The sequence below is a fragment of the Puntigrus tetrazona genome, chromosome 17 (assembly GCF_018831695.1).
Source record: "Puntigrus tetrazona isolate hp1 chromosome 17, ASM1883169v1, whole genome shotgun sequence".
NCBI lineage: Eukaryota > Metazoa > Chordata > Actinopteri > Cypriniformes > Cyprinidae > Puntigrus > Puntigrus tetrazona.
The window spans coordinates 7,683,737-7,805,632 of NC_056715.1; the positions used below are offsets into that span (position 1 = coordinate 7,683,737).

At 37.2% G+C, this 121,896-nt stretch overlaps 1 protein-coding gene across 5 annotated transcripts; it reads left to right on the top strand.

Moving 5' to 3' along the window:
- The first annotated feature begins 35,532 nt into the window (after window positions 1-35,532).
- Window positions 35,533-120,953, top strand: slc8a1b (solute carrier family 8 member 1b). Of its 5 annotated transcripts, none has more exons than XM_043262842.1 (7): window positions 35,533-35,570; window positions 51,080-52,926; window positions 101,379-101,491; window positions 106,646-106,791; window positions 107,473-107,572; window positions 110,634-110,909; window positions 116,318-120,953. In XM_043262842.1, exons 2-7 carry the CDS (start codon window positions 51,107-51,109, stop codon window positions 116,692-116,694), a joined length of 2,832 nt encoding a protein of 943 aa, XP_043118777.1. In that variant the 5' UTR covers window positions 35,533-35,570; window positions 51,080-51,106; the 3' UTR covers window positions 116,695-120,953. The 5 variants fall into 5 exon arrangements, with proteins under 5 accessions (XP_043118777.1, XP_043118778.1, XP_043118775.1 ...); XM_043262843.1 differs by lacking the exon at window positions 35,533-35,570 and adding an exon at window positions 38,392-38,445 and having other exon boundaries at window positions 51,083-52,926; XM_043262840.1 differs by lacking the exon at window positions 35,533-35,570 and adding an exon at window positions 49,446-49,829.
- Window positions 120,954-121,896: the final 943 nt, after the last annotated feature.

Consider the following 121,896-nt stretch of genomic DNA (forward strand, 5'->3'; position numbering starts at 1 on the left):
GTCATGTTAGTCGAATTACATTTGGGTCCTAGGGTTTACAATGTCAAAACCTGCTGGTGCAGTGTCTCTCTCATTCTTCAGATTTGCTTATGATATTTGTATCTGATACTTCAGTAACATTGTTTTTCTGACCAAATCATAAATGATTTCTTGTGCTAGTATAGCTAAATACCCACCCCCCTAATATTCAAGCTGGATGGCATGTTCTTTCATTGTGTTCTTGATTATACTAGTTATTCGTGTTATTTTTTGCACCTCAACGTTTTCTGAAATACAATGTTAATGTGAATAAGGTCTGAAAAGATGTTGAATTAATAGATTAAATAAAAATGTTGAATTAAATACATTTTAATCTGAATCAAATATTTTTATTTGTTTGTGTCATTTGACCATCATTAGAAAACAACATGCACATAAAATAGCCTACTTCTTTATTAGTAATAAATGTATATGTGTGTGTGTATATATGAATTGGTTCATGGTAGTTTGTGCTAGACTAGCTGGTAGACATGCACTTATGCAAAAACTGTCAACCAGTGCATTTTGAGGGGCCTGCAAGTCTCTAAGGAATGCCATTCGTGAGATCACTTTCTAAAACACAACATATGCTAGTGCCCAGCTGTGCTTTTTCATTTATTAATTTATTTTAGGAGCTGGGTCTGGGACTGGATGGCCAAAGGTTTCAGATTCAATCCCAGTAGGGGGCATCCTGTGATTTGGAGAATAACAGACACAAGCATCTAAACATGGTGCCATTTAACAAGGCATTTAAGTCCTAAAAGCTTGAGGCAGACTGTTCCTGCATCTGGCACATCGAGATACTAAGATGGGTGAAATGTGTCCACTAAATGCCAAGTACCCTATTGTTCACAGCAATCTGCCTGACATGTACCCCGAGTTCCCTTCTGAGGTAATTGTTCCAATCAAAATATATGGACATTGTTGTAAACTGTTTTGGTTCACCAAGATCATTTAAGCAAGCTAATGTTTTTCCTTTTTTCACTTTGCAGTATTCCACAGGTAATTTAAACCCTTTGGCAAACAGTATCTGATTCCTCTCAGCGCAGTGCTTTGATTCTGCCAGACTCTCACCCCTCCTCTTCCCGTCTCCAAGGTGACCTCAGCGTTAAACCGGGAGCTGTGGGATGTGAAGACTCACCGTTGCTGTGGTGTTCTTCAAGGCTAGAGCAATTGCTCCCCGTCACCATCCACTAAGAGCCCTGCCATGGCCCAGCAGAGCACCGTCACCCAGATTCAGGATGATGGATGGAATCTATGAAGAGACTGTCAGAGGAAAAGAGGAGGAGAGAGGAAAGAAGGGATTAAGCAGAGAGAGAGAGAAATGAGAGAAGGAAAGCCTCAGAGAATAGATTAAACGAGGAAAGGAAACTCGGGAAGGTAAAGACAGAGCTAGAGGAAAGAATGGAAAATAGAGGAGACATTTAATATTGGCTTTTCCCTCTGCTCTGCAGACATCTCTTTCTCTCTAGGACTGAGATTCTGGCTGTCATTTGTATGTCTCTCTCTCTCTTCTCACTTGCGATACCTTAATGCGGTAGGCATTTCAGACATCTGAGATCCTCCATAAATCACTTGCCACTGAGAGAGGAAGACCTGCTTGTCCGTTTTCCTGGCCCTGTGAAAACCAGTCAGGTGTTTCTGGTTTTCGCAGGGTTCAATCTGAGCAGATAACAGGAGGATAGACTGTACACTCCAACAGTCCAGAGTGCTTGACAGAGATTGAAGAAAAGAGAGAGGCAGATGGCAACTGTGAGATGTTTTTAGAGGCAGCTCAGCTTTGATGTTGTGGCTTTAAGCTATATGTATAATGGGGTTTAAAGATCGGGCCGGTCTAACACGCTGGAGTCAAACCAGAACACATTCAAACTTTGATTTTGCTGCAGTCATCAGAAAGAACAGAGGAGCGGGGAGAGAGAATTAGATTCACCACAAGAGAAGCACCTCAGTGCCCTACTTAAAAAAGAGATGAAGAGATTGGATAAGCAGTATCTCAGAGTGCTAATATAACTTGGAGGCACACGCACACATGCACAGTCACACCTGCGCAAGCACCTTCGTAAATGCTTCTCACACTCACTGTAAACTGAGACCACCAGGTCAGAAAGTCGGTAAAATAGGTGTTCTGGTTAAATTGTTAAATATATAGATACTCATTAATATACACACTACAATAATTATTCAGTAATGGTGAACCAAAGTGACAAAAAAAAAACCTTTATAATGTTACCTAATATATGTATTAAATAAATGCAGTTCTTTTGAATTCCCCCATATTTTATATATATTTATTTAATGTAATCAAATGGATAATTTTTTCCTAGTTGAGGTTAGTCAAGCTATCAGTTGGTTGACTAATGGATTGAGACACATGCAAGCAGAGCTACTAGTAGTTTCTAATGTGGTGGTGCTGCAAGCATGCACACCATTGTGTCCAGTGGGACTGCAAAATGACAGAAGGCCTGCTGCATAAATCAATCACATTTCCTCTGTACAGGTCACAGATGCTGTGCTTATTAGGTAGTATTTAGCATGTGTTTGCCAGGCACAGTGATTTCCGGTGCACTAATTGCAAGGTTGGTCCCTCTGGAGCAGCCCGAGGTTAAGTGCCATGCTCGAAGGCGCAGTGGTGATAAGGCAGAATAGTGATCTCAATAACACTGCATTTCCATATTCACACCTACTTGATTCAACCAATAATTATTTGTGTCAGCAAACCAGATCCTTAACCATTAGAGTACAATCGCCCTGTGTCTATGTTTTGGCAACATTGTGGGGACCAAATGGCCCCTATGAGGATAGTAAAACCTGAAACCACCTATGTATGGCTTTATAACATTCTGAAACAAATTTATAAACATACTAAATAATGAACATGTGTAGAAGGGATATATGAGGATTAAGTTTAAAAAAAAAAAGAATAATAATAATAGAAGTTAATGTAAGTTACTGAATGTTTTTTGTTCATGTTTTTCTGACATGGTATTCTCTGAAGTATTCTAAAAACCATAGTAAGCTGTATACATGGTAACCAGTGTCTAAATATTATATACATTATATAAAAGTAAAAATAAGTATGGATTTTACTACGGATAAAACCAGTGATTAAAACCATGATTACTAAAGTTAAACCATAGTAACCACAAATTAGACCGTAGTTTGTAGACCATGGTATTTGTAGTAAAACTGTTTATACAAATGGTAATCAATACACCAAAAAAAACATGGTTACTACACATTAAAACAATGATTAATTTTTGTAAGGGTTATAGTATTATCTTCCAATCCATCACTGTAATACTTTTTTGTAAGGGTCATTTCAAGGATATGACATACTAGCTCTAAATTAGCACAGACTGCTATCTCAGTACTATCTTACCCTCTCTTTTCCTCTTAATTCATTTTCTGTCCCTTCTTGTCTAAACCATCATGAGCGAGGAAACGCTTGGACAAATGCTGTAGGGGCACATTGTGAATTTTGTAGTTTAATCATGTTCTGCTCTAATGGATTTAATGTAAAGCAGAGGAGAGCAGCTGGCATCAGGCCAAGTAGCTAAAGCAGCTAAATACATCAGCCTAGCGCTGTCAGGCTAATGTTACCACAGCTTTCAGCTACAGAATGTTTTACGTCAAATGCTGATTTAGACTCTGTCGCATCTTTTACCATCTTGAGTAGTGGCTCAGCCATGAAATCACTTTTAGGTGTCTTTTAGTATGACAGTAGCAATAGCTGTGTAATGGTCGATTGCTAAATAAGTATTGTTTGTCTTTTTGACCCTATAGTTTACATTTATCGTGATTTTTCTATTTTTCCTAGGTTGTGTGTGTGTTTACATAGCTAAAATAGATTTTCTTTTACCTTGAAGAAAAGATTTGCATGCTAGCTACCTCAATAAGAGGCTAAAATTCCTGAAATGTCAACGTCTTTTCTCTTTCGTTCTACTAGTTCTGCACATTCCCGTTGTAAACGATAGAAACAAATGAATGCTGAGATTAATATATTATACTTTGGAAGAAGTATTTGTTTTTTCCAAGTATAATATCCTGCTTAAAAATCCCAAGTCGATGCTTTGCTAGCACATATAAACTTTTCTTTCACTTGTGCGAGGGAAATATCCACAACTTATCATTCACTGCAGAAACATACTCATTTATATTCATTCTGAGATGAGAGGTCCATAAGAAACAATATGAGGTAGTAATGGTTTATTTTTCACATATTATGGCAATTTGAGAAGGCAAAATGCATTATGCCCTCCTGATGAAATGCATTGAAATGGCTGATACTTCTCTCAGGCAATGTTTTTGTGTGTGTGTGTGTGTGTGTGTGTGTGTGTGTGTGTGTAAGGACAGATTACCCTTGAGATTTGTTCTGATAAGAAAAACATGCAAAAATGAAAAATAGCTGAATCTTGGCTTATGAATGATTTATGAAGCATCAAGCCTTTGACTCGTTATGGATCAGTTCCATAATTTTTGTTGCTTCAGTTGCAACGGGCCAGAGGGTCAAGATGCTAGGCAAAGTATAACACAATTTAATACATAAACAAACATGGTTGAAGAGATACTCAACTCAGCGGGAGGGCAAATATGTTTACAGCATTTTTTTTGTTGATCCTAGAATGAGGATCTGAATTGTAATGATTCCAAAAAAAATGTTAAGGCACATTGCTTAAACGTTGTGCCATCAGAATTACTCCAAAGCCTCAGATTGTTTTCATTCAGTTGCAGTTTTTTTGGCGGTGACTGTGTGTTTTGAAAATCAGTATTTAAATATCTGTTTTGATTGTTACAGTTTAGACTGTATACAGAACTCAAGTTTCACATTGAGTGGCACAGAATTATAACCCCTATAAATAAGCTTTTTGTAATTATTATTATAATCTGTTGCCAATCCCACGTCTAGTGTTGTTTGTCTAGTTGTGCTTACATTTGCGAATCTCCCATATGAACAAACTGTGTAGGAAAAAAAAACTGCTTTCATGCTAAATTATTGATTGTGTGGATTCCTATTAAAATATAAACCAACCACAGTAAAAGTGACCAAAACTTATTTAATTATATTTATGTTATATAATATAAATTATTGTTTATTTAATTATATATTACTAATTATTTTAATTAGTTTTTTTAATGTCTTCACTATTTTGACCTTTTTTTTAACCTCTGACTTTTTTGTAATATGATTTTTATTTATTTATTTTTTTAATTCAGCTCATGGAATTCATGTGCAAATCTTAAAATGTTGATGTTTTCCGCTTTCAAATGTGCAGGTTGATGCGCTTCGTGTTGATTTAAACCGTCAACTGTAGATTAAAGCAATTTGTAGCAGATAAATATGTGAAGATGGTATTAAACTTTAAAAAACATTCCGCAAAAAAATCAATGAGAAACAAAATACGTCGCGTTTAACTTGGCTTCCCATAGCACGAGGGGAGATGCTACCGATCACAGCGCCAGGACTGTCATTTCGATTAGCTTATCTGTAGTGTTGCATCTCATTTTCCAAATGGAATCTTTGAGTTGCACTTAACGCGATTGCCTGCATTATATCACCTGCAGCGCTGACATCAAACCCCTTCCACACACATAGACACACGCGCACACACACACACACACACACGTACAGTCGTCCAGCAGGCCATGTGTGAGACTCCCTGCTGAGTCATTTGTCTGACCACACACCCTTAGAGCAGACACACACATCCATGGGCATTCCTTCCTTTGTTCCTTTCTTTGTCCATCATCTCATGATGAAGAGTTGGTGTAATGCTGTTACACTCACCCCCGGCTACGTTTAGAACAGCTTGCTTGCTTACTGCATGCTGTGCAGTATACAGCCTACTATTTTTTTTAGATATGACTTATAAAACGGCATGCTGAACCTTTCAATACGTAGCATGCTACATTGCATGTCTAATTTAGCAAATACCATCTAGTTACTGCAGTAATAATTTGTAATTTAAAGTCATTTTTTGTGTAATATATCATGTTAAATTTGAGCAGTGTGAAGGAGATGTTACAAATCAAGATTGACAGGTTCATTTATTATGCTGGAAATCGGAGACTGGGTTGAGTGCCTTTTCAGTGTTCTCTACACAATGTAGCTTGTAGCTTAGTTCATGCATACAAATATTCAGTATATTCTGCATATAGTTGCCATTTCGAACACTCTTATTTCTCTTTTTAAATGATTGTAACTCTAAGCTAGCTCGTCTTTAAACAGATTATCACAGTGCGTATTATACTTAGACTCATATAGTTCAGCAACCCTGAAGACCGAAGGTGCACATTATTTTTAAAGTGCTTCAGACTCGCAAATTAACGCTGAGTGAGACTTTAAGAGCAATTAATAGTCGTGTGAATAATTACATGGTAGCAACATAAACAACACCATTTTCTAGTGAGTCAAAATGGAGGACGTTATACAGCATTTCTAACAAAATAGCTTGGTGCTGTTGCAGTGCAGTCATTTGCAGCAAATTTAATTCTGAATTTTAAACACTCAATGTAGGGGCAAGGTTCTACATGGTGTGTGAGAATCCCATCATGTAGCTGGATTACTTAGATTGGCTCTCATTCTCGAAGGATTTACCCTATAGACCTCATAGTATTTGCCACTGACCAATTCAATACTGCACTGGTTTGACAGGGAAAAATTGAGTGTAGTGATGTGAGACACGGACTGTGGCCCTGCGGTCCGCCTGATGGTTTTATTGTCCCTAAGGGGGGGAAGAGCTCTGGAGATTTAAAAAATTCACTTGTGTTTTCCTGCCTATCTAAATAACAACTCTATCCCCCACCAGTCATCAAAGGGGGTCCAAGGACAAATTTCCTATTGCAGTCTACCATGATGGGATTTGGGGCAAAGAAGTCAACTAAATTGGACCTAGCAATAAATGTTTGCTGTATTGAATTGCATTGAATTTACATTCCTCATGCCATGCATGAGTTCAGCATAAATGACATGCATCATTTAATATAGAGGTTTACAGAAGTGAAGAGAAATAATTCCAATCAAAAGAAAGGATCGAAATTGGAGAAACAAACCTTGATGAATATTAAAATTGGAAAAATGGTAGTGATGCACTGAAGTGAAAATGTTGTGGTAACTGATTAATTGTCAATATTAAAATTCCATATTAATTTTTCCCCAAAAAAAGTACAGTATGAAAAATGTATTTTTGTAAGGTTAACTCTAGGTGAAGCTTTTAAAATTTAAATTAGTTTTCATTTTTTCATTTGAATAATAGTAGATATCGTAAATCAGGTGATGACCAATATGCTACTGATTGATTGAGCCACCAAAAAATCTAAATCTAAAATAAAATCTATGGAAATTTAGAGATGGCTTGTTTTACTCTAGTCTGCACCTTCCTCCAGGGGGCGATAAAGAGGAATATGTTCTCAGGACAAGAGTTGATGCATCCCTTGTAATCCAGAGGTTTATTTGTGTGAAGGTTTAGGCAATGTCAATATATTCTCTTTCCACTTTAAGCAGGCAGTGCACAGTGTTTCCCACAGAGAGAGCAAAATAGAGAGAGAGGGACTTTTCTCCGCTTTTAATGAGCCCAGGCAGATGTTGAGACAGCTGTAGCTGTACTTAAAAGCATCTCACATCTCTCTGTCATACGCTCACAGTTGAAAATACAAGTATCATACAGTCTCTTAAACATTGCAACATCAAACACATTCACTGTATTTATAATTACTAAAATGTTTTTTGTGTATGTCTGCATTTGCTGGTTTGTAATGCTTGAGATTTAGGAAACGATGAGAACAGGTTTCTAGTGTAATTAATCCAGCATTTGGAATGATTTTTATGGTCCCTGAAGCTATAAAATGTTAACCGAGGGCTGAAATAAAATGATTTAGCTTCTTCTAAATCTCTCCATCTTTGAGTACCATGACCGCACATGCATGACCTCATTACCTGCTGCACTGTCCTCTCTTCCTATCAGTGGACTAGTTAATTTGGCCCAATTTCACTTCACTAGGAAATAATGAATACCTCTTGTCATGATCCGACCCAAAGACCGTTTGTTCAAAGCTCAAGTATGTCATTTCTGCAGCGCCAGCACCACTAAATGAACAGTATAATGTTTTCAAACAAGTGTCTTCCAAGTTCATGTTCTGGGTGTTTCTCTGTTGTTGACCCTAAACATTAGTATAACGTCCAGACCATATACAAGAGAAAGAGGTTCAGAGATTGATGTATTCTTGGTAAAACAGGTTTCCAAACACCCCATTTGCCATTGGTTTGATGCAAATGTTGCTGTTATGATGCTAAAAGCATGTAGAAAGTGTGATATTACCCCATTGTGGTTTATACTATTTGACTTAGTTGTCTCTGAATATTAATATGCGATATAAAATATTGTTTTATAAAAAAATGCATATTTTCAAATTTGCTTAACTTTATTGCAACCTGTTTCTATTGGTGTGTGGCAGGAAGACGTTGTGCTGCAGTTGTATTGATGAGAATATTGATGGCTATAGGAAGAGTCATTTTTCCACCCTGTCCCCTCATCTCAGCCTTCTCTTCCACTGCAAGACAATCACAACAGAACAAGATTTATATCACCTCAGCTAAGCACTTAAGGATTTAAAGTGAGTCCAGATGGTGAAAATCCATTCTTTACCTTCAGAGTACTGTAATTACATTCAATAATTAATGAAAAGCACATTTTATGACAAGAACATAGAAAAAATTTTGTTATGATGAAAGTACAGTCAAACATTCAGCAGCCAAGTGTAAAGACTTTAGGACTATAAATTATAAATGCACTCAATTTGAAATATCAGTGTTGGCCCAGTCAGTGTTGACATGTTTTTTATGCGGGCAGTATTGGACTGTCAACTTTTTTTTTTTAAAACTCATGATTTAATATTAATTTAATATTTTAAATGAATTTAAATCTATTTAAATTTAATATTTTGAATAATATTTAAATTTTAATTTAAATCTCAAAATTTATGTCCATTTCTAGTTGTCCATTCTAATAATATTACATTACAAATCACATTTAACATATAGTGTGTGTGTGTGTATATATATATATACTAGTCTGTATTGGATATCGATATTGTGCACATTTTAATTATTTTCTTTACATTATCTAATAAATCCTAAACTGAAACAACTTAACTTTTCCTTTTTTTCATTCTATACATTATAATGACGTACTGCCTATTTACGTGACAATGATTGATTTTATTTTAGCCTATTATTACATTTATTCAGACAAAATTATGTCAAATTTTTATCATCCCTATCAGCATTAGTGCATTCCTAATTGTAATCATGAGTCAAGGTTTCCATAGAAATGCAGAGGCAGGCAGTTATTTGAGGTATTTAAATTCCCACAAGGGATTCTGACCAGCCACGTTCTAGTTATGGAGCTGGAATCCTTCCAGCTCACCTTCAGCCTCCACCATTAAGCTAGAGCAGATTAAACCTCCTCTCAATTCAACAAGACATCTACTGCTCCACCTTCCTAATGCTGTACTTACCCCCTCCAAGCCTCTGCAGAGAAACAACCCCCTGCTACTGCAGAAAGCTATCTCGCCTTGGCTAAATGGCTAGACTCAATAAATAGCTCCTGCAGACAATTGTCCACACCCTCTGCAGGCTAACCTTATATGCGATGGGTGGGGGAATAGAGAGATTACTGTCTGACGGATACTGTGAAAGAATTAGCGGCGTAAGAGAGCTCTTCAAAAACCCCTAATAACTCTCATTTCACATTTTCAAGTTCAGCAGAAAAAGGATGCCAGCGTTACTGGGGGAGGACAGTTTTGCTGCATAATTCTTTTTTGATCTGTACACCCTCAGAAATCAATCAGTGCTTTGATTACCATACTGAATATACGCCTGTTGTTAAGAATGTTCTTGATGTTTATGAATTTTAGTTTATTTATACATACTTATATGCATACATACACAAATATGCATGGACAAACCACTGTTCAAAAGATCAAATTATTTTTTAAGCAGTCATTATTCAGTTTTCAGTGTCATATGATACTTCAGAAATCCTCTTAATATGCAGATTTTTTGCTCAAGATACATGTCTTATAATCAATGCTGAAACAATTGTGCTGCTTAATAACTTTGTGTAAACCCTCAAATTTTTTTCAGGAGTTTTTAATGAGTAAAAAAATATATATATATATATATATATATATATATATATATATATATATATTTTTTTTTTTTTGTAGCTATATTGATGTCTTCACCGTCACTTTTGATCAATTATATAATGCTTGCTGGCTAATTACAAGTATTGATTTCTTTCAGCCACAACAACAAAAAAACGTAATGACCCCAAACGTGAAAAAAAACTGTTGAAATCTGTTAGCTCAGTACAAAAACAATAGCAGTCAATGGAAAGTGCCAATCATGAAGGAAAAAAAAACACATTTGTGTGTGTGTGTGTGTGTGTGTGTGTGAGTGTGTGTGTGTAATCCACTATGTGTAGCCGTGGTATCATTCTATCATTAGCTAATAAGCCACCCTGATTATTCTTTGTTTACTGCATCCATGCTTGACTCCCATTTGCTCATAGCTGTCAGCAGATTGAAACTAGTGATGTGTCCCGCTGGGCTCATCTCATGTATCACACAGGGGACGGAAACTGTCCAACCGTTCCATCAACCTCTGCATTATTACCAGCTCACATGAGTGAAATGTGAGCTGCAGGTAAAATCATGCCATGCTGAAAATAAAAACGGCATAGCTGGTCATCATCACGCTGTGCCGGTGATTGTGTTTGAGGTTATGACATCCAATTGTAGTTTTAAGAGATTAAGCGGTTTTTGTTTGCTGGTTTGGTCCCTGAAAAGAGCAAGACATAGGCCATGACCATTGTACCCATTAACAAGGTACCTACACTCGGGTCACTCCGGGGGGATTCCAGGTTGCTCAAAGGATAAAAGGAATCCCATTTGATAAGATAATGATGAGGTTCTATTGCAACATAGCATGAAAGTCCCAGTAATGATTTGCACTGGCTGCTCGAGTATGACGATAAATCAAGATTCTGCTTTATTGGTGATAAAGGATGTTGTAAAAGAAAGGTTCTAGAGTTTTGTTATATACCTTATGTGTCAATGAAACCAGCGCACAGCCATCTTTAGAACTTTGTCTTTGAACTTCTATTTTCACCGCATTTCTGTATTTTTACATAGAATCACTGAAATGGATTTACAGTACTTAACGAAACCTAAAATTTACAGGTTAACCAAAGTTACTGTGTGCATGATAAGAAACAACAAGTCAAAATTAGTTTGCAATAAGAATTTTTTGGCAGATTATTTGCTTGTCCTAAGCAAAAACTCCCTTAATTTTTGACTTGTTTTTTTCTGAAAATCCTAGAGAATCCATCTTGATTCATGAATTTCTAGATATTCTGGCTGGAAACGAGACAAAAAAATTTTTTTGCAGTGTATTTGTACGTTTTGGAAATACAAACGGAAGGCAGAAGTCAACGAGTGTAGTGCTAAAAAGGGTCAGTCTATCTAAAACAAAAATGCTTGACTAATGTTTTATTAATGAGCACAGAGACCTACCTCGGGATTACATCAAGCACATTTTAATGTCCTAAAATCTACGAAGCCAATGCTAAATCCTCATATAGCGCACTGTACAATACTGTTCAAACGCTGAAAGGTCAAGTCGAGGTCACTTGAAAGCATTTAGTGCTTTTAATTAGCAAGGATACATTAAACTGATCAAAAGTGACAGTAAAGACATTTATGATGTTTTAAAAGATATGTTGATAAGTATATCAGTAAATTACAATGGATTGTGTGAGCCTGAAGTCTGGAGTAATGGCTGCTTAAAATTCACAGTATTTCTATCTTACTGTATTTTGATCCCATACATGCTGCCTCTGTGACCATAACAGACCCCTTTTGAATGGTAGTGTAAGCTAATGCAGTCAAATGATAAGTTGGCCTACCCATGCAATAATATGATAAAGATGGTAAGAGGGAAATGATGTGGGGTCTCAAGATTGGTTATATCTCTCTAGGTGGGTCCTAGTGTGAAGATGTTTATTGTGAAGAACCACTGAAAAAGGTTTTTAATAGCGATTTTTTTATTTTTTTTTCGAAATTACTTTTTAGAAACTACCAACTTGATAACTGATTCATTTGTCACCGATTTATTTCTTTTGACTGCAGTTTAAAAAAAAAAAAAAAAACCTACAGTGAACGCTGCGACCTTTCCCAGCCCCTAATGCTGCGACTACTCAGACATCTCTCTGTGTCACGGCGATAAGAACGTGTGTGTGCGCACACTTCTGCATGAGTGACAGATGGCGGCATCATGAACTGCAAAGTGTGTTTCATCCCTGAAGAGAAGATCAAATGTGAGGCAGCAGTGAAAGGGAATTTGAGAAAAATAGATCTTAATACTTCAATGGCATTTAAAATATGCTGCATTCTGCCTACTTCAGCTAATTTTAAAGTACTTTTTTATCTATTAAGTTGTTCCAAAAGCATTACTATGTTCTATAGAACAGTGCACTTTTTACTGCACACTGAACAGTAGGGTCAGATGGAGAAAGATTTCCCTTAAAAACAATGTTCACCATATTTGGCGATGTCCAGAGTCATTTAAAATGAGGTTTAAAACGGTTTAGTGTATATATATAAATATATGTGTGTGTGTGTGTGTGTGTGTGTATTGGCAGGAACCACAATATTTGGGTGTGATTGTGGTTTAAAAATACATGAGACCAGATCAGCAGTGAATTTCTGTAAATCCAATAAATACTAATTCTCTGGAGGCAAACTGGAGAAAACGTGTGAGTTTTACAGAATACTCTAGGAAAACAGCAGTATATCAGATAATAAAGCCTGACAATGATTGGTTTAACCTTCCAAAGCCATGCCTCATCCTGATGTTATGGGCTGTTGAGTACCAGAGAGCAGAGAGAGCTGATTTATCTGGAGGTTAGTGGTCACTATGGATCTTTTAAGACTAATTTAAGGCTTTTGTGTGTTGGGTCTTGATATTAATGTCTGTGTGTGTGTGTGTATATATATACACAGTATTTACTCTAGGTGTATTTATTTTTCATCTGTTCTGCTTTCCATCAAGTCATTTCTGCTTCCTCGGGGGATGCAGTTTTATATTGGCCATTTATTAGCGTGCCAATAAGAAAATGTATTTTTCCAGCTCTGCGGCGAGATGGTCAGCATTATTACAGTAGGAGAAACTCTGTGCTTTAGTGCGCAAGCAAAAGATGCATCTGCAAAGTTATAGCATAGGCATTTTGCAGCTGCGTGTGTGTCCTCTCAGCCTGCGGGTCTGAGGCCAGCATGACTGTTTGTGTCACAAACAATATATAGATCATACTAAGAAAGTACCTGCATGTTTGTGGAAGTCAATGTGAGCGTTCAACTCAAAACAACTTTCCCCTGCTCTGTGTTCTGCAGATGTGACTTAAAAGCCTAATTTGTCCTTTAAACAACAAGTTTATTATCTCCTGTCATCAAACAGAGAGAGAGAGAGAGAGAAAATAAAAAAGTCTTTCTGGTGTTACTGTTTCTTGATTCGATTGTTTGATTGATTGATGGGTTTCAAGTTCATTCTTATACAACAGTCACGGTCCTCAAATGTTACTATTATATTTATAAATATAAATATTTATATTATTATTATATTGCAATCTTATGCATATTTTTTGCACATTGATGTTTATGTTTGTTTATATTTTATTACATTTATAATTAAGTATTATTTCACCCATGTTTTATTCATACTGCTGTGAATTAAAGCCCTCTGATAAAATGATAATATTAATAATAATAAATAATAATATTTCATAAGGCCTTGCATGTGCCTGCTTTTAGATTCATATTACTTATTGAAGCTGTGAATTGAAGCTCTCTATAATATATAAAAATTGTTAATTACATTTGTTACATTTTACGTTTTATATATGATGACGAAATGGTTAACATTTCAATTCATTATTCAGTTGTTTAACTTTAATTTTAAATTATTAATAGAATGTATGTAAAATGAATGTAATGTAAAAATTAACTTATGGAAATTCATAAGTCTTTTATTAATAAACATTAAATATTGAACTTCCAGCTTGTGACATTTGCTGATCCTGTCACCTCCCTTCTAGTATTTACTAACCCTTTTTCTAGCCGACTTAAAATCTCTCCAGAACTGATCAAACTCTGCATCACATTACTAATTTAAACAAACTGCATTACATTTTTTAATATTCATCCCAGACCGCAGCTACTTCCAGCCTGAGAGAGGTGCAGTCACTGATATCAGGGTGATTCTGAGCAGAAGAGCCCCGGCTGCTTCTCACTGGACCTGGGCCAACAGAACAGCCCTCTGCTGGACGTGTTCACATGCAGTTACACAATGCACTCATGCAGGACACACGCTACCGCAGCCTATAAGAAAGCTGACGTCACTCTGAGACACCCTCCAGCCTTTAGTCTAGGTCTGCAGCTTTCAAACTAGTCTGCTGCATCTGATATGAGGTGACAGCAAAGCGACGACATGTCTGATGATGACATTTGCTGTGGAAGACGTCCAAGATGTGCAAGTGTGGCTGCATGACTAATTATCATGAGAAATATCTCCCGAGGAACACAGAATGCAGGGAACAGAGATGGATGGTGGCGCAGCTCTTGGCTCTGCAGGAAGAAACCAAGAGCTCTCCAACATAATCTACCACCATCCACTAGCTTTCCAGAACGTGGAAAAAAAACATCTTATTTTCCAGTAAAAATACGGAAATAGCTTTAAGTCAAGATACGTTTAATGCATAAAGTATTAAGAATTGGTTTCAGACTAGAAACATCGTTTTTGCAAATGGGCTAACAACGTATTTTATCATACAGTTGTGCTCAAGGAAATGATAATAAAAGAAGACTGAATACTGATTAATAAAATGTAGTGGGGTGGTGTGCATGTGCTGACTCCACACCTGCTGCGCCGCAGTGCTGTCTGATGCGGTTTGATGGTGGGTGGGGTTTTCCCCGCGGGCAATTTATGTTTAATGACCCTGAACAGCTAAAGAGCAGGTAGATAAAGGTATAGTGATATATCAGCCTGATGACAGTCTTCACCACAGCCACCTGTGCCCAGAACGCCTCTCTCTGCAGGTGTTTTAGTGGAGATGCCACATAGTTTCCCTATAGTCTACCGATAATGCTGCAAAAATCAATTTATGCTAATGCATTTAAATAATTAAAATTAATTTAAGGGAAAACATCTAAACATCCTCAAAACAAGACAAAAACGTGATAAATATAGGTTTTTTGCTTTTTTCAAATTTATATACATTTTTATGTGCTGTATATAAACTGTGTTCAGATTGAATGTTTAATGTTGCTTCTTAAATAATTTAGTTTATAATTATACTGTAATATACTATATTATAAAATATACTATTATATAGCATGTAAACTGTATTTACATTTTAATCAATATATAGATGGTGTGTATATATTTAAGAATAAAAATAATATATATATATATACACATACACACACACACATATATATATATGTACGGTATATATAGGAACCCCAAATATCTATCTATAGATAGATAGATGTTTATTTTTCTGTTTTTCATGTCAAATATCTATGTATAGATAGTGTGTGTGTGTGTGTGTGTGTGTGTGTGTGTGTGTGTGTGTGTGTTTGTGTGTGTGTGTGTGTGTGTGTAGCTTTCAACAGTATTTTCCCTGTCATCGCTTGTGGCTGTGTAGGTTGCACAGCCTTCTTTCTGGGTGGTTTATTGATTGACGTTGATGAGTACTGATGCTGGAAAATCATAAATCTGTCCTACACATTTCATTTTCTTTCCTTTATTCTCTGGTTCCCTTATTTTTTCTTCAACAGCAGCACTGCAATGGCCATAAGGCAGAAGAGCACACAAGTCTCTCCAAGGACCGTCCCAAGATTCATCATTCCTCATGATCAGTTAAAGACATCGATTTCTCTCTCTCTCTCCTTCTCTCTCTCTCTCTCTCTCTCTCTCTCTCTCTCTCTCTCTCTCTCTCTCTCTCTCTCTCTCTCTCTCTCTCTCTCTCTCTCTCTCTCTTTCTCTTTGAGCAAGCATCAAGCCTCTTTATCTCTCCAGACTTCTGCAGGATTGTACATTACAGTGTGAAGGTTTGCGAGACTGCCATTAGTGGTCATGGGTTACAGGTGTAGAACATCTGAACATGTGTGTGTGTGTTTGACACTAAAGAAAATTGGGCAGGAATGTGCAGAAAAGGACAAATAGTCCAGCCATCAGAAGCTAAAGAGGTTCAACCTACCAAGAGAGTAGGAGGTGAGGCCAGACACTTCCATTTATGAGAGCATTTATCTCTCTCCTACACACACACACATACCTTCTTTAAAGAACATGATCACAAACCATTACAGGTAATGTCACCACTTGATCTGGCGCACCCTCGACAGCTGCGTACGTGCTTTATGAAAATGTGTGTGTGTCCATTATAGCCCTCATTGAATGTCCCAGATGTAATTTTCCTTGTGTCTTTAGTTTTCCTCTGTCCAAAAGTCAGAGGGGATTCTGTCCATTCAGCCACTGAATGAAGAACAACCTTTGAGACTCAAATGAATTAGAAGCTCAATCAACTTTACAAAGCAATTACCAATAGTAGCGCAATCTTCCGTTATGGTTAGAAAGCGTAATAGAATGAAATACATTAGTGATGAATGGAGGGGCCTGAACTGATAAAATCAGGAGCTTGAAGACCTCATCAGGGTAGAAATGGCGTGTTTACCCCTGCGACCCATCAGTCGGATGCCTACGAAAAAGTCGAAACCACAGATTACCATAAATGTGCCATTGTGCTCTGAAATGATTTACAGTTTTTTTGATATTGGATGCTCATTGTCCATAATTTTCTCTCTAAGGCTCTGTGGCTCAATCAATCATTTGTTTTTGATCCCTTTGGAGCTGCGGAGCAAAATGTGTTTTGTTCACTGCTCAAAATGCAGCAAAGCACTGCAGTAATTGCAATGGGGTCCCAAGACAAAGTTCTCATGGCCGTGGATGAAAATATCAAGCCATAATGAAGGAGAATCACACGCACCCACGCAAAAGGATCACAGCATTTTTTCTCCGTGCTGATTGCACCAGACATTAACGCAAACAAATGAAAAACGAGGAGGAAGGATAAAGGCTTGAATGCTTTGATTAGACACAGTTCCACACCTGCATGAACACTTAAAGAAGGGAATCAATATTACCCTCCACTCTCCAGGGGAAACAGCGAGAGACTCGTAGAACTAATATTTGCCATAGCGCTATCTAACTTTATTAAATTAGCTTCGAAATCTGTCATGCGGTCTCTCGCTGTGGCTGCACAGATCAGAAGAAAAGTTATGTTTTTATGAAAGCACTTTATTTCTGTTTTGTTCTCTTTGCACTTCTTTTGCTTCTCTTATTCCTCCTCTTCCTGAGCTTTTATTGAGAAATGAAATAAAAATGAAGAAAATAGGCTCATATATGTCATAGGAAGAGTCACAGAGGGCTTACTAAAACTGATTTATGATCCTTTTCATACTGTGTTCAGGAATGGTGGTGGAATTCTTTTCAGTTTTACGTTTTACTTACAGTATATCGCATTAATGTATATCGTCTTATCGTCTCAAATTTTATAAATGTCTAAGGTCCAACTAGTAATAGATTTGTTGTATCAAAAAAGGAGGGGGGATGTTTGGGATTCAAGATTCCATTCAGTGTGCTATGATTTACAGGCTTTAAATAAAGGTTTCAAATGTGGATTTTTTTACAAGGATGCCATAGAAATAAAAAATGGATTCCCAAAAACCCTTAAACTGAACATTGGTTAAAAGAACCATTTTTAAAAGAACTGCTTCTGTTCTTAGTTGTAAAATGCCCTTGAAGAACATTTAATGGAAAAGAAAAGATGGAAAGGTTCCAAGGATGCATAGTTGCCAATGACAAACTTTTAATGTAATAAGTCATGGATAATGGATGCACGGAAAGCATTCATATGCATACAGAAATAGTTTGGTAGTACAGTATTCTTGTTAAGAGGGAGCTGCTAGTTTAAACACAGGTGTGTCAATCACTCCAAGACTGACTATTTTCATACTTCATCATGACAAGGTTATGTAAAAACAGCTTATATCATGCATTGTTTATGATGTCTGACAGAGATCCTTTCAGAGCTTCAATATAAATGTAGTTAAACAGGCGGTGTGGTCTAATCATTTGAGGTTCATCAAACGTGGCATAATATTCATAACAAAGAAATGTTTGCATTTACTGTATAACAAGACTTTTTTTAACTGTATCATCAAGCTTGTCATCACAGTAACATTTCAGGTTTTTTTCTGTATCACAGGGTTTTTGGCAGATGCTGTATTACATGGAACTGTAGTCTGTTCTGCACCAGCAGGCACGTTCATCGGCTGTGATGTTCAGCTCCTCTATCTGTGATCTTTGCGGTCCATTGGTCCCTCTAATGAACAGCAGAACAGACGAGGAGAAAACTGACCGAACCTCCGTAATGAATGAATAACGCTTTAACAGATTGTCATTTGCTACTCTTACGTCTACAGCTAAGCTTGTCTCAGCACACTCAATTCATATTAATGGTAGTGTTTAAATTTAGTGTACATTTTTAAATGATTTTAATATTAATCAGGATTTTTGTCTTGTTTTTACAAGACTTCCGTGAATATATATAAAAATAGAATGTATATATATATATATAAAGTATATATTGAATTAAAAATATAGATAGTTAGATGCGTGTACAGTGTATGTTTGTGCGTCTGATTAGTCATCCTGTCAGTATGGATTTTGTGCACCAAGTTATCAGTAGGGCATAAACAGGAAGGTTTGCTTGTATTTTCCTGTCATCTTAACACTAACGTCTTTGTTCTGTGAGGTCATGAAATCCTGATCCAGCAGTGGTCCTGTCACCCTTAGTAAATCTCATGGACTCTTTATGAGGCCCGTAACGCAAGAGCTGACCTCCAGGCCCTGAAAGCAGTTGGTGCTATCAAGATTATCATTGTGTTATTCCAGGACACTCCGGATCTTTCTACAGGGCATCTGATGTGAGTCACATAAGAGTGTCAAAAGACTAAGATACAGTGCTGTAGGATGGAAGTAGAGAACGTTGCTCTCTGAGACATAAACATAGTTAGATGCATGTGTGGGTGTGTGAAGTAATGCAGCCCTCGAACGGCCCCTAACCACGCATCTCCTGATAATTCGTCAGGAGGTGACAAACGCTACTGGATTTTTTTCTCCATGGTTATGCCTGCGTCATGTCTCACATCTGAGTGTCTCAGCAGACCCCTGAGTCTCTTAGTCTCCTTAGTCAAAAACTGCTGCATGAGCATACATGCTTTTTGAGTGTGAGTATATGAGGGTGTGTGTGTTTGGCAAGTTAAATGTGTGACTATATGGGACACATCTGGCAGAATGTATTATGCTAGTTCCATTCCCTGCTTATTAGTTGCTCTGCTGTATCATCAGAGGCAGATCGGGATTTAATAGTTCAGTGATATTTCAAGTTATTTAAGGTGTGGTATTTTGTTAACTGTATATGAACTTCTCGAATTATGCTGTATCAACCTAATGGAATTTTAATGGAATGTTAATCATACCATATTCAAAAGTGGACTATAATAATCGTGCAATGTAAGTTTTATTGCTATATGTAATGCGTGGTGTTTGCAGTAGAAATGGAGACTGGTCACATCCAGTCACCACCAAATTGGTTGTAGGCCTATTGCACACAGTAAAAATAATATGTGACCAAATGTTCAAAATTCGTGCTGGATTAGATCATTTTAATTAAATAAATAAGGAAACACACATCAAAACATCAAAACATTCAAACTGTTATTTACTGCAGCATTTACCCTACATTTCGTGATTTTTTAAAACTGAATATACTTTCTATTTTTTTGTTAGGTTTATAAAAGTAAATACTAAAAATGTGAGACTTCTGTAATTAAACATAATTTTTGTATTATTACATTTTCAAATAAGCCTATTTCTGAAACGATTAGAATGATTATTTTGCTATTCGGACCATTTCGTTCACAACGGTTCTTGAGGAAATAACTCTGAGTCAAAGATTCGGTCGGCACGCGTGTTTTGTGTGTGGCAGTCTTTATAATCGGTTGCTTTTACATGACGGGCTATTTCTGAATGGATTTTTTTTTTTTAATGATAATAAATGTTAAGAGCACATTTAATCTAAATGTTTAAGACTCAAATTCTGTCTGTTATTCACCATTCATGTGCAGTATTTACGAGTAGGCCTAACGTGGTCTCAATGCAAATTTAAACATTTCATAGTGTACAGTTATTGTACTTTCACTATCATCAGGCTATTTGTATGCTTACTGGAGTACAAGATTTGTTTACTTCATCCTTCAGTCACTGGCTGCTGAAAAGCCTATAGTTACTTACGCTTTATTATTGTATTGTTTAGGCGAGTACACTAAATTTCTCATTCAATTAAAATGAAAATGTATCTGTTTCAATAGTATTCTACATTATTGTCACATGACTGTCCGTGTTGAGATTTAAATTCAGTGTCCTTATCATCTAGCAAATAATAAATGTAGCATTTTTAATCTGTTTTGACGTGAAAATGTTCTAACATTTGGCAGTCAGTTCAAAACAGGAGTGCAGAAACAGATGTTGGCATGAATGCAAGCTCATTTCTCACATGGATGGGCTGTCATACCTATAACTTCCCTCAAGGATTGGTAGGTCAGCTCGATCCTGCACTCACTGGGTTTTTATACCACGTAACTTAGCTGCAGCATTACCACTATAATTAGTCAATTACACTGTATGTAAAGATAATCGTTCTGCTTACTGTCATCATTATCATCAACAACCATGAGCTCAACACCCATTAGGTGTCTGATGCCTTGTTGACTAATCAACGTGCTGCAATTCTAATCAACGCACTGACTTGTCGACCCAGCCCGGTAATTGTGCTGCTTTTAGTAATGATAAAAAAATTCATTATCCAGCTTCAAGCAAGCATGTAAGCTGTCACTATGTGGCATTGCAACTTAGAAAGAGTGCAGTATGTCAGCGTTCACGAAACGGGGTCCTGAGCACGCATTCATGTAATTGGTCGAGGATTTCTGTGGATGACACTCATGTTGGCACAAAAACAAAACCAACATATTCTGTTTTTTAAACTTGTGACTCAATGAAAATATGCAATATTTCAAAAGTAAAATGCGAAATACGCTATTAGCAAAACAAAAGAATTTTTGTTTTAAAACTTAACTATGTTAACACATTAACTGACGTCATACATTTGCCATTTTGTTTGTATATCTCTTATATTTAATGCAATATCGCACAAAATCTTTGTATAACTAATTTGTATGACTTGTATATTATTATACATTTCTCCAAATATTAGAAATACCAAGAAGAACTAAAACTTAATAAACAAATAAGTCATTCAACTGTAAATTCTCCAAATGTTGATTATATATTCTATGTAAATAGACTATATTGACTATATTAGTTGCATGACACTAACTTGTTACTACTGTCCAAAGATGTACCACAAAATAATGTAATTCCAGCAAGAGCTCGTCCTTGTTGGTGGGTTCATACAAGTAAGTGTTATTTTTGTTACAAGTTAGTGCTAAAACAAGTTATTATCATTCATGCCATATATCTCATGCAGTCTAAAGTCCTGCAAATATTTTGTATGCCTATTTGGATTGAAATAAACCTCGGCATAGTCACCACGCTGAGGATTGATCTTGCAACATTTGTGCTTACAGCACAGATCCATCATCGCACCGGCACGACCTCATTTTCTTTCATTTATGTACTTATTACAAGAACAGTTCTTTAGATCAACCAGAGGTTGAAAGGATTTGCTCAAGGACATACGAGAGAGCATGTTTTCTGTGTCGTCCATACCTGGGATTGCACTTGCAACCTTTGGATCGGCAGCCTTGTGTTGAGGTATTCTCAGGAGGTCAAATGTTTTATGTGGAGCAGTGTGCTAAAGACGTCTAAGCGAAAATGGGATGTGTGTGTGTGGTATTTTAAGAGTTTGTGTCAAAGGGATAAGGAGAAATAGGAACAGCTATGTAGAATGACCTGCTCTTTTCCAAACAATATAGATAGTTGAGATCCAGAAAAATATGAAAAAGCCTGAAAAAGTACTACAGCAGCAATACACATGTCTGATGTAATACATAGAAAAAAAAAGCCAAAATAATTTTAGTTCCAAAATGCAATTACAAAGCAATGGCAAGTGAATTTTAGGGAATGTGAAATTTAGGAAAACTGAAATTGTACTTTCTTCAAAAACATACTTCAGTATTTACATTCCAAGTAATCTAAAGTAATCCATAATTGGTTAGTGTTGGAAATAAACAGAAATTTTAAATATTACTCGGACCAGTTTGTATTTGCACAAGGTACATTGCTTCAAAGCAGTTTTACAGAAAAAAAAAAAAAAGAAAGAATCAAAAATGATGCCTAATATATTTGTCGTTATTCCCCAGCAAGCCAGCTGAAGGTGACTGTTATTGAAAATGTCTCCACCCCCGTAGCTCCCAAGTATGATTTAAATTTGGATTTAATATGTACTGTCAAATCTGGCATGATCAGTCTTGAAACTTCATGCTTGAATGAATATATGGACGAAGGAGATTAGAAAAATTACAGCAGATAATTATTATTATTATTTTTATGCAGATACCAATATCTGTCTTTACATGCAGCCACTGTGTGACTTTAGGAGCTTTAAAATATATAGTATATATAGGATTTTAAAGGTTGAACGTGTCAATCTATCTTTTCAATATATGAAAAATGGTGGAAAAAAATAATTTTAGGGTCCATTGATGAACATAAAATACAAAAATGTTGTGTAAAGTAGTGCATACTGATACTTTTCCACAAAGCTCTAATAAAACTAGGTATTTTATGAAGTACTATAATTATTTTTGTGTGAGTGTCTCACTAGGTCTTGGAACAGAGCAAGTGCAAATACTATCTTAGCAAAATGATGACCTGTCAGTAAAAGTTCATATATGTAGCATTGCCTCAAATCACTCTCAAACAGGTCCTTTAACCTTAATCTGTTCATATTGAGTTTCTATTGAGGATCTGTTGCGTGCGCACACACACACACACACACACACACACACACAGACACACACATATTCATTTACACACTTGCACTGCCTTTGAAATGACTATTTAAGTAACTATTACAGTCCCATAATGTACTTCACTATCTGCCAACACACAAGTTTGTTTTTTTGGTTTCTATTACCAATGAGACCTCGGGCAGATTGTGCTCTGCCTCCAGGACTCAGCAGCTGGTGCAGTGGTCATCTGACCTCCTGACCAACTGTGTGTGTTTATATAGAAGAATCAGTGCTCGTTTGTCCTCCTTGTTTAAGCTTTCCTTTGTGCAGAGCTCATGCTCTTTCACTCGCTCTCTGTTTTCAATGGATGTGTTAACACCGTTGTGGGAGGTTGTTGTAATTAGCACTCACAAAGCACTGGAGCGAGTTTGCAAACACACACATAAGCGCATACATAAATATCCCATGGTCTTTGAAGAACAGGGCAGTGACAGTGGAATGTGGTTCGCAGGACCGTTTTACATTCGTGCTACAGTGATACCTTAAATTATGAGTCTTGTTGAGGAGGGCTGTTACTTTTCTAGTTTCAGTGACTTTTTCTTCACCGTTTTTACCAAAAAGATTAAATTATGAGTCTTGTTGAGGAGGGCTGTTACTTTTCTAGTTTCAGTGACTTTTTCTTTACGGTTTTTACCAAAAAGATTTATTCAGATTATTTCAAAAGTAATGACGTCGCATGTTACAACAGTAGTTGGCAACGAGAGTCAATAAATAATTTTCGATTTAAATTTGAGTTTGAATTTGCATTCAGTTTTTTATTATTTATGTGTATGATTAACTAGAGACTTCAAAAAGTGTTTCCCAAAAATCCCAGCAAAGCATTTTTCATCCATTTTTTTCTTTTGTAAATTTGTAAATCTACTTCATTTGGCGAAACATATTCAGCAGGAGATTTGAGATTCTGACAGTGAACCGACTTAATCTGCTTTTGTGAGGTGACAAGCTAAAAGCCAGATCAAGATTGTGTTGTTGCCTTGGAGATCTGTGGTACCCGTGTGTAAACTCCACAGTCTTTAATCTGTAGCTTTCATAGTTTCTAAAAGACAAACCCGCAAAGATCCCAAAGATGTTTAAAGGCTTTATTTTTCCGTTCGAGGCGCACAGCTCTCAGTTTTTTTTTCGCTACATCTCAGCTGTTCATGACATGGAGAGAGAGAGAGAGAGAGAGAGAGAGAGAGAGAGAGAGAGAGAGAGGGGAGACACATGAAAGAAAGGGTGACCAGATCAATATGGCAGACAAACCCATCTTTCTTTGAAGAAAGTCTAGAGCTGGAACTGAAGGAAGGTGGGGGGTTGTACTAATGAAAGTGTAATGTTCTGCTGAAGTGAGCAGAGAGAAAGAGAGAGGTGACAGATTGGACTGTTGTCCCAGCTGATGACAGATTCCAATAGATTCACTGCCCATCTGAAATTCAAATCAGCTCACTGCTGAGAACATATCAGTCTCCTTGAGCAGAGTGAATTCTGTTTAGCCAATCAAATGTGAGGGGAGGGGCTTGAACGCAGCAATCAATTAATGGTGCTCGCTGAGACCAGCATCTCTACGACTTCATGAATCTGCAAGTCATTATTTTCGGGTTGTGGCCTATAACCCATGAATGTAAAATTATGCTGTTTATACCATTTTATCAAAATAAAATTATGGCACTGGAGGTGAATAGGGTGAAAAAAGCTAATAGTAAACTCATCACTTAATATGATTACATTGATAGTTGAAAACATTTTTTACATTACAAGTTTTCTAAAATATAAAGTTTATTTAAATACAAAATTATTTAATGAAATATGTGCTAATTTGCATACATTCTAGAACAAAAATGTAAACACTGGATGAAGCCAGTTTCTAAAATCTTATTTAATCTTTTTGACATATTAGAGTCAAACGTTTTTACAGAGGTCTCTACATAATACAGAAAATACTTGTATATTATCAAGCAAAAAACCTTCAGGATGTAGACAGGAATAAATATATAACCTTTGGTGTGTGTAAGTACTACTGAAGTGGAGATATGTGGCTTAGTGTAGGAGAAAACGGCCTTTAAAAATATGTACTGTAATTGAAATTCATTGATGCAAACAGAGAAAGTGCTATCAAACAAACACTTAACAGTATCTTTTGGATGTTTTCTTTCCAGTCTGAAAAAATATTTTATGAAAACTCAAAAAGCCCAGAATCCCAAATTTGAAAGGCACATGAAAAAACAGGGTTTTTAATGGAAATATATGTGTATATATATGTATGTATGTAATTCATATATATATATATGCACAGGCAAATTGTTCACAATATGATCAGTACATTGCATTTATGCATTTGGCAGACACTTTTATCCAAAATTGAAAAAAGAAACAAAGCTATTCATCAAAGAGGCAACACAATACACAATGCGTGGTTTATTAGAGAAATAGATCATCGAAGTAAATCACTGTATGTAAAAAAAAGTTAAATTAAATCATGAAATTAGCAAATCAACAAATAAAAAGTGTAAATTATGGAACCAATATATTCCCTACAGTCTTTGACATCGGTGGGTCGGTAATGTATAGTATCATTTATAATCAAAACATGTTATAATGTCATATGTTGTAATACTAAAGAATGTACCTTAACATCCTGGCAGCTTTAACTGCATACCAGCGCCCTACAACACATTTCATGAGCTGAAGAAATATCTCATTACATTTGTTTAGTGTACCACAGATATAAACTGGGTATATATAAACCACCCATTGCATCATGTTGATGGTAAGTGAGATCACACCAGCTCACTGAAACAAGTTGATTACATACAGCACAGCCTGTACTGTCTGTTTGAATCAGCTTGGTATTTGTAACTGGTCTTAGAGAGAGCTGGGCTTTCTAATGCACTCAGTTTTTGAATTAGAACCTTGCGGTCTGAATATCAAGAATTTTCGAAAAGTCAGGTTTTGTAAAAGCTACCAGACGTTGGAGTAATGAAAAACATTCTCAAAAGATCTTTATTCCAGGGCGACATTTGTAAAATAATGAGTTTGGGAAGCACTGAGCACTTTCAAATTACTTTTAACCTTTAGCCGTGTTTTAAAAATCAGATCTTACGGCACATTGTGGTAAAGTTTTCTTAGAAAATCTCCTTTGAGCTACGAGACTATGACTGTGATTTCTTCAGATAACAGATGCCAAAATACGATAATAAGCACCCAAGGACCATTATTACCCAGAATGCCAGAGCACAGGGCTTACAGTAGGAGAAACATGATGTCTGCCTTAATGAATGTCAGTGTGTCCAAGAAACTCAAATACACAGACAAGATGTTAAAGTTACACAGTTTCTCTAAAGTTCTTCTGCGTTCTGCCTCTTCTTGAAGCTTAGAGGTCAAATATAAAGAGGCTCAACAAATGACAGCCTCTAATTCCAGTTATTTTTGATGATGTAAAATAATAATAATAGTAATTGTCAGTCTAAATTTTGACTGCCTTCAGTTACATAATGACATTTAGAAAACAAATAGAGAAAAAAAACAGCAATTTTGCAGCACCTGGTTTGAGTCTTTTCTTTCCGGGGAAGTATTAAAACGCCTATGGGCCATTTGGAAAAGACGAATAGTGTAAAAAGTGTAATGAAGTATGTTGTACCTGAAGTATGTCATTTATTTTCCATTTCCACAGTTGAAGAGCAGGGTGACATTTTTCACTAGAACAGAATAAAAAACATTGTTGGATTTGCTCTTGTGCTTTCGGGAATGGTACACTCGATCTAGGTGGAATAAATGCTGGAAAAAAGGAAGATGTTTTTTGCAATTACTTGTGAGTAGCATTTAAATGATGTCCACTTGATGAAGGGCTAGTCAAATATAATTATTCATATCTTTTTAACAATATTAAAGTTGCTAATAAGTGTTATTATTACAGTTGATGTCGCATATGTTATTTAATGTCTCATATCATCTTTAAGACATGTCCTTGTGCTTTTGTAGTGACGTCAGCTCCACATTTTCCGACATGAGACTGGTTTTTGGCATTTGCATGGTGACAGATTATGTAAGTTGAATTAATTCACTATAATTTGCTTACAATTGCTCAACACAATTTAACTTTATATAATTGTTTCGTTACCTAACCGTGTGGCGTGGTTCAGCTGCACCTGATGTGTTGCATTTTCTCTTTTCACAATTTCTGATTTTTTCGTCAAACTGCTGTTTAAAACTGCATGCTTTTCCTGGCTTAAACAGGATTTTAGCTTTTAATGCCTGCTGAGGTCACATCAGTCAGAATACACTGTAACTATGCCCTCTTGCTTCAGTGGTTACTTCAGTTTTTGTTAATGGAGCCTTTGTAAGTGGGAGTTTGAGTAAACATTCTTCAGCTTCACTGCCAGGCTCTGTTGGTGCAGTGAGTTGGAAACGAAAATATTGTTTTAGTTTTTAATATGCTTTTGTCTCACTGATTTAATCACTGCCGTCTATGTTCGCTTGAAAGTACAATTTTCCCAAATGCAATTACATTTATGTAAAATAACCACTGGTATATTCGCTCTATCTAATATGTATTCCATCAAATCAGTTTGGTGAATTACGTGTTCTCTCGTCGGTTTTCACGTGTAAGTGAGAGAGATGAGGGAATTTGGGGGAAAAAATGTTAGACGGCGAGCTAGCGAAAGGAAGAGAAAAGAGTGAGGACTGATCACTGGATAAACACATACGGGAAAATGCTGAAGGATTTGTGTGACAATTTAATTCATGTTCTTCTCATTGCAAGTCTAAAGTCTAAACAGACCAATGTCGCTTACAGTTTGGTAGACAGAAACAGGAGGAACGTTTTGTAGAATAACCCAAAATAAGTTTTTATTTGTAATAATTTGTTTGTTTGTTTTTTTTAAATAATACCAGTATTTATTTATTTTTAAAGAAAAATAACAAGATAAAATGACTTTTGGGTGGAAACTCTACAATAATATATATTGTTGTTTCTTAGTTTTTTTTTGGTTTTCATGTTTCAAGACAAAAAAATCCATCAAAATTCAATTTGGACATTATTTTGTTTTGTATTTCTCTAACCATATGACACAGAAGTATTTTATTGGTGAGAGGGATTTCGCCAAGTACAAGATGTGCTTGAATCAACATCCCAACAACCAATCCGAATTGGATTTTTTTGTTTTAGGTTTATGATCAGGATTATGTTTTCACACCCTTGTTAATCAGCTAGCAATTTCTACTGATTTTAGAAATAAATTTAGGGTAGGGTTAAGTTTAGGGGTAGGGATTGGGATAAGTCTATATTTTTTGACAGTAATGTTGATCCAGGATCCAGGTCTTACTCGGCAAATCACGACGACTGTGTCTTATTGTATGCTTACTATATCTGATACAGTACTTTATCTGGTAAAAAAAAAATACAAGAACATACAGTTTTATTGTATTATATTTTAACATGTATATTTTTCCCGTGATAGCAAAGCATAATATTCAGCAGCCATTTTTCAGCTTTCAGTGTCACATAACCCTTCAGAAATAATTATAATATGCTAATTTTCCTATTATAAATCAATAAAAAAAAATTCTGGATTGTTTGATGATTTGAAAGTTAAAATAGAATAGCGTTTACACTGTACATACAGTACATATTATTAATGAAATAATTTGCATGAAATAACAGTGAATTTATCTCAGATAAATTAGATACTGGAAATGGACGACAGCAAGAAAGAACCGGAATGATAAAATGAACAGATACAGTAGGCAGTTACAGATAGTTATAAAGGAATAAAGAGAGAAAATGAGAGTGAGAGAGCAAGAGTGAGTCACGGAGAGAGAAAAAGAGGGCTAGAGAGGAAGTGGCAGGAGTGAGAGAGGGAGAGAGTTGAGTGATTATGATGCCCGTTGCTGGGATACTGAATCCTGTGTAGTTGGAGTGCATGTGAAATGATGGAGAGGCGCACTGAGTGATGTGGGCTGACAGCCGTGTGTGTGTTTGTGCATGGCGTGTCAGCGCGTGCCGTCGTATTTGCGGTCGTCTCTGTTGCTTTCCCTGTTGCAGCTGAGTGTGTAGATCTACGCTCGCGATAAAGGCCACTGATGATAACCCCTATGGAATACCAAACGTCACAAACAGAGGTCCGTCAGCGTGATTAGGAAACGCCACCCTCAGCACCTGAATCCAGGATAAACTCTGCTGTTCACCACATTTTAAACAAGAACAGTGTGGAAAGTGTTTGAGTCCTATGAGGGCATCAGTAATACAGGTTTACAAATAGCTGAGAGCTCAGCATCTCGCTGCTATCTGATCCACAGCACCTCTGAGGGAGAAATGAGTTCCTGCTGGAACACCAACAGCTGTCAGCTCTGGAATAGTGCGCTTGTACATAGAAATAAAGTCAAACAATGTTTCTTAACCTTTTTTGCCCTTGCAGGCATACCAGTAAGGCTCAAGTAAAGGGGTTATGAACTGAGAAACCAAAATTCCCTTCATCTTTTGACATATAAGAGGTCACTGTACTATAAAAACATCCTGTAAGATTCATAACTCAGAACTTTCTTGTTAGTGTGAAAACAGCTTATATTGAAGGCAACAGCAACACACACACACAGAAGAAAAGAAGGATGGAAAAAGGATTTTACAAGTATACTATCTTTAGCTTTTTTTTAATTTTTAAGTAAAACTGAAACTCATACAATAGAACTGAAATTATAAAAAAATGTGACAAAGATTCTGTGATAGAGCAAATGGCAAGGTGATAGAGCAATTAAAAATACATGGGCAAATATCAAGACACAAATAACTCTATGACTCTGACTCTGACTCTAACTCTAACTCTAACTCTAACTCTAACTCTAACTCTAACTCTAACTCTAACTCTAACTCTAACTCTAACTCTAACTCTAACTCTAACTCTAACTCTAACTCTATGAGAGTGATAAACGCAGACAATACTCGGCGGTGAGTGAGAGAGTGTCCACAGTTTATGTAGCGTGTGGTTGACTGGATGCAGCTGTGTATTCAGATGAGTGTGTAATTGAATGCAGGTGAAACCAATCTGTGCAATGGAGTGTGGGAAATGAAGTCCAGGGTGATGTCTGAGTGGTGTGATAGTCCATGTTGTGAATAATGACAACACGAAAATAGCAAATTTACTGTATGTTAGTAGTTGTAGTGTCAACTACTGTTACTATCGAACATACGTCATGCACTGTTACATGCCATATCTCTTGGTGGTAAAGTTTGTAAGAACTATATACATGCATGTTTTCAGGCATGTATGTATATAGATAGGTTTGAATTGCAGTTGTGCAGTTAAAAATCATTAAAAAATTCATCTGTGCTTTCAGGCGGACGGTTGCGTAATTGATGCTGTGCATGTGCCTGTGTATGTTTGTGTGTACGTATCCGAGTGCGACGGGCATGATGTCTGTATAATGTAGTTTTAATGTCGCCAAGTGATCCTGTCGGTCACAGCTCTTTGTCTGGCTGTGATATTGTGACGTTCTGAGAAAGCGCACGGCTCATAAATCCTTTAAATTTAGCATCACTGTTTCCGCTGAGCATACGTATAAAAACGCTTCTGTTCATTTTCCCGGTTTAAATCGAGCCAGAGGCCTGCCGAGAGAAGCAGCATGAAACAACCATAGAAAAAAAAGAGGAAACAGGAAAGGAGAGTGGGAAGAGCTGAAGGGAGAGGAAAAGAGAAACGTTGTGTAGTTATGAAACCAATCTTAGCATCCATACTTCTGAAGTTTTGTTGTTTAGGTCTAGTGAAAATTGTAGGGTCCTCTGTGTATTCACAGAATGCTGTTTACAAATGATGACAGGCCCTAGGATCTTCCAGAAAGTAGCCGTGTCATTTCGAGTCGTCTTGTTTTCCCGGCTTCTCATTGTTCTTTGCCATTGAAGGCACAGATGTGAGCCTTTTAATGCCATAAGCAACACAGAATGAAGCCCCGGCTCCCTGCGATTACTGTCTTTCAATCTGTTTTTATGTTCAAACAGTTATTGTAAAAGTCATTTCATGAAAGTGGTTTCTGACAACCTGCAATCTGTATTTTTCACAAAACTTGGGTTTTATCTGATTTTATCCGATGTTTTGGTGTGAAACGGTTCTTAAGTGCTTCTTTAAGGCTTTTCAAAATCAAGAGCATTATGAGTGTGAGAACATTTAGATATTTAAATTCAGTTCAATTCAGCATTTCTTAGTTTCCTACTTTATTATACATATAAAGCAGTAATATGGCCCTGCGTCATGTGTGACCCTGAACTACAAAACCAGTCATAAGTAGCATGGCAGCAGGCTTGGCAGTCAGTAGCAACGACCAACAATAGAACGCTGGTCCAGTAACGTCCTGCATGACTAACTCATGTGACTGGAGCGGACCCACTTCAGCCTGGGTAACTCTGTGAAAGGTAAATGGCTAGTTAAAGCTTTTCTGTCACCTAGATAGGAACCAGAATGCCTGAGTGATCGCTAGAACCACTGAAACTAATTAAATGTTGTGAGCACCAAAGAGAGGGTCAATAAAAAGGATTAATGTGCTTCACTACAGAAGAGAAGGGTGAACAGATAAAACTAGTTTGGTCAGCTCAGATGGCCCTCTTGGAACACAGACAGGACAGAAACTCACTCATTCGGAGAAGAAAAGAGATCATCCAATTCTGGAAACTCTGTCTCTATTCATCCCTGTCTCTCTTCTCCTCTTTGTGTTGAATCTCACCGGGACTGAGGCTCGAAGTGTCCAAGTAAAAATGATCTATGAGTGCTTTGTCAGAGCAGAGGCCACTGGGACAGACAGCAGAAGACAGTTATCCAGAAAACAAGCTAGAATAATAATGTACATGGCAGGAGCTTTTCAGTGGCTTGGAAACCTGAATTTCTTTGGCTTCATTTCTCTTTCTCTCACAGTTGGACTCTTTCACTCCCTGAAGGTGTTAAATTTTAGTGAGTGATATGGATTACTCACAGTGTCATGGTAACAGTAACTGTGGAGAAGAGTGGGAGGGGTCAGCGTTCTCTGAGAAACAGGGTCTTACCGTACAGCAATGTGAATGGGAACCGGGGGCAACTTTAGTCAAGGTCACAAACTGGCTAACCAATCAAACGTGATGTTTTAATGCTTCAGGCGTTGACTAGTCACACCTCCAACACTTTGCATTTTTTGTGTGTAAGATACCACATTGTTGTGATACACTCTTTAAAAACCTGCCCTCCTTATTGCTCAACTTTGTACTTTCTTAAATATTGTTTTCCTTCAAAGGAATTTAAAAGTGTTTGTTTTGAGGACCTGTTTTCTAATGGACTATATTACATGAGTTTTTACCTTATTATTTCAATATTTAAAAGAATATTTGGTCAGTAAGATTTTCTGAAAAGTCACTTACGCTGCCCCAATCTGTGATGACTTATAATAATAAATTAGTATTATTATTTGTTTGTTTAAAAAAGGTTATTTGATATATATGTCTTTGTCACTTTCAGTCAGTTTAATGAATTCTAGCTTAATATACAATTTAATTATAACAATAGCAACAACAAAAAAAACCCAAACTTTTTATATATTTACCTTATATTTAATAGGTATTTGTTTATTTAAATATGTAAAACATTTGTATACTAAATTACTTACACTAAAATAATTACAATTATTTTTTTAAAAATACAAACAATAATAAAATTACAATTATGAAAAACGCAGTAAAGTTACATTGGCTCAGAATTTTTGGGAGGTGTGCATGTTATTATTTTGTGTCAATTTTTCTTGAGAATTCCTCTCGTTTAATGTCCCCATTTTCAGATCTATAGCCTGTCTTGTCTAAAGGATTAGTGAGGAATGTGTGTATAAATATGTGAATGTATACATCAGTTAAAATAATTCTGTTTTTATTAGAGCCCCAAGTCATTTTCTTGGAGACCAGACACACACGCACACACAAATGCATTCACATTGGGCCTGTCTCTCTTACTTAAGTGCTTAACATTACACTACCCCTCTGTGTGGCTTCATAAACACGCATATTTAAAGAGCACAGCCTGGACATTTAAACCCCCTGAAGGCTTAAGAACCAAATCAATGGATTCCCACAGATAGAGCTCGTCGTCTTCTGCCCCCTACACACAGCCAGTTAATGGCGGCCAAACAGCCGTCTGGAGTCTGAGAAGTCAAGGTGAACCCCATCAGACACAGGCTGTGAGTTTAATGCTCTGCTCTGCTCCTGACACAAACACACACACACACACACACACACACACACTCTGATAGAAACGCACTGCGCACAGCTGCACACAGAGATTATAGTTAATGCTCACGCTACTCTGTGGTCAGGCCCGGAGGAGGCTGACAGTTGTTTTGATCAGAGAGAGACTTGGAAGAAAGCGATGGAAGGATGGGGGAATGGAAAAGAGTGAATGAGCAGAAAAAATTGGATGAGCTCAGAGGTGATGTGTAAGATTTGATATACGTTATGTGGGCATGCTTTGGAAGGCATTTCAACAACGTTACACACTGTAATACTTATATAATGAGGTGTGCGCATATTAAACCAAAATGTTTTTGAAAGATGCACATGTGTACATAGCACAGTACTTGTCTGTTTATAATATGAATTAAATCTAATTTAATTGCGACTATCACAATAATAATTATCAAAATGTTTGTTTTAAAAATATATATAATATAAGGGTGTGTGTATATATATATATATATATATATATATATATATATATATATATATATATATATATATAATAAATGATAATGTTTGTTTTATATAAGATTTTTATATATATTCTTTTACAATTAATAGATGAAATTGATAGATGAATACATGTACAGATATATCAAGCTATAATTAAGCAAGTTGATGTAACAGTATAATCAAAGCATGCACAGCACTTATAAATATATATAGTATATATAGATATATACATAAATATATAAATGCATAACACATATATTCTAGATTTAATAAATATGTATTCTTTAATTATGGATTCCAATTGTTATTTTATATGTCTTATATGTTATGTGTATATTCATATTTACTGTAAATACTGTGCGTTTCGTTATTATTACATTAACGTTCATGCCAATCGTTGATTGTGACTCTGAAATAGTACAGTGAGATTTCTGACTAGCTGATCCTCCACAGATGGTTTTGATTTGCTTGTGCATCAGGGTGTGTTATTAAGGCTGTTCTCATAAAAGGCCTGACCTCCACTTTGTCATCAGCCATTATAGAGATATAAACCAAAGCAGAACTCCAAAATACTGCAGACCTTTTTCCGTCCTCTTTGGCCACAGTAATTGTGTGCTTTGCCCTATGTTTGCAGCTATGAGCAGCTCCTATAGGAGTTTTATTATTGCTGCGGTAATGATAAAACACGTAATATTATCATTGTGGTAATTGTGGGAAGTGTGACGGTGCTGCCGTGGTAATAATTAGAAGTGTGATTGCACACATTGTGTGTGTGTGTCTGTCTGTGTATGTAATTTTATCTGCTCATACACACACAATGGACAACAACACAATCACACTTAAAATCACACACGTGTCTAAGCAGATTGAAACGCTCAGCATGGATATTTCAAGGTTCTGTTTTTTTTATTTATTATCCATATCATTAATTGCACATTGATCTTAAATGCTATTTAATCTAAACATGTATCCCATGCAGGTTATTCCGTGTAGAAAAGACTGCATGGTTGGATCCAAATTTGCCAGCATTAATAACTCAACCTCACGATTTTTAACTAATGCACTTAGTGGCCATTCAAAGTCATTCTCAGACAGCTAATGACATCGATAAGTATAACCTGAAGGACACATGCATTACACAGCAGACAATACTTGACCACGCTGCTCTTCTGAGTCGCTCAATGAAATGTGTTTCACTCAATAAAACCATTACAGACACAGGAAGGGAGAATTATAGTGGCCTCAAAAGATTGAGCTCGCAATGAATTCTGCAGGGCTTCGAGAGCAACGGAGAACACATTATAGCAGCTCCTAGTCACACATCTATCATATTTTAAACCTTAAAGGTCACTAGGTTTGGACTCTACGGGTAGATGGAAATTGTTGACCTTGACACATTGAAACTGTAGACGCACACACAGGTGATGCATAAACCTATATTATTATTTGAATACGATACGGCCCACCTTAGTGTGCTCGGTGAGACACTGAATACACAATTTTTTATTACCACACACACTCACACACACACTCTTCCCCCACTCACACACTCCATTTGTGAAATATTACCTAAGCAGGTGATTCAGTATTTTCCAGTGATTAACCGGTACTCACATCTTACCAGGCATTTTCCAGTGTTGTGAGGAGGGAACCTGCAGAGCTGTCCTGAACATGGCAGGTGAGACTCTTTTCACACACGTTTTACACTCCGACCGTGTCATTTTCCATCAATACAGCAATATTTGCGCTTTAAGCAACGTTTTGTGTCTGTGTTCGCGAGTCCAGTCGGCTGCTTCCAGTCAGACTGTTTCAAGGCCTGAAGAGAACATTATCGTTCGCCATATTGGACAGCACAAAGTTCATTCTCATTTTGCGTCATCGTTCCTGTAAAAAATTGAAAAAAGAAAAAGCACTGTGTTGCTGCAGGAATCTTTTTTCATGTCTTCTTCTGGGTTCATTAAAATGAGCTCGGCTCTGTGTCTCACTGCAGCAGCTGAGCGCTGACTGTGTAACTTCTGTTTTTTGCTTCTTTATAATGTCCTTCTCCTTGGCCGCTTTCTCAGTCAGATAAAATCAAAGATACAGATGAACTCCAAATCTGTGGACTCGACTGCATAGTACACAGTGGTAGGAAGTTTAAATATATATATTAAATATATATATAAATATATATATATATATATATATATATATATATATATATATATATATATATATATATATATATATATATATATATATATATATGTGTGTGTGTGTGTGTGTGTGTGTGTGTGTTTCTACTTTTTTGGCCAGTGCCACATAAATAACAGTAGTGTTCATTTTAAAATAAATTAAAAATAAGTTTATTAACCTTAATGTTTTTACAAAGTTGTGTGGCTCTTTTTCTCATCTAGAATGGCAAAGGAGAACATTTGTTTTTCTATAGAGTGAAAGTGAATGGTGACTAAGGGCTGTCAATCTCAAGCACATAAAGTGGCATAAAAGTGGCCCATATGAGTCATGCACTATATTCTGAAGTCATACAATGGCTTTGTGTAGTGAACAGGCTGAAATGTTTCATTATTTGCTGAAATTCTTGTCATAAGCTTGAGCTTGACAACTTGGTCACCATTCACTTTCACTGTATAGAAAAAAATGTTCCACTGAAGAAAGCAATTCATACAGAATTCAAAAGACACAAGGATGAGTAAATAATAACACTCTGAACTCCATTTGACACACAGCCACTTCCTGTCATGGATGTCAACAGGCATATGAGCGGCATATGTTGTTTTCAAATTTTAATGGCTGCTGAAGGAATATGAACGTGTGTAGTAACTAGACAGGAAAGCAACACACTTGACTCATTTTAAAGAATGTCTTTGACTAAAATCTTTCCATTAACTAAATCAGCATAACCTCACAAGTCATGTAATGTCATTTTGGGCCCTGAAACATGAACACCGCCCTTGGAAATAACCTAGCAGGATCTCTGGTGTCCCAATATTAATGTGAATTACTTTGGTTTCTGTGCAACCGAGTGTTACATAAAGCCTCTTTCGGTCAATTTCAAAGTGAAGCAATATTTTGTATTTTTCATTTTTTCTTTCAAACTGTAAAACACACTTCCTCCTCATGTCCGGCCTCATATTGTCACAGTAAGCTAATTTCAACATTTGCTGAAATTCTTGCTCTAGCTTCTTTACTGAAGCTGAAAGCAGTCAAGAGAGGACAAGATTAGCACTTTAAAGTGGAGGGAAGCCCTGTGTGAATAAATTAAAGCTGTGCTGCCAGTGAGAAGACAGACACATTCAGTATGTCAAGAAACAGCCTCATTCACATCAACTTTGCTAAATAGCTTAGTCGGTTTTGTAAGAGCACACATTGCAATGAGACATTGACAACACCTTGATGTTGTACAGTTGCTTGTCAAAAGCAAAAAAAAATTAATAAAAATAGACATGTTGATTCCATACCAATTGTTGGCCAGTATTACAGATTTATCCTTTGTTGGATGTTTAATTGTACGTGCTAGTTTTCACTATTTTTACATGTAGATTAGCTATCACCTGATGATCCCTTATATTATATCTTAAATCAGTAACACTTCTAAATACCAGTGTCTAAATTCCAATGTATGCCATTTATTAGTAATCGAACTTCTAGAAAAAGCCTGTAATTCTTACAGGAAAACACTGGTAGATGTGGTTTCATTTCATAGAAATACAGCAAAAATAATTACAGATCAACCTGTAAATATGAAAAGTTGATATAAAATATAAAAGTTTAAACAACCACACTGCGTTTTTGTACCATTTCTGTAAGAGTTTTTATGAATTTGCCATCTTGTAAATTATGTACCTATACATTTTCACAAATTATACAAATTCATTCTAGTACGGCCTAACGAATTTGTTTAAATTAGCCACTTAAAAATATATACAAATTGCTGTGAAATCAGGTAGTTTTTACTGCCAAACCCAGCAGCCTTCTTCAGCTGAATTAAGGCCACGGTGCTGCTACATTTTATACTAAATATAGTGAAAACTACCACATATAGCTGGTGAATATTTAAAGGTATTTTACTGTGATTTACAGTTAAAACGGCAATCATTTTTAAATTATATGTATGGAATATTGAAACATTTTAGGTGCCATTTTCTAGGTTTAGAACAGATGTCTTTTGCCCTGTCTCCTGATGAGAAAGGTGTTGTTTTGATGCTCAGTTACTCTGTTGTGTGGTCAGGTCAGCATGGTGCTGTTTCTTCTGAAATCACAGCTGCACGCACAAGCTGTGACCCCCTCACTCTCAATCACAGGGAGGCACAATGTCCATGAGGAAACTTTGATATGTTAGCCTTTCAAAAGACAGATAGTGTCAACAAAGAAAGAGATACTCGCTGAAAAAAAAGGCCATTGTGTAACGATAACTGTAGTTTCTGTTTTTCTCACAAGATCCTAACTAGGCAAAAGGTAACTGAAGCAACCTCTTTCTAGGGAAAAGGTTAGCTGTTCACCGGTTTGAGAAAAGATTGGCATAAACTGTGACAGGGCAGAGCTGGTGATGAGCTGTGAGTATTGTTATTTCTGCTTCCTTAACTTCTCATTCTGTATATCTTCCAGCTGAGAGTGTGCGTGTATATGCATGAGAATATGGGCCTGTGTAATTTGTAATATCAGAAGAGCTGCTAGGCTGATTTTCCATTCCTTTGATCTGATTGGAAGCCACTAAAAACTGTTGAGGACCATCTGGAAAGTACCTGTATTTGTGAGAGAATAACAACAGCTGAAATGTCCATGTGGCGTGCTTTGAACATCGGTTTCTCCACGCACACATTTTTAAGATTTTTGAGTGTTTTTTAATTCATTGCTGAATTCTTAGACTGTTGATCAAGACTAGGAAGTGAAGGGGTTGTTTTGAAGAGCACATATTGGCATAATTTCTGGGCTTGAACCTTCAACCTTTTAAAAAACAGCTTGCTTGCTTAACTATACTGAGTGTGGAGTATAGTTAGTATGAGTATAGAGTATAGTATGCTGGGATAGGCTTCTGGTAATGTGTGTTGGTTTTTCTTGAGTAGTTTCAGGAGTGGTCAAAATCTTTCAAGGGTTAATTAAACTGAAATTGTTGATCATAATTTTCTAGGTGCAGTAAAGTGTCACTAGTGCAGCTAATGTCAGCTCCCTTATGCATTTTAAATTCTAGACCAAAGGTGCAGTCAGATTCAGTAAAACTTACACAGACAAAAATGACTTTTGTCAATTGTCTACAGTGTAACAATGTATGAAGCACAGGTCACACAAAGAATAATTTTCAACCCAGTCAGTTTCTGTTGGTCAACAAGTCTACGTGACCAACTTAAACCCATTATGAAATCTGGGTGTGTGAAATCCTGTTGATAGGATTGGATTTTTAACATTTGAAGAACAGCTTCTTTGTTATGTTGTTTTTTACTATTTTCTGAGCCTTGGTAAAATAATTTCTGTATTTTTATTAAATAAACCTTGCAAAATATAAAATAAAAGGAAATGGAAGATATTGGCCAATGTGGATGAAGATAAAAGTCTTTGTAATGATTTTATCTTTGTTATTTAAAAACAAGAACAAAGATACACATTACAAAAACACATAATAGAAACAAACAGTGCTTTATATTTTCAGGTACAATAGTATAGTACATTTAGCATATGCATTGAAGAAACCGAATAAACAAATACAAAAATAAAACATTATTTACACATCCTTGTATAAATTATACAGTGATTCTAAAATTAAAGAGATGATATGATGTTGCTATAAAGAACATTATTTTGTGTATTTGGTGTAAGGCTGTGTGTTTACGTGTAAGTTTAAGTTTCCAAAAATTAATTATTTTCCACATGCTGTACATTATTATTTTTCCTCTAATCCCCGCCTTCCTGAAACGGGTCGATTTGTACAAAGCTCATAGTGGCCAGATATACAGTGTGTTATGATTGGCCGGATACCAAATTATGTGGTTGAAATGTTACTCCCTTTACCATAATGTGACATACTAAAAACCGTTACAAATGAGACTATCCAGTGGAGACATAATTACTGATTATTATACTGTCTTTTTACATACCGCACCTCGTAACCATAATACTATATCTGCATTCGTAATCGAAAAATGTCAAACAATAAGAACTACCCTTCACTTCTAAAAACTCGTGTTTGAATAGTAATAGCAGGTTAGTTTAATAATAAAAAATGTTGTGAGTCAGAAGTGCCAGACTGTCCTTGCAGAGTTAGAATTGCTTAATAGCCTATGCATAGCCAACAGAGGCTGCTCCCAGGTTCAGGAAATAGTCCTCCGTAAATGCACTGAACACACTCTAATATTTGAGACTTTAATCTTTGCAACTTTAGGGATCTTATCTATGCACTAACAGCTTGTAACACTCCCAAGAGAAAGGAAAACTTGAAATAGTCTTTAAAGAATTAGTTTACCTAAAAATGCATTTGGAAGCATAAAGGGTAGCATGTTTAGCACCATTAGTCTGCTGTCACTTTAAGACCTGCACTTATCTAATATACAGGCAACTGTATATTAGATAAGTGTTTAAGTCCTAACTGTTTAATTTCACGTTGGACATAATCAAATTTATTTATATGTAAACATTTCATGTTTTTATGTATGCACGCACTCAGAACACGTCAAAACAGCAATGGATAAGATGTTTAACCAGCAAGGCTTTGAAGCACATGTAAATAATGTACTTTTGTAATTTCAAAGTGCAGGGTCTCGTAAGTCTAACAGTACTGCTTAGTCACTATTTGATGCTATCTGTCACGTTGTAATGAATATTGAGACGAAGGTGCCAGAACTGCAACTGATAGATTGTAGAGACATATTAATCGTGATATTGCACAGCCCTAGAACAACAGTGAATGTAACCATACCGTAAAGGGGCGTATTGTCGGTGTGTATTGCAAAAATCCTATTTCTATCCTATTTTATTTTTGTCTAATTTTCCAGGAAACATATCCACTAAAAAAAAAAAACATGAATTTACTTGAGAAGCAACAATGTATAAGACATTAAGACTTGTTTTCATAGACTATATCTTGAATATTAATGCTTTTAAGTATAAACGAGCACTGTCAAAAGGCCTAATTAAAGTAAAAGAAGGTAATTTTTAGATACTGATACAAATGCACAGGGTTTGAGCAACCTACTGTACTGTTTCTATAGTAACTACCTCAGATGAACGCTTTAGATGGTTTGCGCAAACATTGTATGAAAACACTGTTAAAACATGTAATCGTATGCAAAAAGAATATGACAAGACCCTCAAATTTTGAGGGGATTTAAGACTTAATTAGGGGGGGTCAGACCCCAACATAATTCAAATATTGGAAAATGTTAGAACAGTATCAGAACTATGCTTTTTCATCTCGAGCACAACTCACATTTCATATAAAAAAACACTTGCACCTGTAGATTCTAAGATTTTACAATAAGAGTTTATTTGATTGACAGGTAAAGAGAGTCTAACCATGCTTATGCTCATAATCGCTATGCTAATGACAGGGTGTTATTCACAAGGAGGTGAAAGCGTAGGCTAGAGTCTCTTTCTGAGAGAGGCCGACACAGGTTAAGAACAAAAACTTGACGCCATTATAACACTCCTGTGAAGAGATCTATTCAATTCGTGCCTGCCTTCATTTGTACAACCACAGAATGTAGACAGTATGTTAAATCACAGTTTTTGATTTCTGTTGAATAACGGCATTAGGCACTCAGTATGTGTGCAGTCAATTAGAGGTTACCTGACTGAACCATGCTGGACTTCGTTTTACTTTCCATCATTTACAAAATAGCGCCTAAACAGTATGTTCCTCATATTTCAGCAAATGACCCATGAACTTCACTCACTCTGCATATGACGAGCGATCAAACTCAGGAGAATTTTTCCAAGAAATATGCTGGATTTCTGGTGAGCACTGCACTCCCCGTGTCATGCTAAACTGGAGGGATTCTGATAATTATGGTAATTACCTTTTAAGTAGCCGAGCCTGAGACCATTAAATGTTCTTACGTAAATATGCAATGGCGGTGCAACGTGTGCTGCGAAGCTGACAGCTCCTGTGGTCCTGCATACCCACTCAAACCTTTCTGCTTCAACTACCCCCTGCCCTTTATTCACACATACACATGCAGACAGTTGCACTGAAATCTGTCCCTTCATCCCATCTTCTTCTCTCCTCTATTCATCTCTGGTCCCTTCTGCACATGACAGACCCCAGCTGGCTTTGAGTTCTGTCCCCATTACTCCCCGTCTTTTCTTTCTTTTTGTTTCACATACACATGCTGGCATACATACACACAGAGCAATTATCAAAGGCAATGAGACAGTTTGGTTGATGGATTGTCTATTATAAAGTTGCTGGAATAGAAATGCATGAGTATGGGAGTATTTGCCTGAGTCTTATCTCTCTGTTTCATCTTTCTGGTCATTGCTGGGGAATGTTAATGGAGTAAACAATAATTTCCTTTTCCTTTTAATCCTGTCAATAGTAAAAGCAAATCATTTTATAAATCCAGAGGGCTTTACTTTTATTCCCTTCATAAATGAAAATATGAATACAACGCAATGATAAATTAGTTAGATTTTTTTAATAGGATTCTGTATTGTTACTTTTGCACTACCGTCAGCAGACTCTCATTACTCATTACAAATCTTGAATTGTAATTTGCTAGTAGATTTTTTTTCCTTAAATAGGTATTTCATACAGTGGTCTGCTATCTAGATTTTCGATTAATTAGTCGATGATTAGTTGATTCGTCTGAGCTTTAAGATTACACTTTTGAATACTTAAAGAAATTGTTTCTTTAATATAATATAATGTAATGTAATATAATATTGGAAGAAATGTGATGGGAGCAAGAAAAACTGCCACTTACACTAACATTATGCTCAACAAAAAACTTTAATTTATTTCTGAAGGTTTTTTTGGCGTTAAATGACTCTTCATAGTCACATGATCCTTCAGAAAACATCTAAATATGCTGACTTTGTACTCAAGTAACATGTCTTGAAAACATTTTTTCTGCTTAATATTTTGTGGGAATATTTTTTTTCAGGCCTCTTTGATTAATAGAAAATCAAACAACAGCATTTGTTTAAAAGATAAAACATTTATAAAATGATTGTTATGTGTGTTTACATATTAAAAAATCTTAGCAAAAAGGAACATCCACATTTCTAATGGCTAAGTTAAAAAAAAAGAAGCAAGGCATGAAATACACAGACACAGTCTTAGTATTTGCGTCACACAGAGAGGACAGGGAGGTCATCAGTGGTGGCAGAAGGTCATGCTGACTCACTCCTAAGGGTCGGTGTTTGGCTGGTTAGCATGGTCCAATTAGCCAGAACTACAAAAAAAGATATTTTTAGACATTCTGACTTTTTACACGAGCAACATATAAGGTTGTGTCCCTAAAAGCATTAAATTATTTTTCTGTCTGGTGCCTTTAACAGCAAAAGCTCAAGATAGTGGAGGATTTGGTTATGTGTGCATTCTTGTGGTGGCATTAGTCAATCAACACTTTCATTTCCACACTTTGGTAAACCACTTTAGACAGCTGAAAAATGTGTTTTGTTTTGGGGGTTTCTTTTCGCATTTTCACCGGTTAAAAGGCTGAGAGTACATGAAAAGAGTGAATAATTTTCACAAAATTGCAATAGCTTGCAATTTTATTATCTAAAATTAAATTAAGCGATACACATTAAGATATCTAAAATTGGGTCTGCAAGCTGCATATTTATCACATATAAACTGCAGCTGTAATGACCAAGTGCATACTTTTGATTAGGTAAAAAGTACAAAAGTAAAACAATTTTTTTAAACAAGAAAAATATAATAATAATAATAATAATAATAATAGCCAGTGGGGTCAAAAAACTTAACTGAAACTGTCTTATTTGTCTATTTTTAAAGAAAAGCAAGCTAAAAATCAAACAAATAATAATTTTTGCAGTGTTTAGTGTATCGTTTTAATAGATGTTATATTATTAATACATGATTATATTAAAAGCTTCAAGTGTTTTTACAGATTTGGCCACAGCAATAGCCAAAATGCAGTGATAAGAGCAGGCCCTTGGGGAACAGATTCGTGTGTGTGCCGGAAATACTCTGCTGTTAACGCACATGCAAATGTAATATATACAGTGCGTGCCTACAGAATCTCTTGGACCTGTACTGGATTTGAAATATGTTTTCAGTTTAATATTTTAGCCTTTTTTTTTTTACAGGTTGTTTGATGGTAGTAGACAATACTTGTTTACTTTGCCACAATAGCCTTGATGTTGTTTGGGATTTTTAACTGGGTGTCCTGACACTCCAATAACATCTTGGGGGTCGTTGCAGTTTTTAAGACATTACGCATGTAGTTATGATGATCTGACTCAGTATGTGATAAAAGACATCAGCGGTGATTAATCGTTACTGTTAGTCTTAATGGAACATATTGGCAAAAGCCTCACAGACACAGCAGGGGTTCAAGTACAGATGTTAGGCACACACACACACACAATGACCCAGTAATTGGAATAATACTAAATCCCATGACTCCACAGCTGATCTGAGCTCAAATTGCTTGCAGCTGAGTACACTCCTGCTGGATCGGTTTGGTTTGTGTTGCTGGCTTGTCTTTGGGTGTGCTTGAACAAGCTCAGTTCCTACTCAAATATTGGCAACCATCACAGCTAACTTAGAAAATCTGTCACATTTTAATGGAATAGCAGTAATGAAAATTTTATAAACTGTTTGGATGCAACCCGCATGGCATATAATCAAGTCGTTCCTGGGACGTGGCCATAGATGTTTGTTTCCATTATCTAATTGGCTCTTAAACATGTAAACAGCCATACATATGTATGATAACAGATATAGTTTGTTTACACCAATATACAAAACCACTGTCTGGAAATGGTATATTTAAACTTATTTTTTTATTAAATAAATACAGATTTGGTAAGCATGAGCGACTTCTTTCTAATAAATAAATCAAATAAAATAATAAAAAATCATACCCCAATCTGACCACAAACTTTTGAACAGCTGTGTACACATGTTGTCACTGGGGCAGTTCCCTTAATGATACTTTCACTGTACCCCAAACTTCTGCTATTTTAACGATGGGAAGATGGTCCGCCATCTTGACTTGACTTTAGACTTTAGACCAGGTTTGAGTCTATTTTCAGTTCCTAAAAATCGCTACAAGGCACCAATGCGCCTGAACACACTTCTTTTTTTGGCCAGCACACGCATGGGCAAACAAATGGGAGCAAATGCATTTGTTAGTTAAATGACGTGGCGCTGGACGGGAAAATGAGAATGCGTCGGACTGAAACTAGAAAATACACATTGCGCCTGGTGTATGATAGGGCCCTAGTTGTAAATGTATTTGTGCCATATCTACCCCTGAAGAATATAACCTATTAGTACACCTTGTAATGGCAGGTGAACCTATGAAGGTCCAAATCAGATGACAAGCTCTTAAAAAATATACCAGTAAAATACATCAGTAAAAACCAGTGTATTCTGAATATACTTGTACATTTTTAAATGCAAATGACTCTCCTTTTCTTTTGTCTGTAATCTTTTTTTAGATGACTGTTGATTGGGAGAGTAGGAATAGTTTGTGATTTTACTAAGCAATATATATTAATTTTCTTGATTATTTACACACATCTACTGACACACACACACACACACACACACAAGCGTGTCCAGAATGAGCAGAACGACTCTAGTGTGGTGACTGCTGTCATGACCTCTGGCGCTCTGTGCTGCCGACACGGTTTGGTCTCAAAAAGAGCAGCACACAACGCCCCTGAAGGCAAAGCCAGACCCACTGAACCTCAAACATGCACACTAACAGCTACAATTGTGACTGTAGCGATAGTTGACCCAAAAATGAACATTCTGGCATCATTTGCTCACCCTCAAGTTTTTCCAAACCTGTATGATTGTTATTTAACTTTAGAACACAGGAGAAGATATTTAGCTCAATATCTAGGCTGTTGTTTTCCACACAGTACTGTATACACCTTATTGAAATATTATGTGCATATTTATGCTTTTATCAAAGTTTTAAGGACTGTTCACGCAAAAACATATATTTAATGCATAAATTTGGCGCAATAACAGACACTTTTTTTTATTGCATCACAAAGAAATCAGGCCAGTTATTGAGAACTGTGTTTTTGGTCACATGCCCAGAGCTGCCGTTACAGAAAAACTACAACTTTGGTGGTGCTCACAAAAAGACTACATTGCAACAACGAATAGCAGAGAAAGAACCCAAAGCACTTGTCAAGCGGGTATCCTAAAAGTTGAGCATTACTTTTTTTTTAAACAGGTTAAATTTTCAGTCACTTAGAGCGTGAATTTTCATTCAGCCCCATTCAGACAAATAACAAATACAAATAAAGAAAGATTTTCAAAGACATTTGAACAGGTCTTTATTCTGCCATTCTGGTCAAGTCTGGTACGAAATGACTTGTTAAATTAAAATATTTCCAACGCTGTGTTATCGTTTTAACGAAAGAGAAACCTCAACATTCTTTTACAACTTAATATGGGTTTTTAACAGTCCTGTTTACCTATAATAATATAATGTAATGTAGTACATGTTCTTGGTTTGGTAATGCTTTGGTGTGTCAGTAGGATATATATATATCAATATACTTTGAGATGTATACTATGTATGCTATATATATATACACTTTGAGATATATACAGGTTTTTCATCCTTAAAAAAGAAAAAACGCACATGTGCACACATATTCACTGTCAGCATGTCACCAACAGCGCAGATAACAAACAGGTTTTGTGTCACATTAGGTGTGAGTGAGATGAAACTGCTGAGTGGAAAAGGTGGGAGAGTGAAGAGGACAGCTGAGTTATGAGACTTGGCTGACAGGAAGAGCCTGGTTAAGTTATCAAATGTCATCAGAGAGACGAGAAATATTACGAGACGAGAAATATCATGCTACGAGACGAGAACAGCCCCTACCTGTTTAATTTTTTCGCAGATTAGGGTATGGAATAAAGAATATGGCCTCATCATCTGATTTATAGTGTGTGAAAGAGAGAAACAGCTCTGCATTTTAACTGATTCTTTGATATAATGTATTTTTCTGTCAACAAAATGTTATTCAGTAACTGTAATTATATTCAGCGGTTGGCCTTTTCACCCTTTGTTCAGTATAAGTAAGCTTTCATTTTTGCAAAGTTCCCCGTGGGGCCTAAAACAGAATTATACAATTACAGAATTAACAGATTATATAATGTTAGTTTCTGGGTTCATTTGTGTCAAAAAACGCTAGCTTTATTGATTTGCATGTCTTTGTACTTTAGGTTTAGCTATACCGACTTTGAGCATTAGAGAAATCTATGGAAACTACATCTTTAAAAAAAATAAAATAAATAATAATAGATCCAAACTGTAAAAATATTGCTCAACTTTACTGCAACACTGCAGCTTTAACATTTGCATTTTAATTATGCTACGAAATCATGAATTATTGTTTTTCTGTTGGTCATTATGTCTTTACGTGATGTGAATTTGCAGATCAGAGTTTACTAAACGTGAACTTTAAAATTCGCATGAGCTTGCATTTCTGATCTCATGAGTCGCATGCGTATGAATGAAAATCGGTAGAACAAAAATAGCACCACCCAAGTTTGTGATAATGTCTTCAGAAATATAGTGAAGAAAACATTTGAAGCACTCTGTACTATTTAAATAGCTCATAAATCACGCTTGACTATAGATTTCGCTATGTCAACAGCTTTGTGTGAAGGTTGGGTATTGCAAATATCATTGTATTAAAACTTTTACATCAATTTGTGTGTGAGAAAAAGATCATGGTAGTTTAAACTGGCATTTTTACACATCAGGTTTGCTTCAACTGGCAGTAAACTGCTGGATCGACACTAGAGAATGAGAGAGGCTGTGAGGGCGAACGAGAGACGAGTAGAGAAGCAGTGAGAGGGAAGAAGAGAAAAAGAGAGAGAGAGACATCTCCCTCTGGCCAAAATGAACAAGAACTAGGCCACGCTGTACCGCACCTGAGCAAAGCCAAAACAGCTGCTGCTTCTTTTTAAACTCACCTTTAGATTTATTGAGGGGAAAAAAAACAACTACTGTAACTTTATTTTTACATTAGTGGCAAAGCTCAGCGTCCTCTACTCTGACCACAGTGGTGTCTGAGGAGCTGCAAGGACGTAACTTTTTTGTGTGTGTGGCAGCGTGTTCTGTAGTTTAGGTTGCATCACTGTTGCCGAGCTCCTCTGGGTGTTATAAAGGCCTTATAAAGCACACATCTGAGCCGAATGCAGAAGAATGAAACAAGTTTCAAACAAAAGAGCCCAAGCAAATATTTACACAAGTATGACATTATTTGCCACACCTGTCTGATTCCACTGAATAAAAATCAGGAGGAAAAATGCATGTTTTCACCCTGTCGGTTTATTTTGGTAGATTTAATTACTTGTATTATTTTGTTTTATTTGACTTTGAACTGAAGGCTTGCTTATTTCTGTAGAATGATGAGTGATAAATACAGAGCAATTCACTAAATACCACCAAAGGTGAATACTCACCTGTGCTGTAATTCAGAGCTTCGTGCCTCTATGGCGCCTCTGTTGGTTTAATGTGTTATTACAGCCAAACCAAAAAAGTAGGTAGGCAGTAGGCAAGCAAGAGACAGATTGCTGAAAAATGCTCTGCTTTTTTGATGCAGATATGTAATGATCTGCCATCTTGTTTCTAGATCATGCGCAGTAATATAAAAAACAAACAAACATATGAATCATCTTGACACATGTGTGACTATCAGCATCTTAGAAATAAAGTAACGTTGCACATGGAATAATTTCAACAGAAAGCCAGGGGGCTGGGTTTAGAAAGATCAAAGAAATCTGCTTAGGTTTTAATGAAATGATGCAATTAAAATGTAAATTAGAGATTAAAGTGCCTGCGTGCCTGCATGCATGTCAGTTTTACACTGTTTACTCGTTTGTTCATGTGTGTGTGTGTGTGTGTGTGTTGCTGACCAAGAATAATCTATTCCAAAGCCCTTTTTGTTAATTATTTGAAATATTTGTTTCTACTTAAAAGAAAAGTTGTTTTAATAGCGCCGAAAAAAAAAAAAAGATTTCAAATTAGGCCTAACGTTCTGAACCTAAATGACTGTTACGCGGAATTAGTGGGATTTCCTGCTTTACTACTTACAGACAAACCCGTTCATCATGGAATTGTGTGGTTTACACAGCCGGCTGGAGAGGTTGCAGTATAGAAAATGAATGAGATGTCGAGTGTGTGATGTATTACACCACTACAAATGTAACCGGTATTGTATCACGTGGTCACCGTGACTGATAATTCATTCATTGATCATCAGTAACACGGATAAAGGACCGTTTGCGTTCATACATGTGTGTGAGAGGGGGCAACAGAGGGAGAGGAAAAAATAGAGAAACGTTGAAGCAGAATCCCTGCACTCTCTCTCTCTCTTTCCGAACGCAGAGCGCGTATCCCACTCATAGAGCGCGAGGCTCCGCGGCACGCGCGCACACGCTCTCACTCACACACTCACGCACCCAATCACACACACACTGAACCAGCCGAGAGAGGGAAGAATGAGGAAGAACTCGCACGCACATTTCAGCTCTCACAGATTTGCTGATAAAGCATCAGATATTTGATCGCTACGGGTCTGTTTTGGAAAAACACGCGTGTATGGAAATCGAAAGGCGCATATAGTATTTGCGTGGGTCTCTAATCTTTCTCGCGTCTCCTATATAAAAACCTAAACTAATGCGAGCTGGGATACTACTGACGGCTTCCGACACGCACTGTCTCCGTTAACATTCCTGCTGCCCGTTTTCCCGACTACTTCACGGAACACCGTTACGGTAAGAGGACATTCTTTTTGTATGTATTGTGGTTTTGCATGTAGATATGCTGGCGATATCGTTGCACGAGGGCTAATAGGGGGCCACCGACGAACCGAGTATCACATCCATATAACCATTACGGAGAGTTACCCATTTGATACAGAGGTGCGCTCTCTTGCCCGTCCGGTGCGGTCCGGTCCGCAGTGGCCCGCGGATGATGCTTTAACCGGCCGTTCGTCTTTACCTCGTTTTACGGGGTTCTTGTGTGCACGTGAAAGTTGTATTAAACACGATCTGGTTGCAAAAAGCTCCGAGGTCCATGAGCACATCACCCAAAAAAAAGCCGTAAGGCAACCCAATAAGAGCCCCCAAATAAGAAATCATGAGCGTTCGCATCGCGTACGTTGTGGGATAACAGATGTTTCATCAGTGGATGGGGTAGAGGTGCTGAATGAGAGCAGTAGGTTGCGGTAGCTGTGAATGAGAGTGAGCGAGATATAAGCAGTGCTGAATTAACGCGCTCTGTATTCGATTCTTTTGCATTTTGGATCACTATACCGAGGTTAAACGATCGTTAAAGCTACTGAAATGCGTATGATTAAATAATAATGTAGGCCTATTAAAAGATTAGTGGTTTTAGTTTCATATGAATGTGTGAGTAAGGTCTGCAAGCTTTTGCTGCGCACTATACCCATTCATGACTGCAGATATGAGTGTGTCTGTGTGACACTGTGGGTGTGTGTCCATGCATGTGTTTTGCACCATGTTTCTTCTTCTTGCCTCAGGGGCCGATTGCCACCCTTTGTATAATGATGCATTTTGCAGGCTTTGTTATAAGTCAGCTCTGCTTACTTGCAATCAAGCACCAGCGTCCCAACCTGAACTTCATTGGATTATTTTTGGAACCAACCATCCTGGACTAATAGCGAGAAGTAACTAGCAGAATGTAACACTAGGCTTAAGAGAACATCTGGACTTGTTTATGCATTCTGTTGAAATGAACCTGATGATCGAATTGATAAACAAATTTGACAAATAGATAATCAGGTCCAGATGCTCCAAAATGACATTTTAAGAACGTGCCTTTCAGCAAATGATGAAATGTTCCAAAAATGTCAGCCTTGAATCAATGTCAGACATGCCATAATAATGCAACAGTTTTTGAGAACACTTGTGTCAGTGCTTGTTGGTGATCAGTGTCCTGGTTTCATTTCAATAATTGGTTGATCTATTTTTCTCTTCATCCCCCTTTTCTCTTTTTATTACAGCAGAAGTTTGTTGCCGAGCAAAGAACGATGAGGCATCGTAAGACCTCCCCACGTCTCTTCCTGAGCTTTCAGTGTCTAGTCATCGTGGTGATATTGTTCTACAAAGTCCACCATGTGACAGCGGAACATGCTCCAGACCACAGCCAGGATCATAGCTCTCCTTCCAACAAGTCTTTGAGCTGTGGTGGGTCAGTTTCATGTGCCGCAGGAGTCATCCTTCCAGTGTGGGAGCCCCCAAACCCTTCGTTTGGAGATAAGGTAGCCCGGGCCACGGTATACTTTGTGGCACTGGTGTACATGTTTCTGGGAGTTTCAATTGTTGCTGACCGCTTCATGGCATCCATTGAGGTCATTACCTCTCAGGAGAAAGAGATCACCATTAAGAAACCCAATGGTGAAACTACCACTACAACTGTACGCATCTGGAATGAAACTGTGTCCAACCTCACCCTCATGGCTCTTGGTTCTTCAGCTCCTGAGATTCTGCTCTCAGTCATTGAAGTGTGCGGCCATAACTTTGAAGCTGGTGACCTCGGACCCTCTACCATTGTCGGCAGTGCAGCTTTCAATATGTTTGTCATTATTGGAATCTGTGTCTATGTGGTGCCTGACGGAGAGCAACGCAAAGTGAAACATCTCCGTGTTTTCTTCGTCACTGCGGCTTGGAGCATCTTCGCCTACTTGTGGCTCTACCTGATTTTGGCTGTTATTTCTCCAGGCGTGGTACAGGTGTGGGAGGGTCTTCTCACTCTTTTCTTCTTTCCTATTTGCGTGGTCTTTGCTTGGATCGCTGATCGCCGCCTCCTGTTTTACAAGTATGTTTACAAGCGCTACCGAGCTGGCAAGCACCGTGGCATGATCATCGAGACGGAGGGGGACCGCCCTCTTCCATCCAAGGTGGATATCGAGATGGACGGAAAGATGCTGAACTCTCATGCGGTGGACTTCTTGGATGGAACTCTCGCTTTGGAACTGGAGGACAAAGACCTAGATGAGGACGAAGCAAGACGTGAAATGGCGAAGATCCTGAAGGAACTGAAGCAGAAACATCCCGATAAAGAGGTGGAGCAGTTGATTGAACTTGCTAATTACCAGGTGCTCAGCCAGCAACAGAAGAGCCGTGCATTCTACCGATGCCAAGCGACCCGCTTAATGACTGGAGCAGGTAACATCCTGAAGAAGCATGCAGCGGACCAAGCTCGCAAAGCAGTGAGCATGCATGAGGTGCGAAGTGACACTGGAGAGAATGACCCGATTTCCAAGATCTTTTTTGACCCTGGCTCTTACCAGTGCCTCGAAAACTGTGGAACTGTGGCTGTGAATGTGATCCGACGTGGAGGCGATCTCAACCAGATGGTGTCTGTGGAATTCCGCACGGAAGATGGAACCGCAAACGCTGGCTCAGATTACGAATTCACAGAAGGTACTGTCGTTTTCAAGCCAGGTGAGACGCAAAAGGAAATCCGAGTTGGAATTATTGATGATGACATCTTTGAAGAGGACGAGAACTTCCTCATCCACCTCAGTAATGTCCGTGTGCTTCACGAGGGCGATGAGCCAGAGACCACTGAAGCCAATCACGTGGACACCATTGCAACGCTCGGCGTGCCCTCCACAGCAACCGTCACCATCTTTGACGATGACCATGCTGGAATCTTCACGTTTGAAGAACCAGTCACCCATGTTAGTGAGAGTGTGGGTGTCATGGAAGTGAAGGTCCTGCGTACATCTGGCGCCCGTGGGGTGGTGTCACTGCCATATAAAACCATTGAGGGAACTGCGCGTGGAGGGGGAGAGGACTTCGAAGATTCCCACGGTGTTCTGGAGTTCCAAAATGATGAAATCTTGTAAGTCAAAATCTTATATTTACAGTAAAATGTTTTTTGTTTTTTTTGGGGTTCCTGTCCTGATGGGTCACTCCTAAAATATTGAAGTTAAGTAGAAATATGTGAGAGAATTTGAATTTCATTTGTGTTACAGTAGTATACTGCCCTGTCAGAACAGGAATGTAATGCATGTGATGTTTTTAAATTGTATGTGCTTGATAAAGCGGCATGCTTGATGCTAAGTATTTTGCTGTGTGACATCATTGTGATGTCACTGTGATATCAGAAGCATTATGTGCAAAGAGCAGCCAATGGAGGATGTCATCAAAAAAAACTCCCCATATCTACTTCTCTTCTTCTTTTCTGTCTTTTTATGTATCTGTTACAATTCTCTCTCTTCATATTCCAGCCTCAAAGCCTGATTCCTGAGAGTCAGTGTGAATGATGATGATTAAGATATTCTGTTTGGCAGATGTTTTGCTGTTTTGTTTTCTGTTCATTTATTATTTTATCGACTGCTTCGTGTAATCTTCTTAAATGTTTAATGAGTCGGCTTTTTGCTTTTGAATACAGCTTCTGACTCAAGTTTGTTGTTTCTTGAGATGATGCATGCATGCGTGTTGCTGATCTCATGAGTATATTCCCTGTTGAAAAACAAAACATCTTAGACCTGACTGAGCTGGTTACCCGGCCTTGTTTAGTCCTGGTCAGGCTGGTTTATAGAGTGCTTTGGGCACTCTAGCTAAACCAGGCTGGGAGACTAACTTAAACCAGTAGGTCCAGTAAGCCAGACTGGTTTAAGTTAGTTTTTTTCAACAGGGTTTGCACAGGTTCCTTGCCATGTGACCCATGGATTTGCCATACTGACCTTATGACAACATCAATTTTCTAGGCTACAGATCATCATGTGAGTGTGTTTTATTGTTTGCTGACTATCTGGTGCTTGCCATGAGAGGGAAGCCTCAAAGCTATCTCAAACATGTCTCCTGCACCTGAGCAAAGGTTATTGAAAGTGAATAATCAGACCATCTGCGTAAGACATACGATAAAACAGAAAACTGTCCATCTGCCCTGGTATACAAGGCTTTAGGCAAGCACATTGACCGATTGTAACAGGCCGTGTATATTTTATCCAGATTCAAAGCAGATGTTGAGGGTCAGACTTTCAGGGGCCTGTTGGCCTGTTGCATACTTTCCATAGAGCAACGCTGTGCGTGCCTTTTAAGTGGATTTTAATAACACTCCTGTAATGAAATGATGAAGGGATAGGGGGTGTGTTCTGTGCTATACAGGACTATAGACGGGGCTGGGGCCGCTTGCAGCTCAACTCGCATTCAAGAACTCTGATGTCTTGATTTCCTTGGGATCTTAAAAATTTCCAGAACATATAATTAGAACATTATCTCAGCATTCTGGAATATGAGTGTGGAACAAGGTTGGAATGCAGGGTTACCTCACTGTGCTGGACCATGATTCATTGCACTTTTTGAGCCCTTTTGGAACCGTTTGGACGCTCTGTTTACTAAATACAGCCCTCTGAAAGTTATTCACTCCAAAACAGTGTTTGACCATGCTTAGAAACATTCTGGATATCAGTGAAAGAGAAATGCACTGCCAAAATCTGTCTTTAGTGCCAAACTGTTAACATCACAGATGTGCTTGCAGACACACAACTTTCCTCACAAGATTGCAAGGTCTCACTGTCACTTGGTAGATCATCTAGATGCAAACTCATGCGGTAAATATCAGTTTAATATGCCCTTTATTGTGGTGGCTTCTGGGTCTAACGGTTGTGTTTTGGTGGTGTCATGGGATTCCAGGCTAGATCTCATGGAGGGAAACAAGACTGTGAAGCACCATTGTGCTGCGATGCCCTTGAACAAAACCCAGATGCAAGGCAGAATGGATTGCTCGAGAAAAGAGAGAGGGAGAAAAAGAAAAAGGGAATGAGAAAATAGATGATCTACATCCCAGAGCCAGAGGCAAACTCCACCCTAATTTCAGTGTCGCAGTTTGTAAGAGAAAAAACAGAACTAAAGTTTGAGCTTCTCGCAGGCCTCTTGTTTCTATGCTCCCGTTGGATTATTCCGAGAGTCAGGAGCACTGGCATTAACTGATAAGCAGATTTCAGCAGAGCTAGAACACCTGTCAATCACAGTGTCCCACAAACCCCCTGATCATCACTTGTTTGCTCATGAAATATTTGGGTTTATTGATTATTCTTTCGACTCACAATACATACAGTATTGCAGATTTCCCCTAAAATGAGCGCAAACAGTTCTGAACAAATTCACAGATTCTCCCTGAGCCTGCTGATGAGTGTTTTATATGGTATCAGGTTGTGTTGAATTTAATACCAATCATGTTTTTAAATATAAAGACTTTTTATTAAACTATTTATATAATTTAGTTTGACGTATCAGAATTTCAGAATTATCAGAAACGTTTTTTTGAAAAAATATGCATTCGATTTGTAGACCTTACTGACTAAACATTGATGATTGACTTTTATAAATGTGTTTTTAGTTGATCTATTTAATCCTGCTTACTTTTGTGGATCTGAATGGAAGAACAGTTCAATTCCAATTCAGCATCGTGTGATGTGGCTGTTCAGTTCAAACTCCAACTCAGTGCTGAAAAGATGCCAGTTCTGCATTTCAAAATTTTGCGCAACCCTGGTTTATATTCATTTCCACCATATCCCACTTTAAAAATATTTGCCAGACATACAATATAACACACAGAGTACTGTGTACACAAATTCAGAGTACTGCTGCATTATAGGCTCTAACTGGCATTTTGACATTTGTGTTCATGAAATGCCAGGGCAGTGGGTGGCAAGGAGAGTCATGCTAATGCTTGTACATCTGTTATTTGCAGGTTTGCACGTGGTCATCCAGGTGTATTTGCGTGCCTGTGTGTGCATGTTGATCTAGTATATGTCATTTTGAAGCAGCCATTGATAGGATGTCCTCAAGATCAGCTTTAAATCAGATAAAGCAGACAAGTTTCAGGGATTATTTGTGTGTAAATACAAAAAGCACGCAGGTGTAAGTAATAAAACGGTATGACAAATGACATCTGTATCTGTATCTGACAACTTAATCATCAGACCGTCCCGCTGGACATGCTCAGAATGAGATGAAAGACGGAAGAAATGAAAGCTAAACATAAGGGAGAGAGAAATGTGTTGAGAGCAGATTAGCCGATGAAAAAATATAACACAAAATATGGGTTTGAGCTGCCTACATAGACAGCATTTTAAGCATCACAGACTATGATGTAGACTAGGTGGACATCTTGCTAGGTCATGAATTAAAATTTTGCGCTAATTGTATTCTATGAATATGTGTTCTAGAAATACAACACACTAATTATAAATATTTTACAGTTAATGTTTATTTACTTGCATATTAGTTATAACTCTGTTATGTCTACACATTGTGTTTTGGATAACAAAACTATGAGATGAGATGCACAAATTTTAATTAAAAAGATGTTTTTTTTCTAGATTTTTTACTGAAAGACTTAACATGTGTGAAGGTCATTCTTGCAGTTTGACTTGCTGCCTAAATGGCAAGTAATTTTATCTACCTGCCAAAGCCATTTGTTGCATGGTAAGTGACATTTTTTTGGCAGGAAGTAAAAAAAAAAGAAGAGAGACAGAGAGATGAAGAGGCCAATAGATGCAGAGAGAGAAAGAGAGAAAGAGAGAGAGAGATAGAGAGAAATCTATAGGGGGTAAAGTGAGAAAGAGAAAGAGAGAGACACAGGGTCAGGTTTGAAGTGTTAATCTGCTCTTTCTCATTAGAGCCAATAACAGCTGCAGGAAAAAGCATATCTAGAACATTCATGCAACACACACACACACCATGCAGACATAGGCTCACACACACATTTCTCACACCATTATGATGAATTATTTTGGTAAAAATTTTAATTATAATATTTATAAATATATAAAATATATAAATTATGGTGCATATACCGCATAGGAATTTTCACAGACAAAATATTTGAACAAGATTGGAATTTCTAGGGGTTTTTTTCTAGGGATTTTTTTTTTTGAGTCAGAATGATAAAAATCTTCGAAATATAACAGAAGATATTTTAGCGCAGTAAATGAAGGCAAGAATAATATAAATGTTTTTGAGATCACAAGATTGCTAACTTTCTAAAGTTTGATAATAAATCAAATTTTACAAGCACTTGTGAGTGTGTTTTTGTGTAAGCGAGGCATCAGAATTGCAATGTGTAACGTGCAAAGCAGTAATGCATTCAATCACACACTCTTTAAATGCTCATAAAGACTATTACCAGTCTCATACTTGACAATTAAGAGTGATATTATTCAATTAAACATTGCAGGAAAACATATTTATATATTATTTTCCACAAACTAATGGAGCAAAGAAAAAAAATCCCACTTCACCTGCAAGTGTCATTCATTCATTTTAAAGCAATTATGATATTTAAAAGTAATGAGTGCAGCTGATTTCTGTTTTAATGATGTGTAAAGCCTGTAATATGTTACTAATATGTATAATAGCACTCCATTAAATCCTAATAATGAAACCAGTATTTACCAAGATTTCATATTGGTCTCCTCAGATTCGTTCTTGCTTTTCTAGTCTCTCTCCTTCTGCCTGTTGGCGTCTGTCTTTCTGCCTCTGTCTCTTTTTCTCACTCTGACAGTGGCATGAAAAATGTTGCATTCTGGGCAGAGAGTGTGCGTCTGTAATGAGAGGGTTATTAACAGTGATGTTTCAATTAGCAAACGAGCTTCCTGTGCAGGTGGGAAGGGAGTGTTTCTGTCAGATATCCTGAACCCTCACTCACCCCGAGAGCTGAGTCAAGCCTCACTAATGAACACCCCGACATACTGTCACTGTCACCCTCGCTCCAGTCCCCTTTCAGCTCTATCAGCGCTTTCTGCCTTCATTTCTTTCTTTCTTCCTTGCTTGCTATTTATCACTCTTTAGAACTGTAAGGGATTTCGGCAAACGCGTTAAGGAATTAATGTCCTTAAGAATTAAATGTTACATCTGGAGATCAGATACAATATATAATGTAATATTATTTCAATTTACTATTGATAATGATAATAGATAAAATGTAAAATGTCAATACATTTCAGAATTCAAAATAAATTAAGTAAAAACGTTAATTATTAAATATATACATGTTATATACATATATATATATATATATATATATATATATATATATATATATATATACACATATATATATACACATGTTGTGTGTGTGTGTGTGTGTGTGTATATATATATATATATATATATATATATATATATATACATATATATATATATATATATATATATATATATATATATATATACACAGTAAACACTCATGTAATTACAATTAATCATTTGACAACACACACACACACACACACACACACACACACACACACATATATATATATATATATATATATATATATATATATATATATATATATATATATATATATATATATATATATATATATATATATTTTACACTTACTGAGATGGCTTCATTTTATATCTACTACCCTGCTTTGTTTTTTCAGTACCGTTTTTTTTTCTTTTTCTCACTTTATTTTTCAGTTAATTCTATGTGTGTGTATGAGAAGGTGAATGTTTATGGTCTTTCTGGTTCATGTTTCTCTGTCAGTGTGTATGTGTGTGTGTTTGTTATGGGTCACACTGGTCTTCTCTCACAGAGGTGGGTGAGAAGGTAATAGGGGATTGGAGAAATGAGAAAGGAAGAGAAAATGAGAAGAGGAGAAGGCGGTGGAATGTTTGTTGTGTTTCAGCTTCCCTGGCAGGCGCTGAGCTAACAGGTGGGGATTACTTCTGCCAAAACACTGCTATTACTATTTACTGTAACTAGAGAACACACTCATGTGTGTCTGTGTGTGCGTGCTTTATTCCCCTTAAGAGTTTCTTCTTTGTGACCTGAAATGTTACAGGAGAACGTTAACAGTAGCCACACAGATAGACCCAGTGCTTCTTTTTAAATGGCCTAGAAGCGAATTGATTTACAGAATTAGTTTCATAGTGGTTGGACATAACAGAGTAGGACCCATTACACTGTCTCTTCTTCTCTCTTTCTCTTTCATACCTGGGCCTTATTCAGATGCTTTATGTTTATACACGACCCACACAGATTTCCGGCATGAACTGAAACACCCATCATTCATGCATATGCCGGTTCCTTTTTGTTTGTTTATGAAATAATTTGTTCATTATTTCAGTTACCAGTACAAGTGCAGTATTCTCAGATGCATTTAATGCAATGTTTGAACAACCATTTTACGGAGTCCTGCAGATATTTGATAAAATAAGCGCAGAGAAAGTGGAAAAAGTCTGCAGTCTGGGCCTGGACATGAGGGAAAAAATCACTCCTTCATCCAGTCACTCAGAATGAATGTGTCTGGATTAAAAAGGAAATGGTTAAAGGGTGCATATCATGGAAAACAGGTTTTTACTTGCTCTGCTGAAATTGCAGAGTTTGATGTACTGCATAAAAATACACTAAAGTTCTGTTCATACAGGGCCAGTTTTCTTTCCTGAGGAGGTCAGGTAAAATAGTTTTGCATGCATACTTTGTGATTTTAATCAAACATGCAAAATCTGTTAAAAATTATAGGCAAAATTGCTTAAGTTTTTTTTTGTATCTATCTATCTCTCTATCTGTTGGCTTACTCATTGTTAGAATAGGAGGAATGTCAATGATAGCAGTATTTTTTAACATCGCTACCCATTTATATTATCATTTATTATTGTATTTGTTACACTAGCTGGTGCATCTTCTTTACAGAATTAATGCATTGAAAACTTATTGAGTGAAATAAAACTCTCAACTTTAGAAATAAATAAATAAATAAATAAAGTAAAAGTTCATTCAGTTTTTTTAATTGTTTGAAAAAAAAATGCAGCAAAACAAATCTTTTATTGTTTTCCACAAAAAGACGTACAGGTTTGGAATGGCTAAAAGGTATGTAAATGATGAGAATTTAAATTCAGAGTGACCTTTTTGGTTGATACCATTAATCCCTACTTGTATGAATCAGTACGTCAGATGAAAGTTTAACTTTATTCTTTTCACTTGCATAGAAGTTAGCCAATTGTAACAGAAGTGTTTTAGAAGTCTTAAAGGTACAGTACAAAAAACAGCCTAAGGATGGATGCGGGTGGAAAATAGTCATCAAACACTAAATGGTGGTGCAAGAAACCTTTAGCAACCAATATAAGTTAACTTCAGAGAAAGAAAAACAATAAAATTCTACAGAAGTGTGAGATACGACCCCCTTAAATCCAGAGATGTGCAGTGAGGCTCAGTCAGGAGCAGTGAGTTAGTGTGTTTGACTATATGTATGAATAAAGGGAGAGAGCTGAACTTACAAAAAGTCATCACTAAGCAACAGCCGTGATGGAGTGGCTGCCATTCTACAGGTCACAAATGAGGAAAGAGAAACAAGGGGGAGAAAAAAGCACCGAGAGGGAGGCAAAAAAGGGGTGCTTTATAAATGAGCTGGTGCGTGTGGAAACATTGGCATGGTTCTCTTTAAAGATTAGTGGAGCAGGAAAATCCTGCTGCTGGTGGAGACCGATCCCCCTGGATTAGATCAATTTTACACACCTTTACCAGACTTAAGACACACACACACGCTTAAGCACACAAAGTCTGAGCTATCATCCTTCTTTCGGGTTGGCCTTTCGCCTTCTGCAGTGGAACTTTTAAGCTGCTGATCTTTCTTCTGTGACTTTTTCAAAGGATTAAAACTTCCCTGACTAATCTACGGTGGCCCGCAGGTCCCGTTTCTTTCCCAACAAATCCTGGCGCAGCAGGATGCGCCACTTTCCACACCGAAGTTCCCGGAGTTGGGCTGAAAGCGAGGGCGATTCCTCTGGCCGACACAAGTGATTTGCTGAATGTCAGTTCACACTCTGGCCTGGAGCGAAGGAAGGAGCATTAATGCTTATTAGCTCTCTGAAAAGGAGGTTATTAAATGTCCCGGGTTCAGTAATGAGCTCAGCTTTAGATTCATGATGTTGAAACAAGCACAAGAAGAGATCCATCCTCATTATAGAAGAAGAAAGGCAGGAGGAGAAGAAAAAAGACGGAGAGGAGAGAGTGTAAGAGAGAGAGAGAGAGAGAGAGGCAGAATGTTTAGATTCTTATTCAAATGTTATACTTTTATTGGTTGGATTTCAACTTTGAGTTTCATAAACAAGTCTTTTGGCAAAGTCAAGAACGCTCACACAGTGTAGCAATTCAGACACTTGAGTATTTGAGATGTGGAAAAAGTATACTTTTATCTATGTAAAAATCTGGATTTTTTTGCTGTATGTGAGATTGCAGAGATATTGATATTGTGTATGCTGGTAATATGTGATAACTGACATTATTATTATTATCATTTTTAATGCTGGTAATATGTGATAACTGACATTATTATTATTATTATCATTTTTAAAGTTGGACAGCCAATTAAGTCAAAGTCGAAATAGTCAAGATTTTTTAATGTTTTGAATTAGATCACAAATACACTAAACACGTTTCTCTTTTTAAAAAAAAAAATAACTGTGATTTATCTTATATTTAATAAAATCTTGTACACTTTTTAAATAGTGTGAAAGTTAAAAAGTCTGGCAAGACTCAGAACAGTGGATTTCTGTCTAAGTTAACCTTTAAAAATTTTAATTGAGGCCCTTAAAAATGAGGAAAAGGCAATTAAAGTAACACAATAAAAAGTTAAACACCATTATAATCTATACTTTATAACTGTAATTATTTTTTGTTTTAAAGACATTTTTCCCAAAGTTTTGTTCTACGGGATCATAGTGGCCTAACTGAAGAAACCTCTATATAGAAGAATAATGGAGGGAGAGATGAGCCATTGTGCGTGTGTGTGTGTGTGTATAAGAAAGAGAGAGAGAGAGAGAAAGAGAGAGAGAGAGAGAGGTGACATCTGATAATCTCCTAATCCTGCTGAGTCATGTTATGAGGGCAGTTTTGTTTGTAATCCACTGACAGGAAGTTGGCCCTCTCGGAGGTCCATCTATCCCGTTCGTCCCCTCTTGTTTATGTCGTTGTGTTGTGCGCACGTCCCCTCTTCAGGATGCATCGTTTCAAAGCTAGCAGATGGAGACGTGCTGGGGATGATCTTTTTCTTTGCAACACAAAAGACTTCATGGATCGGCTTGGTCCAGTTCCTGGGAGGCAGAGATAATAATGCTTGTCCCAGTTATCAGTGCTGTGCTGAAAGAGGAATCGATCACACACACCGTTTAAATTAATCAAACTCTTTTCATCTGATGTATTCCATTTTGTGGAAGTCAGAGTGTTCTTATCTGTGTGCCTATTGGTGGTGTTTTACTGTGGTTAAATGAATCTTCCCTTTTATTTGGTACTTCCATATCTCTCTGTGTGTTTAGACATAAAATGCACGCTTAAAATACAGATGGGCAAAATAGTTTCAGTGGGGGGGGAGAGGGGGGGTTAGCATCTTATTCAATTATTACCTGCAATCCAGGTTATTCACACACTAAATGTAGGCCGAGTACTGAGTATTTCAGTCGTTGTAATTCAGGAGATTTGCAAGTGTGAGGAATTATATGCTGGGTTGATGCATTCTCCACAAACCAGAACTGATCTGTGCATATTGAGGCACTTTTTGGGTATGTTTATACTGTCACCTAATTTGCATAACTCCCTCATGTTTTTGTGAATTCCCTCAGAATGTGCATAAACACTTGAAAATGCATCTGTGTTTTGTGTACATTTCACTGGATGCGTGGCACATACAGCTTTTATTTTGAAAATATGAATACATACTCATTTAACGTTTATGATTTGAAATATTTACATACAGCTATATTTTAGAGACAAACACGATGTTAAAAGAGCATGAGTGGAATTGATTGGGAAACCTGTTTGAAATTGGTTATTGATTTTGCAATTTAGTAGTGGAACAGAAATTACACACTTCCTCTGTAAAAAACAAAAGTCTATGGTATGTGTCTAATTAAATTGTGAGGTAAATGTGTGTGTGTGCGTGCGCGCATTCAGTCTGTTAGTGTTGATCCCTTCATTTGAAGTCTAAAGGGCTCAAGAGGATGTGCTGTGCGACTGCATTATTCATCCACCTTTTCTCTGTCTCTTTCTCTCTCTCTGTTTTCCATTCACCGCTCATCTGGCTTTGCCTGAGTTTTCTAAAAGGATTAGACAGAAAGATTCACCCTCTATCGACAGAACATCATTACACATCTCCCATTGGAAATGTGTGTTCTTGTGTGGATCTCTATCTCTCTCTCACACACACATACACAAACCGGGTTCAGATTCAAATATATGCCCCAGGTATGATTGACGATGACACACAGAATATCTCTGAATGGCAAACTCTCTCTCTGTCTCTGTCGTTCTCTCATGATGTGTCATATTTTGGAGTTTAAGCACATCTGTGGTAATCAAACGGCAGCAGAGTGAAAAACTTGATAAGGTACTGTCAGTTCACACTGATGTGGGTGGCTTGTTACAGAAGCAGGAAAGGCTCTTATAACAACACTTATTCTGTTGTCTGAAAGGTTAACATGAAGACACAGCAATCAGCTTGTCCTTCAGCCAGTGCATACACTTACACACACACACACAGTCGCAATCAGTGAGTCGCGGGGTTGAAGCATGTCAGGGTGCCACTGTGGTCTGTCTGCCATCCTGTTAGTGTCTCTTGGTACTGACTGTCCAGTAGCAGTGTGAATGAGAGAGAGAGAGAGAGAGAGAGAGAGAGTGTGTGTGGGTTAGTTGTTAGTGAATTCTGGGAGCACATGCCCTGATAGTGTCTCATTCTGTTTTGTAATCGTTAAGAGCTTTTTAGCTCCACTAAAATGCCAGCTGTTGTTTCTGCTGCCATTTTTATAAGAGGTTTTGCTTTTGCTCGCAATTTGGTACAGGTTGTGCCTATTAGTTTACCCAGATGAAAATTGTATTGCTCAGTGGTTGTTCTTTCAAAACTCTGGAAATTTTATGGACTTCTCAGTCATGTTTTTTTTTTAAAAAAGCAACCCAAAATGAAAACATTTAATTTACAGTACTCACACTTAAGACATTTAAGAAGTACCATGCCTAATCTGTGAAACTTCCAGAATTCACAAACTTAAATGTAGATATTAGTTTTTAATGTCAGTACTTTTTCTGTACCTAAAGTATCAGGAAATCTCAATAAAATAGACGAAAAAAGGGCAAAATTTAGTCACGATGACTTGCAAATCATGTACTTTGTATATTCTAGTTTTAGATGAAACTGTCAAGGGTTATAGGTATATTTTTGCCTTTTGATCAGTTTCAGTATCACTATAATACAGCGTAGAAATTCTCCAAAATTTACTTAAGTATATTACTTGTTTACTTGGTTCAGGGGGCTAAAATTAGAGGGGCCGTGGTCCCATGGTGTCTTTGAGAAAACAATTGATATATGAAAGACAACTCTTTTGTGATGTTTTTTTTCCTAGATATGTCATGTGATATAAAAAGCAGTTCATATCTCTCTCTTTTTGTTAGTCTTGTCTTTGTCTTACTCTTTCTTTTCTAGTCCTGGCTCAGTGGAGGTTGTCCTGCTTCATTTCCCTATTTCCGCTCTGGCCTGGTTCACAAACGTATTTATAGATGTCTCCTCAGGCCCCTGGCAACACACACGTGTTCCCCTGGTTTTTGTCTTAGATGCACCATCTCCTGATTCAGTAACGTGTAAAGCAGGGTTGGATCTGTTCACGTCTTGTCATGACACGATAAATGTTCTCTGCATCAGATCAGATGTTTGCACGATTTCAGTTGTTTTGCAGTAGGGATGTTGTATTGTACTGTAGTGTTATATAAGAGCCCTGACAGGTGCAGCCAAGTTTCTTATATTAGAGTGAGAAAGAAGGAGAGGATGAAAGAGAGTGAGAGAGGATATCATGCTGTGTGCAGAAATGCGATAAATGCCAAACATTCTGTGATAGAACACAAGGTAATTATGAAAGCGCAGAGAGGATGCACTCTATGGGGTGCATGGGCGTGTTTTTAACGCGACCATCAAGAGCAGGTTATGGAATAAATCTGATAATGTACGATTCGTTTTGTTTAGTAGAGAATATAGAAAAAAAAACTAACGTGGTATGTGCGCAGAGACAACCACTTGCAAAACATGTCATTTTCTTGTTTATGTGTGAAAAAGATTGTGGTATGCATTTCATTTTATTTATTATTGATATTATTGTTACAAACGGAATCAAGGAATCATTAAATTGATCAAAATTAAAAGTAAAAACATTTTCATTCTGTTTTAGATTTTCTGTTTAGAGAATTTTTTTTTCTTTTCAAATCCTGGGAAAATACGAATCATAATTTCCATAAATACAGCAGCACAACTTTGTTTAACTTTGATGATAATAATAATAATAATAATAATAATAATAATAATAATAATAATAATGCATTTCACTTCAGCACCCTATATTATCATCACAATATATTATGATCATGTGATACCAAAACTTTAGAACAGTCTTTCATAAGCCTTGATGACCATGAAATATTTCTTTCCAAAACATGAAAAAATCTCACCAATGTCAAAATCTTTAACAGTAATATACAGGATAACCTTTCAAGACAGGGACCACCGATACTGTTAAATGCCAATATATGCTTTGGCATAAGCCATAAGTCAGTGTGATTCAGTTTTATATCTTTAAAAAATTAAATCTAAATCAAATCAAACAACTACAACACCCACAATCCTGAAATGAGAAACTTTTTTAAATCAAACAATCATAGAAGCTGTTGTTACCATAGAAACAAAAACTGCAATGAAAGCAGTGAACTCCTATGAAGCACTGCAAATCATACATAATCACATTTGCTAATATATTGCTCTTTACATAACGAAGTCATCTTTTTTTAGCGTACTATCGATTTTCTTTGATTATGCTATTCACAATGATTAATGAGGTGAGTAATTAATTGTTTTACAAAAGATATTCTTTCACCTTTGTCTCTTGATTTTCAAACACTTCATATTCTCAAAGCTTTGATTTGGTTCATGCCTTAGAACACTGATTGAAGACCTTTCTCAATGGGGAAATTGAAAGGGGATACTTTGGGAACTAAAAAGTGGGCTGTGTCTGCTGCTCTGTATTGCAATTTAAATTTAAATGTAAAATATCTTCTGATTGGCTGTGAGTGACAGACTTATTCACATTCAACCCGGGCACACAATTCGTCTTTTGCTGGAAACATGTCAACATTGTGCCTTGTCACATTAGGACACCATGTTAGCAAATCATCTATGTCAGAGCTGTGACCTGGAAGTTAGCTTGGCCACACTGGCACCTGGCACATGCAAATTTACATCTTGAATGAAAACTTAAACAGCGTGTATTTTCTATGTGAATTTCTTTGCTGTTTGCGAATATTTAAAAATAGAAAATGTAGCTGCTAAGTTCAGCTTGCTGACGACTTTAGGATTGGTAAAGCATGCTGGGAAGCCAGAGGGCAGTTTATTCCTCTTCCACTTTTGAAATGAACAAGCCGTAACTGCAAGCCGTTAGATATCCCAGGGACTCACTTTCTCTTTCTCTTGCTTACTCACTCCTTCTTTTATTTCTGATATCTGTCTTATATTTATATTTATTCATTCACACCTTATTCTGCTCGTTCTGCTTTTCAGTTTTTGAGGGAGAGATTAAAACGAGGGAGAACATGTCTTAAATAATGAAACAGGTTGAAGGGTAGACTCAGTTATCTGGGCAGACAACCCGGCCCCTCAGGATTTCAAACACACATGCATGCACTCAAACAGACATACACGCTAGTTCACAGAAACATTGACCATGAAAGAGAGAGAGAGAGATACTGTAGGCGTTCAAATCTGTTTTATTTAAATCGATTAGACAGTTGCTGTTGATTGAATGCATAGTATGTACAAGTACATTTCAGCGTGACCCATATGTACTAAGTAATGTCTTGAAATTGTAAAAATACTGAAGCTGTCTATGAAGATTATATACTTAAGAACCATATCTCCGGTTAAAAACAATAAAAGTCAATAGAAAGTTCCCACCGGGATGGAAAAACAAACATGTGCCACTGCACTGAAATCAAAGGACCGATAAGGACATGAAACTATCATAACCATAAAAAATGAACCATAAAATCCGACTAGCGTAAGACAGATCCTGATTGAGGAAGTAAAACCCAACAAGGTGAACTGGCTCTTTTGTACTTCTAGAAGAGCATCAGTTGAGGTGCTAACTGTTGTTTGTCCTGGCTGGTGTTCACGTCACTTCTAATTGTATCATTGACCTTCAGTCATTAGTGTTGGAATCTTCAGCTGCCCACGGCTAATGTCAATGAATACTATCAATCATATTCTGTTGCAGAAAATTAGCCAGGTGTCAGCTGTGCACCGGTGAGCAAGTGCTTCGTTTGAGCTGTGCATTAACATGGATATGATGGTATTAAATATAGCTGTTAAATGGACATGGTGAGTTTTCAAACAGGTTTAATATAAATAACTAGCTGGTTTAACGTTGGGGTTAGGTGGTGAACCAGTAGAACTGATGGGCAAGATGGATGGACCAACAGGGTTAGTCAAACTAAACTGTGAACTCTGTGTTTTTTTGTATTTGTTTTCTGGGTAACACTTCACAGTAAGGTTCATTAGTTAACATAAACTAAGAATGAACAATAGTTTAGTTATTAGTTATTCCATAGTTAGACCATAACAACACATAGTTGCTGTGTGTACGAGATTGTTTTTATCATAGCACAAAGTCACATGACATTTATGATGGAATTTATTGGGTAAATGTGTTGCCATCGTAGTTTATGCAAATTTTTTCTAATTGGATAAAACGTTTATCCAATTTTAATGTGCGCAGAAGTTATTGATGTTTTTGGTCGAACATTCCCTTTAATCAGCAGTTGCCAGTTCCGGTTACAAAAGCCACTTTGTCGTTGTTCAGCAATTTAGGGGACAAATAAGCACACTAGCATGCAATGAAAACCATTAATGCTGGTCATTTTTGCCAAATTTTAGGATTTTATCTCACCTACAGCTAAAATTTGGCTTTGAGTGAGTTGATGTGCACAAACACAGCTACAGCTTTAAACTGTAACAAGTGTGCAACTAATTTACAGCGTTTACTCAATCACCTTCAAAAACACGTCTGACTAATACAAACAACCCCTTTATATATATATATATATACACACTTTCTCCAGATACCGTACATATCCTTCTCTCTAGATCTCTAGTAGAACAGTTTTTGAAAAGCTTCACTCAAAAACAAGTTTTGTCTGTATCAATAAGTTCCGATATGCTTCATTAATCAGACTGATTAAGGACCGGCAATAAATCTTACTTCCATTACTGATCTGAGGCCAGACAAGCGTCACTGCTGCTGTATAATTACAGGAAAGAGCTGCTACGTCCTTTTACTGTTCAATAACGCCATTAAACTGAAAAAGTGCTTTCATTAATTTTAAGCGTCCTCTGGCCGAACTAACTTGCGTTGCTTCGCAAGATCAGCAGTAATACTACTGATTACTTCTGAGTCGAATGTGGATATTCAAGGATATTGTTTTGAAATTTGATTCTTTGAACAGATTTGTGTAATATAAGATGAGGGAAGTCTGGAGTCATGAGTACATCAGCAGAGATTACAACAGCAGGAGGAAAAGTGTCATTTCTTTTATAGCTGTCTGTCCGTTTAGCATCCTTGTAATTGCTAATACAATGCTATCTTTAGCTAGCTCTATTATCTTGAGTTGCCCTACAACAGCTGCAGTCATGTTTATGGGTGTAATGAACATTGTGGTGTTAAATTGGATCCTTCCGATGTGCTGCAGAAAGGGAAATAAGAATAATGTAATGGGAAGATGCTATCAGTTCAAGTTAAGGTTATTTTATTCTGTTGACCTTTCGTTAAGCTCCTCCTCTCTTGGTTTGTGTTGCTTACTCTAAAGAAATGTGCTAAAAACAGAGTAATTTAAATGAGCTCAGAAAGTAGCAAGATATTTTCCTTAATTGTTATTCCTAGAATGAATCGTGACATTGCGAAACATTTTCCCTTGTACTGTAAAGAAGTGGTAATTTAGGCAGTAACCTGATTAAAAAGTGAAGAGACTGCGAATCTGAGGCAAATGCTTATCACAGTCATTTGAAAGCGATTACAAGTGATAACATCAGCGTAAGTGAACCCAAGTTTTTCTAACGTTTCTACAACATACTCACTGTGGCAGTGTGAACTCTTTAGTTACTGTCAACACAACAACCTGAATCAGTATGTACATGAATCAGTATTAAATTATTAAAATTAATTTACCTTGGAGCAAATGCAGATGCTGTTACTGACGTTTTGCATGTTCATTAAGTAATGAGGGCAGAGAAAGCAGTATGCGCTTCACTAGATTTATTTAAATATTTGAAAAAGGTACCTATCTTTTCTAGGTACTTTGTATCAGCTTTCAGTTAGTTCAGCCAAAAATGAAAAATTCTGTCATCCTCCTGACATCTTGTCAATTGCTCATCCTCATAAGTAACAAAATATACATATACACAACACTATACAAAATACATAACACTGAGACCTACTTTAGAAATGAGCAGAAATGATGCAATAGATCAGGAGTATAGTTGGAGAAATTTAGTTTTTTTTTTTTTAAAGGATTAAGATTAAGGTTATATTTAAGGTTTTGGGGTGGGTTTGGAACTGACTGAGTGAAGTATTAAAATTCAGAGTTAGAGTGAAAGATAAGGTTGGGAATGAGCAAGTGGTTAGGATCAAAGGTTGGGATTGTGGATTGAAGATTACATTATGGGTTTAGGTGGAGGACAGATTTAAGGTTAGGGTGTTCATTGTGTCGTTGTCACCCTGGGGATGGTGTAACACGAAAAGAGCAACACTCAGAGAGCAATAGACTGTGTTTGTTGTGTGCGTGTGTAGATAGCTCTGCTCCTTTTATAACTCATTCCCTGCAGGGTGTGGCCAGGACAGGCAAGGACAGCCACCCGCCACACACACACACACACACACATAGATTGTGCTCAGGGTCTCGTGTCTGGGAGATCTGAATATTGTCATGATGGGTTGAGACCTTCAGTCACTCAAACTGCTCTGAGTCAAAAAGCATCCAATGACATAGATCTTCTCCTCTCTCTCCTTGCTTCATCTCTATCTGGTTCTCTCTTTCTCTGTTTGCTGAGGGCAGGTTGTCCAGTCCACTAAGAGGACAGAGACACTGATAAGTGTGTGTATCTGTGTTTGCGTGTGTCCTTCCCGATGGTCCCTGTAGTCTGAGGTCTATGTCCAGTTCTGTCAGCTGAGGCTCAGACCAGCTTTAGTTTATTTAAGCTTCAGTCTTGCACTGTGAGTGAAACGGGATGCAGCAATTAAAAAAATAAAGGAAATAATTTTCCATTCATTTTGTTTTGGTTTCCTGTAACAGTGATTTTTTTTTAAACAAGATGCATTTACTTTTTTACAAAATTTTGTCTTGTCTTTGTCTTGTTTTACATACACTGTATTTTGATATATATATATATATATATATATATATATATATATATATATATATTTTTTTTTTTTTTTTTTTTATTTAATTATGCTTATTTCCCAGTTTTTTACATTTAGATAACGTTTACCACTATGTCAAAATAGTGTAGAATTTTTTTATTGTATATATATATAATACTACATTAATAATAATATAATGCACCATTTTATCCGACAGGCTTACATGCTCCTGATGTTATTGTTCAGGATTCATCATGTTTATTTATTTAAAAAAAAAAGGTAAATGAACTTGTAATAAAATTAAAATTACCATAATAAAAACAATTCCCAGACTACATGTTTTTCTCAATGAATTTCCTTTTAGTCCACTCGGGAATACGTCTGATTAAAGAAGAAAATCTGTTGAGAATGCTGTTTTGACTTTAAAATGTTACATTAATGCTGCTGCTTTTCAGATCTGAGCACATTTCCCCATCTGTGGTTACTGGAGTTGACTCAGTCATCAGTCCTTCCATCATTCCTTACTTTCTGTCTTTCTCTCCCTTCTTCTTGAGTGAGAAAACAGCAAACGGATTTACAGCTCCCACAGTAATGAGTGTGAACTGCAGTAAGAGCAGGCCACAGCAGGGGGGAACTGGGGGAGAAGAAAAGAAACTAAGTAGGAGTGAGGGAATAAAAAAGAGAGATGGAGAATTAGCATATCCATCTTCGTTTTTGCTTATTAGTGCTGCTGGTGTTAGTGAGTTTAATGGCCTTGACTCTGAATGTGACAGACTCCTGCTGTCCATTTCTTTATTGAACTGATTTTGGCAGGCAGTTCTGGTCCTTTCTAAAAGGGTCATAAGGGGGGAGTAAGGGCTAACTGTTAAGTTAATCGAGTTGTTTTTGAATATTAGTTTGTCCAGCTCAATCAGGTCTTCACTGGTTTAGTCAAGGTGTTCTTCTAGATCTACCTGCAGATAGATCTTTACCTGTGTTTTGGAACATAGTTGGGTCCCTGTGAGCCTAAGGTTTGAATACACTACACAGATTTTACCCAGAATTTAACTTCAATTTGCAATCTGAACAAGCTAGTTGTTTTGCTTCAGATTTTGGCAAGATGGATTTGACAGATTTTAAACAATTTGTTCATTTCCAGAATACAAATTTCTTGATAATTTACCCATCTGCATGTTATACAAGATGGTCATGTCCTTCTTTCTTCGGACAAAAAAGTTTTTGAGAAAAACATTCCAGGATTTTAATAGGAGCCAATGGGCTGAAGGTTCAAATTGCAGTTTCACTGCAGCTTCAAAGGGCTCTACAAGATTCCCGCTAAGGAATAGCAGTCTTATCTAGCAAAATCTCATAATTTTCTTTAAAAAATAAGCATTTATCTGCTTTTATTACCACAAATGCTAATTTTACACTTGCTCTGCGATTTTCTAGCATGCGTTTATGACACGCTGGAAAGATCATGCCTGGTTAGTTCATTGTCTTTGTACTCAGGTTTAAAAATATAGGGATGGGGTCAAAAACTCAACTTTAAAATCAACACTGTAATTTTACCTCATCATTACTGTATTTAAGGGCATGGCCTTTTCAACATGACTGTTATCATTAAGTCACAAAAATGCAAGACATACATTTGTGGTTAAAAGTATGTACATTTTTAAACTACGATCAATGGTTTCACTAGATAAGACCCTTATTCCTCAGCTGGGATTGTATAGAGCCTTTGGAAGTGGCATTGAAACTGCAATTTAGACCTTCAGTCCATTGAGGTTCACTTCAGACTATGATTCCATCCAGTCGGAGGATATCAAACATGTTTGATATTTTGAGCTGATTTTAGAACACATTGTTTTAATATGCCATTTGTCTCCTAGCAACAGTTTTTCTCTTTTTCCATTTTACAAAGTTGTCCAAAGTTGCCTAGTGCTTTGAAATCTGCTTCGATTTGGAAAGTTGTGCATGAATTCAAGCATTTTAGTCAACATGGTCTATAATCAGGTTGTCCAAGATTGTTTTTTAAAATAAACCATCTGGTAAACTAAACCACAAGAAGCCATGTAAAACCAGCTGCTACACCTGCATTTTCCACTTCAACGTTTTTTAGTCAAGGTTGCTACAGTGTTTTGGATGGAGAACAGAGCAATTTAACTCTTCCGTCTGGCTCTCCTGATGATATTTGGCTTCTCATTTTGGATGCCGTTTCACAGAGAAAATGGTGAGGGAATGCTAGTTAAATGAAAAACAAGAAGGATGACAGGTGACGCTGAGGGAGGTGAGCAAGATTGCCGTAAATTGTCAACGCTTGAATCGTTGTTGTCATATTCCAGCCCGTCCTCACCAAATAACCGCTCCCGGTGTGTGTGCGAGCATGTGTGATCTTTTGGTGTGCGTCACTGCAGCCCTCTGCAATGATGTTACCCAAGGCACAACTCACATCCCAGAATCCTCTGGTGTTCCGCTTAAGCAACCGTCTTTTCCGAGCCCTTCCGCACACACGCATTTACATTCGTACACATGCTGTGTCAGTTTGTGTGAAATTCCCCCGTTTCTCTTTCTCTCATATTCCGAAGCCAATTAAGCCACAGAAGAGCTGTAACCCACTCCACTGAACTCATCCCATAATTCATCTCTATCTTTTTAAAATTTGTCTTTTATTAGTTAACTGTGTGTCAAACAAGCTCTTGACAAAAGACTCGTTCTGAAATTCCGTCTACAGCCAAATCAAAAGATGCTAATTGGTGCTAACAGAAGCAGTTTAGATATAAGCCGGCCTTAGCCGTACTGGACTTGGTTAGTCTGTTGGACTGACTCAGATCAGTTAAACGCCTCTTCTAAGGCGCTACACATGAAAATGATAGGAGATGTGACGCTGTGACATGACGCACGGTATCTGAACAGCATTTTGAGTTGTTCGGTGCGAGACGTGAACTCATTAATAAAACACGCCCATATTTATTTTTGCACCCTTATTTCTGCTTTGCTCTATGACACACGCATGCCTCGTCCGTCTGTCTCCAGAAGCGAAGCGTTCTGGTGGGTGGGCAGAGAGGCTGTCGTTGCTGTAGAAACGCTGTCTTAATTGACGGGAAGTCAGAATGTGAAAGATTACCGTTGTCCGTTCTGTTGGGCTTATTTTGGTAGGCGGTGAGATGAACAGCCTGGCTATGCTCTAAAGGGGTCCTGAGAGAAGGATGTTCATGATGAAGTTTTAAGGTGGTCAAGCTTTGTTTGGTTAACATTATTCTTCACGGGTTACTCTACCCCAAAATGGAAATGTTGTCATTAATCTCTTACCCTCATGGCACTTAACCTAATTGAAGATATTTTGGATGAAAACCGGAAGTCTTGTGACCGTCTCATTGACTGCCAAGCAATTAAGGTCCAGAAAAGTATGAAAGACATCAGTTTTTCAGTCTGCATTGTGCGAAGTGAAGAGAATACTTTTGTACACCAGGAAAAAAATAATAAATTATTGTAAAAAATCAATCTAAAACTTAACTAAAAACTGATCTATAATGGGTACAAAACTAATCAGCTAATTTGCAATCTTATGCTCTTGTTTTTATTTTATTTCTCGCATGAGACATCAAAACTTCTGAAAGCATTAAAGCAGGTCAAGGTCATAGCAGTATTATGAATGAAGAAGAGAGCAGTTTGGGTGAAAAAGATTCTTAGTTGTAATGGACAAAAATCCTCTGTAGATTGTCCTTTAGGATGTCACAAATACGCACACACACACTTATCGTACATGTCATCATAAATGCCATGGTCGTTATGGTGAAGCTTTGATGTGCGCATCACGTTTGCACTCTTTTATTTCTTCTCTCCCTCCTTTCTTTTTCCTTTTATCTGCTGTGGTTCTTTCCAGTTATTCTCTCGCCCTCCTTTCTCTTTAACAATGCTCTCACACTGAGAAGAAAGAATATTGGTGTGACATGAAAGTCACTAAGAAATCTACCCCAGTCAAAAAGGAAAAGAACTTGTTTGTTTGGGTGTGCAAGTCTGGCACTTTCCTTTTTTATAATATATATTTATAATATATAAATATATCAATTATACAGTAATACTGGGATATTGCTAAATATTCATTAATTTGGCAGTTAAAGTGATTAAATATATCTACTAAAATATTTCACAAATATACCACAAATAGCTTTATTTAAAAAAAATGATGTATGGCCTTGTATCATTGTGTGTAAATATTTTTGCATATAATTTACATATACCACGACAAAGAAAACACTCTGCATCTAATCATCACAGTGAAGTGTCCGTTGGAACAAAGGGAGGGAAAATGTAATATTTTTGTCTCTCCTCCAGCAGAGTTATGAATCAGATAGTCTCTGCTCTCTGATATTCGTTTATCTTCCAATTTTAAGGCCAGCCCTCAGAGACACCACACATTCTACATGTCAGACCTTGTTCTGGCTTTAGGAGGTCAATAAAACTTTGTTTACTTGTTTGTTTGTTTTCTTGCACTGAAGATGTAAAATGAAAAACACAAAACATAGATGTTTTATGTGCTTGTATGAGAAACGCACATATACGTGCATTAAATTGACGGTGTATTGCACCACGCATGCACTGTTGCCATGTTTCCTGATTTGCATAATTCTTTTAGTGAATTGGGAGCTGAAACAATGGAGCCAGTGTGAGCAAATTAATTTTTAGTGAATTCCCCTATCAGCGTGAAGGTCATTTTGTCTGACCCCATATTAAATTTTCAACGCTTGTCTTTAAAATTCGGCTTAAATAATTTAAGTGTCAGTGAATGCATATGGGCACTCAAATCCCAGTAATTGTTACTCTGTAACATGCCTGTGTGTGGAAAGATTTATTTGATTGCTAAATAAATTCTGATACATTCATTAGACTCGTGTTTCAGGGACTGATTACATTTGTGCTGGTAGCTGAATTAGCCGTTGCTCCGGTTTCATGGAAAAGAGTCTGGGATATTCTGAGAGGGAATGGAAAATGTCGGAATCCCCCAGGAATGCCCAGACATCCCCTAAACACACACACACACACACACATACAGTTCTCACAGCAAAAAAAAAAAGTTCTTCCATTTTGTTCATGTTTGTGATTTTCCCAGTTCTTGATTAAGTTCAGTGGTAATTTTTTAAATTCCAAAAACAGCTAAACATGAACAGTATCTTTACCATCATTGGCATTCATAAGAATTACAAAATGTTTAAAGATTAAACCCTGATTAATCTCTCTCTCTCTGTCTGTCTCGCTCTGCGTCTCTCTGTCTCTTGCTGGCACAGCTTCTTGTTTTGAAAAGCTACATAAACTTCAGCATTTTTTCCATGACTTCAGTCTTTTTTTGTACACACTCACTCACTCACTCACTCACACACAGAGCCCCCCTGTGAAACTTCTTTTTCTGGTGTCTGGAGTGCATGAGTTGAAATAATGGGGCAAAGTCACCCAGGCAACAAGACCCCCAGAGCCCATCTGTGTTTGTCCTCTGACCAGTGTTTGTGCCTTATGAAACATGGAATCCAGTGACCTTGTATGTATGTGTTTGCATGTGTAAAGTCATATTTACAGATGAAAAAAATACCATCTGCAGTTTATCAACATTCAAAGCACGCAAATGCACGAATCTAACCTCATTTCAGTGGTTCCCCCTAAATGACATCAAATCAAATCACACAGCTCTTACATGCCCATACTGGGGACCGCTTGTATGTGTGTCTGTGTGTGTGTCACGTTTACCGTCTAATTTAATCAGGTGATGTAGAAGCATGAGAGATGACGACTATTAAAATGAGGGGGCGAGAGAGAATATCCAATATAAGAGAGAATAGCAGCAAGCGAGGTGGACGGATACGGTGTTAGGATGATGAAAGAGGGAAGCATCGAAGCATGCAGACAGATGAGAAGAAAACGTGTGTTGTCCTGTAGCGTCTGATGCTGTTTGATCCAGATGGTTGTCTCAGAAATGATACCCTGCCATGGAAGACCAACAGAGAAAACACACACACTCCCCCACACCAAATGAAAATGGGGTCGAGGCATTGCTGTTTCGTTGAAGTCCATATGAGGCGAACTCTCTCTCTCTCTCCGAATCCGCCAGTTATCTATTTGTAGACTTCTTTCATTCCTCTCCATCTAGTGAACTTCCAGACTCTCTATGTGGGTCCATGTCAGGAAGATTATGATTTTGTGTGTGTGTGTGATTTTCTGTAAATGCAAACCTGGCAAACTATCAGAGCAGGTTTTCTGAGAGAGCAAGACAAATCTAACTTTGGGAACTTAAAGAAATCCCCCATGAGAAATGATCAGAATAACTGCGTTCACACACACACATGCAAGTTTTTGCGGAAATATTGATCGTATCATCATGTTTATTTTTATCCTTCATGAACTATTTGTAGTTTTACGAGTTCATCTGGTGGTGTACTCTAGGAGAAGTATGTGAAAAAATATAGATGGGTTTGAGTTACTGTAGGTAAAGGAGTTGTTCATACGTAAGGCACGACTCAGGACCCTCCAGCAGTCAAAGATCTGCACCCATTTATTTTGAACTATAAACAGGGCCGGCGCAAGCTCAGCTGCCGCTCTAGGCAAAACCCTGCCGTGCCACCCCTAGTACTTCACTCCCGCAATTAAATATGATTTTTAAGATGCATGTCAAAACTAATAAATAAATGAAAACAATATTAAATAAATAACCACTAGAACAGTTGGAAAGTATACAAGCCTAAAGTGGCCACTAAAACATTTGGGATCATTTAAGTAGCGCAAAACACAGCTATTGCACATCTGTTAGTCAGGGCTTAATTTGAACAAACCCAGTCTGGATCCGGTACTTTCGAATTCTTATCGCCTCAGTTGGAGGATCCCCTTCATCTGAAGAAAGACGTTTGTGTCAGGGTTGTTATAGTTTTGCATTTATAATTTTTTTAATAAGCCTATTGAATTTAATTATCACTATTAAATTCAGTTTCGTTTTTAGTCATTTTATCAATAGTTTGGTTGATTTAAGTTTACGTTTTAATTTGTGAACTGATTTGTAGCCCATAGTTTTTAGACAGTTTAGTTTCCGTTTTAATTTTAGTAGTTAAAGTTTAGCAGAAGTAACGCAACAATAGAGTGCAGACCAAAGACATTTAAGTTAAGCTGCTGCTGTGTGTTTTTTTTTTTTTTTTTATATATCTTTCATTCTTTCTTGCCTTTATTTTCGTCAAATAGCCTACAGTTTGCAATGTTTTACATGTGCACTACGGCTGGCCAATATATCAAATATATATTTATGCGTATCTCGTCAGTAAAGTCGGTTCTTTGATTAACTGTAAATCTCTTCAGTTTAGCGGGTGATTAATTTGCGATACTTAACACAATATTGCATAACTTGTCGGCGCTACGGTCACTGTCATGAGATAAGTTTAAACTATAAGAATTAATTTGTTCAGTTTGTTAATTTGTTCAGTTATTTTCATATCAAAGTAGTAATTTAAAGCTTTCTATAGATAGTGTTATATACCAAGACGGCAGAAACCCTCTGTTTTTTTAGTTATTTTATAAAAACACAATGATTTGTTGATATTGTCTATGTACTAATAAAAGTAGATCCTTTATATTTCTGAATGGTGTACTAATTTTACCTTTTTAAGCAAAAATTATGCCGTATTTCAGTTGTTTCTACTCAAAAAATAATATGCAAGTGATGACGCACGCTTTAGCTTCTGTTGGATATAACAGCGCACATTTATGTAGGTTAAACATCTGAACTAAAAATGTGATATGCTTAACTAAACTAACCATAACTAAAATCGTTGTCCTTATGCACGCCCCAGTACACTCTTTCTAGCTTTTTAAAATTAAATTGGGAAAACTTTATTATGTAGGGACCGGCTGTCACTATTAATTAGTTGTTTAATAGCATGCCTATTATTAAAATATTGGAAAAATAAAAACAAGGAGCTGACAACAAGTGCAATTAAACACAGTCACACTACATGTCAAGTATTCAGACAGTACTGAGATTCCATGGTCAGAACCTTGTTTCTGCCTCTCTTTCGGTCTCGTTTACTCTGCCAAACGCCTCTGTAGGCTGTTAATTAAATTAAATTAACGACCTGTTAGCTCAATTATTCATGAAACCCGAGAACATAGAACACAAGTCCAACCAACACACGCACTGAAGATGTGGCCGTGAGATAGAGAAGCGTGAAGAGAAAGACATGTGGGGGGGTGTATGTGGATTTTTTGGATAAGTTTGGTCTCTGTTGGTACAGTGCATGTGTGAATGTTCGGATGTGGGTTTTTGTTTCGTGCTATTGGATGTGATTTTTGTTTGTGTGCCTGGGATTTAGTGTTTTTATTATTTAGCAGGGATGATGCATTGCTTTGGAGAGAGAGAGTGTGTGAGTAAGTGTGTAAGAGAGAGACTTAATTTCTTGATGTTGTTTTTTTTCCCATTAAAGAGACTGATGTTCCTGCCTCTGCTCTCAAAAAGTCAATTAACCAGAAAACATAGCCTATTGGCTGTTGCCATGGAGAAAGGAGGCAGGGCTACCGGGAACAGCCCTGATAGGTTGTCCTTTCAGCAAGAATAGTTAGACAGTGTTTGACTGATCAGTTGGTCATTTTATTAATCTGCTTTGCTGTGCTTTTGTTAGTAATTTCTGGGAAGTTTTAACTTTGAGATTGAGGAAAGTCCAAAAAACAACAGTACCTATTTATCTTAAGGTTATACCAAAGATTATTATTATTAAATCTGGGGGGCTGCAGACCTACCCACCCAAAAAAACTTTTAACTGTGAAAAACAAACTTTAATACTGGTACTTTTCAAGGCCTGCCTAGATGTTTCCAAAGGAACGTGTTGTCAGATTTTAAAGTCAGAGATATAAAGTCGGAATTGTAAGGTTTACAGATAAACTTGCAATTCTGAGAGGACAAGTTAAGTTCAAAACTGCAATTTTTTTCTACCCATGGCTGAAACAGAAAATACAATTTCATGATATAAATTCAGAATTGTGAGATATAAACTCACAATTCAGATTAAAAATATCAGAATTAAAGCGTAAAATTGTGAGCATGTTATATAATTGGCTTTTTTATATTGTATCGTCTAGTGCAGCTAGTAGCTCTTTCTCTTTTAGTATTAGTATTAGTATTAGGTATGTAGAATATGCAGAATATGTGCTTTAGAAGTACTAATAAACAGCCATTATGTTAATAGCAGGCATGCTAATAAGCAATTAGTTAATAATGAGAATTGGTCTTTTTGATAAAGTGTTACCAGCGTTTTTGAACACTACATTTCAAAAAATCAAATAAAGTACCACTATCGTGAGTTGTGCATATTTGGCTTTGGAAAACTCACGCACAGTTATGTTATGATTCTTTCAAAACTGAACAGATAAATGTCAACCGTAATCAACGTAAAACAGAATGGATCCACATACACACTGAGAAGACTTACACAAAGGTAACAGCCCAAATAAACAGAAGTGCCTGATTTGACAGTGCCAGCTCTCTCAGAGCTGTCAATCACTGCAGCTGGGCCGTGATTGGCTCAGAGCTGTCATGCAGCGTGACAGCTCCTCCCACTCAGCCCCTCCGCTGTCATTGGTGCTGTCACACCGACGAGCCTCATGGGAAATCTCAGCATCTGAGGGATGGTCGCCGGGGAATGCGTCCGCGACAGCAATGAACACATCGTCGTTTTGCCGAGTGACATTGTGGGAATTTTTTTGTCCTTGATTCGCTTTTCTCATATCCAGCATGTGTTTTAAATTGACAGGAGTGTCTGTGGACTCACTCCGGCTGGCGTGTGAGCAGTTTGTGTGTGCGCGAGGCCCCTGAGAGAGCAGCGATGCGTCTGGCATCCGGTTTAGTGGAACTTTAAAGTGCCTGACTGCTTGAGGGAATCTGGGATGAAGTTGATCAATGACTTCACACATTAATGTCACACTGACACACGCTCACTCACCGAGGTAGACGCTCCATATCATTCCACAACCATTTCGGTGTTAAATGAGGAAACGTTGAGTGTGTGCGTGTGGGTGTTTTAGATGATATACTGGTTTAATTTCATGGGTTCTCTGTGCCTGGAGCTCCACTGTTGGAGTCAGAGAAGAAAAATAAGAGATGAAATGAAAAGGTCAAGGCGGTGCAAAGAAAGAGAGAGAGTTAGCATACAGTCCTGCCTGATAGTATGGGTTAGTATGAGAGCATCTTGTCTCTGGTTAATCCTTAATCTGGCTGCACAAGAGCAGAACTCACAGCCACGTCCCTATCTGTCATAATCGCACACCAGCTTCATATAATCCCATTATACTGAGAATAATCCAGCTGCCTACCGAATCACGGTCTGACCTGTTATTGAGTCTGAGCTGCATGTTCACAGTGTCCTGTGTGTGCCCGTGTGAATATTTATCCGTTAGTGCAGGCGTTTTCAAGGATTTGATGCCATGGACCACCTACATTTTTTTATTTTATTTTAATGTAACATTTATATTACTTGAAATATCATGTTGTACAAAAGTTTGGAATGAGTACTGTTTTATGAAAAAAAAAAATCACTTTATTCACGAAAGATACATTAAATTGATTAAAAAAAGACGTGCCTTACGTGCCTTACTGCATGTTTTCAATTTCAAACAGAAATGTCTACTGAGGGACACTAAAACGCAGGTTCAACGTGAACCCTGGCATATTTTTATTACGTTGATACAGGTATATATTGTGGCAGTTTAGAATTTAATTATCTGGGGACTGCTGCTAAAAAGTTAATGCTCTATCATTTTGGAAATATGCCCTACACCAAACCTTAACCTACCCGTTAGTGTTAACAAATGCAAAATTGATATAAAAAGGCATTTGTTAATGCAACCATGTCATTTAAACTTCCTGTTACATGAGATTCAAACCAGTGCACCTCACCTCCAAGTACATCTCTGTACTCTGTGAACTACCGAACAAACCTACCCTCTATGAAAACCATATGAAAACTACATTGAAACTACACTGATATATACTTGTTGGTATGTATTGCAAAAAAGTGCGCAAACTTACATTTATGCCACGATAGCAGGTAGGAAACTTCAGCTTTGCCATCACAAAAATAAATGAAAATGTTAATAAAAAAAACTGTATAAATACAAAACAAAATAATATTTTATATTATTACTGTTTTTATTTATTTTTCGGTCAAATAAATACCAAGAAGAATTTTTACAAACATAAAGAAATCTTACCCACCTCAAGCTTTTGAACTGTACAGTAAAATTATACATTTTTATTTTATTATTAATTTTAATTTTAATAAATTTTTTTTTTTTTTTTTTACTTTTTTTAATAGATAATTTACCAAAACCTCAGTTACCTCAGTTGTTCAAACCAGTTTACATTTTTTTGTAAATAATAATGCCAGCCAGACATTCTGCAAAACCTTTTTTTGTTGTGTTTCATGGAAGAAAAAAAGTCATATGGGTTTTCAAAGAGTGAGCAAATGATGACAGAACGTCCATCCAGTCAAATTTCTGAAGGTGGAACCGTAAACCAAACCACTGAACTAAAAGTCATGAGAGTTATTCAGCAGTGACTCTAGCTGTTAGTTTGTTTTAGTAGACGCATTCACGTCACAGCAAGTAGCTCTCTCAGTCTTACTAAACATTCACACACACACACACACACACTCACACTCACATACTCCATAACTCTCTGTGGTATTGTTCATCCCTGCCTGGTTCAATTAAAACGCTGACAGCAGCCACAAAGGAGTGAATTGAATGCTCCAAAAGGTCTTTTTACCATGCCGCCTGAGACACAGCGAGAGATTGAGAGGGAGAGAGAATCATCAGAAGAGAACAAATGCAAACAGTGTGATTGTGTTCCTTCACAATCAGCCTGATCTCCACTTCTTATCGCTTGTTGCAGCCATGCTAATGCTAATGCTCTCACAACACTGATTCATACAGCTCCAAGAATGAAATCTAATAAACTCTGTGATTTGTGAATGTTTGTTGATGTGTTTGTGACATTCCCTCGTTCCTTTCAGCGACTCTGACTTGAGATTGAATGTAGGTCACTTTGGGACTCGCGACCTTACATTAACCTTTTCTAACATCCAGATGTTCCTTCTTCATGCAGTCAGTTGATATACAGGCGATAACGTCTAATAAACATGTCACTCTCAGCTGTAAATCAGAGGTGTGTGAATGTATGAATGCAGCTATATGATTGGTTCATCTTTGTGTTGTGTGTGTGTGTGTGTGTGTATGTGTGTGTGAGTCTGCTGTCGTGTTCGTTTAAAAACACCCAAGAAGCATTGATATGGAAATGCACTGCACAGTCGGTCTGTTTTGCATCTCCATTCTTTCTCTCTTCATTTTATGTTTGCTACAGTAATAATTTGCATGATTAGATAATTCAGAATATTATAAAAGGCAAAGGAAATATGAGAAGGTGTTAAAGAGAGGAAGGCCTTTCTGCACCGGTGAGATACACACGCACCAGCACAACAGGATAAATAAAAACATGTGTACATACACCCCTCCCCCTCACACACAAGCGTGAGTTTTCATGTGTGTGACAGTTCAGCTTCGTCTTTCGGTTCCCAGAGAGTCTAAGGGTGTGAATTTACACACAGAGCACCAGGCAAAGTCATAGACATCTTAAAGAGGCACTGCACCATAAATTAAAATTCGGTCAAACACATGCCATACCTGGCTGAATGTCAAAATTATGTTTAATAACCCAACACTGTGTAAAGTCTAAATGCATAAGAAGTCCATTCACCTTGATTTTGCATGTTGATAGTAACACCTTTGGTTATTTATGCTGATAGTTATTTGTGAATTTATTGAGTTAGTTTCTTTTTTTTAAATACATTTTTTCACTACTTTTCTTTAAACAGACCTACAGACCCTGTAGTACCTCCTCTGGAAAAAAAAAAACGTACTGCAGTATAATAAAAATGATTTGTGATCAATCACGTGGTTTGTGAACTGTAGTAGAATTGAAGAAGTGAAATTTTAGTTATATATTTGTGTTTTGAATTAAATTCATTTGCATTAACTTCATAGAAGCATTTTTATTTTATTAAATTTTCTCTCAACCGTTCTCTAGAATATCTAGAACCTCACAGGCTTATTTCCATTGACATTTTTTAAATGCATTTTCTACCCTGACTAAAGTCTATTGAAGGAAGAGTGAGTTTGGAACTGTATAAGGGTGAGCAAATGACAGAACTGGGTGGACTATTCCTTGAATGGTTGTCAATCTGGACTGCTACAACACAACTATTGCAGGTTTACATCCAGCTACGAGTGACAAAGGAAGTGGGTCACCGTCTTTCCAAATCATCATTGTGGCTTGGAGCAAGGCACTTAGCTAGCTCCAGGGGAATTGAAAGTCCTGTCAATTATAGTGTAGGTCTGTTTGGAACAAAAAAAGAGCACAGCAGGAGGGAGAAATAAATAGATATTGACCATAAATGACTATAATGTTGTAAGTGGTTGAAAGATTTCCTCATTCTAAGAGATCGCAATAAAACAGACAACAGCAAGAGAATGAACAGGCTAAAGGTCAAATGGAGGTCAGTTATCATCGACATATTTTTGAGTTGTCATTTTCAGATGAGGCCATGAGGCCAACCCCATTTCCTTTTTAACAGTGAAACCTACAAACCACACCTAGAAGCCATAATTCTTTCATTTATTACCTCTCTGTCTTTCTAAGGCAATAAAATTGTTTAAATGTAAAATGTAAAAAAAAAATGTAAAAGTCTCTTATGCTCATCAAGGTTGTATTTATTTGATTGAAAAATATAACAAAACAGTAATAATGTAAAATATTATTACAATTGGAAATAATTGTATTAATGTAATTATTATATTTTAATATATTTTAGTGTAATTTGTTCCTGTGATGACCGAAACTGAATTTTTAACAACCCTTGCGGTCTTATGTGTCATGTATATATTTTACAATAAAAAAAATTACATTAGAAAGAAGCAAAATTTGTATGTGTGTGTGTGTAACTCTGTGACCTTTATTAGAGAAACATTATATTTTTACAATAGATACAGATTCAGGAAATTGAAATGAGCAGGAAGCTTTGATCTTGGATGCAGAGCTACAAATTGGGATTTTCGTTTGAAGCATAACAGATTCTGCTCTCTCTCAATGTCCATGTCAAATCAAGAAGTACTGTGGTTTGTTGTGTCACCACGGGTATTTATGATTACAACCCCATCTGCCATAGAGGATAAATAACTAAACGGAGCCATTTCAATTTACATCTTGTTATTATTTTTTGTCAGCAAAAAAACCCTGTATTTGTGTATGCTAGCATGGCAGTGCTCTCTTTCTCCCCTCTCTCTTCTTCTCTCTCAAGTCATCTGTCATGCATATATCTACTGCTTAAACTGCACACACACTTAATCTTACATACGTACAGCTTCAGTGGTTAATTTTGTAGAAAAGAGCAGAATGAAGGAGAGATGTGGCGTATTGTAAGAACAGATGGAGGAATGAGTGGAGGATAATTGTGGCCTCTGTAACCAAGCGGAAAAGAGAAGCAGTTTGGCCTAACGACACACACACACACACACACACACACACACACACACACGTCTACTGTGTGTTTCTTACTGCTCATCACAGCTGTTTGAGAATGTTTGGCCTTTAAAAGGCATTTAGTTAGAATGTAGCATGAATGAGCATTAGGGCTGTAGGATGTTGAATATTCATGATATTAGCAACAAATTTGCTGGTGATATAACATGAATATGTGATGAACCGTGAATCTATGTTGTGTAGGATTATCATTAAAATTCATTATTGATATGAATGATAAACTGCTAGAGGTGATAAGTTTTAATTCATCTCCGTGAATCAGTTCAAACTGTTCAAAATGATTCTTTTCCCCATACACAATTAATTTTTAATGTTGTTTCAGTAAATATATAAATATTGTTCTTTATTACTATAAAATGATGCACTGATTCACATTAACGGCAGCTTTTAAATATGAACATACATAGAAGGTGTGCACCGTCATTCGCACAAATGCTAAACATCATCATAGCGATTATTAAACTGAAATATGCAATAAACATTCATTTAGTAGCATTAGTTGTAACACACAACCCTAAAAAACATAACTGATGAGGACAAAATAAGAAGAAACAGTGATTTTAAAGAAAAAACATCAAATGCAAGCAAAAGTTGAATGCAGAGAATTCTGGGAATGTCAATGTTTGTTTTTTTCCCTGTAAATTGTTTGTCGTTAACCATTTACTGGTTTTTACTGTAGCATTTAAATTTTTTTTTTGTTAAAATGATAATTTTTTACAGTGAATATTATCAAAAGGCAAAACTAAATATTTTAAGTTTTTTTTTTTTTTTGTGTAAATGAGTTGCTAAAATCAGACCTTAAATGCCGTGCATGTTTTTAACCAGCTTCAAATCTTAGATACCTTCATGTAACTTAACAAGACGGCTAACAAATGTTGCTAAAACATTACATAGTATTTATCAAGCGGACTAACAAGCTAGTTTTGAATTAATTAGCCACGGTAAAAAATGCCAATCTTCGACAAACCTGGCAGATGGCACAGTTACATGCTCAGCGTGTGGCTGTAGCATTTCAGGTTTGATAGGAAGCAGTCTGTGAGTGTGCAGTTGTTCCACGCGCCCCCACAACCAGCTGTCAGAGCTAATTCTCATTCAGACTGGACGGTGGAGGTGAGGAGGTGAATTCACTGCTCGCTGCATCCAAGTGGGATAAGTGCAGTGTTTTTCTCTGTCCGTGAAGCATAATGTTTGTGAATTTGAACATATTCTGCCCTTAAAAAGGGGCTTTAGGTCTGCATGTAGCTGTCATGTGGGCAGTGGGTTGCTTATAATTTGCACACTTTCTGCACTGCATACTGTGCAAAATCATGATTAGCCAGATTTTGCACATTAGAATTTTAATGTATAGATCCATACGTGCTGTTTGAGGTAATATTACCCACACTTCTTTGTGCTTTGAAAGATAAGACATTTATAATGCTCCTTTTTCAACTTGTTAAATGGTAAAACAAATGTGTGTTCCAAACTTCCTGGTCAGGAAAATCTTTATTTTTTTAATATTTATTTTTCTCTTATGCTCACCAAGGCTGCATGTATTTGATCAAAATTATAGGAACAGTAATATTGTGGAATACTTATATTTTAAAAAAGGTAATATACTTAAGGATGTCAAAGCTCAATTTTTAGCAGTTATTACTCCGTTATACTTCAGTGTCACATGACCCTTTAGAAATCATTCATTGAAACATTTAAGAAACATTTCCTGTTATTATGAATGTTAGAAACAGTCTGCTGCCATGATCAGTCTTTAATGAATCGAAAGTTCAGTAGAACCTCATTTGTGTAAGACAGAAATCTTTTGTAACATTATACATATTGAATGGTGGTCTATGTAATAAATATGTAGTGTATCATATTACATATATGTTACTTTCAATTAATCTTTTAAGCGAGTTTAAAAAGAATGAAGTAAAATTTAATTAAAATGCAATGTCATAATGTGGTGCAATAGTAGAAACTCTATTAGAACTACTCAAAAATACTAAAATTAGAACTTATTAGTACTTTCCCATTCTCAGCATACAGTGCACTAGAAGTATATGATGTGGGATGCAGCCGTGGTCTTGGGTGGATATGAGGTGGAAGTGACCGCAGCATGGACAGAAGCAGAAACTAATGAGTCCTCAAGGATGTTTGACTGAGGACAGTAAGATGGACAGAGAGTGAGCCACTAATCAGTCCTGAAGGGTTTGTGTGCCAAAAGCGATACTCTCACTCATGGACTATAAACACACAGCTGGGCTTCTACAAGTAAGGGGGGCATTTTCACCGGAAAGCTGATCGGTGCCATATGTCAATCAAACGAGTGAAACACCCACTTCACTTCTCTTTATCCAACCTTTGCCACTTTTAGTTCATTTGAAGTGTCCCATTGCTGATTTTGTTTTGTTTTTTTTGGCATGCAGATGGTTGCTGGGGCGATGACTGGTCTGTGTTAAGTACAACCTGTCATTTAGGGACTTTTAAGTACTTTTATGTTTGTGTATCCATATGTTTGTGTGCTCACACAAACTGACATGTTTATGCAATCCTAGCTATAGTTGATCAGTGGTAACTCATGTATAGTAGATGTGCAGTCAACTGGAGAGTGTTTATGTAAAACTAGGTCTGAGATTAGTGCAAGCGTGAAAAACAAGCGTGTTTCTCTTCCGACATATGATTACATGTTCTATAGGTTACGGGTTCACATGCACACACATATACACACACACACACACACACACACACACACACACCCTAATGGCAAATGTAGCCCTACTGTGATATATGTGGCCCAAATGGTTTCTGAAGGATTGATTGGACCTTCAGTGGAGCTCTATAGAAAAGGCCCAAACAGCTTCAGAGGTTTCATTTTCCTGCAGAGCACCTTCCTTTTACCTTTATTCTTTCTTTCTTCTTTTCTGCCTCTTTGAAAGCCTGCTCCTGTGAAGCCTTCTACCTCCTACGGTTATTACAGTACCTTGCTCCCTCTACTTCTTTCTCTCTCTCATCCCTATTTTGGATTATTCCATGGGCTGGTGCTGTTAGATCAGCCTGCAGGTTGAAAAAAAAAAACTGGTGTTGAATAGAGGGTCAAAGGTTGTGAATTACCTGACTCCTAAAAATTCATGGAACTGTCATTCATTCTGCATAGAAAGAGAGAAAAACATCAGATGCCTGACACTGGTGTTGATCACAGCAATTTGACTTTAGAAATTGAGGTTTTGTAGCACAAGACACAGTCGTTTTAGAAGCTGGATGGAGGTGGTCGTTACGTAATCAATATTTCAATATTTTCATTTATTGAACAACAGTTCATCCTTGACATATCAGCATCATTGATCCCAGAGAAGGAAATTGATTCAGGAGAAACAGAAAAAGCATGTACTGTGGCTTTTGTTTTTTTAGATAAATTACCAGAGTAGTTTGCTCAATATAATCACCCATATGTTCCAAGCCAGCTTTCTTTCTTTAATAGATGGAGATGTTAGGAAAAAATGTTCAAGATGCTCTTTTCCATACTGTGAAAAAAGAGGGCTGATGAAGTTCAGTTTTAAAATGGAAAAATAAATTATAATATAAATATAATCTATATATCTTTTGCACTATATTTCAATTAGTATAGCTTTGTGTGAGGAAAATGCAGAAATTTAAAGTAGGCATGAAATGAAAATTCTCCCTATTTCCTAAATTGCATATTGATTTTATTGTGAACGATTTGTCCGTTCGTGTTTCAAACATTTTTTAGCTTGAATATTTTAATCAAAATAGCTTAACTTGATCTTTTGGTGAAAATGTCAGACTTCTCTCTAGGGACATTTTTTGGAAGTCTTCTGTCGTTTCTTTTGCACATTTGTATTGCCATTTAATCAACAGACAATGGATTAAAGCAAGTTCCCTACTTTTGTATGGTACAAATCGGAGGTTATGTTGCTGCTATCATTTCACACTTGAAAAAAAAAGTAGTCCGTGCTCATACAAGTTTGCTCCTAAACGACCCAAACGAGTCAATGACTTCATATGACCTGCTTTAGTCTCCACTCATTTGTATTAAATAGAAAGTTGTAGCTTTCATTTCCTTCTAAAAAAAAAACTAAGATGGGGACCATAAGATGTAAGTTTTTTGGTAAACTGTTAATTTAATATGTTTGTCATTCCAGAAATGTGCATGATATGAATACATATATGTCCGTGTGAATGTTTGTATATGTGTTCATGCACGGACACAGGTTAGGAGCCTTGTCTTTTTTGCAGTTGTTATTGAAATACAGGTCTGTTTTTTGTCATCTGTCCTTTCCTGTTATTTTTTTTCTACTAGTTTTTGTCTCCTGAGAGCTTCTTTGGCTTTGCAGACCACCTTTTGAAATGAAAAAACCGACACAAGCTTTTAAAATGCATTTGTGTGTGTGTGTATTTCTCTGAGTAATAGCGTTGTGTGTGCATGTGTGTTGCGCTATGAGTAATAGTTGTGTGTGTGTGTGTGTGTGTGTGTGCGTGTGGGCGGGTGGTACTGTAACAGATGCAGACTCGAAAGACGCACACACAGTAAAAGAGTGATGGAGAAAGGAGAAGAAGAGGAAAGAGTTATTGAAACATGCCAGTAGGGAAGGACTATAGAGAAAGAGGGAGCGATTACAAGTTTTCCATTGAAACTTGGAATAGTGATGTTTTAAAGTTCCCCCGGTGGCCTCGGAAAATCAGTTGCTATGACTTCGCGGAACCTTCAGGAAACAAACAGCTCGATGACATCAACCGAGTAGAACGGAATTGGATTGGCTCTGATTTGATTGAAGTTTGCTAAATCCCACCTCTCCAGTTTTTGTTCACAAAGACCAATTTTTCTCTCAATATACCTCATCCTTCTCTAAACGTGATGAGATAGAGGGTGTCAGAGTTCTGCTGCAGGTTAAATTAGTTCAGTGGTCTGTGCAAAGAAAAAGACAGTGGGAGGAATGCGGACCTGATTAGCATAACCTATTAATTATGCATTAAATGCTTCAGTATGCACTCCGAAGTACCATTACTTGTCAATTAGGAGATGCTTTTACCAAAAGCGCATTACAGTACATTAAGTGCGTGGACAGTCTCTAAAGCAAAGCTTCTACAGTTTTTCCATGCTGGAAGATGTCAGTACTGCACCATTATGTGGAGGAAAAAAAAAGCATGTTTTTCCTTTGACAGCCACTGAAAAGTAACCATGTATTTTGATTAAATAACATTTTTGCCAACTAATTTAGAACTCCTTAGTGACCAATGAACTTACATGTAGAAGCCAAAATTTAAATGAACCCATTTGTGCTTTTCTTCCTTTTGATTTTCCTTTTATAACTATTATTGATATTAGTGATGGGGTTTTGATTCACCTCACTTACTCACATTTTTTTTGAGTCCATTCAACAATAACAAAAAATTGCTCTGATTCATTCTACAATTCATTTAGTTACTTCTTTGTGGGTTACATCATTATACCAGCAGGCTACAACCAATGGGTGTTTTAAAATGAGTATGAGTAAATCATTGACTCATTCACATGGGATTCATTAAAAAAAGTTGTTTATGACCAATTTCATTATTTTTCATTCAAAGTTGCATGCCTACGTGATCTACGTTTTTTCAAACAGTATTGTTTTTATCTCCATTTTGTCAGCTTCCTGACTTCCAGGAGTTTTATCAAGCAAAAGAGGAATTTCAGCAATAGCCTAAAAATGAGATTCAGTTGTTTAAATGGTGTATTGTATTGCATTAAGCACCGTAGCAATACACTTCCAGTAGGATCCTTGTAATGAAGATTGTTTTTTGTCATCAGTGATTTTTACACATTCAGAAATTGCGGATTATGCTGTTTGTATACCTATAAAACTTGCTGCTTATGCCCTACTGAACGGAATGAACAGTATTCCCCATCCCAATGGTTTATTGTCAGTCATAATAAAAATTAACAAAGATGTTTGATTCAACATGGTTCACTGAAGCGGTATATTTGTTCAGTAACTTTGACCAATCGATGAAAAGCTTGCCTTCCTTTATCTCTGTTCTATTTGTATAGTCAGTCTTTATAGGTAGGAACACAAATATAAATCAGTGCACGACAATTATCCATTCGTTCAAAGATTTGATCAAAAACAATAGAAAAAAAATCACTTTTCAATATATTATCACAGCCACATACTGAAGTTTGAAACTCTGTCAATGGACAGTCCCTAAAGAACAACTTGGAGTCAAGTGTTTTGCTCAAGGGCACGATGATTCAGAATCTCTGACAATCTCTGGTTCATAGGTTTAGTTCAGTCCCATGAGCCTTTTCTAGATCCACCGGCCTGAAATATGCTGTCTTTCTTTGAAGTCAGACACATATACGTAGGTTTATTTTCAACAAGATGGATTTCTGCGTGATTCCTAGGTGTTTTTCTTTTTGCTTGTTTCTTTTTCCTCTTTTTCCTTTTCTTCATTGTTGTAACTCTCCCTCCCTCTGCTCCATATTCCTGCCCAAGCATGACTTCATTATATGGAGATTTTAATTACCTTGTTGCAGGTTATTTGCATATACAGTGGGGTGATGAGTACGCTCTCCCTCTGCGGCTCTCACTGTGTGACCTTTGACATCAGTCAGGCTGAAAACCCATGAGAGGAGAGACGTTCTAAGAGCTTTGTTGATCTCAGCTCTCCTATATTCCAGTTAGAGCCAAGCAAAGTAGTCATCTCCAAGCTAAAAACACACACAAAAACTGTATTATCTGCTATATATATATATATATATATATATATATATATATATATATATATATATATATATATATATATATATATATATATATTTATTTTTTATATTCAAAATTATTTATTACTTTTTTTAAAATGCAAATTTTATTGCCATTGTTCTGTTTGAGGCAGAGCAAGTGAACTGTCAAATGGAAAGTAGTCTGATTGGAGTGTTTGTAGAAACCCGTTTACGCTGGTAGACTCATTCTTCTCTCAGTTGCATTATTGGCTCTATCAGTAGAACGGTGCAAATGGCCCTCAGGGTCTCCAGGCCTGTCAGTCTGTTCCTGTTTGTCATTATTATCACACTAATGACTAGAATTTTCTCTTAAGCACTTGTGCTTGCCTTGCACACTTTCATCGGATCAGTTCATTTATCTTTCCTCTACTTCACAGACGTCATTACTACCTGTGGCAGAGGTATTATGGCCACATTTGTCTAATGTTGACATGACTTGAGGTGAGCATGAGGATCATCTAAACAAGCTGCTGGTTATCTTTGGTGCTAACAGAAGCAGCAGGGTGAAACTGTGCCTCCGTGACTCGTCTGAGGGGCTGCGGGCTGCAGCTGATGGGCCTCATCTGCTCTCGACCCGTGCTGAATTGTTTGGAAATTAAGTGGATAATGATCTGGTGGGATGGGACTCTGCTCTGTTTGATTTGTGTCCTGTCAGTTTGTCTTGAACTCAGCCTCTCTGGTTAGCCAAGTCCCTGCTGAATGTCCAGTAGCTGCCGGGGTCTCAGTTAAGAGTGTGTGTGTGTGTGTGTGTGAGTGAGACAGTTGTGTGGAATATGCAGCTCCGTAGTGTACTGTAATCTGAGGAAAAGTGGATATCGCTGCTCTTCCCAGAAAAGAAGTGAGTGCTGGAACGAGGGAAAGAGAGAGAGAGATTGCTGTTATTTGACCTCTAGTAAATATATGATGACTTTTTTTGCTAGGATGTAGGAGTATGAGTGTGTGCAAAAGAGGAGCAAAACAGAATTGGAAACCTCTGCAAATCCTTCAACAAACTGATCTAGAGACACTTGATAAGGAGGATCAAACACACACACACACACACATCAAGCATCTCCATATGTATGTAGAGCAGCTACTGGCGTCAGTTCTAAAGCTTGTTTTATTCTGGGGGGTACATACTGTTGCTACAGTGACAGAAGAGCTGATGTACGTGGGATCTTTAGAGGAGGAGAGGTCAAAAGGTCAGAGCTGAGAAATGCATCCTTATATGGGCATCCAGAGGATCCAGCAGAGAAAAGGTCTACAGCACTATGAGTGTGTGAGATGAATATCTATGCATCTGTCTGTCTGTACTGTGCATTTCATTTATATTGCTGTGGCATCATGGTGAACAACTTGTCCATTGGGACACTTCCAAAATCCAATAAAATACATAATTGTAACTTTTTGCTTGTTTCTTAACATGAATTATGCTCCAAATTGGTTTTAGTTGTTTAGTTGTAGATAATTGTTAAATGAGGAACACCTAGCAACACCCTAATAGCTACCCAACACACTAGCAGTTGCCCTTAAAATAATTACTACCGAAACACTTTTTTCATGTCGCCCTCAAACCCGTAAGACCTCCATTCGTCTTCAGAACACAAACAAGAATACTTTTTGTGTACGAAGAAAACAAAATAATGACTTTATACAACAATTTCTTCTCTTCTGTGTCAGTCTTCGACGCTCATATGTTTGTTGCGAATGCATGTCAAAGACTGAGAAGAAATTGTTGAATAGAGTTGTTATTTTGTTTTCCTTTGCAACTTTATAAACATTAGAGTGAATAATTACTGACAGAATTTTTATTTTTGGATGCACTATCCCTTTAATAGAAAATTAAAAACGTATCTTTCTGTTTTCTTTGTTTTCTTTGTTCTTTTTTTGTTGTTGTTGTTTCTGGACAGGTCTGAATGTCTTCTTGTGTTTCTAGACAGGTAGATTGAAGGCCACTAAAGCTCTCACACACACGCAGACACATAGCTTTTGTTCATTACAGAGAAAAGGCAGACAGGGCCCTTGCAGTTCCAGCAGCCCTTGATTTAAGCTCTTCTGTTAGAGAAAAGCGCACAGAGAGAGATGGAGAGACCTACGCAGGGCTGTAAATGAACAGAGAGAAGACAAGAGACGCTATGAAGGTCATGAAGGCAAATTTTATTGCTGCTTTTTGTTCCACTGTCTTGTGTTCCCTCTGTGCGTGTGAGAGAGAGAGAGAGAGACATGTACATGCTTGAAGGCATGGATGTGTGTTGTGCCGCCTGCTGTAAGGACTATCAACACACCCTGCCATGTTGAACCGTGTCTACACACCCTCGCATCTGAACATACTGCAGCTCTTTCAATTAATCCATTATTAATGATCAGCAAAACAAAGCTCATGAATATTGAAATGCTTTTATCACTAAGGAGTTTAAAAAGTTCTTTCACTCTTTCACCAGAACACACATCCATATACGCACACACAAGCATACATTAGTCTCCTGAGGCACATAGCCAGTTACCATTAATCTAATTAACTGTCTCACTTAAGACCTGCCCATCAAAGTTCGCCCGAGAGAGGACGAGAGAGGAAGACATTGAGAAGAGAGAGAGAGCAATAGAGAGAGGGGCGGGGTGAGCCAGATATCAGCAGACAGAAGCAATGGAGGTTTTGAAGTGCCGTAGTTCTGAAATTGGGTCTTCTTGTCATTTCAGTCTCTTGTGACAGTTCAGACTTGAGAAATTGTGTCAAGAACAAAAATCTTTCATTCAGTTTGGATTCACCTTGACCCGGAACAGAGAACTCGGAGAGCAGAAAAAGTGAACCGAACCAAAGAAAGAAAAGATACAAGATACATTTTCCTAATTAAGGCCGCGCAATGCAGGTTCCCCGGCACTTCTTCTATCGGATGATTTAAAAAAAAACATTTGCCAAACATTTGTGAGCTCAAATAAAGTTAAAGTGAAAATAAATTAAAAACTCACTTGAAAAAGAAATTGTGAGAATAATCACCTCTTTTTGCATGCATGTAGTCTAATTGTGTACAAATCTATATTAATTGTGGCATGAAAGTGTAAAATAATGGAGGAATAAACTAAAATATATTCTGTATTTTAGGTGTTTATTGTAATATATATATAATATATATATATATATATATATATATATATATATATAGTTACTTCTCTGCTTCTTTTACAAAATGTGACTTTCTCCCTGGCAACAGGCCTTTCTAAAACATCCACATTAACGATGAAGAATCAGCATTTACCAAAAAATGTAATTGTAAGTTATGACGCATTTCATTGTGTGATAATTGCAGTTTGTAAAAGGACAATGAGCAAATGCACACAATATGACAGAAGGGGGTGATGATGCTTCATTGTGCCAGCTGGCATGTTTTATTAAAGAGCTTGAAAATGTTTTAAACACTCACAAATCAGCTTGTAACGTCAACAAATCTGAATCATTAAAGCACTGAAAATTACGTTGAAGATGATGTTTGTGCTTCAGCGCCCTTGTAATACTCATACTGAAGGCACATACGTTCATCTTCTCAGTTTTCCATCCCTGTTTTTCCCTTCCTCTCTCTTACCTTCTCTCTTCTTCCATTATTCACTAGCAGGTCTCTGCAGCAAGCTCTCATTTCACCCCACTACACCACAATCAATACCTGCACTGTGTGTGTGGGGGGGGGTACATAGGCTTAAGTGAGCATGCTAACAGGTCATAAGATTTTTGCATGCACACTTGAATCAAAGTGCAGAATATATTAAAAGGAGAAACTGCATTTACTTACACAAATTTATGCATTACTTTGCACTTCAGGTCATGTTGAAAAGGGTTTCATTCGGCCTTTGAGACGCACACTTGTGCACAAATACATACTTCACTGTACTTTCAATTTAAATTTTCCATAGTTTAATGGTTTTTATGTTCACTTATCACATACAGCATGAGGAGAAATGCATGTTGCATTTCAGTTGATCTTAACCATACCCAATCTTGTTTTTGTTTTTTATGCAACAAAAAGTTATTATTTAAATTAAATTAATCGTGCTATTAATATTAATATTATTATTATGGTTTCAGAAATTATATTTATTTTTATTATTATTATTTTTATTATTATTTGTTATAGCACTGAGCCAGGCATACTGAAATTTAATTATTATCATGCCTGCAATTTGGTTAAAACGATTGGTTTTTATTGTGGCAGCAGTAACTTCTCAAATGATGGAGAAAATGGAAAATGGAGATGGAGTTCTCTATCCATTTTTAAGGAGCCGGTTCAGGTGTCTGTTTTGCAGTAGTGATGCTATACAGTCTGTGATTTGCACTGTTACTTGATTTGCATAATTCCTGCAGTGAATCGGCTGCTAAAACAATATTGTTTATTTGCGCAGCATGTGCAAATAAGCAGCGTTATCAGCAGGCGCAAATCGTTCTTACTGAATCTCCACCCTCTCTCTCACCAAGGCACCAAGTATAAGAGTAAATACCCATATAATTTTTCTATCTTCTTTAAACATGCTCACACCCATATCCACTCACACACACAAGTCAGCTCGTATTGATTTGGTGTGGCTCCTCCTTGTGTTAAGGAGCAGACATGATTTGAATTTTAAAGAGGTTACATTACTTCACTGCCTCTCTCTCTCTTGCTCTCTGTCTCTCTTACATGCGCTGTAATGTGGCCTTTGGTAAATCACGCTTGAAAAGTGGCTCAATTTTGGCTCTTTCCCGGTTGCTAAGCACAGATCTAATTGCTGGCAAGTGTTTCTGGACGCTGTAAGTCAAACTGTGTGTGTATGTGTGGTTTTGGCTAAGCTAGTAGGTCTGGATCTCCTGGTTAACTCAAACCTGGTAAACTTGAACGCGGAGCAAATAATGGATCAGACCCAGAGCTGTGTTCGCATCGCTGCAGTCGCTAACTCTGTAATGCAGCAGCGACGGGCGATCAGCTGCAAGCATTGCAGCAAGACTGTTAGAGTCCAAGCTTCCCGGCTGTCCCGTGGCTGGTCTATAAATCGTGTCTGCACATCCCCTCGAAGCATCGATCTGAAGATAATTTCAAACAGGAAGCGATTGATGAAGTGTACAAGCTATATATGTATTTTAAAGAGCAGTTTAAAAGTGAATTTATATTATGTTGTTGTTGTGTGTGTGTGTGTCAGGAGCTCTTCCAATCAAGGCTACTGCAATGCAGATATGCTAATGAAAAGATAATGTCATATCATTTGCGTGTGTGTGTGTGTGCTGCATTGTTCCTCTCTGTGTCTTTCATAAGCGTGAGCATGTGTGTGTGATCTTGTGTTGCAGTGCTTGGTTTCTGGTCAGGCATGAATTGGAGCAGCTTTATGTAACACCCTGATCAGAGATTCAAGACCCCGAGCATATCCCGCAAACCCCTGCCCGTTTGGCTTAATCTAAAGCACGCTTTGATTTCCTGCAGGCTCAAATTTGAGCTGCTAAAGAGAGACAGGCACTCTCGGAGGGAAACGTGGTGCACACATAAAATCACTGTCATCTACTGTAATGCAAAACAAGGAGAGAAATGCTGTATTGAATTCAAGAGGCTTTAAGGTCTGTGTGTTCATGTCAATCATGTCAAGTTTGTGTGTGTCAGGTCATCAGATGTGCCCATATGAAGAGTAAAAATTGAGATTACCCTCATTGTAGAGATGAGAAAATGGCTCACATGAGGCTTGATATACAGTATGTTAAATAAAAAAAAACAATAATAAATAAATTTGCACAACGTATTTATTTGAGCAACCTTTCAATAAAGAATCATACGTTTTGCAGACAAAAAAAAAAATATGCACATCAATTGAACTACCTGTCAGTAAGTACAAACAGACACAAACAGACTTGCTTAATTTTAGTGAACTTTGCTGCAATTAATAACTAAATAAACACATTTACTGAGTCATTAACAATGAATCCGTTCAAGCAGCAAATGGTTTTCCTGACTGAGAGTCATTTACTTGTGAGTCAACTCACTTGAGTCCTTCACTTGTGAATCAAACTACCCATTTCACGCTGCATGTTTGTGCTTGCATGCAGCTTGATGCGTTTTGTCATCATTATTTCACCATGAACACATCTTTATCATCTCATTGCATTATTTTTAAACTCTGATCATTCTCACGTCAGGTAAATATGATTTCCTTTGCTGTCACACTAGAGATTCACACTGGTTAAATTGCTGCCCCGCTAAAACACAAAGCAGGCAACACTAGTTGTTGTGAAAGATGTGAAAGGATGGTCTGATAGTGTGTTTAGCAGGTGACTGTGTGTCACGTTGTTACACATTTTCTCATCCAGAGCACAAACTGTTAACATGTTTTATCTGGGGTTTGATAAGTTGACTGCTTGTGAAACATCGACCGTTCATTCGTTTGCGCAATAAAACTTCTGCCGCTATTCACAGAGCTCGAGAACTCTTCAAATTAACATCTCAACTACGACACACACACTTACAAAATCACTTTGTTTTCTGTCAGACTCAATAGCGATTGTCTAATACAATTATAAACTTGATACATCATTCGAAATGAGAGAGGGAGATATTAGAGGAGTAATTAAATAAAGCAAATGTCCAGTAACTACCGATGACAGATGTCAAAGACACTTGATAAGAACAAAAGGTACAAAGAATAAATAGAAAAACACCACCCCCACACACACACGTACTAAAATGGCATGTGCTGTGTGTGTGCGAGTGTGTGTAAAAGCAGTTCTATGACTTATTGATGTAGCATTAGAGCGTTGCCCTGACCTCAGCTGAACCTAACCCACATTCAGATGAGAAGTGAAGAGGGTCATTCCCACACACTGTCTCACACACACACACACACACACACACACACACACAGCTTCCTGCACCTGACACTGTGTTTCTGACAACCAATGGCATGGAAGGAATATAAAATTGTCTTTGAGAAGCTGGAGATAAAGAGAGACAAAGATAGAGGGTGTTTGCGTCTTATTAGTCTTCCCTGAAGCATATGCCAGCATTTGATAACTCTTCTGTCTTCCATGCATTTCCTTCACTGCCTGTCTTTCTTGCTGTAGCACCTGTGTCTTAATTGAAGATCGATGACTGTTGGAAGTGATTGTGCGTTTCTATAAGACTCTGTAAGTCTGGATATTGTTCAGTTAGCGCAGATGTTTTATAACAAAAAAGATTTGAGCGAAAATGATTTTTCATAATCACTTGCCACAATTTTCAGAGCTTTATCACATAATTTTTCTTCTAAAAATGATTATAATTATAAACTTAAAGCATTATTTTTCACATAACTACATTATTACATTACATTACTCTCCACGGCCTGGCACAAACGGCTCGATTAGTTCCGGGTCTGATGAAGGCCCAACTTTGAAAAAACTAAATGTTTTGTGATTGGCTAGCTGTCCCACGAGCAAGTTTATTCTCTGCCAGCAGGAGGCGCTGTTTTCGTGGTAAAGATCAAGGTTTTCCTGGTCACGCTGTACACAAAGTAGCGCTATGCTCATCTGACGTTACATGCAAAATTAAATGAAAAGGAGACCCAAATGTTTCCTTAAATACAATACAACATAAATACAATAATATAAAAAGGCTGCAACAGGTTTCGTTTTTTAAAAGCGCATTGGAATTTAAGTAGGTAGGAATTATTTTATTGATATTTTAATGACCCGCCTTGTGGCATCACAAATATCAGAAAACAACGCTGTAGTCCAACTGAGCCATTCATTGTAGTGCTTTAAAGGGAATTTAAAAAATGAAATATCTCCCTTTGGAGTGGACCTTGAGGTGTATAACTTTGTAGATCCTTTTTCTGCCCAAATGTACGCACTACACACTGACTAAAATTTAAAAAATGAAAAAGCATAATAGGCCCCCTAAAGCACAAACAACATTTAATGAGACATTACTACAACGTCAGCCATGCAGCCGCGTTATTCAGTGACAAAAAAAAATTATGTAGGCCAAGAGAGCCGATTTAGATTTCCTGTTGACTTTAATCATGACATCAGGCCAATGTGACATGGTTGCTTGTGAAGATTTTATGGTTGTAATGCGGTTGCTCTTGAAGAAAGGTCATGCAAACATAGCAGCAATGACCGAATATGAGTGTGACGGAGATATTGTGTTTCTAGTTCTGATGATGGTTGGTGTTGTTGGTTTGAGGTTTGTATTGAGTGTTCCTTCTAAGCATAGAGTGCTGGATATGTGCAAATGAGGAAGAATTTAGGCAAAACACGAAAAGGTGAGAATTAGAGTTTTTAAGTGTTTTTGAGTCAGCGCTAAATGAATGGCCATTTAAACTGGAGTCCATCCGCACATCCATTGATTGGATTTAATATGCAAGTGAAGCTGTTATAAATCTTATAAATATGCAGTGCTGACAAACAGTACAGATTTTAAATTCAGACACAAAAACAGAGTAGTCTCATATTTACAAAATTCTGAGATTTTTTTTGGTAAGATAACTCATAACCACATTATATATATGTACATTTACTATATATATTAACAAAATATTTAATTTATAGGGCTATCGATTTAAATAAATTTTGTGTGATTAATTAAAAAGCATTATGCAATATATAAATATATATATATATATTGTTATGGCAAACTCGATTACAAAAGGAATATTGTAACCAGTGATAGTGTATATTTATTGATAGCTTATGTTTATAACAGTATATTGACTTATGAAAGCACTTTGTGAAATGTATTCAGTTGTTTCATCTATAGTAATGTAACATCTTTGCATTATGATTTTAATTATCAATTCATTTTGGTGGCTTTCCTCAGCATATAATGACTTTTGAATTTGCTTAACAAACAAATATATATTATATATATATAAATATATTATATACAGCATATATATATATATATATATATAAAACTATGACGTGGTTTATACGTATACTTATACATATACGTTTTTATATAATAAAAGAAGGATACGCCCAACATATATCGATTTTGTGGAGTAAGTGGAGAAATTAGAGGCACTATAGATTGTATCAGTGTTTGTGAGTGTGTATGTACAATCAGACTTGTGAGGCTGCTCTCTCTGTTTCTGTCTCTCTTGCATCATCCTCTTATTCTGACGGTCTGCCTGTGCATGACTGCATGCTGTTTATCTTTCTTCTTTTTCCCTTGGCCTGTCTTTTCCTCACTCTTTTCTTCCTCTCCCTCTTTCTCTTTCTTTCCCCCTCTCTCCAGCAAAACAATAAAAGTCAGGATAATTGATGACGAAGAATACGAGAAGAACAAGAGCTTCTTCCTGGAGATTGGAGAACCCCAGCTCGTAGAGACCAATGAGAAGAAAGGTGGGGGCGTGGCCTGAGCCTGCAGAGGAAATCACACATACAACACACACACACACACACACTATACACCACTCCAGTCTGAACCTTCTCTGCTCTGGATCATCATTGGGATCAACTACAGACCAGAGTACCCCATCGACAGCCCTCCGGCCAGGCCCTCGTGTGTGCTTGCTTGTGTGCGTATGTGTGTCATGCATGCATTATTCCAACCCCCCTCCTGTTGTCTTGTTTCTGCAGGAAGGCGATATCAGTCAGGGTTCTCAATCGAGAGGAATACGATAAGCAATGCAGCTTTTGCATAGAGCTACAGACGCCACTTTGGAGAAGGAGAGGATGGACAGTATACAGAGGTTTCTCTCCCTCTCAGTGTCTCCTTTGCTTTTTACTCTTCTCTTCCTCTGGGCAGAGTCTCACCTTCTCTCTTTCTCTCCTGGTGTCAGCGTGCTGTCTTACTAATTAAATAACATTTTTTTTGTTTTCGCTGAACTTACAACTTCTCACACATTAACACATATACCTTACACATACAGTAGTAGCCAAATTCTTCTTGTATTAATGTTAGAAAAGGATTATTGCTCCCAAACTGGCACGATTAAGACACAGTTTTGAAGTGTAAAAAGCTAAAAAAAAAAAAAAAAAAAAAAAACTTAAAAGCAAAAATAATTAAAAGCAAATAAACTGGAGGTACATTCTTCAGCATTAAACTACATTTCTTATTATATAAAAAAAAAAACATTTTAATATTTTATATGCTTAATTTTTTTTTAAATATTGGATTCACTTTATTTTGATGATCTCTTTAACACATTTTGTTTTCTATAAGTAATATTGCACCTACATATCTCCTGACTCTCATTAGAGTGTTATGTGAGTATTAATAGGGTTAAGATTAGACTGGTAGGGTTAAGATTATAATAAGTTGAATATGTTCTTGAAAGTTACCTATAGTCAGTAGAAGGTCTGTTAGTAGATCATCACAATAAAGACCTAGCAGATAATAATCTAACAGGCTACTTATATTCTAATGAACGTTAGTTGACATGTAGGTGCAAAGTTACTTATTATCGACAGAATTTATATAAGGGACCCTAGGGATTCGTTGATAAATAGAATCAGCAAGTCAAACAGCATTAGAAATTGCTTTATTATCACTTCTAATGATTACGGAAAGTATTATAGGCTTAGTTCATTTCCAAAACAAAAAATTTACTGATACTTTATTAACCCCTGTGTCATCAAAGATGTTCATGTCTTTCTTTCTTTAGCCAAAAAGAAATAAAAAGGAAGGAAGATTTTCCAGGATTTTTCTCCATATAGGTGCATCTCCGTAAATTACAATGTTGTGGAAAAGTTCATTTATTTCAGTAATTTGGTCTTTGGTTCTTTTATTTGTAATGATTTTGGCCCACATTTAACAAAAACCCACCAATCTCAACAAATTAGAATATGTTGACATACCAATCAGCTAATCAACTCAAAACACCTGCAAAGGTTTCCTGATCCTTCAAAATGGTCTCTTCCGTTTGGTTCAGTAGGCTACACAATCATGGGGAAGACAGCTGATCTGACAGTTGTCTAGAAAATCATTGACACCCTTCACAAGGAGAGTAAGCCACAAACATCAATTGCCAAAGAAGCTGGCTGTTTACAGAGCTGCTGTATCCAAGCATGTTAACAGGAATTTGAACGGAAGGAAAAAGTGTGAGGATTGTCAAGCAAAATTGATTCAAGAATTTGAGTGAACTTCACAAGGAATGGACTGAAGCTGGGGTCAAGGCATCAAGAGCCACCACACATAGACGTGTCAAGGAATTTGGCTACAGTTGTCGTATTCCTCTTGTTAAGCCACTCCTAAACCACAGAAAAGGTCAGAGAAGCTGGACTCTTGCCCAGTGTTCCAAAGTCCTCTTTTCAGCAAGTTTTGAATTTGATTTGGAATCCAAGGTCCTTGAAACTGGAGGAATGGTGGAGAAGCTCATAGCCCGAGTTGTTTAAAGTCCAGTGTTAAGTTTCCACAGCCTGTGATGATTTGGGGTGCAATGTCATCTGCTGGTGTTGGTCCATTGTGTTTTTGAAAACCAACATCACTGCACCCGTTTACCAGGACATTTTGGAGCACTTCAAGTTTGCTTTTGCTGACCAGTTTTTTGAATATGCTTATTTAATTTCCCAGCAAGATTTAGCACCTTCCCACACTGCCAAAAGCAGCAAAAGTTGGTCAAATGACCATGGTGTTGGTGTGCTTGACTGGCCAGCAAACTCACCAGACCTGAACCCCATAGAGAATCTATAGGGTATTGTCAAGAGGACAATAAGAGACTAAAAAATGCAGATGAGCTGAAGACCACTGTCAAAGAATACCACCTCAGCAGTGCCACAAACTGCTCACCTCCATACCACTCTTCTTTCCAGAAAGCCAACAATTCACTACAAATGTTTTTTTTTTTTTGGTCTTATGAAGTATTCTAAATTGGTGAGATTGAATAATTGGTGGGTTTTTGTTAAATGTGAGTTAAAATCATCACAATTAAAAGAACCAAACATTTAAACTACTTCAGTCTGTGTGCACTGAATTTATTTAATACACAAGTTTCACGCTTTTAGTTGAATTACTTTTCACGACATTCTAATTTATTAAGATGCACCTGTATAGTGGACATTTTGTACAGAAACAGTATACAGACACATTGGAGAGGTTGTGTGTGACGTAGGCAGGAGGAAGATCAAACTGCTTTTAACCAGACTGAGGACCATCTGTTTTTCTCCTCCAACTTCAAAATCATTCAACATCATTATTTTACCTTTTTGTGAAAAGTGTGTTTAATTTAGTCTTGGCACGTTCGCTTTGTTTGTGCCTTTCCAATGTGATTACATAATGCATAAAGTTGTAGACACGCATTGCAGAGCTAGTGCAAGATAAGCATTTGTGGATAGAGATAAATTTCTGGGTTTTTGGGGGGTTTTTTTTAGAAAATGATCATTGGTTTCGCTAGATGAGATCTTTATTCCTCGGCGGGGATCGTGTAGAGCCCTCTGAAGCTGCATTGAAACTACAATTTGATCAACCCATTGGTCACTTTTAAAGTCCACTATATGGAGAAAAATCCTGCAACTTATTTGAAAAAAGAAAAAACATGAATATCTACAATGACATGGGGGTGAGAAGATCAGGAAACGCAGTGAAACGGAAGTGAACTAATCCTTGAATTTTTTTCCCCAAAAAAATTTACTGACCCCAAACTTTGTGTGGTCTGGTGTTTTTAGAGTTTTTTGAGCTTGTACGCATTGTACACCAAACACTTTTTTCAAAAGAACGATATGACCCTTTAATTTATAGTCATAATCATCTCTTACTCAATCTTTTTTGTAGTTTACCATATAGGGTGTGCTCAGGATATCTGCAGGTTCAGAGAGAAAGCTTCAAAGTGAACGGTTTAATTTTGTTTCTTCGCAATAATCGCATAACTAGACACAAAGGAAACGTCAAGACATGCCAGCAAATGAGTTCAGATGCTAGGCTGTAAATCATGAAGAGAGATTAGGGGAGCTAAAAAGACTGTCTTCAAAGCCAAGGCTTTTCGAGTGTGTTTCATCTCACATTTAGATAAACATTTATTTTCCAGGAAACAAAATGTTTTTTTTCCAGAACCTCAATGTTGTCATGTGTATCAAAAGGTTTTTTATCATATTTATATTTAATTCTTGATATTCAGTTGTTTTGATTAATGTGGTGGTTTAAGCATGATTAATATAAAATACAATAAAAAAGATCCAGAGGTTAAAAGATGGAATATAAAAGATAGAGGAAGATCAGGTAGAGTTCAAATCAAATGCAGCTGGATTTAATTATACTTTTTTTGATGAGGTTTTGACACATCCATGTGACTTCATCAGTGATTAACAAAAAAACTGATTGAGACACTCTTCAAAATAATTAATAATCAAGTCCAGTTGCCTTTGATTAGCTTTGCTTGTAAGACATGTGAAAGAACCCTGGATGATTCAAAACCTGCATATTATGGCTAAGAGATGGTTTAGTATGAAAGAAAGAAGAAAAGAAGAGACTAGAAATATAAAGGGCAGCTGAAGAGATGGTTGGATGAAAATGAAAGGAACGGATGGCTGGATGGAGTGTGTTTGTGTGTGTGTGTGCACGTGCAAGATACAAAATGATAGCTCTGTTTTCAAGGACAAAAAGGGGATGAGGGAACCTGACCCTATTAAATCAATATCAGTTTACACATGCAGGCAAACATGATGTTGTGTTTCACATCTACAGACGTGAGGAAAAAAAGTGCATCATTTTGTTGACTTACCAAAACTAAACACAGTATTACAATGTAACCAATTAATTTTTAACTTACTTTACTGTACTGAATATGTGCAAAAGTCACTAGAGGGACAGAAAGAGAAAGACATGGTGATATGTGAGTATTTTGTTACCTCACAAATCAACAGGCAGAAAAGTGAGGAAAATTGCGTAAGAATAGACCTTGCAGTTTAAGAAAAAGATGAACGTAAAATATTAAGACAGAGAGAAAGACTGTTTAGGCTACAGGAGAGAGCTCTCTGCCATTAATCTGACAGAGAATCTTGCGCTGGAATCCTCTACTAATGCCTCAGGGTTCATTTGTGGCTTGAGATTTATTTGTTCCATTAGATATTTCATTCGTTTACGCAGCCGTTTCTGCCTATGAGGCTCATGTTTGTGTTGAGCTTAGGAATGTAGTCATCATAACATTGTTTTATGACTATTGCTGTTGTTGGTGTAGCCGTTATGCCAGCTGAGCTCGTGAACTGAGAAGAAATATGAAATAAATGAGACAGAAAGAGAAAGTGATAAAGAGAATATATGCGATAGGACTGGCTGAAATCAGCATGGTGCTGCCCAAAGCATTTTCATTGTCTCGTTTCCCAGGCCTTCCCTTTTGTCTGTCCACATCAGTCTGTGCATGCGTCTCTACTGTAACCTAATTGTTTTCCTTTCCAAACCTCATCATACCTCCGTGCCTTTAGGTCTGCATCTGCTGTTTTCCTTCGACCCTCTCATTTCATTGTGTGTGTGAATGCGGGTGATTGATTGGGCTAAACCCAGTGTCACATGGTCAGGGGTTGCTTATATCACACACTTACTTACCCAGAATCCCAGTGGGCCCATAAAAGCTTCCACGCATGAAAGAAATGAAGGAAAAATCCTGCCCCTGACATATTTCTCATATACAGCGGTATATGTGTGTTCTATTAGAAAAGCATGTTTCATGAAATGGACCATTTTTCTAAATTTATCAACGAAGATCTGTTATTTTGACCTTTTATGGGACTTTCCACCACAGATACAAATTCTTGTGTTCACTGTAGTGTTTTCATGCAATGTATTCACACAATCCAGTTTATCCACAGAAACGTATTGATCCACAAACACGCTCTAGATGATCTTTTGAAATATATAGTGGTTGGTTTGGCGGATTCGTTTTCTGCTCTCTGACTGGTGCTTTTGTTTTCAGATGAGGAGAAAGAGACGGGGCAGGAAGAGGCAGAGCCTTTGACCGGCGAAGAGGAAGAGGAACGACGCATCGCTGAAATGGGGAAGCCAATGCTAGGAGATCACCCTAAACTGGAGGTTATCATTGAGGAATCTTATGAATTCAAGGTGAGTTCATTTAGCTACGCTGTTCCCATTTATTCATCATCACATTAAAGCATCGTCTTGTTCTAAACCTTTAAAACACAAAAGAAGATATTTTAATGAATGTTTTAGTGTACATTTTAGCATACAATGAAAGTTAAGAGTGTCCGGTGTGGTCTTGTTATGTTCTGCTGAAAAAAGTTGTTACATTTTTATATGAACTATTAATTGACATGTAGTTTTCACTTACCAAAGTTGTTAATATGCACAAAACATGACACTGGGTTGCTACACTTACATTTTGACATTTAACATTAACATTTCAGGTCACATATGAATCAGAAATACCCCTTACCTGTTTTCCTGTAGAAAAAAGTTCCTTCTTGTTGCTTATGGAAGCACACAAGATCGTTCTGTCAGGGAAGTTCAGAGATCTCATCGATCGCCTCCACACACTTCAGGACGATCCACATGAACACGTGCACTTTAGCCCACACACATTTGCAGTACTGAAACGTACACACTCTCCGTTCCCACACACACTTCACAGCGGGGCAGACCAGAGAGCAGTCAGAAGCACTCGATGAACTGTGGTCCACCACGTCTGAAGTGTGTTTATGTTTGTTTATTCCTGTTAGGTTGCACTGGAATATAATGAAGCGGTCATTCATTTTCTTTGTGTGCGCTCTCTCACTTTCTCTACAGAATACAGTTGATAAGCTGATTAAAAAGACAAACTTGGCTCTTCTGGTTGGCACCAACAGTTGGAGGGACCAGTTCATCGAGGCCATCACAGTCAGCGCTGGTGAGTGTATCAGTTTGTGAGGAACATTGGGAGGCCTGATTTAGTGATTCATTAAAAAAAAGAACGCCTTGTTCAAGGTGATAATCACTCGTAAGTGTTGCCAGAAGTGCATGCGAGACTTTTATGGTATTATTGCTGTTATAAAATAACAAAAATGATTTTTTTGTTAATTACTACAAACTGTTTTTTCGAGTTGGTTATCAGGGGTGTCCAGTCCTGTCTTCTTGTAGAGTTCATCCTGCTCTAATACACCTGCCTGGGCATTTCTAGTAATCCTAAAGAGTTTGATTAGCTGGTTTGAGTGTGTTTAATAAGGTTAAAGCTTAGCTTCGCTGAAAAATGGCCCTCCAGGAGCAGGATTAGGCATCCCTGGGTTATATAGATTGCATCAGATGTTGTTGTTTATGGTTTCCATTTGAAATTTCAAAAGTGCCGGTACTCTCTGCTGTAAAGCGGCCCCTGGTGGCTGCGGTGTTTCTCAAGAAAATCTGTTTTACAGCTTCACCTCTCTTAGTGCTACACAAAGGAGTCTCCATTCTCTGGGCTAGGAGAGAACGAAACTAGATTGAGGCTGAGAAAGAGAAAAACGACAGTGACTTTTTTTTCGGTTTGTTTTCTCTGAAGTAATTAGCACTCACAGCACGACCTCAGATAGACTGATGATCATAGAGGCTGCTTCTGTAGCCGTGTAAGTGTGTGTGTGTGTGTATGTTTGTGTGGATCAGGTGTTGGTGACTTAGTGATTCACACTTGAACACCTCTCAGTGTGCCAATTTGTGCTCTGGGGCAAAGCAAGGTTAAAAGCCTTGTGTGTGTGTGTGTGTGTGTGTGTGTGTGTGTGTGTATGTTGCTCTGTCTGCTGTCAGACCTGACCTGTAATCACCAGTACAGACCAAGTCTTTTTTATAAAGTATATACAGTGATGTTGGTTCTAGAATTTTCAAAATATAATTAAATATTCTTTAATGTATCTAGATGAGTTGAAAAGGAAACTTGTGTCATCATTTACTCACCCTCATGTCATTCTAAACCCATATTACTTGTATCTTATTTAAGTATGAATTGTTCTTGTGATTCTTTTCCTTCAAATTTCATTCAGATTTGTTGTGTCAAGACACGTTTTTGGACTTTGGTAGCCCCTGGTCACCATTCACCTTCATTATGGAAAAAAGCAGCACGAACATCCTACCTTACATCTAACATGCATTAATCATTGCCATCATTGACAGTTGACAAATGGAAAACTGGATTATTTTTTATCTAGCGCCACTGAGAACCAAACAGAAATTTCTCCATGACGTTTTATCAGGACACACAGATACACACATGCACATATACGCAAATGTACACAGATAGGGACAAAGAAGCATAAAAGGTCTGCAGCTAATGGCGGTAAATTGAAGAGTTTAAAGTTTAAAAGCTTTGCTAAATGTCAGACTCTGCAGCACAGGGAGATGATTTATATCGAAAGATAAGGAGAGAGTAAACACAACATGAGCACTGAGTGTGTGGGGGTTTACTTATCTATAGATAGGATATAAAATTGTCCCGAATTGAATGTGACGCAAACCTCCCTTTGGAGACATTTGGTGGATGTCCTTAATTGGGAAAATAATGACGCGTTTTTTCATAAATAATTTATAATAAGAGGGTTAAGGGTTTGAGGCTTAAGATCAGTGTTGTTGTTAACTAAAACTTTAGCAACGCTTAAATAAAATGGAATATAATGGAATAATGAGTGAGCTGAAGTGCTAAAATGACTAATACTAAAAATTTAGTAAAAAATAAAACTGAGCTAGATTTACATTATTAATATATAGTATAATAGTGTATAAACAACACTAACAATAATAATGTAATATGTACTCATTTAGGAAAAAATAATTGCCAGATCTTATCTAAATTTGAAAAAAAAAATCTTTGTGGACAAATCTAGAAGTCTGTGAAGGAAATATATTTAGATTTATATAGAACAGTTATGTTATCAATTTTTGCTTATCGAGTCAGTTGATCTTGTTGTGCATGTATGTATAATGACTACGGTCTGAAAGCAAACCGATGCACTTTTATGAGGCATTTACTCCCTCCAGACACACTGATGGACGGCACATAAAGCATCACGTTGACCTTCTCTGTCTCTTTAGCACAGATGTGTGTGCATGCTTACACACATGCTGCAGTAAAGGCAAACTGTGACCTTCAAATACTCTTGAGCTGTGATGAAATAAACATATACACTTATACATAAACATAAACATACACTCATATCAGTCATTGAATCATTGAGTCTTCAATGATTCAGTCTTCATTAAATCTTTTAAAATTTGTATTTATTTGATACAGATCAGTGCAAGTGTTCTGTCTAAGCCTGTGTGTATGTCCTAGCCTAAGCATCTACTTTATCAATAATCCTTTTAATCACAGTCCGCAATCAGGTTTTTGCCCCGTGAAGAGAATGAATCTTGGCAAAACAATGACTTGAATGTGTTTGCTCTCAGCTGCTGCCGTGAATAAGCGAGATCCTGAACATCCTGTAGCATCTAATCACACTTTAAAGGAACAGCCTCACCTGTCAGAGAGCACTGTGTGGGCGTCTGGAAGCTGCTCTCTTTACTCTCTCAAGGAAACGCAGCACCAACAGAATATCAAACAGATTACAACCTTCCTGAACACACACACACACACACACACACACACACACACAGACAGACATACACACACTGTGTGATCTACATAGAGATAAAGACTGTGTCTGCATAAGTGAAAGTTTCAACTATACCGCCATGACGGCTGAACTGGTGTGTGGCTTTTAGGTACAAAAATGTGTATCTCTTCTGAAGAAAAGTGGTGCCTGGATGTAGGCAGTTGCAAGGTCGCTGTTGCATTTGAAGTGCGTAAGTTGATAGGATGCTGATGTTCCGGGTGATTGATAGGGGGGTTGCTAAGTTTTTCTGGCAAGTTCTGAATCATGGGGATGAGTCATGTGCCAAATAACAGCACTTAGGGGTTTATTAACCTTCTATAAAGTCATATTTAATTATTTCTCATTATCTTCCTGCAGGTGAGGATGATGACGACGAAGAATGCGGAGAGGAGAAGCTCCCCTCCTGCTTCGATTACGTCATGCATTTCCTCACGGTCTTCTGGAAAGTTCTCTTTGCCTTTGTCCCGCCCACTGATTACTGGAACGGGTGGGCTTGTTTCGTGGTGTCAATCATTATGATTGGCGTTCTGACGGCTTTCATTGGAGACCTGGCATCCCACTTCGGCTGCACCATCGGACTCAAAGACTCTGTCACGGCAGTGGTGTTCGTAGCGCTGGGAACTTCAGTGCCAGGTGAGAGAGAGCGAGAGGCCAGCAGGTCACATGGTTTTTGTGTTTTAGCCACCCATGTTTGTTTGTACATATAGTCGTTTATCATAAAATGGGGATGTCCAAGCACTTGTGAGTATGTGCGAGTGTATGTGTGCATACGTGCAAGGCTATGATTATGATATATCATATAATTATGCAGATTAAAGCTCCTTGCTACATTGCACCTCCATATATTACATTCATCAGTCATGATAACTGTTATTTAAAACAGGAGACACACACACACACACACACAGCTATGTTCATGTAGAGAACACACACGTACTGGAAGAGCAGTGCATGTTCCCCGTGTTTAGTATTCCAGACACACTGGACTGCTCATAGAGAAAACGCTGAGAGAGCAGAACGCAGAAGCATTCCCATCTCTCTCTCTAATGCTGTTCGTCTCCCTCTTTACCTCACTCACCCCATTTCTTTTCTTTTCATCCTCTTTTTACCGCCCTTTTGCTCATCTCATCTCGCTGCAGGAAATCATTTTCTTGCATTTGCGTCTTGCTTTCCAGTAAAAGCCATCATATGCGGACAATGTCATGCACGTACAAGGACATCATTTCCTTAATTAGTATTTTCTCAAAACATCCTCAAAGGGATAGTGCACCCGGACGTGTTATTATTGTCATTATTTACTCATCCTTATGGCGATCCATACCTGCGTGACTTTCTTTACTCAGTTATTTTTTTGAATAATAATTTTTGCCATACATTCAAAGTCAGTGCAGTTCAAAAAAACTATAAAAAGGAATAATATGTATGTATCTATATATGGATTTTATTACTTTTTTTTAGGTGAACTATCTCTCAAAAAAATGTACACATTTCCTTAAGAATTTTTTGGCCCCAAATTGTATTGCAGTAGAAAAAGAAACATTAATTAAATATTGATTGAGTAGCACAGTTTGTGTGCGTAAGAACTTGTCCCATTTTCCATATTCATATTTCATATTCATGTTCATAACTTTTTTCACATAACTTTTAGCATTTTATAACTCAACTGTTTCATAATAAATGTTTATGTTGTTCTGGTAACAAATCCATTTCTCTGCATTTATACAGAACAATTTATGGTGTTGCAGTATACCAGTATTGATAATAACTGATATTTAAAAAATTAAATATTGATATCTTGGTTATAGGCTTTTTGCCATATTGGCAATAAGCATGGGGTTTATACAAGGAAATAGACCTGACATCAAAATATCATGTTAATATAGAGTAATCAAAAATTTACTATAAATATAATATTAGGACCTACAACTGTGCTAGTTTTTTTTTTCATTTCATGTTGTGAATGTGCTTTTTAAAATACATTCTGTTATAATAGTGTTTTTATGAAAATGTTATGTTTGTGCACTTAACTGTTGTTTCATTATTAAAGTGATTCCAGGAATCACTTCATACTTTGTCTAAGTTTTTATTTAATTCAATTATTTTATTTATTAGCCAAAAAAGGTAAAACACAAAATCTTCTTTTTTCAAATATAGAAATATCATTGTCATTAATTCTTTTCTCCAAGATAATGGTGTAGTGAAAATCTAATATTGTGCCTTAGTAGGAGCACTACAGATGTTTAGAAAAGTGCTGTTGTGCTTTTTGTTTTAGGAAACAATTATATCCAAGCAGCTTTTATCCATGCAGCCCTTAGAGACATTGTACCCTATCAGATAAAAATCATTTACATTGTACCCTATCAGCTAAAATCACCATTACCTGCTTACAGCTGTGTGTGTGTGTGTTTGAGAGAGAGAGAGAGAGAGAGAGAGAGAATGTGTGATGAGAAAACTAAATAATCTATGGTAAGATGTCTTTTACTTATTGGGCCTAACTTCCAGAATATCCAAATTTTTCTGATAATTTAATCACCCCCATGTCATTCAAAATGTTCATATGTTTCTTTCTTTGTTAAAACAAAAAAAGGAATTCCATCAGTCATATTTATTGTTCATTGCCCCTGTAAACAATTCAACTAAACGGAAAAGATATTAAGGTGGAAAACATACCATATTTTCCTCCATATAATGGCCAACAGCTGAAGGTCAAAATTGCAGAGGAGTAAGGGCCTTATCTAGTGTAACGAGAAGTCATTTTCTATTAAGAACAAAGATGCATATATGTTTTAACCACAAAGCCCGTCTTTTACTAGCTGGACCTCAAGCAATCACGCACATGTGAGACAAAGTGAACGTGCAAAGAAAGTCAAACGCACTTTACCAAAAAATTGTAAAACATTGTACCTTTTTGAGCTGGAGTTTATAGACGAAGACACAAAGCGTGAAGATGAGCATTTGTGGTTAAAAAGTATATACATTTTTATTTGTTCAGAAAATGACCAATGATTTTGCTAGATAAGACCATAACTCTTCATCTGGGATCATGTAGAGCCCTTAGAAGCCACATTAAACCCGCTGATTCCTGTTGAAGTCCTCTATATGGAGATCCTGGACGATTTTGCACCAAAAAAATGATTTCTTTATCCAACAGTAGATGAACATATTAGATAATATATTCAAAATTTTCATTCTGGAAGTGAACTACTTCTTTAAACCTGCGTAACATCCTGAATTTGCCCTTTTTTTTTACAGTGCCAAAAACAATGTGGTACTTACACATTTAACTAGTAACAGGTCAAAAATCAAAGCCATTATAGATAAATGAAGCAAAATAGAAAAAAACAATTCCAGTGAAAGGTTTACAACCACATCCATTGATTGTTTTTCTGCTGTTTCTGCACAGTTTGACAAAATAACAAATGCTACACGTTGCATACTGAACAGAGCGTTATTGAGCAGTTAGCAAATGTGTCTATCTGTAGCGGGAGATGAAAGCCGTATTGAGTACTGGGAAAACAACTGAAGTTCCAATTAGCCAAGTGAGCAGCCAGAAACCAGGCGAAGGAAAAATGTAGAATGACTGATAAGGCAACGTTCACCAATGCTTTTAAACAGAACACAAAGCCTTTAGATTCAGCATATAATATCTTGAATGAATAATTAGCTCGATTAATTTAAAATGGAAATGGGTTTGTTGACTGACGTGCATCTCCTGAATAGTGTGTTGCTAAAGTGTGGTGATATAAAAAGTTAATTATAGTGATTTTTCTCTCTTTGGATTAACTGTTATTTAGTCCGCTTTGCATTTACCAGTGGAGACGTGCATCGCCTGTTTGGCTGAGCTGCAGAGACAACTGTAGTCTATAAAATACTCGTTTAAACTATATGTGTGGCCGTTTTTAATACAAATTCGCATCCGTGTGCAAACGTAAGCAGTTTGAGGTTTATAACAGTTTCAAAGTCTATAACAGTCTGGAACGCTGATCCGTTTAAGTCTGTAATGATTAACTGCTCCCGAGCGTCTTTCTGGGATGAAGCTTTTCATTGCCATGACACCCACATTAACGGCAGTTGTCGTCCGCACGCTGCCAGGCTCTTTGGCAGGACTTTACACCAGACTGGGTGTTAGCTGAGCCTTAACTGAGAATTTCCATGGTAATGCTATGGAAACGGCTCCATCCATGCTGTTGTTTACAACAACATAACAGGACAGTGATGAATAACGAGAAGGAAAATGTTATTTCAGAAATAAGTACTTTACTGTAAACCCAGCTTTCACTTTATAATGCTTTGCTTTGCTGCGTCTAATGCTGTGAGATGTTGATGAGTCAATTTTGGTCCTTTAAGGCCTTAGATGTTGTTCCCAGATACTTTGTCAGATTTACAGGGAGAGTTTCTAACCTTCACTTTTAGACAGATGTTGAGTGCTGCAGTCATGTCGCGCTGGAATTACCGTAATTACCAGATGACAACTTTGAGCTGTTCACATCCTTGCACTCAGAAATGATTAATTTCTCTGGGAACGCTCATTGTTGAGTGTGAAAAGATGCCTCATGGTGACATTAAAACACCTCTTTGAGCTCTTGATAAATATGCAAAAACTAAAAGGCACTTGGCAACTGGCATATTAAACATATTTTAGAGTTTTAGATTCTTCTAAAGCGTTTTTTCAAAAAAAATTAAAATTGTCAAATACTATCACTTTTATTTTTTTAAATAACGGCTTTTTGTTTTAATAATTAAATGTTAAGAAGCATTTCTTATTTTTAATCTCGGGCATGTGCTGCTTAATATTTTTGGGGAAACCAAAATGTCTATATATATTATGTACATATTCTATACATATACATATCTTTTTTGTTTGTTTGTTTGATATTATTTCAGTGATTAAATGTTTTTGGATACATTTTCACTTGCAGGAACACAAAATATTAATACGAATAAGTGCGACTATCAATGTGTATATCCACAGGATAGCAAGACCTTTAAATGAGGATAATGGCTCTTTGTGACCACAGGCTGCAAAGAATAATATCAACCTATCCAGAGCAGTTCAGCAGGGTAATGTGTTATGCACCATATTAGCATAACGGAAGAGAGAGAGAGATTAAATGAGACAGAGAGGAAGAAAGAGTTAGAAAGGGAGTGTATGTGCGTCTAGGATTATTTAGAGGCATTTCCAGACAGAATGCACAATCAGCATCCTCATGGTTCCTCAGCTGTCTGCAATAGATCACCCTGTTAGCATGCAGCTGTCTCTGAGCGAAAGAAACCACACTGTTTAAACAGCAGACAGCCCTCTGATTTTAACTCAAATCAGAGGTTAACCAGGCTGCTGTTATTACAAAATTATATCCTCACCAAAAAAGGAGAGGCAAGCAAGAGAGAGAAGATGAGTACTGTGCGTACATAATATACTTGTGTGTGGAAAAAAAAAAAACTATTATTTTTGTTTCGTTTTCTGTAGAAAGGTCTAAACATATTTAGACAAGCGAGAAGTACTTGAAAACACTTTTAGATATTAATTTAAATTATTTCATTTTAATTGAATATTTTTAATTACTTGTTTTCAGGAAATGTATCTTGATTCTTTTTTTCCGTTTGTTAATTTATCTTTTATCTTTTGTTCTGGTTTTAAGCATAAACCCTTACTAAATTTGTCACATTTATGCATTTTTGTTACATTGATGTTAATTTTGATGATTTTTTTCTAATAATTTTGTTAATTCGATTATTTATTTTACATGCATAATATCACGTTAATAAACCGTTACAACAGACTAAATAAACTTGCTCATTATACGCTTAGTCACTCATCTATGTTTTGCTACATGCTTTTTGTGTTTTATGGTTGCAATTTTGGGACAAAGACTGTCCTCAGAAATGATCTAAATCTTTCAAAATTTAGTAAAATAAATAGATACATACAACAGTTTATTTATTTGAAGTTATTCTTTTTATTATTATCAGAATGTTCATGAATGTTTACTCTTTTAATGCCTCTCTTTCTCTTTTTTTTCTCTTTTTCATTTTCCTTTCAGACACCTTTGCCAGTAAAGTGGCAGCGATACAGGATCAGTACGCCGATGCATCCATTGGAAACGTGACGGGCAGCAATGCCGTGAACGTCTTCTTGGGCATCGGGGTGGCCTGGTCCATTGCCGCCATCTACCACAACTCAAAGGGCCACGAGTTCAAGGTGGAGCCGGGTAACCTGGCATTCTCTGTCACCCTCTTCACCATTTTCGCCTTTATCTGCGTGGCGGTGCTCATGTACCGCCGCCGGCCCGACATCGGCGGAGAGCTGGGGGGTCCGCGGACTGCTAAAGGGCTGACCACCATGCTCTTCGTCAGCCTCTGGCTCCTCTACATCCTGTTCTCCTCTCTGGAGGCTTACTGCCACATCAAGGGCTTCTAAACACACGTACACGCGCTCACACACGCATATACACGCAGAACTACACACCTTCACACAGTGACACACACGATCATGCATTCTGTGGAAAAATACGCAAAGACTAAAAGGTAAAGACTAAAGACTGCAGAGGAAGGCAACAGCGGCGGACTCGGTTTCGGGTTCACGAGGATAATCGTTTTCCGCAGACCATCGGCCCGTTCTTCTGTTCTCTCAACACGCCATTCCTTCATCCTCATCTTCCTCCGTTTGTTGTGTGACTGCATCTGATTGGACGGGGTGTGACCATTGTGTTTAAACATCAAATCTAGACTATGAAAGCTACTATTGCTACCTTTAACTACTGTAGTTGTGCTTTTTTAACCTAAACCAGTATAAAAGCCACGTGGGACCGTGGAAATCTGTAAGCTCCCCTAATAGTGCCATGGAACTCTGGGGTCATGTGGCTGTGTGTTATAGGTTTGTTATCTTAACGGGGACTGAGCGGTACTATAATTTTGCTTGGGTGATTTTTCAGACACACTACTTTGTGTTTACAAATGATGTAATCGGAGCGGTCCTAAACAGCTTTTGTTGTTCTCAAGAGCAGCTTGCAGCTCCCGTGAAGGCCAGTTTTTATCCCGCTCTTGCACTGGTGCAGTTCATTCCCATTAAGAAAGAGAATAACAATAAGGAGAGTGCCAGGTCTAATCTCTCCCGGCGCTTAAGACCAGAGGTGCACTAGTGCAAGACTTTGATTTAAAAGCCTTGATCTGACTCTCTCAAAGATCGTAGAGCGCTATCGAAAGAGCTCAAGTTAAGGAACATACTGAATTTTCGAATACAAAGCCATTGTGGTTTGTTACTGATTCAATTATTAATTTATGCAATCGATGGACCTTGTGTGAAGTCAGCGTAGTGAAGATAATCCAGCATGTGACATGCTTTTGCCAACATCACATCGAGAGTTTACAATTATGACTGTTACTTCCGTCCAAACATACACGCATACATTTACGGACACTCACTACGAGAAATACGCAAAACCAGTGGCCATACTTTCAGCGAATTTGTTCTCAGACAAACAATTTGCAAGCATGTGTAATCGGTAGTCTTTTGCTTGATAAACTTGCTCATACAGATACAGTCAGTCACTCATCTATGTGGAGTTTACGAGGGCACGCTTTCCCTCCAACCCTGCTGAGATTGCTTCTTTGTACTTTGTAGATTCGCTGCATACGGAGCTGTAAGGTAAATCTCATAGAATAGTCACGGTTTTAGACGTAGGTCGATTTTAAAAGCAGAAATTGTAGAACTAATCTGAATTTGACTCTAAACATCTTTAGGATAGCATGGTTTAACACAAATGAACTGGGAAGAAAAAAAAAAACATAGCTCGGTTTTAAATTTTGCAAATGCAATTGCAGGATTTTTCACTCTCCTTTCCAAAGTTCGATTTTCAGTTTTAGTGGGTAAGTAAATACATGAAATATGTTTCTGGACTGAGCACAGTAGATCTGACGTAGATATTTTGGACTTCGTCTATTGTGTAGTTTGCGCCAAATTTGCCAAAGGGAAAATCTTTCTAATGGAGAAACGCAGTGTGCCACACAGCCCCTGAAGTGGGTTTTGTATTTCCAATCGTACCTTTTTTACCCACACCAAAAATGTCCTTGCAAGGATAAAGAGGCCTTGGTGACATTTCTTGTAGGTGTTTGTACTGAAGGGATCCAGCCTACAGCTCTTTTACCGCATCTGAACACCTTTTCTTGTAACGGAAGAGTGTTTTTAAAGGGATTCTGTGTTGGGGTTTGTAGTTTCAGAAGCTTGATTTTGAAAGAGAAGTAAAATTTAGCTTGAATTGCTGTTTATCCTTTTCTTTATGGTTGTTTGTTTAGTTTCGTTTAACATTTTGAATGAAAGGAAACTATACTGTACCAGCTTCAGGGCATTTCCATAGGAAGCCTTCGATGATGACCTTCAATCCCTGATGAAGATGGTCCGCTGTTGCTTGCTAATTCTAAGATCCACAAGAAAGAGACTACAAACAAAGAAGGACGAAACCAACATCAATAAAAAGACTTTTTCCTGAGGCCTATTATCTATTTAATCAATAAACAAACAGATGAAGTTGGAGTGAAGTTAGTGAAACCATGTGAATTACAGCCATACCAAGTTCTGCCGAGAAGACTTTCACGGACTCTTGCTGTACGTGCTTCTGGCTAGCCGTCACACCAACAGACCGCAAGTGCGCCTCTCCGCACGGGGCGTTAAAAACTGTACATGGTCTCTACGGTTTATACTGTATATGTATTTGCTTTGGCAGAGCAGGGGTCAGCAATTTTGCGTCTGTGCTCTATGGTCTGTAAATCAGGGCGTGGCTGCATTGGAACCGCCCCCCTGTGGAACATAGCCCCTCCCCTTACCCGTCCCCTTGTTTGCCATGTCCATATTTGGAATGTTAATGTGCTTCGTGTTGACAATGCATGGATGCTAACCTGTCTGTATATAGTACGCAGAATCCCCTTCATTAATGTAGTCGACAGAGGTTTGAAAGCTGTATAGATATTTCGATTTTTGTTTTGTTCGTTTGTTTGCTTGTTTGTTTGATTTTCCTGTCTGTAAGTTGAACACATTGAAATGTGTTTGTTTTGTTTCGTCTTTTGTTTGTTTCGTTTTTTTTTTCAACTTGCACATGTATATTAAAAAGGCAGTATCTGTCGTTTAGTACAGGAGCACATGTACAAACGAAGGAAGCAATATATCAAGGCCCTTTGCTTGGTTGTTGCAATGGTTATATTATTTAACAGTATGAAATATTTTGTCACTGAAGCGTTCAGGCGTGTATGTATATACTGTACAGTAGAATGAAGGCAGAGTAACCGCTCTGCCGTTATCAAAGAGAGAATACAACGTATTTATTTGAGACTTCAGAATGACAAATATTGCCTTTTGGATTGATTGTTGCATAGAGCTTGTTTTGTTCTAGTTTCTTCGCTGAGCAGTGTATGCGTGTGTGTGTGTGAGTGTGCGCGAGTGTGTATTTGTTTGGTTGGTCTGGAGCAGTCTGTGATATTTGTAAGAATTAAGGTAACATATAGTCCGTTATTTATCTGCTCCGAGTCTGTAAACCATCTTGCAAAAATCAGTGAACCATCTGGAAAATGTCTGTAAAACATTAGGAGAATGTGTGTGAAGCGTCAGGGTTTGCCTTGTGTATGTCTTACATTCCTAAACCCCCCCTTTCTTCCTCACTGCTCAGATGGACTCTAGCCTTTCAGGGGTTTAATACTAATCTTTGATAATATTATTTCCTCCTCTTCCCCCTCTCTCTATCACTCTCTTTCTCTCTCTCCAATCCAAGGCCTCACTAACATCTTGCATTAATGTGCCCAGTGAAATTATGTAGGCTGTATGTCGTAACCAATCTCAGTGTATATGTGTAACAATGTTCCTGGTATTCCTGAACAGTGCGTATATGTGTGTAAATGTCTACATATCACTTATTTATAATGTATAAATTTATAGCATGTATAAAGGTTTGCAAAACCACTTATACTGCAGAGAATATTGATCTTAACTAAGTCATTTTGTCTTGTTTTCCAGTAATAAATATCTAGAAATCTAAAACGATTATTTTTTTATTGTCGTTTCAAGCATAAAAACGAATACAATTTAATGAGATCTAATCTTAAAAACAAGAGGATAAAATATAGTAATTAAAATGAATATTTATACAGGAAAACAAGACAAACATTGTTTTTTGCAGTGTAAACAACATGGCAGAAAGCTCTCATGCCAAAGCAGGATTGAATGTATTGTATGTAACGTAATAGCTGGTCTAAATGAAGGCTATGTTTTATTATCTTATCTGTCTTGTACAGATCGAGGGGCTCAATTCATTGTGTGTGTTTGATCGCTGTAAGCTAATGCTGAGAGTCATGTTAATGCAAGTGTGTGTGGCCTTGTGGCATAGTGTGTCTTACACAGTCCTCTTGTCATGGGCTTATTAAAGCTGACTCTATTTTCCTCCTCTCTCTTATCTTCTCTCTTCTTTCTCTCTTGCACTTTTCGCTTTGTTTCACACTGTTTCGTTTTGATTGTTAGGTTGTTTTAATTTCAATCGGAATAATTAAATATGAGATTTTTTTTGTTTGTTTTTCGTTTTGATTTATTTTTGTGTTGCACTCAATCTAATAAGATGGACGTCCACTAACTGTGATTGCTCCCCTAGTACACCTCTACACAGGAAATAAAGTTTGGGATATCCTGTTTAGAGCCAAGCTGCTGCAGTGTGTCTCTTTTTATGATTGTGGTTCTGAATAAGCGCACGCACGCACACATACTCGCGTTACTGATGTCCAGCAGACAGAAGGTGTCATCTTTAATGGGGTTGTCGAAACTACTTTGAAACTGCCTCGCTGCATAATTTAAAGAGATAGTTCACCCAAAAATTATGTCATTAATTGCTCATTTGTAAAATTAAGGTTGAACCCCTGATGTCACATGCACCAAAGTCTTTCGTTTCATGTGCATTGATCATGGTAATATCCTTGCTGTCTAATTACAAACCTTCACTTCTAACCTTTAGTAATAAATATTATTAGCCCTATTTAATATTTAACACTATTGCATTTTTTTTTTATTGTCAACCTTATGTGCAGCCAAATTATTATTTTTTTTTAGTTCTTTCAATAGAAATCCGTGCTGTGATGTTTGACAGAGGTACAGTCACGCAGATTTAATTTGTGACTTATGTTGTGATTCATGCATCGCTTTTGACAATGGACTATTTTTCCAAGAAATTTCACTGCACTGTCATTAATGTAACCGCACATTCACTAATGTAACATTGCACATTCAAAACCGCTGTTTTCTCTCGTCACTGTTGGACAACCATGGGCCAGTCCATGAGTCAATCCATGATTCAGGTTCCATCTGAAGTTCAGGTAATGAGTTCCGGTAAAACTGAACTTAAACTCACCTTGTCTGTTAAAAGCGGCCTTCGGGAACAGAAGAAATGAAAAGGTTTCGCTTGTCAGTTCTCTACAAACAAAAAGAAAAAAAAAGAAGGAAACAAGGCTTTACTGACCAAATATAATTGTAATGGGTCACAAAGATCCATCCTTCAGTTCTGCACAATATGAGGCGAAATATCAGTTTATATTACTAGGTATATACAAAGTGCTTTTCTTTAAAGGGCTAGTTCACTAAGAAAGCCGGCCC

Coding starts and splice junctions, on each gene's coding strand:
- slc8a1b (XM_043262842.1), top strand. CDS start 51,107: ATGAGGCATCGTAAGACCTCCCCACGTCTCTTCCTGAGCTTTCAGTGT. Junction 106,792..107,472: donor AGGAATCTTATGAATTCAAG/GTGAGTTCATTT, acceptor CTTTCTCTACAG/AATACAGTTGATAAGCTGAT. Junction 107,573..110,633: donor GGCCATCACAGTCAGCGCTG/GTGAGTGTATCA, acceptor ATCTTCCTGCAG/GTGAGGATGATGACGACGAA.